Source organism: Opisthocomus hoazin, chromosome 1 (assembly GCF_030867145.1).
Source record: "Opisthocomus hoazin isolate bOpiHoa1 chromosome 1, bOpiHoa1.hap1, whole genome shotgun sequence".
Lineage (NCBI taxonomy): Eukaryota > Metazoa > Chordata > Aves > Opisthocomiformes > Opisthocomidae > Opisthocomus > Opisthocomus hoazin.
The window spans coordinates 115,950,314-116,094,492 of record NC_134414.1 but is presented as its reverse complement, the minus strand read 5'-3'; the positions used below and the strand labels follow the sequence as shown (position 1 = coordinate 116,094,492).

Below are 144,179 nucleotides of genomic sequence, written 5' to 3'. Positions count from 1 at the left end.
TCACCTCAGATATAGCAACTAGCAACTAAAATCCAAAGCAATGTTTCCACACTGACACAGAATGCAGAATCATTCCCTGTTATTGCAACAAACAGCCACCATACTCCTGTGCAAAGTCTCAGATCCAAGGCAAGTAGAATTTTATACCTCTAAATGTTTAATTTCAGAATATCAGAAATGTTTATCTCATGTAAACTACTGGCAAACTGCATGTGCTACCCAAGGAAGCTTGTTTCTGTGACTGCCGTGTAAATATACTCCAATGCTGGGATACAACTCTATTGTCTTAAAGGTAAGCATGCAGCTTATAAGCACCTAGGCTATAAGGGAGTGTTACAGGCACTATGTCCAACGAGATGCTGGGATCCTTTCTCTCTGTTAAACCCAGGTATGGAATAGACAGTTGATTTTTAGACAGTTCAATTTAGATTAATTCCATCCAACACTGACTTTTAGGAGAAGCAGTTATTTAGCTACCACTGCGCCACTGATTCAAGATGAGACCGTTCTAAGTACGGAAGATTGCAGATCCTCAGTTTTATTGGATTGAGGCATTGAACACCATCTTTGGGCTGTGATTTACCTTATTTATTCCTACAAATGGATCCTCTCTGCCCACCACAGGCAGATCCCTGAACCCGTTCGCAGGAGCAAAGAAAGGTCCTCCCACACATATTTTTTGCTGAGAACCGTTCCCCAGTTCTGCCAGAGCTTGTGGGCTTGAACTCATTGCAGCATCAGAGACCAGATACAACATCTGTATCTGGGCTGGACAGCTGTGACATGAAGGAAACAAAACCTCTTGGAGTATTCTTGCAATAAAGAAACCCAGTTAAGCATATAAACAGTACCCTATGGCCTTTTATTGTGCAAGAATTCATAAGGATTTGTGAGGGCTAGTATCTATGCTCGTAAGCATTGATGTTAGATGATACTGAGTAAATTTTTTCTGCTAATGTTGTCAAGCTAACAATTAATTGGGAGCAGTTGTGAATAAAGTGAAACCATGAAGAGGTACAGAAAGAAAGTGCTGCATTCTGTTCTGTCTGGTATTTGCTTTGTGCCATATTTTCAAGAGCTGTTTCTCATTTCTCTTTAGTGTCTTTCATGAGCAGAGTGTTAAAAATGGTGAACAAAGGTTAAATATTACTATAGAGCCTCTCATGCTTCATTGAAAATGTTAGGATGTAACATTGCCATTGCATACAGCCGTTGAAAAACATCTTTGCTTTCCAGCATGGAAATCAACAGCTGAAGTGTAAGAAGTTGAAAAAAAATACTACTGTCGATCACTCCTCAAAAGAAAAGCAGCAACGTTCAGGAAAATTTTGCTGAGTAACATTTCAGCGAAAGAGAGGAAGAGAAACTGAAACAGGAGCAGCAGAAAATACAGAGACAGCTTAAAGAAGCAGTGGGAACATGCTCTTTGGCCCCGAGAAAAGTCTTCAGAGAGATTTCTGGCTGAGAGCTAAATAGCAGAGGGCTGAGAACATAAAGAAATACCACTTCTTTGAATCCTCCCACGTGCAAATGTATGGATATGGTGCATTCTTTGTGGAAAATACACAAATGATAAACTATCAGCAAAGATAATGACTCAACTGACCATTTCTAGTTCTGATTAAATAAAGCTGCATCCTTGAGAATTAACTAAACTTTCAGACAAAAGGGGCAACAGCATACTGTTACTTTCTAATAAATAAGGTGTTATATGGGAAAAAAATTCTTCTATTTTTCGTTCACTATAATCTTATGCTTGTTTGCATCCTGCATAAAAACAATAAAGATATCCCAACTTTTGATCTTACGGATATATATGGTGAATATATGTTACTTTTAAAGTGCTGACTGCATAAATATTTATCATGCATATTTTTCTGTGCAAGAACTGCATTTAACTTCATCAATTCAATTTCATTTAAAAAAGACTAAGCCAGCATATTGAACTGATCTCTGGCACAATGATAAGATTTTTTTTCTTTACTGTCATTTTAATTCATTATATTACTGTGCTATTTTTAAAAGGTCCCATTTATATCGCACATTGCAGATCCATAGATTAACAGTTGGAAACTAAAGATTAATTTACAGGAAATGCAAGAAAAGTATCAAAGTGTATTGACAGGAGTTATCTTAAAAGTTATACCATGTAATATATCACAAGCTCCTTTCCATGTCATAACCTGTGCAGTTAAGATTTTAAACTTTTAAAGACAGGGGCTAACTATCTTGATGCTTCTGTGAAATAACCTAAGTATACCGTGTCATATGCTAAATTACTTCTTTCTTCTATTTTAACAAATATCTAGCATGGTAAATTATGCTTCCAATTTAAAAAGGGGAAAAGAAATGTTATAAAATACCAATAATATAGCTCAGAGCAGATCATTACAATATTTCAGTTACGTACAATTACAAAAGTGAACCCAGTGCAGGTGAACAGCTGCTGAAATTTATCACCACCTGATGGCTGTTCAGTGGACCATGTGAAGGGAATTAACTTGTCTGTCCAGTTTGGAGCGGAAAACTCTCCGTATTACAGAAACTGCCACCAAAGCTGGCACCTTCATTGGCAGAGGCCAAGGGTTAGGTGGGTGTTGAAGAAACAAGTATTGCTGTGCTTTCAACTGCTGACGGACTACGGGCAGGACTTCATTTGTCAGAGATGATGGCAAAACCATTCAGAAGTTTTTTAAAAGCCCAGAAAAACAATATATCCCCCACTATATGGTTACAGCCTTTGCACAAAATTGCCCAGTTCTTGCTTACTAACAGTCATGGGACTGGGCACTGAAAAGGTCTGTCTCTAAAAGAACTGTATTCACACAACTAGGAGTTACGGTCTTGGGGCAGAAATTAGCAGGTGAGGTTCTCTGGCCTGCGTGATACAAGAGGTCAGACAAAACAATCATGATGGTCCCGCTGGCCTTTTAAATCTATGAATCTGACACCAGTAAATGGGAATCAAATTGTCTGCAAAATCAGGCAACATCTCTTTTCATTTAGTCTACACAGGGGCACGTGCATTTCATGTTTTATGCTGTAAAATATACAGAGTTTAATATGATATTCTGCTTGTGTGTAGGCATTATCCATTCCCACAGACAGCTTTTTGCATCACAGGCTGGATCACGGAAGCCATTTTAGATATCCTTCCACTGTCACTATGGCACACAGCACTTTATCACTTGAGTAATGCAAGTGCTAGAGCAAGCAAAACAGATCCGTCAGTGCTCTGTGGATTCTCAAGTAGTACATGAGCAAAGGCAAGGTTCTTCATCTCTCACATAGCACTCGCTCTGACGTAAGCACAATCAGGCTCTTCGCATCACCGAAACAAGTGATAAGCAATCCCCCCACCAGGACTATACATGTGTACAGAACTAGCCGTTCTCCAACCATCTCAACAAGGTTCTGTTCAGTTTTCCACTCCTCCTGGCTGTTCTGCTGGTCACGATGGAGTGGCGTCAAAAAGTAACTGACAGATTTAATTTGGGGAGGCTAGGTTTTCCTCTCTTGAGGCTTTAATTTTTTCAAGTGATAAAATTCCATAAAAAAAGGCATAATACTGTCAATTCGATAGAAGATGGCACTGCAAACACAAAGTGATTGAGAATGGCTATCCAAGTGAAGCATACAATTAGTTCTGAATACCTTTCTTTCAAAATTATACTGATAATTGGCAATCTTATTCACTTGAGTTTGCATTTGGCTAAATGACAGAGACTTCTATTAACTGATGCAGTTTTTTTAAAGAAGTTCATTTGCAAATAGCAGGATTTACTATTTGTGAAATGCCAGTTTTCTTTCTATTAAAAAAGAGAAAATTATTAAAGCAGATCTAAAGGCATGATTCCCACTCCCAGCACATGGCACTTGGCACCAAATTTATGATTGTAAAAGAGGTTTAGGAGTCGCTGCACAAGCTGTATGACAGCATTACCTCCCTGTACTTTCTTAACCACCTTCTTTTTTCATAGTTCCTACTCATTTCTGCCTTGTGCTATGGTGTTCTGCCTCCTCCCTGTCTGCTGGCACCACTGTGCATATGGCCACGTTGTGAAGAAGCCCAGAGAACTGACAGGGCTTAAGTCTCCCCCCTACCCCAAAACAAACAGACAAACAAAAAACAAACCCTACCAAAAAAAAGAAGAGCTCTTTTCGAAGCTCATTTTCCAGGATCTGGTTGCTGGCGGGGCGATGGATGGAGCGGTCTGGCACAGCACGTGGGGCATGAATCCGGTGGTCTGCCCCGAGCAACACCTCCTCCTGGGAACAGGGTGGCTGGGCTCTCTTTAAGCTTAGTGAGTGACGCCTTTAAAGACACCATTTCAGCCTCTCTAGTTTTGCATGCCAGGTATTCACCCTTCTCCACACGTTGGTAACTGTGTCATTTTCCATTCACCCTAGCTGTCCCATGACAGTTTGCCACAAATAGATTCAGAAATTGACTGTCAGGTCATTCTTTATAGCGTACTTTATTGCCATACATGAAAACTACATTGACTTTCCTCCAAAGCAGGAGGAAAGATCTGCACTGTGCGCTTGATGCTACCTGCGGTGAAGTAGAGAATAAACCCCCCCAGTACAGGGAAGAACTGCCTATTATCTCTCCACGCTCAGCTCAATGTCTTATGCTGGTCTGGAAAGGGACAGGATAATGAATAGTTTTGGTCTCAGTAGGATAACATCTCTGAGGAACACTTTCTGGTGTCAGAAGCTTGGCTTCTTTTTCCCCCTCTTATAACATGTTGCCACATAATAAACCTATGCCAGGTACTTTCTGGGGCAGTGGCAGGGGGGGGAAGTTTTAAAGCCTATTTTAATCCTTCTCCTCGTTGACACCTCATTGTTTTAGACTTGTAATGATAAATGTGATAATGAGTAATGGCGTCTATTCACGGAACGTGTGAAAGCAGGTCTGAAATGTCAGGATTTGGCGTGAAGAAAATGTGTCTCCAGCAAGGTCAGCCGCATTGACTTACTTTAACCCATCCCTCATTAAAACACAGGCTGAATTTCTCCCAAGTCTGGTCAGAGTACGTCCTCCGTCTCTCTGTCTCCATCCCCCTGTGCCTGCAGTTTTTTTAGATGGTGCTCAAAGGCCAAATTATGGGAATTTTCAAACTCGTTGTTCCCCATTAAAATGCTAATTCTGCCTGTGATTCCTATTGTTTAATCCCTTGAGTGCTTTAGGACATGCGAGACGGAGCCTAGATTGCCTGAAAGAGCGCTCACCCTGTACGTTTCTCCATCCCGCAGTCAACAGCGGGCCAGGACAAACGGTGGGGCTTGGCAAGGGGACGGGACACTTCAGCAAGGTGCAGCCAACGAGACGCACGCAGTCGTGACACCGATCGCGCTGCTGATGTCACACGCGATGCGCCTTTTCTGTTCTCTCCCACACAGACTTTTATAATGCCCTCATCACCACGGTGCCTGAGTGCTTTCCAGTCGTGCATTAACCAAAACAGCTAACATCTGTCACTCCTTTCTCCTTCCATCCTGCCCCCAGGGAGGGGAGCCTGTGTAGAGAAAAACCTTTGGTGGAGGGATTTTTTGTGAAAGCAAGATAGGGAAGGAGGATTGTTTTTCAAGGGTTTATTAGTGCAGATGTTGCTGTAAATTTATATGGGGCAGGGAGGGAGTGGTCAAAGCAATGCACTTGGAGCAGAAGGTGATGAAGGGGTGTGACAGTTCACAGACTCTGGGGAATTTCACTCAGGGAGGGTTGGTGTGCTTTTCTGGAAAGCTTTGCTCTGATCACTGTTGCACCAACCCCAGTCCTGGCATATTGGATTATTGTTTACATATCATAAGCCAAGGCCTGAGATGGCTATCAATGAGAAAGACTAAGATTCTGAATGTGACACCCAAAATTCTACCAGAGGTCTGCACCAACAGCATAACGTTGACACTGTGTAGCTAACTACTGTTAGATGACATAATTGTGCTTTTCCGTCGTTTTTAGTTTAGCTTTTGTAGTCCTTCAGACAGGTTAAAATAGATACCAACCTTTGCTTCCAAAGGAAAGTGAAGGATTGAAATTTTCACCTAGAAACCAGGACTTTTCCACTTACCATAACCAGGAAAAACTTTGTCTGCTACCTAAGCACGTGCATGGCAGACAGATGCCTTCATCGCAAGAATTAAGAGGAAAAGAGATGCATTTGATGAATTAATATCTTCATGACTGAACTACTCTCTGCAGGAATATGTATTCTCATTTTCATTCTGATACCTATCACTGTAGAAGACATCTCTGTTCTACTTTGCAATACTTTGCCAAAATGGGACTAGTGTTGTTTACCAGCATGATGATCTAAGGATACAAGTGAAGCAAGTGAGAGGATATATCATTTATTAAGTCAGCTAACATACTGGGAAAAAGATGATGCTGTTGGATTTGGCACTAAGGGATGCCGAGACCAAAAGCATGTCCATTTTATCCAGTTTTGTCAGTTTGTCTAAGAAAATATGTACTTTCTTTGAAAATACTGCCATTAAGCTCCACTTACATTTTTTGTGAGTATACCTAGTTTTTGAGGTTCCTGTTAAACCCCTGATGGTTCTTCTTGCTTCTCTGACTTCAGTCATTCCTTTATACTTGCTGAACCCTTTGGTTTCTATTTCATAACAAATTTATCATCCATACCTGACAGACATTGCCTGAGAAGATTCTGCAATGCTGAGTATATGCCATACAGCTAATTTTAAAGTGTATTTTGACAATACTGAATGTCTTGTTATGTCTTGACAGTTTGCTTTATATTAATTCATTCTGATTATTGCCGCCTTAATTTAACACTCAGGAACTTTGGCTATTTCCACCAGTAGTCCAGCTAAAATTACCACGAGAATTTTTTGGTTGGGGTTTATTTTCAGAATTTTTCATCACGGATTGAATAGACATTACCTACGGTTACCATAGCAAGATATGAAGCTTCAAAGCTAGAGGAAGGGCACCAGGTAAAAAATTATTAATTAAACTTTGCCTTGAGTCACATAGCAATAATTGATTCAGACATACCCCTGCGGTGGGCCTGTATTAGCAGTACACCATGGTGCCTTCTCTGCTTGTATTAGATGTGCCTACCAGCAAATGGAAGTTTACAGCCCAGATTTCCCCCTGTCCTTTTCTTCCTCATCCAGCACCATGCAGTAGACAAACAGGCAAACAGTCTGGATCAAAGTTCATGAGAGTCATCTCGAGTACAAATAACAGGGTTTCCACTCCCTTGCATGGAAACACGGCCCATGTCATAGTCTAGGTCCTTGAGATGTCTGCCTTGAAAAGAAATGGAGAATGTTAAATACAGATAATACAACTACCTGCTCATATGAAAGCAGGTAGATAACAGAATTGTATTTTTTTACCTGTAGTTCTTAGGTTTTAACCTCAAAGCGGCTTGCAATCAGATGGCATTGTTCAGTGGAAGCATGCAATCCCTTACTCCGTAACTTCACAGAATTTATCCATACAGGCATCTATGTCTAAGCTGTGGGCTATTGTATATTTAAACCACACTTGTCATCCAGCATCAAGTAACTAACACTAAGGTAAACAGTCTAACTTTTTACAATGAAAGAGATCTCATTCTTAAGTCCATCAGGCAGAAAGGCAAGATGCTTAAAGAGCAGAGTAGGGTCTAGGTACTAGTTTGCTGTCTCTGGGTTTAGGTCTGCCTATCGAAAGTCTGTTTGCTTTTTACCAGGATGTTTCAAAAGCAGGTATAAAAAAAACAGAAAAAAATTTTTAGTGGTAAAAAATATTTTTAACATTTTGTTATGCTATCAAAGGTATAAACATTTGTCAAGTATATTAATATGAAATATCAACCCTGAGAGACAGAAAATATAGAGGAATACTAAACCATCAATGTGGGCTTTTTTGTTTCTGATGTTTTACTTTCATAATTATCATTCCTCTCTTACTCCTTGCAGTTAGGGCATGGTAACAAATCTCTTAGGCACAGGAAAAACATCAAATCATCACACCGTATTTGTGTCTTCAACACATATTTGTAGTGAGAGAGGATCTGGCTTTTAACATAAATGTATCATATATGTATGAAAGTGTTATAACTTGAATACATATAGTAGACATTGCCCAAGTACATCTTTATTCAATTCAATAAGCACTATAGAGACCGCTTTCACAAATCAACAGATTCACGGTATATTGCTTTCATTATTTTCAATGACTGCATCCCTGGAGTGCTGTAGTTTGTAGTGTCATACAGAACAGCCGTGTGACTGCAATGTTCAGGAGAAGGAATAAAAAAAAAAAGTAAGCCCAAGTTTACTTACACATCTTTTATTGGCCTATTTCTCTTGGGCCACCTGTTCTGCAGCTGCATAAAACGGAGCAGCTGTGAACCCAGTGAACTCCAGGAAAGTGCATGAATCTAACGTTACAGATCAGAAGCCAGGATGTGACCCAACTTCAGTTTCAGAAACAAAACAAACAAAAACCAAAGTGGTGTTTGCACGACATTTTTAGCGGCCTGAAAATCTGCGGTATCCCGTTGCACCTAATCTGGTGCAACTGCAAGCGGCTGCTGAAAGCAAGTCCTGCTCCCGCCGGCGGCTCACAGGCAGCCATCGGCCAGCGTGCGGGACCCCGGCTCCATGGCAGGGGACCTACTGCTCTGCCTCCCTTTGCCCATCTGATGGTCTTGGTGGGTTCGTTTTCTCTTGAGCCAGCCGATAAATACAGGTCACCTTGCGGCTGCGCGGTCCCTGGGTCTGCTAGAGGAAAGGCAAAGGGAGCACACAGCCGGGCACAAGGAGACTGATGGGGGACATCAGCCCTTATGTTAGCATTTCCCCCCTTAAATGGGAGGGGGGTAACATGAAAATGGATTCCAAGAGAAAGCGACACGTTATTTCCCTGGTGTTTCAATAGTCCATGATGTTAAGCACTAACCTATTCCCACACTCACTAAAGTCAAAATAAAACAATGTGTCCTGCTCATGGGTGAGAACCATGTTTGATCAGTCTTTGAGTGTGAGTGATAGCAAAAAGTGAAGATATTTTTGAGAGTGCAACAGTATGTATAAAATATTACGCGTGTGTCAAAACAGAGTGATATTTCCCATGCACTAAGGTTCAGTCTCACAGCTTGGCTAATTGACTTGGATGCTGCTTTAAAATTCTTTTTCCGTTTTCAGCTAAAGGCTGAACATCTGAGTCTTCCCACAAGTCTCTCAGCGTTGACCTCCTTCACAGGTTTTTATAAACTCACCACTCCTATAGCCAGGACCGAACGACACGGTCCTGTGTTCCCGAGCCGAGAGCTGAGCCCGTCATTTAAAAGAAGAGAGAGTCCTCTAGCGGATATTTCTGAGTTTTGCTGCTAAGGTAACATTTGAAGGGATTTGACTTCTAGCTGGTTTTGTAACGCAAAAATACCCCAGCTCACAAACATGTACTGAAAGTACAGCCAGCATTTCGAATCCTCCAAGTTCATGCTCGTTGGCATCACGTTTGACAAAGTGGTTGGCTCTTTTTACTCATGCTTTTGTTTTTTTAAAGGAGATTACGGCTATTTAGAAATAAACAAATATATGCATGCATCAGTAACCTTATTCTTCTGCTATTAAAAAAAAAGTGGCATCTGATCAAGCGGGAGAAGGATTCACTTGTTTTACGTGGCTCTCCTAACAACGTGAACGATCAAATGGAGCATCTGCAAATTGCTCAAATGCTCTTGCAAATAACAAATGGGCTTCCAGGAGCAAGAATCGGTTCACAAACAATGTACCCGTAGCAGAAAGTTAAATTAGCAATGAATATCAGCCACAATGGAGCACTCGACCGGCTCCTGCTGTGACACAACTTGAAGGGACACAATGTACTTTGAAAGGGCGCTGATGTAATGGGATGAGACACAGTGACCTTTGTATGGTTGCCTTATTTGCTACACAGGCAGCAATCAAGCAACTTTGAACAGCCCCGAGATTTCATCCTGACCTCTCCTGAACATTTTTCATTTAATAACGTGTCAGTGGATTTTACATTCTCCCTCCCTGTTTGGACTGCACAGAGACAGAGAGAAGAGAGATCAGGACAGATGGAAAAAGCCTGATCTGGTGGAGGAAGGCTCTCCCCTGTGCAAGCCCTCTGTGAGTTATAGGATTGAGGAGACAGAACTCGTGCTTGTGTCACTAAAAGGAACCAAAGCAGTTCAGTCCATCTACCCCCCCTATTTTCCTCTGGCATAGAATCACAGAATCACAGAATGTTCGGGGTTGGAAGGGCCCTCTGTGGGTCATCTAGTCCAACCCCCCTGTCAAAGCAGGGTCACCTACAGCAGGCTGCACAGGACCTTGTCCAGGCGGGTCTTGAATGTCTCCAGAGAGGAAGAGTCCACAGCCTCCCTGGGACATGTTTCATCTCAGTCTGATATTCCTGTTACCAGTCTTCTGCCTATCTTACACCTGACAGGGAATTTCCTGCGCAGCATGCAGCCGTTACTCTGCCAGACATACTGCCAACTCTCGCGACTTTATCTCAAGCCTTGCAATTTCTGGAAGTATTCACAGAAACCAGCAGCTGGGCCACAAAATTTCAAAAGAATGTCAGGATAAATAAGAAAGAAACAAAACCAAGAAGTCTCCAAATCCAGAGCATAAATGCAAAAATACAGAATGTATTACTCTGAGTAAGTTTCATACTTTTTAAAGCCCAGTGGCACTCTTTTGAGGCCTGAGCTGTGATTTCTGAATGTCTGGAGCTGGCAGTTCTGTGCCTGTGAAAATTTCTCATCTGGAGAGTTGATTCTTCACCACGCAGCTATGGCCACTTCTGAGTTACAGGGCACAAAGTGAATTTGGCAGGCAGCAAGATCTGTCTGTGTGCGTCAATCACGCTTACTAAAATGTCTCTCCTTATTCATTACATTCAAATGCTTTGTGAGTAAACTAAGACTGAGTTGCAGCACGGAGGATGTTTTAGTGGTTGGAGGGCACAGTTTGGTTAGAAAAAAGCGGTGGGAAGTTGTGATCTTCATTGCACTCTCTTTTTCTCCTCTCCTTAGATGCTGAAGTACTAGGAGACATGATCTACAACAGCATTCCTATGTGTTTGCTTTCTAGTATTACACCTGTGTTACCTCCCCTTTCATTTCCTTCCAGGCTACCTATTTGTAACTGCACATTTGAGCAGAAATATCTGAAAAAGGAAAGACAAAGTAAGTGTAAACCAGAATTTTTCTACTAAAGATTAAGATGATTAAATAACATCAAAGATAAAACCATTACATTATAAATACAATATTTGTATTATTTTTCTTCAACTATATTCCTCATATTTAGCCTTTCTTTTTTTTTCCCTATATTCTAGCAGATGGCATCTCTGGGTAGGTGTGCAGAGACACAGGACTCTGGCAGTAACCTGTGCTCAGTCTCATTTGTTGTCATGAAAATTCTCATCAGGGTTAACCTCATCCAATGACAAAACAGAAACCTACCTTAAATTACACAAGTCTTCTCAAATAAATTTTTAGTTGGCAACAAAGTACACTACCACCCCCATGGTTTCTCACTGGATTTCTAATTCGTGAGTTTTCTGTCCCTCAAGCACTTCCATAAATACTATCTTTACTCTAGCAGGCCTCATCTCCCCATTCGAAGTAGGAGTAACAGCAGTTCTTCATTGCCCCATCATTGGCTTAACCTACTAAGCTTATGCCCAGCTTAATATCTCGTTAGGAATGGAAAGTATACCTAAACTGCATTGGCAGAAAGGGAAAAAAATCTCAAATGCGTTGAATAAATTGTGGAAAATCTATCTTGAATTTTTTAAACCTAGTGAAGAATAATTGTGCTGTGCTTCTAAGAGACTTGAGATCTTTTCACACGGATTCTCTGAAGACCTGACCACTAAAAAGAAGGTAAATTAGATTACAGTACAAAGTGAAGCCTGCATTTAGCGCTGTGGGACTGCTTGTTACATGCTGCCAAAGGTTTCGACAAGAGAGAGCAAGCTGTGAATCCAGCATTGTCACAGTAAGCATTAGAAACACAGCAGAGTTATCCAGAGACAGCAAAGCTGATTTCTGGTCTTTTTATTTTTCAGTTTCTTAGTAAGGTTTTCTCTGGGTGAAGGATAACCACTATCCCAGCTTTGACTGCTGATGTACTAGAAGCACAGAGGCAACCAATTCAGAAACCATTCCCTTGCACTCTGTTTTTATCCATTCGATTGTTCTCACCATCACCTCCTGGAATAACAGCTTTTCCACAAACATGCCTAGACTGAGGCCCAGAATGGGAAAAATCAATTTTCAGTATCAAGGAGAACTGTTTGTAGGACTGACCTTTGGTGGGAGATTCGCTGACAACACTTGTGTGCCTCTCATCACTCCTGTCGCAGTCCGCTTTCTCCTCAGAAACAGGACAGGCTAGCATTGCCATTGCCTTCTTTCAGAAGTCCCGGTATTAGTCCATGGATGAGCAACCACTGAACTCTGAGAAGCACAGCCTATGTCATGGATGCCATCCAGACCACACAGTCCAAGTTTTGGAGGGTTCTGCATCAGGCCTTCCAAGAGACATCACATGTTCGAAAGTAACCATGCAGAATGTGTGACTGTAACACCCTTCAGCCTGTAACCATGTCCTAGGTAGTCCTCTCAGTTCACATGCAATGAATCCTGGCTCTTCTGGTGAGAAGTCTCAGTCGTTATGTGAATGTCAATTTTCTTTTGCCCCAACATTATAAATGATAGCAGATTAAGACCTTTATGATGGTTTAGAAGAATTTTTAATATGTCAGTTGGTGGTCCTGTTGGAAGATCGGGCTATTTCCAAGCTTGGATTTTGGATCCATGAGGAAACCGGGTTAGAAATTGATTTTGTTAAATCACTGCAGCACCCTGATGCAGACACAGATTTAAGGAGGTTTCACAATCACTCTGTTTAAACTGGTAAGGAATCAGCTGAAGCTAAAATAACCCCACGCACCCTTACACCAAACAGCAGCAAATGGCGCGATGACACCAATGGTACTAAATGCACGCAGGACTGTGCTGATCTGCGAAACGCATTGCTAATGCTGTTTGACTGCACTGTCTTGCACAGACCACGCTTGCATATATGTGTGTTTGTAGGGGCGTTCTTTGCAGAGCACAGAGCATTAGCCTCCTTTATGCACGCAAGCTGTGAGGTTCTGAGTGCTGGTGCTGGCGACATGGTGGGAAATCTTGTGGTTAGGCCTGAAAAGGGAAGTTTGTTCTCCTTCTCTGTGGAGGGGGCACTGGATCTCACTAGTTACAAAATGAACTACGAAACATCATAGCTGCAAACAATTCATCAATTTACATTATTGTCTAAACGTTAGGCTCTCACATATAGGAGCTGAAAATACCAAAAAGCCTCAAGAAGGTACTTGTGGAAATGGTGTAATTAGTCAGTCTTCAAGACACTGCTGAAGTACAATTCTAAAACAGAAATAAGCTGCAGGAGGTTAACCTGTGCAGAACTGCTTCACACATATATTCTTCTCCAGACTTTCCTTTTTTTTAACGTTTGCAAATCCTTTATGTATTTGATCTAGTATCCAAGAGTTAACAAAACCTTATTTATCCCAGCAGACACATAAACTCATAAAAATACATGAAGCACATAAAACTTCACAATAATTAATGTAATACTTAAAATTATGTAGTGCTTTATATCACAGCATTTGCCAAAATTACACAGTGATAAAGGTTAGTTTATTGGTAACGCAGAATTCCTAAGTAACACGCATCACCTCTTTATTCAGATTGCCCCTTTGACCATGCTAAACAGTGTCTTTCCTTGATTCTTGCACCCTATAATTATATCTATATACAAGCCAATTTTGGGCAGTCATGTATGTTTTAGTTGGTTTTAATCTTTCTTCACCAGGCAGTTCTAGTTCAGTTGCTCATAGTAAGTGAAAAAAGCATCAAATGGTTTGAACACGTTGCTTCCATACTTTGTGTTGCGAGGACTTGCTTTCTGGGGACCCCCATCCAGTAATTTATGTGCTCCTAAAATGGACCTGAACTATTCCAAACCACGGCAGGTAGAACTGGAAGTAACACGGAAGATCCTCCTGTGACAGGTCTTACGCTCTTGACTTGCAGCCCCTGCTGAGAGGACCTATAAAGGTTACAGTTACAGGAAATTTTCCTCTAGCTTTTAAGAGGAAGAAGCATGAGGTTTTTGCAAAGTAAACAGTCAAATCTGTTTGACCTGAAGCATCAGATCACTGGTAATCATGCTGACCAGCTTCATGCTCATTCTCTCCTCTTGTTAGTCCGACCGTTTAGAAACATTTATAATTTATTTTTTATACTGAGACTGGGGAAGGAAATGCTTTTTTTTGGTTCTTTCCTCATCAAACTGCATACCATTCTTCGTATACAACCGGCTTCTGACATAGTACAGCAGTATTATTAACAAACAATGCAGTTTAGCCAAGATGAAGATTGAGAAATGAGAATGAGAATTGACGCATCAGACAATTCTGACAGATTGTCAGATCATAATGTACATCAACCACTTGCAATATGTAAAGAAAATTAGCGTCTTATGAATGGGGTTCTGAAGATGCATCATCACAGTTTGATTACTCAATTATTATGTAAAGAAACCAGAAGCACAATGTTCTGAGATCATTTGCTGACAAATGAAGCAACCCCAAAGTTCAGTGTCTGGCAACAAACGAGTAAATGTGTCTGTCCCATCCATCTGCCCCCCTCTCTGCCCTCCTCATTTGATGAAAATCAAACTTCTGCAGCAGGCAAGATCAACTTAATCACCTTATCTTCTGTCTGGATAGTCTTATTTATACGGATGCAGAAAAATTCAATGGTATGAGTGCCTTGGGCAAAGTATAAAAGCTTTGTTTTCAGAAAAAAAAGCTTAAAGAAATGCATAGGTAAGGAATCTGGGTTGAAAAGTGTCACTGCAAAATGTCATGGGTCTTAAAGGTTAGGAGATAGAAACTACAGGAGGTGAGGGGTTTACAAAGCAAAGAATCTCAGACGAACCCTTATGCAGTCACTGTACTTATAATCAGTTCAAAGGTGGCTCAGTATTTTCGTATAAATAACTCATTTTCACTTCCAGCTAGCTGAATGCTCCTGCTGCTGGGCACTGAAGGAATCTCAGCAAGGGCACAGATGTTGAGAACCATGTTAAGGTAACTTAGAATGATTTAATGTCTGTACTGTAAGAGAAGTTAATTTATCATATGAGAATGAATTCAGAAAAGAACTTCTTATTTCTGCTAATAAAATATCTTCTTGCTAGAAACCTAGTTTAGCTTTTTCACACAGGCAGCAATTTTTAATAATCTCTACCATTAGACTGACACACATTTCAATTTTCAGATTATTTTTCTACAGTGCTGGAACAGTATATTAGCTGAAAAATACACTCTGGAATGTAAGTGTAAAGTATGCATCCATTATGCAGCAGCATCAAGGCAGAATTGGACTGCACTTTTAAGACAAGATATAGTATCTGTCACTCCTCTGAATGAGCCTTGATTAAATTAAATTCCCTATAGGGATAAAGGTTCAAAAGTTCCTGGTTTAATAAAACATATGGCAGAAAATGTGGGAAATAGTCGAGTATGTGAAGCTTTAGCACTGTAAATGGAGCTATTTTCCAAGTATGCGCATTTTCTCCGTACACAGCTATGCCTTGTCGAAATACTTTTTTTCTTAAATAACCCAGTGTTTGCACCGTTCATGCAATGTGTGTGAAATATCTCACAGTGGGTAAAGCTGTAGGTCTGTATACACTTTGAAAGAGGAACAGAAATTCCTAGAAAACATACTGTAAACTAGAAACAAATCTGGGCTCTTTCACTTAATTAAAATATATGAAAAAAAATATATAACCTATATATTATTCATTTTGCTATTCAGTTCAACATGTCATAACCATACTCACATTTTCAGCTTTTACAGAGCTCTTCTGTCCTCTCTTAAATCTTTCATAGACTATGTTCGGAAGAAAAACTGAGCCACTGGTAGCTTGGGAAGGTGGTAGGAGGCAATTTTCAGATTTCACCCTATGGTTTTCGTATGAGCATTTAATAATGCTGAGCAAATTAAAAAAAAAAAAAAAAAGCAAAACAAAACAGTTGGTCCTGGAATATATGAAAAATACGGAGGATGACCTACCGCTCAGCAACAGTACTGACAATTCTCATGCTACAGTAGTTGGATGTATAAACTGAAGGGCACGACAGAGGTCTGGATTTTCAGCCACCTTGCCTGAAACTGTGGCAAATTGTAGTGCACGTTGTTGCACTTATCCTGATTTTCCCATACTGAAGACTCCAATTGTTTGATAGTGCCTTCTGTGAAAGAAGTAATGTTTATACAACTGTTTTGATAAAAGAAATAGCACTGCAAGCTATGCACGGTTCTCATGGACTGCTTTTTGAACATGTTCATATATCTGACTTTTGAGTAAAGCGGTTCAAGAAAAAAAAAAGACACTTTATTTCTCATTCTTGCCAAGAGACAAAAAAACCCAAACACCCAGAACAATAACAGCAACCAAGAAACAAGAACCTTCCACAGACTTGTACAGAGACAGAACACCACCAAACACAAGAACGGAGTGGATGATTTTATACATCTTTTTAAAGTATACTTTCACAATTCTTTTTCCCTTCCATGAGCACAAAAGTGCAACTTCAAAGGAAAGGGTAAAAAGAGCAGATGCATCTTCCACAGGAAAAAAAGAGTGTGCCTGACCACCATGTCCACTGTGAATACTGTCTGGACGCTGTCAGCATTAACAGGCCTGAACTGTCCTGCCCAGCCTCACCTGGGATGCCCATCCTGACTCCCCCTGCCCTGGCTCTCTGGCAGCGCTTCCCAGATGGACCTCAGGTTCGTGTTGTCACCTTGTCTCCAATCCCATCTTCAGCTTCTTCTCCTGTCTCATCTTCTGCTGCCACTGGACAGACCTGGCCCTGGTTCATTCCTGGCTCTTGCGTCTAGGGGTGCTGACAGACGCCGTTACCAGCCCCTGGTTCTTCTGGCCCTGCTTGTGAGCTGCACCGTGGCTGGGGAGGGCATTGCCTGTGCTGGAGCCATCCTCGGCTCCTGGCTCATCACCCCTTGGAGAGCAGCCCCACTGTCACTCTTCCCTGACAAACAGGACAAAAGCTTACTGAAATTGCAGCAACGTAACTTTAGGATAACCATCAAGAAAACTTCCCAAATGTAACCTGCTCTGAAGGTCCCTCCCAAGTCCTAATTTCCATGAACCTGTGAGATGCTTGGAACAGCCAATGATTGACGTTTAAGTCACTGGTTATAAATCTATTTTTTTTCTCCTGCGTGGCTCCGGGGTATATTTGCATGGCTCTTCACAATTACAGCTGACAACTCCTCTTCAAAACTCGGAGAACTCTGTGACAGACCTGCAACTGGTCTTATATTAAAATTTCAGTTAGATATCAACCTTGGCACCAGTGGTGGTTCCACTAACCCAGCAGCTTCCCTTTAGCTTTTCTCAAAGCAGAAGGACAACTGGATCTGCAGACAATCCGCTTTTGATGCCAATAAGTGCCTCCTGAGACTTTTCTATCTGCCACTAAGGTATATTCTGACCATCTTCAGAGAAAGTAGACTAGATAAGCCCATATGGGATTCTTAAAATATCTGCAACATTCCAGAGTAACAGATTTTGCTATTTTGAGGAATCCACTGCAAGCTTTCCTGCACAATATAACTTGTATGAGGCATGAATAAATTCTCTTGATACTGAGATGCCCAGCTTGGGTGCCTCAGCCTGCAGCTTATGTGACACAGCACCATGGCATCAACATGACGGCTGCCTCTGGACAAACATGTTAAATTAAAATAATCATGAGCGCAAACTGGAAAATAAATGAGTTAGCTTTGTATTTGCAATGGAAATCAAATAGGATACACGAGAGCTTTCGCTTTGATGTTCTAACATATTTGTATAATAGCTGTTTTGATGTTTGCCCGAGACGTGCCTCCAGATTCTTCCAGTCGTGTATTAAGAAGGTGAATGCAAAGTGTAACAGCTGCCTCTTTCATTCTCCTCACTCACTTGACTGTTTGGTCTTTCATCATGTATTAACACAAGGAAAGTGACCCGAAAGATGTATTACTTCAATTAAAGAAGTCGTGTACAGGCAGTATGATGGAGTAGGAGATAAGGACTATGGTATGGTCAGAGGAACTATTCTGGTTACAGCCCAGCTGAATCGATATTTTATTGACACCACTGCCCCCCCACGGAGCTGCTTGTTCTCACCTTTATCTGCTGCCTCTGCCAGAGATCCCTGCCATTGGGTTTGGGACTCGCTCATTTGTTTCGTTTTGAATAGGCTGAGTTATGTAGGCTCTAAATCTGTTCTGAGAAATGACCCAACTGAAAAAAAACTCTTTATTAGAAAAGGGTTGTTTCAAGCTGGCTCAATCTGTGGGTTAGAGATCAGCCAGGAAAACAATTAAACAAACAGTATTGAGAGATGAAATCTCTACTGGGCTTGTGGTATGGGTGGAGGAAGAGGACAGGGAAGTAACACATTGCCCTGAATCTGCTGCCTGCAGCACAGCTCATGTCACCATTCCATATGGGAAAAAGCATTAGCTAGAACACAGAAATAAGAAGGAGATTACATTTACGGTACCTTGACTAGGTGTCTTATTCTCAAATGACTGAAAGAACTGATTAAATCTGTTTTAGGGCGCTGTAGAAAAATGTGAGTTCTACTGTCGGTGTGGGGTTTTTTTCCCAACCAGGAAGTTGAATCAGCCCGTTGTTAAATTAAGATTTTTATGAAGTTGCTTTAGGTGATGTTTATTATCAAGAATTTGACAGCTCCCAGTTTAGCCTCTCCACTATGTAGTGACATGCTTTTATACTTGTCAAGAAAAATCCTTCTCATTTAAAAAAGTATCTGAAGAACGAACCCATCTCTAATTATTGGAGTTCTGTGCTCTTCATCCTACTGCCTGTCCTCCATGTCTTGTTTGATCGGTTTTTCTGTAGCATTCATAAATAATTGAAACTGTTGATGATTTTCCTTAAAGTATGACATCTATCAAAGAGCTTAAGAGAAAGGCAAAGATGAAATAGCATAGTGTAGTTTCTTATCTAGAGGAGAAATAAAAAATTCCAGTTCCTGAAGATGCATGCCTCCTAGGACACATTTTTCATTATTATTACCTTCTTGTCTGCCTTCCTTTCTGTGTTTTTTAGTTCTTTTAAACAGTACTCAGGCTGGATCATTCCTGCTTATAAGCAAGGCAACACCTGAATTCTCCAGAATATTTTGTATTTTGGCAGTTGTAGAAATATAAAGTGCTGGAAGGGCTTCTTTCTAAATTTTTGCCACTAAACTGAATGGAAGAAAGAGGTGATCTCCTAGCTTATTTTCCTGTGAAAGCAGAGAACTCACTCTTGCAGAGTATGACTTTGGCCTTCATAAAAATAGGCATGATTCTTTTTAAGTTTCCCAAGGATGACACTTTCTTACCATTGGCGTGCTACACACACATGTGTATGCACAAATACATAGGTTCACTTTCTGTTTCATCATGTGAATACCCTGCTACTGCCCACTAGCTTGGGCATGGGTTTGGTTTGTTGGTTTTTTTTCGAAGAACGTGTAAATATTTCTAGCTTGACCTTTGAAGACAGTCTGTTTACTAAATGGTGTTGCTTCTTTCCTTAGCTATGACCATACTGAACTAGATCCTTTCTTGTGACTGTGTGTCTGAAAATGAGGAGATAACCTGTGTTAATCCCAACAAGAGTTACACTGGCTGGTAAGATTCATCACACAATTCCAAGCACCAAGCACCAAGGAAGAAGGACAAGAGTTATGAGATTCATACGCTCAACCAGCTCACTGTTGTCTCAGATCAGCCACGAAAATTTAATCTGGTCAGCCAAACACTTTGTAACTTTTAGAGAAGATCACCAGCTTGGCTGGAAAAAGAAATGCTCCTGAAATGGTCTTCTGCAAGGTGTTCATCTCAGACCTGAACTATGGTTTAACTTTCAAAAAAATAGCACTGTCAGAATGAGTGTAGCCTCCAGTAGTAGCTACCATCTCAGGGGAGAAAAGGGTTAAGCAGCTATTGAAGCAGATTGGGCACACCCACCCACGAGCTGTCTGTAATGCTGTAAATTACGGATAAAAACCTGAACTCAGGTGGAGGGCAGTATATGTAGGTCAATGTGAGAAAAAGGACCTGGACTTTCTGTGCCAAGACTACGGGTAAGGTTTTAGAAGAAAGGGCCCTCTTCTGGAACTAAATAGGTCTAGCATTACGAAAGGCAATCTTATTTTCTGGTTAGAAAGCTAAAAATTGACAGACAGTATAATTGCCCTGTGAGCAGGCAGGAAACTTCAGTCTGCTGTCCTCAAAAAGAGATACTACTTAAGAAATGATGTGGGGGATTTGTTTGTTTGTTTTGTTTCATTTTGTTTTCTCTGCACCAATGGTGAAATCACTGTTGAATGCCATGTCCAATTCTGACTCCAGTGCTTCAGAAAAGCTGCTGAAAAATTTGGAAGGGCCTCAGAGAAGAGTCCTGACAATTACTGTGGACTTGGAAAGGTCCAAGAAGAAAGAAAAACTGTATCAGTGAGTATATGCTGAGCTTGCACAGAGAAAACTTTGCTGAAGTTGCATACAGATAAATGAAACCAGAGGTTTGTTTTGCTTGTCTTCACAGGAAGAAAAGCAGCTTACTCAGGATTTCCCATACCAAGCAAAAAAATCAGTCTCTTTCAGTACCTGATGTTACCTCAAATGGAAACTGTGGTTTTGTGAAGAAATACCTGAGGTGATACCCAGAGGATCAAAGGCCAGGGCTGCACTGCAGTGGGAATGGGTGGCTCGGGGTAGCTTGAGCATGTCACCGACCGAGCACAGCAGGACACCCAGGGCTTGCCCCTAAGCTCAGCAATGTTGAAGGCAGGACTCCTGCTCCTGACAAGGTGGTGCCAGGGCCACACCTGGACACCATTGCAGTGGGCAGCCCCAGACTGCTCCAGCCACAACGAAAGGTTTCGGCTCTGCCTTTATTGCCCTCTTCTCGCCCTCCCTTGCCCCATTACTGCTGTGCGTGTCACCAGCTGCTGAGCTGGGAAGACGCTGCCACACTGTGGGAGGGTCATCAGTAACTGTGTCAGGGCACGGAATGAGCTGTTGCTCTCTTCTTCCCCTCGGGTTTGGGATGTTTTCACCTGAAGCAGGCTGACCAACAGTCACACTTGCCCTCATGATCTCTGTAAGGCTGGCTGTAAACCTGTAAATCTGACTTGATTTACGGAAGCCTTAAATCTCTAGTAGGAAGTATTTCCTTCACCTCTGGAATAGGTGGACTGATTTAGTGGAATTAACTATAAACATGGTTGAGCCTCAAGGGTCTCAGTAATTTCCTGGAAAACATAATGGTGGATGATAGGTAGGTGAATGCTTCCCAGAATCCCTCAGCTGTAGACTTGGTCAAACCAGCAGTGACTCTCCTGTGTACGGGTACGCCTCAAACTGCACTGACCCGGCTGGAAGCGCAGAGAATCATAGAAGCATAGAATCATAGGTTGGAAAAGATCTCTAAGAACATCAAGCCCAACCATCAACCCAACACCACCGTGCCTGCTAAACCATACCCCGAAATGCCGTATCTGCACATTTTTTTAACACCTCCAGGGATGGTGACTCCACCACTTCCCTGAGCAGCCTATTCCAATGCCTGAACACTCTTTCAGTAAAGAAATTTTTCCTAGTATCTAATCTAAACCTCCCCTGATGCAGCTTGAGGCCATTGCCTCTTGTCCTATCACTAGTTACCTGGGAGAAGAGACAAACACCTGCCTCACACTACAACCTCCTTTCAGGTAGTTGTAGAGAGCAGTAAGGTCCCCCCTCAGCCTCCTCTTCTCCACACTAAACAGCCCCAGCTCCCTCAGTCGCTCCTCATAAGACTTGTTCTCCAGACCCCTCGCCAGCCTTGTTGCCCTTCTCTGGACACGTTCCAGCACCTCAATGTCCTTCTTGTAGTGAGGGGCCCAAAACTGAACACAGCACTCAAGGTGTGACCTCACCAGTGCTGAGTACAGGGGCACGATCACCTCCCTGCTCCTGCTGGCCACACTATTCCTCACACAAGCCAGGATGCCCTTGGCCTTCTTGGCCACCTGGGCACACTGCTGGCTGGTGTCCAGGTAGCGGCACGACCAGCCATCGTCCCAAGCTGCTCCCTACTGCACCAGCATCGGTGTGACCTCAGTCGAGTGACTGGACGGTCCCGAGGGACCGGACTTCCCACGGCCGCGCCTGCCAACCGGGGCTGGGCTGCTGCCTTCCCCCGCGGGCCGGGCCGGGCCGGGGAGGCGGCGGCCAGGCGGGACGCCTCGTCCCGGCGCGGAGCGGGGTTTCTCGGGGGGTGGGGGGGGGGGGGGGTGGGGGAAGAGCCCCCCTCCTCAGCCGAGAGTGCCGGGCAGCCTCGCGGCCGCGCCGTTACGGCACCGCGGCCGGAAGCGCAGCCGGTACCGGCCCGCCCCGGGGGGCAGCCCGCCTCCGAGCCTCGGCGGGAGGGCGGTGCCCGCGCCGCGCCCAGCAGGTGGCGCCGCCGCGCCGCGCCGCGGGCTGTGGGCAGGGCAGGCTGTGCGGGGGGGGACTCGGCAGAGGCCGGGGGGGGCCCGGCGGGGCTGCCCGCGGCCGACTGCCGAGCTGCCCGGCGCGGGGGCACGCCCGCCGCCTCCCGCCCGCCGAGGCTCGCCGTGGCCGCCGTTCCCCTCCCGCGGCGGCGGGGAGGGCTGCGGCGGCAGCGCCCTCTGGCGGGTGGGTGTGGCAGCGCGGCATTCCAAGCTAGGTACAGTTAAAAAACTTTTAAGTTGTTAGGTATAATTAAGAGCACCTATTTTAGAGCCCTCAGCGCGACCCTGTAGAATAGCATGCAGGTTTCTGAAAGCTACAGAGATCTCAATAAGGGTTGGCAGAGAAGAAACCGCAAGGAGTCTTTTCCAGAATCTTCCCAGCCCCAGCAGCAAAAACAAATAAGGAACCTCAGACAGAATAAAACAAAATCCCAAAATGACAAAATAAATCCACAACCCCCTCCCCCAAATTTGCTGGTTTGTGGTTACTGCAAAGCCCAAGCCATCCAGAAGGAGGATGGAGGTGAGCCCAGACAGGACGTGGCTGGCAGTGGGGACGTGGCCCTTAGAGTGTCACCAGTCTCAGGGAGGGAACTCCAGCGCCCGGGGTGCGCGGTGGGACCTGGAGCTGGGTGTAGGGGGGGCAGACACGCCCTTCACTTCCATTTCTGGAGGATCTGTGCTGTTTCACCCAAGCTTTGCCTCCGGTCAGGTAGACACTGCCAGGGTAAGACGTCCCTCCGGCCGGGCACCGCTGTGGCCCTGCCTGGGAGAAGCAGAGTTGCCAGGGTTAGCTCCTCCGATTCGCTGTGAAAGGGTTGAAGCCTGGGGCACTTCTGTGCTCTGTGGGAAGGGAAGTGGACTTTTGACCTGGGGGTGAAGGAATCTGAATGAAAACTTGACCTTCTGGCGTCTGGGTGGTCAACAGACATGATGGAGCACTGTTCTGGCCAGACTAAAACCTGTTACCTTTCGGAGAGCTAAGCTCTAGAATTAAAAGTCGCTAAAATTTAGATGGAGATTGTTGTTCTAAGTTAAGCTTTAGTCAGGTAGTTAGTGACCTATAATATTTTTTTTTTAATTACTCAAAAGACTGAAGACGTCAGATTTGTGAGGCAATACTGTGGCAATGCCGTATACTCTTACGCTATGGTGCCATTAGAATACTGCCTTGGGGAGAGGCAAATACAGAGAGCTAGCTGGTGTAAATGCTTCACATCAGTGTATTTAGCTGGATTAGGTCCTTTAGACGAATCTCCTCAGGCTTAAGTTTTAAAGTCAGGTACTGAGCAGTCCTGCTGAAGTTGGGGAAATTGAAAATTTGGTGTGGAAGTTAAGTCTATCGAATCAGGACCAGCGTACATTCTTTGGAGGATTTGCTCTTCTGTATGCAGGTGGAAAACACCTATACCTGTGTTACCTTCTGCGCGTTTTCCCAGTGTGCCCGTAACTACAGCGTGACTGGTCAGCAGCCAAAATACACAAGAAAATCATAACGCTGCTGGTATGCAACACAGTTCTCCTTCAGCTTGAGCTCAGACATCCGTTTGCCTTAGCAAAGTTCTGCTCAATATAACTGAAGGTCTGAAAGGGACAGAAATATTAATAATTCATTATTAATCTGTTATTGGTAGCAAAGAAAGCTAGCTCTCTAAAACTGAAGGCAAGCCATGGTGCTTGTCTCAAGGATTTTATTACTCAACCTGAGATAGCAACAAAGCACTTTGAAGGTTAATTATGGACCATACGGTGGTGGTCATCAGACGATGAGATGTGGTAATCATGTAATCACCATACATGCGTCATAGACTTACATTTTCTAAGGTATATATTTAAAAGATGAAAGGAGATAGTGCAAAACCTATCAAGTGGTGAGAGAGGCAGCTCAAAGAAAAGCTCACCTAATGAGAAGTTAGAAGTGATTTTTGAGTCCATAAAATACTGTTCTGCTTGTGTAGCACAGGACGTTTCACTTCAGCAGCATCTAAAGGAATTCAGGTGTCAGAACCAGTTTATGAAATACCGATTAAACAATTAACCCAAAGCATTCACACTTTCTGCTGTTCAAGAGAATGCATGCTGATTTTTAGTGAAAATGAAAAATTATCATATGATTTTGATGGCTTACGTATAATTCTAGCCCCTTATTGCTGACCACAAATGTGAATCCAGGAGATAATTTTAAAGTCTGTTTTCCTATGATTAGGGAATTCTTGTCAGATGTTAGATGGAGTCTGACTAATTAAGAAAGTGCTTTCAGGCTCTGCTAGAAGATTAGAGGTTATTCTTGATTTGCATCTTAATAAGAAATCATTGACGGTGTAAAGAGTTCCTTTGATTATTAAAATATGACATGAATATTGAAACCTTTTACAGGTAAGGACATGTTGATGTGAAAGCAGGACAGAGAGGAAAAAGTCATTACATTTTTCTTCTTTTGTTTTTGGTGTTTCCATTTCATATCGTCTCAGCAAATCAAATCAAGGGACTCCAGCATTCCTATTAAATTCACTGGTTGGGAGCTAGGAAACATTATTAAGTGCTTGCATTTGCTGCTTAAAATATGGCAAGAAGCAAATATGTGTAAGACACCAGTGACGAGCAATTTTAGGATTGGTACTTTCAAGCTCACCTTTTTATATGCTATTACGTGTCATTCCTAGTCCCTCTTCATGTTCTTATTGTCATCTGCAGAAGAGGAGACAGGTACAGCACAGGCAGAGTGGAATAAATAATAAAAGGAACAAAACTCAAATGTGGGGGGAGGCAGAGAAATAATGATATTTTATATAACGCTCTTTGAGTACTTCTTAAAGCTAAAGTTAATCATAACTATAAACTAGCTGCTATTTCCTTCGCTAGCGTAGAAATCACTATTAGCTGTCAGCCAGGGTATGGCATAAAAAAAATGCTATCACTGAGGCCCTACGCATGTATTACATACTGCGGGTAATGTTAGTAAGAAGTTAGTCATACCGTACTCTCACATGATGTAATTAATACAGAGTAAATGACTCTGAAATTTAACACCAGCCAGAGTGTAGTAATTGTGGAATTGTCCCAAATCTCAAAGAATGTGTGAGTGGATGGTGTTAATAGCCTGATTATGTAGCAGCAAGGGTTTAAATATAGATTTTGAGACATATAATTTGATTCCTCAAGGGGCAACTAATTTGACAGTAAGCACCTTGTGGTGGAAGCTGACTTTTTGGAAGAGCTGTGGAACTGGCCAGGTTTTATTTCGGGGAGCATATGAGACCTGTTGGATGCTGCAAGTACTCATGTCTGATCTGCGTACTCCAAGAGCATTTCCAGGCATTCTGATTCACCAGGATGCCTCTGCTCCTGCTCTTGCTTTATTTGAGGGTTTAGTGTTTTGGGAACAAGTTCTACGTTGTTTCTATCACTACCGCATCTACAGCCTATAGCAAGATTCGTATCAGATGTCACAGCCTCACTTTTTAGAAATTTCACATATCAGAAGTTTATGTTTCAGAGGAATGGTGGGTACTCAGCACTTGCACAAATCATATACTAAAACTGCATTAACCTTACGTGAGGTGTGTTAAATGGCCTGTATTAGAACAGAGGAACAGTAAGCAGTAATTGTGCGCTCAGTTTTAACTGCATAAGAAAAACTGCAGTCATACTGGTACACAGAAGGAATCTCAGAAGATGATTCTTAAAAAGTTTTATGTTTCTTGAAATTTTCCTTTCCAGTTATTGATAATGTCTGATTTGGAAGGATGTAATTTTTTATAATATAACTTGTGTTCAATAGCACTGCCTCAATCCTTGCCAGATCTTAGAGTACAGTTGTGCTTAATGCCACAGACACATAACAGTGTGACAATTATTCTTTCAGAGAAAATTCAGATTTAGTTGGGCTGGACAGCTGGTAAAAAATTTAAATACCCTATGACTTGCAAATGGTTTTGAATTCTCTTAGATTTAAAAAAAAAAGTATCATCTGATTGCTACGCAATAAACTAAGTTATTCTAACACAGGAATCAATCAGAAATAATTAAAAAATATTAAAAGGCCGTATATATGCAAATATCATACCAGAAATTTCATAGTAATCCCTTCAAAAAATGTAATTCGCAACTTGAAAGACTGAATAATCTGATTTTCTTAGAAGTGTATTTCACGTGCTTCTGGATTTGCAGCAATTGATACCTCCTAATTGAGGGACCTTTTCAAGTCTGGAGTAATCCCCATTTTCTTTTTAAAATGAGAGACAATGCGTAGGAGTTGTCACTGTGAAGATGCATTACCATTTCAAAAACTGTTGTTAAAAAATTATTTAGAAATAATAAACTGGAGTTGTCAATACTCGATCTAGCTTTACATTAGCCACTGAGGTCTCGGAAGTGACAATACAAGAGTTTGATATGGAGTAATTGACTGTCAGCAGGTAAGCTGATTCACACTCAGTTCCTTGCTGCCATGGATAGACTTCTAAGTTAAACTTCTAATACTTGACCAGCCATCTTAAAATTAACTTGGCTATGTCTTTACTCTGCTGCACTAGCTACGTTGTCTTTGTGTGACAACTGCTGTGACTTGCTGGCCTAAAATGGTTTCTGAATCCTTTTCTTTCTCCCTCATTTCAAAACGATAGTAGTACGTGCTCATTCACAAAGCGAGACATATTTTTCTTCTAGGAGGGTAGAATTTAATTTTTGTAGTCCAAGCCCATCTCGTACAAAAGTTCAATTCCCGTAAGCTAAACCCCCGCCTTCCTTCCAGCTGACTGGAAGAGAGATTCGGATGTTTCATCCTTGAGATCACCACCTTGAGCCTCTACACCAAAGATATCTAAAAACAGCAGATGGATTTCATACTGTACCAGCTGAAGCAGAACGAGTTAAGTATGTTGCCAAGGTAGATAACCTGTGTGAAGGCATTTCTTTTATGTCAAATAACCCTTAACGTTCTACTCAAGTCAGTCATTCCTCAATTACCACTATCGAGAGTGTTGCTGTACTGCAGTGTGTAGTGGTTCCTATTTCATATGCTTAGAAAATAGGTCCAAAGACAGACATTCACATGAAAAAATGTCCAGATTTTTAATGCTGTGCTGTCTGTGCTGAATAATTCCGTAGTTCCTGGCTTACACTGACAGCATTGTAAAAACTGATGACAAAGCGGGGGGAAATAATAAGTTTGAATCAAACATTATTCCTGCAAGGGTTGAAATCTATAGTTCTATCAGATAATATGTATTTAAACATTTGGCTTTAGGAAGGCTAGATCTTAACCAGTTTTTTATATACAATGATTACTTTTAGTTTCAGCAAAGTGGAAATAAGGAGATGTGTAAGCCTTAATTATACCTATTAATTTTATATCTCAAAATAAGTAACAGAATTGAGTCGCTATTTAAAAAATTCTTGTGGCAATTTGAAAGGTCAGCTGTACTCTCTGCAGTAGTATTTCTATAGGTGCATTACTGTATTGGAGAAATTACTTTTAAAAAAATCAGATTTACTTGGAAATTCATATTTTATTCCTTCAACGTGTTTATTGAAGTGCCTAAGTCTGTGTTCTGTTTGTTGAAGTTGTTGGCTTAGGTCTCTGACCAGCTCCCCAGTCTTTGACCTGGGAGGTGCTGCCTGTGCTAACTGCAGCCCCGCAGTCGTGGTCCTGGTGAGCGGCATCCATCAGTGCAAGCCCTTGGAGATACCCTGCCACGTCTCTCCCTGGAGCTGCGTGCTGGGAGGGCTCTCACGGGAGCCACGCTTGGCATCATGTGCAAGTACGGGATCGGCGCCGTGTCCCCATGGGTGGTACGTAGCCCAATGCAGGGAAAAGAGATCCGTGCGGAGAGGGGCTACCTGATGGTGTTCAGCAACCCAGAGAGTAATCTTGCTTGGTTGTGGGTCTTTTGCACTCAGAGGTGGGATTTTGGATTTCTAGGTTGTTAATGATAGTGCTGATTATGCAAGAAGATGCTTAGCAGTTAGAATGCCAGATTTCAGGTTTTTTAGATTTTTTTTTTCTTCCATAAATGCTGAATGGCTATGATGTTATGTTGCTGAAAAAGCTCAGAGCATCTGAGACATAAATTACTAGTCCATTCACTGCTTTAAAGATGAACCTGAACTACTGGGGGGCGAATTGCCCAGACTGAATTGTGTGAAGCCAGAACCTGCAACATCTCTTTTTATCCTGAAGGCAGGTACTGACTCCAGACAGTTCTAGGCACCTTGTTTCGGTGCTGCAAACTAGACAGCTTAATCTCTCACAGTTCCTAGCAAAGAGCTTGGTGCTCTGGACTGAAAAGACTAATGCTCCTTCAGAAGTCACTCTTCTGTCGCTCTGTAGCAGTATCTGGCTGGCTAAATACCATTTCTGGAGCACAATTGATGTGCACCCTTCTTAAGAAACCTTGACATAACTCCACAATTTAAAAAACAAGGGGAATGCATTTATAAAAAAATTTCAAAACTCTTGCATTTGATATATTATTCTATGTTAAGCTGTATCTTTTAACAAAAAGTTTGCAAAGGTAAATACTGTCTTTCTCAATTTTAACACCATGGTTACAGAGGAACCTGTCAACTGATGTTCTCTGCCCTCTCCCTTTCTAATTTTGCAAATGCATTAATTTCGGCAGAGGGAGGGGACAGAAGAGAAAATTACAAAAGAGGGAAGATGTATCTGCAATGTCTGACTGCTGGGAAATAAATATAACGCATGGATTTCCCTATATGCCATATTTCAGCAAGAAAGTAGTGTTTTTCAGGTGACTACTTCTTTTGCCGTGTACGGTGTTAATTAAAAAAGTTGTTGTTATAAAGACAGTGAAGGCCCAGCCTTGCCATTGCCCTTCACTTACAGGGGAGTTTATACAGATGGCAGGATTAGACATTGCTGATCTCAAATCTTGTCCTGTGGCGGCTCTGGGTGGTAACATCACCACCAACTTCAGAGGGCGATGTGTAGGACTGGTGAGTGTCATTGGCTGACTTTGCCGGTGAGAAAGCTGAAGAAATTATCAGCGTGTCCAGTTCCATTCTTCCTTGTTTCATCTGTATGTGCTTTCTCCACAGGCTTCTGTTGGGCGGAGAGGAACCTGATGAAGTTCAACAAGGGCAAGTGCAGGGTCCTGCACATGGGGAGGAACAACCCCATGCATCAGTACAGGCTTGGGGCGGACCTGCTGGAGAGCAGCTCTGCAGAGAGGGACCTGGGTGTCCTGGTGGACAACAGGTTGACCATGAGCCAGCAGTGTGCCCTGGTTCCCAAGAAGGCCAATGGCATCCTGGGATGCATTAAGAGGATTGTGGCCAGCAGGTCGAGGGAGGTTCTCCTCCCCCTCTACACTGCCCTAGTGAGGCCTCATCTGGAGTACTGTGTCCAGTTCTGGGCTCCCCAGTTCTAGAAGGATGAGGAGCTACTGGAGAGATTCCAGCGGAGGGCTGTGAGGGTGATGAGGGGACTGGAAGATCTCTCCTACGAGGAGAGGCTGAGGGAGCTGGGCGTGTTCAGCCTGAAGAAGAGAACGCTGTGAGGGGACCTAATAAATGCTTATAAATATCTGAAGGGTGGGTGTCAGGAGGATGGGGCCAAACTCTTTTCAGTGGTACCCAGCGACAGGACAAGGGGCAACGGGAACAAACTGAAGCACAGGAAGTTCCATCTGAACATGAGGAAGAACTTCTTCCCTCTGAGGGTGACGGAGCACTGGAACAGGCTGCCCAGGGAGGTTGTGGAGTCTCATTCTCTGGAGATATTCAAGACCCGCCTGGACAAGGTCCTGTGCAGCCTGCTGTAGGTGACCCTGCTTCGGCAGGAGGGTTGGACAAGGTGACCCACAGAGGTCCCTTCCAACCCCAAACATTCTGTGATTCTGTGATTCTGTTATAACCTTGAATCTTGCCGCAATGTGTCACAAAGCTGTAACAAATACTGTACATTTCATATGAAAATTATCTACCTTCTTCTAACTGCAATAGCTCCTTGTTCTGCTGCAAGAAAATAGTATCACCAGCTGCTTGGATTATACAGAATATTACAGAATAAATATAACAACAGAAATACGCTGCTATTTTTCCTTCCTTATGCCCTGCTTTGTGACAGGAATCCCTCCCCCTGCTAAGTTCATTGGTTAACAAGACATAAAGCTGCTTTCAACAACTGTCTCACTATAGCCTCTGTGGAGTGCAATACGGTAGAGCCATGATAGTATTAAAAAACTGGCTTACCATGATAGTCTTGATTTTTTTAGTAAACTTTATTTGACTTATAACCTCTCCTAAACAGAGATGATCCCCTTTTCTTGCATCCACGTAGAATGGGGCATCTACAATCCCAATAATAAAGAATAGCATAAATCATTTCATTTAAGTAAGCATTTTATTAACATTAGCAGAGAAAAATGTTCACTACAAGAGATACAGCATCACCACAAAGACTCCAGAAGTGACCAGAGGTTGTATTTTACTCAGCCCAGGGACTCTGGGTTGCTTGTATATTTCATTCCTATTAACAGAAGTTTTTGTCACTCAGCATTTTTGGAAATTGTGTAAAAGTGTTTGGCTGAATCTCAAACATTGATTTATGGGAAAATATTTTTTAAAAGCTGAAAAATGTGTCTGCTTTGTCCATGAGAAATGCCTTGAAGAAAGGGTAAGGACTTCACATTCCTTAGCTTTAGGTGACTAATTTTTGTCAACAAAATTAAGACTTTCATTTTCAAGGACTCCCTCTGTAGTCAACAGAGAGAAAGAGGATCTTCCAGAGGATTCACAACCAGAAGCCTAACTCAGATAATCTGTGCTACCCTTCGGAGGAGGCTTGTGAGAGAGATGAGAAAACTGTCTTAGATACCCTTGGCAGTACATGAGAAGTGGGCTTGCACCGGTGGTCCCAATTTTTCAGTGCTGGAGGCTGGCTGCCAGGTCTGGGGCTCTCCTGACATGGTGCCATGCACAGATGCAGAGGGAGGTACCAGCTTTCACCCTCTGTCATGCCCTGTTTCCTTCAGAACTGCTGCAGAAAAGATCGTGAATTCGGACCAGTCCGTGCCCCGCATACCTGACCTGCAGGCCACCAGTTCAGCCACCTATTATTAGGAATATCAGTCTGTCCTTTCCCTTCCCTTACAGGTTCTCTGTCATACCTGGCTTTTGTTTTTCAAGAATATTGCAGATGATGTATCTGACATTCTGGGGCAAGGTCTTCCTGCTTGTGCTTATGCCAGGCAAATTGTATGACATTAAGTTCTGACTAATGCTTTGTTCACACTTGTGGTGGTCAGCTATGGGTGACAACATCTGTATTCAGAAAGCACTGACTGTGCCTTTGCACTCAAAGAGTGGTCTCAGGAACAGGCGCAAGGACCGCAGGCCCTCTGACCTGCCACGCGCTGTCCCCACAGGTGTCTGGTCCCCACGAGAAGCCTGGTCAGTTGTCTCTGTGAGATGGGAGTTGCTCGGGCATTTGAAGTTGTGGATGCACCTCCACCCATTATCTGGGATTGTCTTTCCAACGTCACGGTTTGGGATCTACCCAAAACCGGACTTCAGACAGGTCACCAACAGACTTCAGAGATAGTGTGTGCACTGACTGATCTACTTTAGACAAGCCTTGAGGTGGGTACTGACCTCCTGCATCTTTGTGCTGGATGGTCTCTGTTAAGAAGTCCTGTAACTTGCTGCCCTCTTTTGCACTCCGCTGCTATATCCTCTTACTTAGGTCGTCTTAAACTTTTCCTCAGACAGAGTGCTTTAAGTATCTGGATCTTGAGATTTATTGCCAGATTCTTGAGTGTTCATCCTTCTCATCTGATGAAATTGTTCAGCTCTCCTACAGCGATTAAGATGTAAAAAACTTCCCTGAATCTGAAACTTTGGTGGGTGTGAAAGTCTGAAGGCTACTGGTTGTTCTGAGTATAATGCTATTTTGTTTGATGTTATCAGTGGGTTTTTTTATGAACAGACTATGTTTTTTCCTCATTTGGCCTGGCAGTCTAACATTTAAAGCAAGTGAGAATCAGATTTTACTTACAGAACATTTCATTTATTTAAGGCTATTTGAAATTACTTGTTTAATGAAGGTATCGCGACTTAGTTGATGACCTCACTTTCTGTGCAGTTACAATTCTGCATAACAAAGAGAGGGCCATATGTATCCAGGGGAAACTGAATAACTCAAGCAGAAAACAAAGTCTGTCAAAACACTACATAAATGCTGTACATGCACCTTTTTTAACTGAGCCTGGTAAACTGAGACATTTCCAGTGTATTATGAAAGTTAAGCCACCGGAACAAGTCAAAAATTGATCTGCCACTCCTCGAGGTAAAATAGCAGTCACAAGTCAAAAAACTAGTCCTTTTAAGGAACAGTGAATATGTGCACATTGGTAATCATTCTAGATCTCCTTGGTTTGACTCATCTCATGAATTCAGTTTACCAATTAAGAAATTTGCTGCATCAAGAACTTCACTGCCACCCTCCTCACAGAGATGGAACCCAATGCGCTAAAGTACAGGCTGACATAAAAAGGGTTTGAAGTTTACAGTGCTCATCAGAGATGTGCCTGTCTCCAAGAGTAGCTCTTACAGTACATTTGGCTTAGCCCATGTGAAAGACCTTCAATATTTTTCTTTTGTAATGAGAGCTTTAAATATGTTCTCTCATAGGGAAAAGACTTGAAGGGAGGGCAAGAGTCTTCTTCGCTTAGTGCTTCCTTTCAGTGGTTCATGGCTCTGCAATGGCTCTCTAAACTGCTATGGATTTTAACATTTACTCGAGCACAGCTGGGCATTTTCTTTTCCTGGCATTTTTCATTCAGATATAAATAGGTACTAAAGCACTATCACCAAGAATATTTTTAAAGACATAACCACTGAAGCCATAAAAAACATCGTGAACTAAAGCCTTCCAGAATGACTGCCATCATTTTTATGCTCCTTTTCTGGGTGCACATGAGGCTGTCTAGGAACTGTAAACTTAGGGAAAGAAATAGAAAAGTGTATTCCAAATGCAGTAGATGGGATCTTTAGTGTAGCTTGTTCAGAGTTTCTTTTTCTTAATACAGCATTATTTCTGTCAAAAATGAAATGCTTTGAAAAATGTGTTAAGTTGATGTAAAGCAGAAGAAAAGCAAAACTGATGAAGGACTGGGAAAAAAAAATCCAGGAAATAACATTTTGACCATTTTTAGAAAAATTTAAAGTGTGAATTGTTTTATTTAAAACAATTCAATGAAATTTTAGCACTGTATGAAATGTATAGCAACTATAGAAAAACAGAATCTATTAGGTTGAAATAGGAAAAAAAGTTGGCAGCATGAAGTTTCCTGTGAAACAGAAAATCCAGTTCCTGGCGAGATCTGTTTAGTGACAATTTCCTAAATCTGTAAATACTTTTGATGATGGTTTTAAAGAGAGAGAAAATTCTTGAATATCAACTCACAAATGCAAGCGGATTAAAATCTCCCAAACCACCTGCTTACTGTAGTGGGTATGGCTTGAACCTAGTGTGGAAACCTTGTTCCACATGTTCCTAAGAAAGGTGCCTCAGTAATGAAGCTAGTGCTGCCCTTCTGTGAAAGCTGGCTGAAGGTATTTTCTCAAGCTGTAGTATTAAAGTTCTCAGAATAATTATGCTTTTGCAAAGCCTAAGACTCTCAATTACCTGAAGTGTAGGTTGCTCTTCATTTGCTGGCTGCTGACAACTTGTGAGTTCAGGTGGACTGCTGTGTATTTTAAATTGGGTACTACCTTTGAAACAAAAAGAATGTGCCAGATGAGCTGTTACCACATCTCTCATGTCACCAGAGTGCCATGCCATAGGTCTCCCTGGGAGCTGGACAATGATAGAGGAAGAAAGCTGGTAAAATGTATTATTTTAAAGAACATCTTTGTAAGTGGAAAAAGTGTTCGTGGTGATGAAGCGTCAAGGAAGCAGAGCCCATTCATTAGGTCTTCTTTCTGTGTGGAAACTGAAACATGAAACAAAAAACGACTAGTTGCACCGTGCAGCTAGTGGCTGTGCAATGAGCATTACGCCACACTTTGAATATAGCAACCACCAAATATAACCACCATCTTTCTTTTGGGATTTTGATCTGTTTCCTATAGAAGGAAATTTTTAGTGTCCCATCCATGCGTTTCCCGTCACTTTGTAAGCTGAAGAAGAAATCCAGTCTGCCAGATTAATCAGTTAGAATTCTCCTACGTAGGAGACAACAGAGTCTGTAGACCTTAGAGGAGTGTTTGTCACCAAATGAATGTGTCTGTGCTAGTTCAAAATGCCCTTCAAGCTATGTCTGAAATATTTCTCTGTTCAGATGAGTTACTCCTTTTCGTGGGTGGAATGAAGAATCTTGTTCTTCATCTTAATTTGTATACACTAGGTTCATGACAGAGTAACTTAGTCATATGAAAGAATGCAGATATCACCTCCCTTCTACACCATGCAAAGCTGTTATGACCCAAGGAGTTGTACAGCTAACAGACTAGAAAAACCAGGCCTGTGATGTCTACCAAAACAATCAGGTTGCAAACTCTGCATAGTCAAGTTAAAAATCTAATTTGACTACTTGTGTGGGTTCTTAATCATAGGTATACAAGTTCACATTAAAGTTAGACTTCATTACATCTCTCAACTCATCCATCGAAAGGAACAATGCTTTGCTGAATGTAGCTTTGTTTTTTACAAACATCTTCCCATTATATAGCAACTGAATATTCCTATTTTACCTTGGCTTTTGTGCATGGAAGAGGTACTCTGAAAGCTAAACATATCCAGCATTATTTAAAGTATGTATCTAGGAAGGACAGCAGGAAAATTCTTTTTCATAGTTTTATAATGAGATTTGTCTGTACATGAAAAAAGCTCAGTCATTCAACATTTTTACTTCAATCTTAGATCTATCTTTACGTCTGTGAGAGTGACCAGCATTTGGCCCCTATATTTTATGACCTGGTACGTGTGAAAAATGAGCTTTTGTGAAATTAAGTTTTACAAATACTCAGAAAATGGGAAGAAACAATGCACAGGGAAGAAGGAAGTGGGGAACAAAACATGGAGGAAACGATGAAGATTTTTGGCAGCTAATGAAAAGCGAGAGACAAATACCTACACAATGTGAACCTGAACATGAAAGCATTGCTGAATCCTAAACACGACGTGCAGTATGCTAGATGGTAGCTTTCTGTCTCTGTCCTGTCTCTCGCCCTGTCAGTCACCCTACACATACCACATCTGATGTGATCTCTTTCTGCTCATCTTCCTTCCTAGTGCCCCAGATGAGCTAGCAAACTTGCTGTGGCTCCCCTGGAGGCCCGCGGGGCTGGGGCACCCCTGTCCCACGCCATTGCTTCCCTCGAGGCCCGCGGGGCTGGGGCACCCCTGACCCACGCCATGAGCTGCCCGCAGAGAGTGATCTGGGGGCGAAGCCTGGGCGATGCTGCCCTTTCCCGGTGGGCGCCCATGCTGGCACTGAGCTCCTCGGATGCCGTGAGGCTGCCTGTGGTCCCCGGGCCCCTCTGCACGGCGCAGCCGTGTCCAGCGTCTCGAATGGTCTCGGCTGGCGGCTCTGACACAGCACCACGACACTCGGAGGCCTGCTTTTGCTCTCCATGTCTGCAGCAGCCATGGCAAGGCTTCACCTCTGCCTTGGACTCAGCACACGGCCGCCAAGCCTGACGGTGCTGTGAACCAAACGCTCGGTGAACCAGAATTTTCCCACTGAAGTCTTCTGCTTGGAAATGGGAGAAGTCACGAGATTACTTCATCCGTCACGTGGGTACCCCGTTATGCGTAACACTTGGCGTTTGTTCCTTGGACCAAGCAGTTTACCCGCTCTCTCCGTCCAGGGGCGAGGACAGAGGGGGCCTGGCTAATGGCGCTGCGGCTGGCCGGGCAGGGTGGAGCGCCCGCGCGTGTCTCAGCACAGCGCCTGCTGTCAGCGCAGACCAGCTCCCGTCAGGGCTTGAAAGAAAATTGCAGGACTCCGCGTCCAAAGCATGTACGCACAGCCCCGGCCGGCTGCTTTTCTGCAGGGATGTTTTCCCCTGGCAAACAAGAAGTAACGAATTGTGGAGGGCCTGGAAGCAGAAGAAAGAAATAATGCATGAGTATCCAAAACTTCCAGACTTTTTTCCATGGTATTGCAGAAACCAGTCCTTAGCCTCACTTAAATAACTACAACAGAAGGCTATTACAAAGGTTCTCAACCGAATGAAAGGATATGTGGTATGCAAGCACCAAAGAGTACAAATAAATATTTTGCAAAACTGCCTGTAATTATGCAAAGTAAATTTTATGCAAGAAGTGGCGCCACCTAAATGGCACTATAACATATGCACATGGTCAGAAAAGACCGTCTTTTCAAACAAACTGTTGCCACCATCCTGGAATAGCTGGAGTCTTCAATTACAAGTCAATCTATCCTCGTAAAATGAATTCTTTGATGTTGGGAGTGCTTCTCTCGTTTTTCACTGGTAACTGTATTCTTTCTAGTCTTCTATGTTGAAACAGTAAAGTTACATTATAGGAGAAGGAAGAATTACCTCCCATGTGAACATCGTATGTGGCAACATGACAGTCGTTCTGCTGCAGCTTTCCTCATGGCAAGGTGAGAAATCCAAAATTAGATGGCTCGGATGTTGCCAAAGCTGGCTTATAGCTAGAGTTTGTTAATTTCTCACTTTAAACTCGGACCCAAGCAGTAAGTTTTGCACTAGCAACAATCCCAGTACTTATGGTTTTCTCCCAGTTGCCCTCTTTTCTGTGTTTCCTGCTAAGTAGAACTGGTCTTGGGGCACTGAGCTGCAGCACTTCGCTGCAGACCCAGAGGAAACTGGGCTGTTCCAGCCAAGGCATTTAGTATCTGCTGTCTGCTCCTGTGCCACAACGCATGTTCATCACACAGCCTCTGCAGAGAGCTGGACTGAAGTTACAGCACGGTAGTCAAGAGTGCAACTGCCTTGAAGAAGAGGAGGAGGATACAAGTTCATATAGGTTGCAAACCCAGAGCTCCCTTACCTAGTTGGTGCAATGAGCCAGCTTCTAACTGCCTGCGTTTTGAAAGCTTCTGGAAAGCCCATGAAAGGAGTATCTGATGTGTTGACTCTGCTGCACCAATAGCTGTGTCAGAACCAGAAGGTGTTGCAACTTCCTAAGCAGTAATAATAGATGGGTTGATGCCATCTACTTCCTTAGTTTGTCTTTTCCTGCTTTGTCATAAGGGTGTCTGTCTGGCAGGGCTAGAAAAGGGAAGACACCTACGTTTTGAAAGATTTGCAATTGTAAGCATCTGGGAAGGAAATGAGTACCAACTCTTGTCAGAGGCAGACTATTACCCTGCGGGCTCTGTTGTGCAGTGGAGCAGGCTGAGTGACGAGCTGTGGGTCCAAGTTCCACTACAGAGAAGGAGGAGCAGTGAGTTTTAAAGGGAAGAGTCTTGGCTGGCCTTTAGTAATTCTTCTGGTCATCTGCGAAAGTCTTGGCGTGTGCCTGTCAATAGAGCCGTATCATTCATGAATCTAAGTTTAGGTGACTATAAAACGTGTAGCAGGCTTTAAGAAGAAAATTCTGATGGATCAGAAGCAGGAACGTTGATTCTGAGAAAATAAATGCCTTTATGCAGGACCTTTCCAGATGAGTCCTCAAATCCATGACCGCTTGTGCTGAAATTGACTCTACAGTCTGTACAACCTGGTCTTTAAGTATCACCCCTAGATCCAACATTTTCATTTCACGGAATTTATCTAGTGAAGATCCAAGCTCTTGTCATTGTGTGAATGAATAGATGCACCCTCTGAATCACAGAACACAAAGAAGTTTGTGTATTACATTGATCCATGGGTCTTCTCTGTGGAGAAGAGAGTCCCCTAGAATAGAAAACAGTTTGAATTTCCTTTTATCATGTATCAGAAAGAAAAACAAAAAACCCACAGCAACAACAACAAAAAAAATCACACTGTATAAGATGAGTTTACCTGAATTTCTCACCTTATTGCAGATGTAAATTTGGTAGGACAGGGAATTCTGTGTCTCCTGCCCCGTTCGTCTTGCTCTGTCACTGTGTGCACAGAACTTATGTTTCCAGTACAGCATTATGAATTCTCTTTGACAGGCCATGAAGGTGTGTATTGCACAGGCTCAGAGAGTGGTGGAGTCACCGTGATGTGGCCACATCCCAGGCTGCACGTTGCAGAAGTACCATGCCGGTCACCTAGCCTGGCGCAGAGTCTTGGTTGCCCTCATAACTGTGCTCTTTTTTCCCCACAGTCCCTCCTTGCTATTGAGTATGTACTTCTGCAGTTAACATTTTGCCATCCCTTGATACTGTTTAGCCATACCGTCTCCCAGCCTTGGTTAACAAAAACAGAGCAAGCCCTCAGGATTAATAGCTCTGCCTCCGTTTTCTAGATGGACCACTACACCAAATGTATGAGACTTCACCTGCCTGTAATGCTGATCAGCTACTGTTAAAAAACCTTCTTATCTCTCTCTGCCTTTATGCTTAGACAATCTGTCCCCACCCTGTTCACTTGATTAATTACTTTATTGTCTTAATTTTGTGCAGTTTTATAACAAATATTTCCCTTAGGTTTTTGCCTTAAGAGTTTTTCTTGCTTCATTGATTCTCTGGAATACTATGCTGAGCTTGTTTTAAATTGCAAAGTATACGCATGTGTAGTTTGCCTCAATAAAACATACATGAACACCGTTCAGAGAGGCTCTCATTGTCAATTGGTACATGATGTTTCTGATGAGACTACTGCACCCAAGTTCCCCAAAAGCCTTGTCTAACCTCACCACCTCAGTCCTGTCTCCATTTTAAGTCATGGACTCTCCCTCCCCTCCCCCGGGTTAACCCTTGCTGTAACTGTGCAGCAGGCAGCCCTAGCTAGTGCAGCACTCCCCCCCCTTCCGCACAGATGTTGAGTTTCATGCCACCAAAGCTTGCCTCGAGAATTATTTTCCTTGGCATTGTGTACCAAACGTGCAAACGTGCAATAGTGTAGCAAGTTGTTATTACCAATGCAATACTAAAGATCGTCAATGAAAGTCCCCACCGAGAAGCAAGCGCCACTGGAGATCATTTGTCAAACAGCATGACTAATGCAATTTATGACCCCATCTCATCTCACCAGCCTCCCGTTTATCTAATGTGTCACCCTTTAAGTCTTATGTTTCACCCCAGCTGTCCGTGTTTTAACATTTAAAGGCTTTGCGTCTGCTGTGCCTGATACTGATATTAGTGAAGGTCACTAAGCTGACTTTACTATTAGGTGGGTTTCATTTTTATATACCAAACGTGATGAGGAAGAGTCATAGTGAAGTCTGTTGACAAGATCAGTTTTAAACGTTGCACGTATTAAGTAACTTTGCTTTCAGTCGGTCGTCTCAGCACAAGGGAGACTGGAAATCTCATTAGAATATAAAGTGGCAGATTTTGTGGTGCCAGCTGTACTCTTGGAGCCCAATATTGCCCTTCATGTGAATACACAGAGAGTATAGTCGCATATGGATTTGGAGGTTGTCCTACAGCTGTGTCTGGAGTGCCCACGGACAACAGCCACACACTACCTGCGACGCTTCTCGGAGTGGGTTAATAGCAATAAGGAGGTTTTTAAAGTGACATTTTATATGGATTAAAAACTTACTTTTTCTTTCTTTCTGGTAGGTAATCTCCCCAGTGTTAATTATTAAAATGTTAACTTTTTGATCACCCAAACAAACCCTGGGCTCAGATAAAACAAGTCAAATACGGCAGAGATGTGAACTGGTCTGCAGCTGTCAGCGTTCTTCTGTAAAATTTCAGTGAAGGAGACTTGTCGGTTAAAACCATGACAAGAAAAGAAAACAAATACCTTTTTGTTTTCTCAGATGCCTTCTCACTTACAAAACTGCTATCGTTGCGGTCAGTAAATGTGGTAAAATGCCATGGGTCATTGAAATAACATGGAGAATATATTATTTTCTGCCAAAGAATATTTTAGAAATAATTATTTTCTACATACAGGTAAAAAATACAAGATGGTATGAGGCTGATCATGCACGTATGTCAGTAATATTTCACATCTACTTGAACTTTTACATATAACTAAATAAGATACAAAACAAACTGACACTTATTCAAGAAAATGAAGCACACATGGTCCTGTAACTGGATATAAGAGAGAAAAAACATCTCAGACAATATAAAATCAGCAAGCATGCAGTTCATGTTGAAGAAATTACTACACCTACTACTTAGGAGTTTTCTGTGATCCAGACTGAGAATTATTAATTTTAAAAAGCCTCTGGGCAGAGGGCATGAAAACTTTATGCTATAAAAATCCTACAAGATCCTATTAAAATCCTAAAGGTCTGGTTTGTCCTCTTTTTCTTTTTTCCTTGGAACAAAAAGCTGTAATCAAGTCCTGCCATAGAGGCCATGGTTGTTTGTGAGGGACCATATGATCTTTCCTTAATGTTTCTAAGGGCTGAACACAAGAAACCCACCACGTTCTGTACAAAGCCACCTCTCTACAGCTGGGTTAACTGAAAACGCAGATCTAAAATCAAAAACAAACAAATAAAAAAAAAAAAAGCAAACTCCCACCTAAATTGTTAGACCAACAAATTTTCATCGGTAAAGTTTCCCAAGTGCTGGGGAAGCTGTCTTTCTGTACGTGTGCTTCCACCCCGCCAGGGCTGAGTGCCTAGAAACGTTCCCTAAAAGGGAAGCGGTGGTATTCCCCAGTTCATCTTCCCTGAGACCGCTTGACAGCTGTGCTCTGAGCACGCTGACGGGAATGAATCAACATGACACACAGCAGCCTTGGCTGCTTACATTTAAAAATACAGCTAGCGAGGGAGGCGGTAATGATGTTTGTGCCCTATTTAATCTCCTCGTGTTCAGAGTACTCTCCCAGGAGATGGAAGATTTGGGTGCCGTGTCCTCCTAGGCAGTCAGAGGCTTGGTGTCCACATTCCCCTCATTCCAGAGGAGCGGCCAGACAATGAGGCTGCAGACCATGCTGTCATAAGGAAGTGGTGTGGTTAGACTTGAGAAAGAATCACTAAGCTTTGGTTGTGAGATGTGGATCCTTATCTAAAGCAGCTGCCCACCTGTTCAGAAGAAGCTTCCCGTCCATAGTAGGGGTAGGATATTAGGCATGTGCGTCTTTCAGCAATTTAGCAAGTCAGAGGTTGCTGGATGTTGTAGATCCCAGCTTGCAGCACCCAAGTCCCTTCCATACCTAGGGCAGGGAGCTTAGGTAACTAGCTGAGGTGTTTTGATATTACCCTAAGAACTGAATACCTGAAACCTGTGTGAAATAATGCACTTCAGTGGTCTGGGTTCTTTCATTTCTCTGTCTTTGAGTAGCAGATTATGAGTGACTAGAAAGACATCAAAAAATGACAGGCAAAAAATGGGAATTTTCTACTAGCCCCATCAGCTTTGCCTTCTAGTTTTGTCTATGTCTTATAGGATCCTGATGGAGAGCAACCCTGTTTATACATGTAGACCATCAGATGTAAGGTCATTGGCTAACGAAGCAATTGCCTGTCATTATTTAATTAAGGAAGAGTGCATGCATGTACATGACTGCACGTATGGGAAACTTGTCCAGGAAGCAGAAGAGGCTATCATCATGGTCAATGAGCATTTGCTTGAACAGAAAGCAAGACATGACTGAGAAGATGAATGGTAGACAAGAACGTGGCGTTTACAGGAAGTTCTGCCATTTGAAAAAATATATTCAAAGTAAAAATGAAAAAAATTTTGCATTTGCTGCAGAACTGTCTTAATTACTTTATAATCCAAAATAAGTTGTTTAGACCTTGAGTGTTCTGCACTTGTGATGCTAAAAATTGTAATTGCTTGAGCTGAAATAGTTTCAAAATAAACATTGGAAACAATCATAGCATAGAATCATAGGATGGTTTGGGCTGGAAGGGACCTTATAGATCATCTAGTTCCAACCCCCCTGCCATGAGCAGGGACATCTTCCACCAGACCAGGTTGCTCAAAGCCCCGTCCAACCTGGCCTTGAACACTTCCAGGGAGGGGGCAGCCACAGCTTCTCTGGGCAACTTGTTCCAGTGCCTCACCACCCTCATAGTAAAGAATTTCTTCCTTACATATAATCTAAATCTGTCCTCTTTTAGTTTAAAACCATTATCCCTTGTCCTGTCACTACAGGCCCCTGTAAAAAGTCCCTCTCCAGTTTTCTTGCAGGCCCCTTTCAGGTACTGGAAGGCTGTGATAAGGTCTCCTGGAGCCTTCTCTTCTCCAGGCAGAACAGCCCCAACTGTCTCAGCCTTTCCTCACAGCAGAAATCATTAGGTGCAGTCTAAAACAGAGGGGTATTAAATATTATGTTACCTAAAAGGAAATTCAGTGGGCATAGTGATTTGTTGTGAAATGTGCTCCTTTAATTTTGGGGAAAAGTTCTGAAACTTTCTACTGCTTGATAAATGGTGGGTAATGCCTATTGGAAGGACCAGTATTCATTGCTGAGCTCTAAACTACCTTCAGTCACATAGCAAAAAAACCTTATTGCCTCTCAGGAAGCTGTGTGAAATAAATATATGATCAATGTGCAAGCATGGTCAAGAAGTAAATAAAATGTGAAGATGGCTAAGGTTAAATGTAAGGCACTTGAACCAGGTTCTTGGAGAATCCATAATTTCTGTGGAATTCAGCTGCAGTCACATGGACTCAGTAGTCTAAATCTCAGATCTTTTGTTTTGAATGTAGCAGCATCTAACTTTCAGAAGGTATATGAATAGGCATCTACTGTCAGGAAGCAATTGGAAGGTGGGGGACCTTCAATTGAAGATACATAAACACATGAAGTTGTGTTTTGTACAGCAACAAAAACCACATTCACATAATTGTAGTTTTGATTTTAGGTTTTCAAAGGGCTTTCAGATAACAATTGCCCTCTTTGCTGAGTTACAACCTTGGTTAGGTTTTGTTCTGGTTCCCTTGGGGAATAACCAACATCAGATTTTGCAGGCGCAGAAGCAATGTTTGAATGGTTACCAGTGACACAGAGAGTGATTGTTAAATTATGATTTAAAAGGTGATGTGCTTAAAAAGCTTCTTGACTGTTGTTGTTTTTGTTTCAGGTGGCTGAACTATCTACTGCAAAGTGAAAACTGAAAGTGCTACAAAATGGCTTTTATAAATGCGAATCCAGAGAGACTCTTTTCTAGAGTTAATTACAGGAGCTGTGCGGTCGCAGCGTTTGCCGCACGTTTCAAAGCAGTGCTTTCTCATGGCCAATATAGCAGGTTACACATTTGGTATTCTTTTATACCAAGAAGTCCCAGCTTGTACTTCCGCAGCTGTAACCAATGCAGCCACAGCATAATTAAAGCCCTAAATAAATGATACATTTAATTAAAGACAAAAACAAGCCTATTGAAAATGGAGGGAAATAATGAGTGATTTCTTGTTATACACGATCTTCGTATACAATAAAACGTGCTAAAGTGTTTTGTGGTTGGCTGGCGTTCTGTTTGCTCTTTGCAAAAACGGGAGGAGAAGGAGCCTGGCGAGCAGGTACATGGTTTCCAGCCAACAGGCGGTCCGCAGATCAGAAAGGCGCGATCACTTACTGATTCAAGAAATAGGTGAAATGAAACTCAGCGGGCATCATCGCCGAGCTTGTGTCACCCTCTCTTTTGGGCCAGCACAGCTGTTCACACAGCCAGTCAGTGAACCATTTTGGGGAACTGATCTAGCAGAAAAAAGCAGCTGGTTTAGGGGGGAGGGGAGGCTGTGGTTGTATTTCAGGTGGATCTCTTCTCCAGCACTGCCGGTGAGGAGGGCACGCAAACGGAGGGGGCCTTGCCAAGGGGACCAAAGCAGCTGGAGGCAGAGGTTGTGCAAAGCGTCGCCACATGTTTAACCACGCAGCCCTGTAATATTGCTAAAAGGTGAGGAACAACTAAGTGGAAACGTGATAAACTTCCAGAAATATATGTATAGCTACGCCTCATGCTATTTAAGATATTAAAGGTATATTAAGGTGCATTGCTCAACTTGTAACCAACAATGTAAGCAACAGGAAGAGATAAAAAAACCCTAATAAATTTCAGCTCTTGAGACTCAGAAGCAAATGTCATCATGCAGCCTGTAATCACTTCTCTTTCTGTGCACTAGTACCATCAGTAAGACTAACAAGAAAACGCTTGCAGCTCTGGAAGTGTGACAGCTAAATGATCACTGCAGACTAGCAACAGCAGCTCAGAAATTTAAGACTGCGGGCTCTTTGTTGAGGTAGCACGTCTCAGAAACAGTACTTTTTACAGGTAGGAGTTGAGATGATATTATGTAAGTGAAAAAAACAAGACTCCTGTATGGTCCTTTTTGCGCTGTACCAGTGCAGGTGTGACAGCTTTTGGATTTTTCAGTTCTCATGCTGAATTCTCTGCTAGGCTCACACAAAATTCATCTGGGCTCCAATCAACAGGATTTGAAAGCAGAAAAGGAAGGAGAGGTGAAACCAAGCAATCTGCTTTTTTAATTTCTTCTCAAACGATAGTTCCTTAATACATTATAGACACTAAGGAATACTGATATTATCAAATTGAAAGCTCTTTCTAAATTGTGGCTCTGACAAAATCATTCTGATGAAATATGAATGCCGGTCTTGTGCTAAATCTACTTCCTATAGTAGTATGTGCTGCAAATGGAATGTGAAATCCCATTCCGCCTGGTTTCCAGCAACACCATATGTACGACAGAATCATAATTTGCATGGCTATGGCTCAGATTATGTCAGCATTTCAATGATAAATCCCCGTCTTGGGAGTGGATTGCTCAGCCTTTTCCTTATTAAAGAAAGTGGGGCAGGGGAGGAGCCATTAAAAGTGATAGTTTTGCTGGGGGGGGAAGAAGTGAATGAATTTAATGGAAGATGATACTTTGTCATCCTATCCTGATTTGGGGCAAATTGGACAAAAAGCAAAATTTCTTTCCAACACTTTCTGTTTGGACACATTCTATCTGTCAGGTAAGCTTTTCTACTGAGTTAAATGAAACAGAGAAAAGACTTGAGAAATTATTGGAAGACAAATGTATTTTTTTAAAAAACACTGCATCGAAGCAAGTATTTTCAAAGAAGATAAACAACGAATAGCTTTGATGGAAATGATCTGAACACAAATAGTGCCACATACGTCGAAACCACACAGCGTAGAAGCTGGAAAAAGCGCGACTCTATACTGGAAGAGAAGGACAGAGAAACATGTCTAGCACTCCCGCACAGCAGTGCAACAGAAAACTTGTCTTAAAAAATCCCCAGACTACTACTGTTACCTTTCTTACACGTGGCCATCAGTCCGAGCAGAGATAATTTCTGCTCTGCTCCCCAGAAAAGTAATTTGCAAGCCATTTCTGATCTATTCTCTGCATGGTTTCTTGTCTGTTGCACAATAAATTCTTTGGGAACATTAAGCATTGTCTTGTATACTGCAGCGTAACAGGCAAAAACATTAAAACTGATACAATCTACGAGCAACAAACCTGAGAAGAGCAAATATTGATCGAATTGCAACAGCTCCTGCACAGAAGGTACAGTGAAATAAGGCAGTGTTTGCAGGTTGTCACGAGCTGTGCAAAAATCGGTGTTTTACTTGAAGTCCGAGGTCTTGCAGCGATGTTATTATCTGATAATCTCAGCTCTAAAATGATTCATAGCCTGCTGTGGGGAGAGGAGGGGAATTGAATTACGGAGTTGTGAACGCTAAGGCTCGGTGTGGCAGCGGGGCAGCAGCCACAACTCATCCCATCGCGTTAGGCTCCCAGCTCGTGGCTTGTGGGTACTCGGGGCTAGCAGAACCGCGCCGATCTCCTCAGCTCTTCCAACAGACCGAGCTTCACCAGCGTGAGATGCGCAGCTGGGACACAGCTACCATATGCATCGTGCAGGCACCCAAAGCCTGGGGTGGGCTCCTTGGCCGCCCTCCACCTGCCTCTGCTGCAACGCGCTTTGGAGGGCCCAGCAGCCCAGGGGCTGCCGATGTCGGCCTGGGGCTGGAACGCTGAACACCTCACGGCTCACCCTGAGCAGGGAAGGAGGCAGGGAAAGGCCTGCGACTTCAGGCGCCGTGCGGTGCCCAAGCGCGCTGTGGGCCCGAGCGGGTCAGCGCCCGAACCGGCCGCGAGTTTCCCGCAAAGCCCCTGTAGAGCACCGGGCGCTCGAAGCCGAAACAGGCGGCTGCCCGCGGCGCTGGGGAGGGAGCCCACCGGGCTGGGGAGGCCGCGGAAGCCGCGCTGGCCTCCCGCGCCCTGGAGGAGATGCCTGCAGCCGGCCCTCGGTGGGAACCAGGGGCTTCTCGGCGGCCGCTGCGCAGCGGGGGAAACTCCGCTTCCCCTCGGGAGGCAGCGCGGGGGGAAGCCCGAGCCCGGCGGAGGACGCGGGGTCCGTCACGGCGGGGCGGAGCTGAGCGGAGCACCCCGGGGGGCTCGGCGGGGCCGGGCCGGGCCGGGCCGGACCGCTCCCTCCGGGGCCAAGGCCGGGCGGGCGCTGTCCCGCGGGGGCGGGCGCCGCCGCCAAGATGGAGGCGGCCGGTGTAAACACGGCGGGGAAGGGGCAGGGCAGCGCCGAGCCGGGAGAGTGGGCCCGGGGCGGCCGCGCCGGCGGGGGGAGGGGGCTCCGCCCGGGGCAGGTGCGCGGGGCGGCGCCGCCCGGGAGCCGCTGCCGGGCGGTGGCGGCGGCGCGGTCGCGGCCGAGGGCGGGGCCGGGGCCGGCGGCGCGCTCGTCGCTCCGGGCGCGCTGGGCGGGGGCGGCCGCGCTGGGAGTGACAGCGGGGCCTGAGCGCGCCCGCGCTGCCCCACGGCGGCCGCCCGCTTCGGCGGCCCGCCCGCCTGGCGCTGACTGGGGCTCCCCCTCCCGCCCCTCCTCCTCCGCCGCCTCCTGCTCCGCTCGCCCAGCCCGGGCCCGGCCCAGCCGCTGCCGCACGGCGCCGCCGCCTCCCGCCGAGCCCGGGGCGCAGCCGGGAGCCGCGCGGGGGCCATGACGGTGGAGCAGAACGTGCTGCAGCCCGGCGGCGCCGCCAAGGTGAGACACTGGCCCGGCCCTGCCCGCCGCCCAGCGCCGCGCCGCGGGGGCCCGCTCGCCGCGCCGGGGCCCGGCCTGGGAGCCGCCTGCGCGCCCCTCGCTGCCTCCCCGCCCGCCGGCCGCGCCCGGGCCTGGCCCCCACCCCCGCCCGGGGCCGCTCCCTTCCCGCGCGGCTTCGGCGGCCCCCCTGCGCCCGACCCCCGCCCCGCCGGCAACTTTTCCCCCCTGCAACGGGGGCGCAGCCTCCCCGCCGCGTCCCGGGCCCGTGGGGAGCTTCCGCCGGCCGAGGGGGGTGGGGAGGGCCGGCTTTCCCCGCGCCGCGGCCTCCGCCTGCCCCCGCCGCTTCATCCCTGGGCCGGGGCCGGGGGCGCGGCGGGGCAGCGGGGGGCCGCCGTCACCCCGGCCCTGGGCCCTGCCCTCAGCTGCCCGGGCTGGAACGGCGCCGCGGGCGGGCCTGTTGCTCTCGCGGCGGTGGCAGGCTGGGGAGCAGCGTGCCGGTGAGGCCCGGCGGGTCCTGCCCGAGCCCCCGGGCCGGGGGCGACGCGGTGCAGGCCCGGCGAAGGCCCCGCGGGTCGGGGTTGAGGGGTTCGTGTCACCGTGCGGCGGGGAGCGGGGTTAGGTGGGCAGCGTTGGTCAGCCCCTTGCTGCGCACCGGGAGGTACTGGAAAATGTTCCTCTGTCAAAAAAAAAAACACCCAAACCCCCACCTTCTGAAGCTCTTCTTTGCTGGAAGTGAACTGGACTGGCAAGTGAGAAAGCGTCCTGAAGTAGTTACATCGCAGCTCTGTTAAAATTTTTTTTTGTTTATTTTTTAACGGTAAATGTTGCTGGTTATTGCAGTTGCTCTGGTTAGTGATACGACTGCTGCCTCTTCCCTGATTTTTTTCTTTTTAATGGTGCTTTTATAAGAGGATAAAGTTATGCGTGCTTTGATATAGTCAATGTGGAGATTAAATGGCTCCAGTCATAAGAGTGGATAGTGGGAATGCGGTGATTAAGGCATAATTGGTTGAAGTGGTACAAGTTACCTTGAAGAAGCTCGTTTGGAGGGAGAGGCATGTCTGCCACAGACTGCTGGCGTAGCTGGGAGTAGTCAGCACTGATTTTGGCCGCTTCAGCAGGAGGGTGGGGGCTGAGCGGACCAATTTTGTCTCTTTGCTCCTCGGTAGTGTTTTCAGTTGGGGTGTGCCAGGCGGGCTAGCGTAGCCGAGTTTTGCTGCCTGGTCCGGTGCTATGTGTGTGTCTTCTGTGTTTAACAGCTGCATTTGTTGCTGCTGTGCACCTGTCAACTTTCGTGAGCAAGGTTATCTTTTACAAAACCTGTTGTTGCTGGTTTACATAAATGTCCCTCAATTATTGTATCGGATACTCAGTTGCATAAAACCTGGTAGACACTGGTCAGAGCTGCCTCTTTGCACTTTCTGTCAATAATCCTGAAGAAGAAATGTTTTCAGCTAAACTACTGCTTGCAGGTCAGTAGTTCAGGATTACTTTAGTTTGAAATTGAGGATAAGTTTCAAGGGTGGTTGGGGATTGATTGTGGTAGATCATCTGGTAATCCATACTGCAGTAAAAAATGAAATTAGCAATAATTCTGAAGTTGTAGTCAGCATCCAGGGATGATAGTTACTTGTCTAAGTATCTGGAGAAACTGTATAAAATAACAAGTCTTTTTCATGGCGGGGATTTTCTTTTTTATTTCTGTTCAATCATCTGATTATTATATTATCTGAAACTCCTCATTACCTACTTTATCCCTAATTGTGAGCTGTGGAAGGAGGGCCGATCTTGAGAATATTTTTGCAAAAAAATAATTATTTGACTCCAAAGTGAGTATCTCATTGCTTAGTGGGATTAACGAATAGCTAATCGGGTGGCAGACTTTCACATTGTACAGTTTGTTTGTATGTAAGGAGAAAAATTGTGAAGGTACAGTGGGCTGATGCGTGGTTGAAAGGTGAAGAGGCTACCGTACCACTAACTCATCCTCTTCCCTCAAAAGAGGAAAATCCCATGCTCCATGAATAAGGAGAGTTTATTCTGGAGACCTCAAAGTTTGTCATGTTTGTTTTCTGTTGGTGTGAAGAAACCACAGACAAGCAGAAATATATTGGATTTTCAAGAGAAGCCTGAGTCATCAGCATACCTAATTCAGAACTGTGGTTCCCAACATTGTTCATCAGATGTTTTCTTACAGGAAGTATGTGTCAAACTTCAGCAGTACTTGGAGATGTAGGTTTGTATTAATAAATGCTCTAACTACAAACAGCCCATTTCCCACTGGAGCTATCTTTAGTTTATTGTGTAGTTAAAGCATCTGGATCGGGTCAAAAGAAATTTTTTTCTTTCATGAGTACTGGTCATCTTGACTGCCAGTTCAAGCTAGTAATTTGTCTCCTGAAGCAAATAATTATTCACGTTACTCCTGTTGCTCACAGCTCTTCTGTACTTCTCTAACGTCGTTGGGTGTCTGTATGTTGTCTATAATGCTGCTATTAAGACTAAAGCATGTGAATAAAGGTAAATGGCCTGGGAAGTTAAAAAATATAGCTTCTCATTTTGCCCTGTCTCTATTTCTGCCCAGTAAAATCCTTTTTGTCAGGCGTTTTGCTGCTGAAGAGCTCAGGCATGTGTGTTACGGGATCCCCCATACTCCAGGCAGCCGTGCACCGCTGCCGCAGGGCAGCTTGTGCTGGTGCACGTGTACGTCAATGTTTCTCCCGGAGGAAGACCGTCCCAGGCCGCCCCTCGTGTCGCGCAGACCCTTTCCTCGGCCAGCGTCCCTTACCCAGCGAGTTGAGCAACAGGGGCTGGGGTGAATGGTGGCTTTTCCAGTAATTGGAAGAAATGCTGTGGAGAGATCGTACGTGCTTCAGCAGTGTGTCAGCTGTAATAATTATCGTGATGGTCATCTCAGAACAGCAGATTGAAGAAGCTGGGTTTTAAAGGGTGACACTTAGCTGGCCTCTCAGCAATGTGTATTATCAGGTTCTGCTGCTTCTGGAGAGGGACCGAGTGTTGGTTGATACACGGATTTAAAGTCTGTTTTATCTGTCCTTTGGTTTCCCACACCCACTGTTATTTCAGACCTGTGATTCAGCAGCATATTGGTAGTGTAATCACAGGAATAGTAGAATAAAGTTAGGTGTGTCAGCTCAGCTGTTTGTTGTTTTGTTTTTTTTTTTTTTTAAAAAAAAAGAAGCACAAACCTGTAAGGATGTTTACCACTTCAAATAATGCATGAAGTTAAGCAAGGTCTAATACTACTTTCTTCCCCTCCCTTGCTCTTTTCCAGGGTAGTAAGGAGAAAATTGTACTAGCTCACGTGTGTGCTTCTGCTCATCTCGTGTATGTGATGTACTTACTATTGAGAGATTTAGCTAATAATATGGTAGCGACTGCTTTTCTTTCCTGAAGGCAGTAGCTACTGACTTCTTAATACTGCAGTAGTTGTTCATGTGGAAGATGATACAGTCATATGTCTCCAATAATTGAAATGGGGATGTTGATGCGGTCCTGAATGACAGGAGATGATCGCAAAGAACATCACTGAGGACTTGGTACACAAGGAAGGTGTTTTGGGAGTGGCGCTCAGTTTTTGTTTTTTTTTGTTTTTTTTTCTCTCGATAGGTGGCAATCCTCCAAGGATACAGCCTTTAAAATCTTTGTGTTTTGGTCAGTTGAGTTCAGGGTTTCCTGACCAATCATTTGCCCAGTGGGTCCAAGAGGCCACAGGCTCCTGCTGTCATCATGCGGCCAGAGCCGCGCTTGCCTGTGGCCAGTGCACAGGTGTCCTCCTGTATCTGCACCCTGGGTCATGTAATGAGGGTGGGTTATGTATCTCCCCACAAACGGGCTGCCTGTGTTCGGGCTGTGTGGCAGGCGGGCTCCTTGCATGGTGGGCTTGAACGTGGTGGGGGTTATACCTGCTGCTGCAGGTGTTGAAAGCTTTATTACCTCTTTTGGCCAGGATGAGCAGAATAACCAGACAGGTTTACTGAAAATGTTTGTACCAGCTACTGAGTAATTTGCAAGAATTATTTGAAGTGCTGTGGAGTCATGCTTTTAGATACATGCATCTTGTTACTTATTTAAAAAAAAAAAGTTCGTTAAAAAAATTCATAGTGTGTGTGGTTACACCTTCCACATAGTCCTGTTTGTATTTTCTGAAAGCTGTAGCAAGGTGCAAAAGTCAGTGGTTCCAAGTATTTTTGAAAGCCGTTGCTAGACTGATACACGGAATGCCTTGCGGTTTTGTGAATGTTCTGATGGGTTTTGGTTGGAGGGTGTGTGTGTGTATGCACTCTTGCTTTTTTTGGTGTGTACTATGAATCTGCACCTTTCTGAACATGAGGAAGAACTTCTTCCCTCTGAGGGTGACGGAGCCCTGGAACAGGCTGCCCAGGGAGGTTGTGGAGTCTCCTTCTCTGGAGATATTCAAGACCCGCCTGGATGCAGTCCTGTGCAGCCTGCTGTAGCTGACCCTGCTTCAGCAGGAGGGCTGGACTAGATGACCCACAGAGGTCCCTTCCAACCCCTACCATTCTGTGATTGATAGCAGTTTAAAACCCACAGCATTCTAGAAAAAGTTTCACGGAAGTTCAGTAATGATTTTGATTGTGGTAGCACGAGTTTATGACTATAGTACTATCATTAGCATCTGTTCAAAATAATGTCTTTAAATATCTTTTGATCCACAACTTGGAAAAAAAATGCTGCTTTGGAATATTAAAATGTAAGATTTGTATGTTTTTCTGCTAACCTTTTGTAATATTATTTAAAATTTTTTTAGGAAGTAATAAAGTTAATGTGTTTTTAGGATAACTCTGCATCTATAACTCCTAGGAACAGCAGCTACAAGAGATGACAAAACCCGTCAGCTTCTATGAAAAGGTCAAAAAGCAAATTACGCATGTCTCAAAATAGAAAAATACTTCACATTTTTAAAAGTGCTGTGAAAAGATACGTGGGAGGATAATTGAACGGTTGCCTTTCTTTCACTCTTATACCTGAAGAGATATGTTAAGGCAGGAAGCAGCATCTCTTTAATCCTGTGAATTCAGTTGGTGTTCATGGACTGCTCTAACTGAGGATGAATGAAACGGAGAATGAAAGATACGATTTCTGTTCTGTGGTTGGCTAAACTTTCTCCCTGGCTGAAGAGCACACCCAAGTGTCAACAGTGAGATGATTCAGTTCATGAGAAGCTGGCTCCATAACTTTGGTGACATGAATGGTTGGGTTGAGGGGCGTCCTGGATGCTGGAGACCAGTGCCGCAGCTGCGTTGTTAAAATGACCTGATGCCCCAGCTGATTTGGAGGCTGCCTTTTCATGCTGGGCCAAAATCTTCACAGAGGTAACTAGGAGGTGTCTAACCCTTACACATCACCTGTGCCAGGAATTGTTGGGAGTGCTGCATCAGTCACCCAGTTATTGGTGGTGCCAGTGATGGGGGGGGAGTGGTGGGGGGTGTTATCCAGGTTCCCACGGGTGCTTCTGGGGTTCTTTTATGTTTTATTGTTCTTCTTCTACAGTGAAGATGCTGATTTGCAATTCCCAGCTGGTCATCTGGCAAAAGCTAGGAGCCAGATGTGGCATTCTTGATATCCCTTAGCATAAAAAGTAAACAAAAAGCTTAAGAACAGCATCTTTGCTTACATGTAAAAGCCTGTTGTTTTGGTTTTGTTTCTTTGGGTTTTGGTTTTCTGGTTGATTTTTTTTTTGTTGTTGTTATTGACTTGTACTTATTGTGGAACAGAGCAATTAAAAATCCGAGGGGGAGGATGCGTGTGTGTTGCCAGGACCTGGACTGAGACAGAGAAGTCTCTTCTACTTTTCACTGAGTAGGAAAGCCACGTGTGTGGGAGCAGCTTTTCTGAGAAACGAAAGTACCCTGAGCACTTTCACTTTCTAGTTCTCTTGTGATAACCAGTGTGTTTCTGTAAGGGCGGGGAAGGTTGCATTGAGTCACAACGAATGCTTGTGCCTGTGTTGGGGTTTTTTTGTGTTTTATTTTTTTTTTGATGAATGTATTAAAACTTTCCAATCAAAACCTGGTGACTAAGTTACCGACGTGATGGACTTTAGTCAGCAGATAGATACCTGTAATTTGAGAGTGTTCAGCTTCTCACCAGGGGGCTGTTAGTAGCATCACGATACAGATAGCAAGCCAGGATATTAGGTGAGTAATATAGGAGAGGCTACTGTGACAACGTATTTCAGAATGATTTTATGATTTCAGAGTAGACTTCAGTCTTATTTTCCCATTAGGAAATAAAAACCGCTTCTGTTAGCTGATGATTATACTTCATCAGTTGGGGTGCTGTTGAAGAAGTCAATGTCTGCCAAGAGTAGAAAATATTTGATTGGAGTGAATGTTAATTTAACCAAGTTCAGTGAAACTAATACAACTTGAGTGTGACTTCTGCCAGAGAGCTAAGTGTGCAGTAGGTGGGGTGGTCCTCTACAGCCCACTGTAGATGACCCTGCTTCGGCAGGAGGGTTGGACTAGATGACCCACAGAGGTCCCTTCCAACCCCTACCATTCTGTGATTCTGTGTAATTCTTTCCATTCACTTCAGGACTGTTACATGTGCAAAGTTCTGGTTAATGGGTGGTTGAGTATAGTTAGTAGGGAAAAGCTAGTACTGTGAATCATATTAGTTAGTTGCATATAAAGTTGAAACTTTTCTGATAAATTCTTTATCTTTTTTGTTTTTTAAAAGGAGAAAATATGATGACAAAGTAGTCGAAAGCTGTGGGGCTGAAGTAAAGATGAGGTGGTGAGGTGCTTTACTGCTGAACAGGATAGCAGGGGCATGCCTTGCGTAATAATACAAACTCAGACTTTATACCAAGTAAAAGAAAATACTTTTTCCCCTTTCCTGCATCAGGTTGGCAAATTGTATTGCTTGCTACTTTCTGTGAACACTTGTAACTTTTAATTTGGCAACAATGCGTTCTGAACAGTGCAGATTGGATTTTTAACATTACCTTACATTAATGCTGTACTGAAAATAAATGCTGTATTGTGCCAACACACCTTAGCCAAACTTGCAGGTAGAATGCCGTAGTGTGTGCCATGGCTCAGTACAAGTGTCATCAAAAATGTGACTTTCTTACAGCATTAAAATTTCCACTCTCTCATTGTGTTGCAGGCTTGAGATCTCTTTATCACTAGATTTCTATATCACTTCAAATCTTGAAATACACTAACTAAGGGCTCTACGGACTACTAATGGAAAATTTTCACAAAACTTCTCTTTGAGTAATCCTGTCCATACCACCTTTCTGCTCCATGTTACCATTCCAGTTTTCAGAAGTGAGTAAAGGGAATGTAAGTCTGTCTCTTTGCTGTGGTGAGTTATGCCTGCTTGCTTGATTGTTCAGGGTGAGTATGCTGGTCCTGTGATCTGGCTTGGCAGAGGAGTTGTGCTGCCTTCTGCTGAAAGCTGCATGGCTATATCTTCTGGCAGGTGTATGGTTTTAATATACTGAACTATGTAGTAGTTTTCCTGGTGGATGTGATGCAGAATCTGTGGTTTTAGGCTTTAACGTGAATGAGATGTTAAGCAGCATTTTGAGTTGGTATTGAGATTCCTGTGAAGTGCTGTGAAGGAAGAATTGGGTCCTAAAATGGTGTAAAGGACAGATTGACATAAAATGTCGTGAGTAGGATGCTGTGATAACTTCAGTTGTCTGCGGCAGGCTTTGTGAGTTCTTGTCTATTTCGTTATGGACTGGTTTTCCATGTATTTAGTAACATCATTATTTCCAAGCATTTGAAAATCACAATGAAAATATTTAGTCTATTGAGACTTAAATTCTTGCAACTTGAGAAGGCATTGATTTTTTTTTTTTTCTTGTTAGGTTTCATAGCTTTCATTCTTTTGAAAATGTCACTAGCTAAATACTTTTGCTTTTCTTAGCCATAGTGGGTGAAATTCAGGAGCATGTTGGAAGCTATCAGCATGAGAGTTTTCCTGAAACCTGGTGTTACCTGATTATGGGACTTTAACAGAAGCAGCAGTGTTGTGAGGCGTAGCAACACTGTCCACAGTTTTAATGTAGCTCTCAGAAGTAAGGAAGTTGGAGAGGTTGAATCCAAAGAACACGCGATGTGGAACAGCTTGAAGGCTGGAGTGCAACTAGGTTAGCTTTGGAAACATCGTGCAACACAGAGATGTGTATGTAAACCACTTTTTTTTTTTAAGGCAGCAGAAATATGTGTATGCAATTTCTAATGGTTTTTATTCTGAGATGCACGGCTTTGACTTCATGCTTTTGTTTATAGTAGGTTTCTGGATTATTTTAATTGGTGGATTCTTGCTGAAAAAAATAATACCCTGCACAACATTTATTTCAAAATGTTTCTGTCGTCAACTAATTGGCAACAGTCAAGCTTATCAAAGTTTAGGTGTCAAATGAATGCAGACTGTGTTTATAATATCCCTGACCAAAGCTTTTTTAGCCATCAGGTGAAAGCATATTTTTAAGGTTGACAGTAATCACATATGGACAGAATAATGTATTTAATAGAAGCTTTTCGGAGAGGCATTAGTGATTTGAAGACACGATCCATGATCCGTAGCTATTTAAATTGACCCCTGTTATCTTACTTTGGTCTAGATAGAATTAATGGAAATTAATGAATGTGGTAAAATGGTATTATATGCTTCTGTAGCTCCTTTGTACCAACTGACGTGTCGTCATTTCACTCATGTTGTACCCCATAATCCAGAGGACTGCCTTTAATTAGAACAGAATGTTCATTTGACATCAGGGTCTAAGGCGTAAAAGTTTTGGATTGTGAGTTGCATAGCTACGTTTAATGCCATCTATTACTTTTGCTGAATAGTAAGCGCTAGGCTTGAGTTCGTGCATGGTTTCTATGATAGCTGTTCTTCTCACAGCTGTATGACTTCAAGAAAAGTCAAATACCTGTGCTGAAAACTTATGTTCTTATTCTCCAACCAAAAATTATTCTTTATGAATTTCAATTAAAAAAAAAAATCATTCTGAGAGGGTGACTTTAACTGTATTTTTACTGGGATTAAGCAAAAGAAAAAAAAAAGTGCTACGTGGAAGTTGAAAATAATACTCATTTACATTCAGGTGTATGCTTGGAGAGTGGTTGAAAGCAAGCAGCTGGAAAAGTCTGGGTATGCACAGGCACGTGGCATTCCTCATTCTTTTCAGAAGAGGAGCAGATAGTGAGAACAGACTCCTACTCCACTTTCCTTTTGTGTTCAGTTTAATTTTATTCCTCTGAAAGTTAGCTGCTTTGAAAAGGAGATTTATTCCGGGACCACATCTGTTGGAAATGTATTTTTTTTTTTTTTAACACTTTCCAAAGTGCTAAGGTATAAATGGCCTGGTTAGAGGACTGAGTACTGTGTATTTCATTGTATCCAGAAATCTTAAAACTGAGAAAATATTTCCATATTTTGCAGGTTTTAACTTTTGCTGTGTTTTGGTACAGAATAATGGGAAAATATATGAGAAAGTTTTAAGCTTGTAAATATGATGATTATTGTTTTTTTTTTGAATCTGAATAGCTTTTGGACAGCTTGCAGAGTTGCATTTCCCTTCCTGATATCACCTACTTTCTTGTTTGTCAGCTTATTTTTTTCAAATTCTGCTCAAGTGTCTCATGTAACTTCTCACCTGTTTGAGGACCACGCTCTTTTCATTTAGAGACTTTCCCACTACCGTTTTCTTTTCTTATGTTAGAACCTTTTGATTATTTGGTGGTAATATTTGGGAAACTTTTTCGATCCAGGCATCTAAGTTTATTAACTTTTTTTTTTCTAATGGGGTACTAGAATTAAGTCTCATCTTTTTTTCTGTATTCCTTTACTTGTTTGGAAGTTAAAACATAACGAAGTTCTTACTGGCAACTTTTAAAAGGTCCCTCTAGTCTTGCGTGGGACTCAGTGGGACTTACAGAACTTGGTGCTGGAAGTCACAGAACATCTCTTGTGACAACCCTGGCTGGATGTAATTTTCCCCTTGCCTGAAGCTGACAGGTCTGTCTTTTGGGTACAGTCTGCTGGGCTACTGGGTATCCTTTGGATTTATTGGTGGTAAAGATGAACAGATTTCCCCATCATCACCAGTTCCAGCTCTTGGCATGTTGCCTTCAAGCTTTTCTGGGGCTGATTTAAAGACGACTGGTAAATGTGCCGCCCACTTCCAAGGGCTGAGTAGGGGGGGTATGCAGTGTGCAGACTCTGCTGCGCGGTTACAGACCGGGGAAGGAGTCTGCAGCTGCCTGCTGTCCCCAGCAAAGGTGCCGAGGACTCTGTCACTTTGTGACCTTACTGAGTAGAAAAGGGTTGAAAGCTTTGCTGTTGGAGTTTATTATTTCTGTTGTTTGGTGGGGAATGTGTTGGTGTAGTGCTGCTACTAGAGAGGCAGCACAGAATTGTAATTTTTTATGTTTCAGATTATTTTTGAAAAATGTGAAGTTTTCAGAGAAGTCTTTCATGCCCCTTTCAGCTTGGTATGCACTGATGAAGGATGGCAGAAAGCCGCTATTAGTGATATTGCCATAACACCACCGAGACAGGGAAGACTGACAGGGCTAAATTGTAACAAATAGTGGTTATAAACCAAAGTTGTCTTAAGTTTCTTGAGACCATGTCCTAATATAGTAGAATATAACACAGTGCGCCTTACTGTGGGAGCTGAGGCAAATGTGCGTTTCAGTATAAGGTAATTCAAAGTCCATTAAAAAAAACCCCAAACAGCCCAAGACCCTCAAGATTGTCTTTTTTTCTTTTCACTTGAAAGAAAATGGACTAGAAAATTTCAGTTGCCCTTTGTGGAGTGCACTGCTGAACTTACCGTTTCTTTAACTGTGAGGTAGTAAAATTACGGGCCGATCCTCAGGACGAATCTCAGCACATCTTTGAATACTGTAGTGTCTTCATGGTGTCTGAGGTTCACTATAATTCTAACGTAGTCTGCACCCGTCGAGGCTATTACCTACAGGAAATGGAAGCTGCTGGCTGGCTTCGCGGGCTTGTGGCGTGGCAGCGGCCTTGGTGGCCCGCGGGAAGGCTGGCTGCCTGGAGCTGCTGTCAGAAACCCATCACCTTGCAGGCAACCACTTAAGCACTGCCCTGGGTTTTAGGTGACTTAACGTTGTCTGTAGTCTCCTTCTGCAGAGTTTGTTCGTTTGTTTCTTTATTTCTCCCCCCTAAAGCTAATAATGTGTGGCCCTTCGCAAGATTTCTTTTTAAATGATTAGTAGAGGGCAGGGTAAGCTATTAAATAACTTTACTGAAGGCTGCAAGTACCAGTGCCTGACTTTTCTGATGGAACTTCGTCTTTTGATGCACCTTGGGTTAAAAGTTGGGGCTGAGGCCGTGGGATGGGTTGGCCTCTGTCCGGAGGGCCTCCCTGCCTCCCCCCCCCCCCCGCTCTTCCTCCCCAGCCCCCCGGGCCATCCCCCCTTGCTTCTCCTGGCCCGGGAGTTGGGGAGCCCGGGGTGTTGGGGACCCCCAGCTGTGCTCCCGAGGGTGTCGGGGAGCCTGGGCTCCCGCCCTGCCGTGGGGGTGGCCTCGCGCTGCTGAGGCCGCTGCCATCGGCAGGCAGAAGGCTAGGCGTGCCTGGGTACCTGCACGCTCTGTGGTCACAAGGCCTGTTTCTGTAGGAAATCAGGGTAGTAATTTATTTTTTTTTTTAATCGGACTAAATGGAAAAGCCCTTATTGAGAGGCTTCCCGTTAGTTTTTTGTTTGTCCTTTGCTGTTCAAACCAGACAGCTGAGATCTCTGCCCAAGCGTGTCTCTGCTGTTGAATACCGTGGACTCTTTGTAATAAAGACCTGTCTTAAAAAATGCAATTTAACTTTTATTTGGGTTGTCCAAGCTGTACTATTCTGTATTTTGTGTGGAAAAGTTGTTTAGCTTGTGAAATCTTCTCTGCCATCACTTGCTTAGGGCTGATAGTGGAGTTGTTGGAAATGAGGTAGGATCTTTGATACTTACGCCATCGACAGCTGCATTCAGTGGGACCTTGCTGGGGGTGAACCCCTCAACCAGGGAGTGGAGAGCATGGTTTCAGCCGGTGCGGGAGCAGGCCTGGCTGCCGAGGCACACCAGGAGCATCGCATCCCTGCGAGGGCACTGTCGCTGTGTCGGTTTTGTGTTCGAGTCTTGTTGGAGTAAGTTTTCTGCAGTAGTGCGTAAGTAGGACGAGAACTGCGTGAGGCTTTTTTCGCCTCAGTTTCTCTCACTTGATAAAAGTAGGATTGAAATAAAGACAGAGGGACGATTCAATCTCATAAGACTGTGGCTTCCTGACAGTTTAATCCAGTGGAAACAGGCACAGCCTTGGTCTTGTCCTCTCCCTCGTCCCACCCCTGGCTTTCACAAAGTCAGCAGGAACTTAAAAGCGAAGAGCGGCTTTCTGATGGTTTATTGAGAGCCCGGGCTGGCTTGCTGGAGGTTCAGGCAAGTGGCAGTGCTGGCTCAAAGGGTTAAGTGGCCCGTGGCCAGAGCAGGTGGCATCTGGCCACATCAGCCTAGGCTGGCCGGCGCCGGCAGGACCTGCGGCCTGGGAAGGACAGCTGGCTCGTCACAAACAGCTTGTGGTCTGACAGCCCCGTTTAACTTGTTGTTTGCAAGTATTTCTGGGATCCCGCTGATTTGAGGACACTTGCAACTTCCAGAGTTGGTTGGTTTGCTCCTAGAGTTGTCCTAATAGCAGAGCAAGAAGAACGAACAAGCTAGCTTGACGTTGATTTCTTGGGAGCTGTTCCATATTGTGCAGAGCAGAGTGAGATTATCATAATGGCTAATTGGAAAAAAAAAAAAACCCACAAAAAAGCTAAGTACTTGAATGGGCTAGCAGGACTGCCCTCTCGAGTTGAGAGGTAGGTCTTAGCCTTTCAGTGACAGATAATAAATGGGTGATGAAAGGATTGTGAAGGGCATCACACATGAGTTGGAACAGCTTGTGTTTGGTGTGATGGGTTAAACTGTGGCTTGAATGCAAAGGAAAATATCTCAAAGCGGGCAGTGTGGATCTTTGCAGCATTGTTTTAGACCTCAAAAAGACAAGATTTCATGAATTGTTTAAAAGATATTCAAAAGGACATTTTTAATAGCTGCTACAGTAAAATTACGATTTCCTGCACAGTAGTCTTTCCTGTGAGGAGAAAGCCTGTGTCTTGGTGATACTGCCTGGGCAGACACTGTAAAATTTAATGTTTAGACATGACGGTACATGTCTGTGAACAGAAGAAAAAAACTTTTATATCAGAAAGTAGCCAGGAGTGATTGGAAAATGTGTGTGTGTTTATTTTTTAGATGCACACATAGTTAGATGTGTATCTGTCATCCTCCAGCCGCCTCCTCCTTTCTATCTGTATAATGTCACCTATCACTGAGCCCACTGGTTTTAATTTGCTGTGGCTTGTGCACACTGTTGGCAGCTCTCTTGATGCTGGGATCCGAACGCGTTGAGGTGGGACTGGGACATGAACCGAGGCTGGAGCGCGCCACCGGGATGTGGCACTGCCCGGCTGTTGCCCACGGGTGTGTTCTCAGATCAATCCTTCTGAATTTTGTATGTAGTTTACGAATAACGTGTGCTGGTGCTTTGAAAGACACCCTGCTGCCACCAACAACTTCAATCATCCATCAAATTTGGATCAGAGTAGAGATATTTTTGCTGATTACTGTCACAGTTATTGGAGTATGTAAGAATCAGAAGTGATTTTTGTGAAGCAAACTTTCCTCTGTCCGTTCCAGTGAAAACAACTTGAAGTTTAACTTGCATCTAGTTAAATGGGACTGAAGATCTCATTGGTTTTACATTAGTTAGTTAATTTTTAGAGCTGTTGTCTTTACTATGATAACAGCAGAGTGACAGGAGATAAAGACCTAGCTTGACATTGTTTTAATGGGAAGCTTTCTGTTATTCTGAGCAGGATGTAAGGAATTGTGATGGTGGTTTAAAATACACACACCTCAAAATTCTCAATAATTTTACATTTCTGACACCTTTTATGTTTTTAGTAAGTACTAAGGCTGCTATCCTTTCTTCATTATAAGCCTGTCACTGAAGCTTGTTTAGGAATAGGTATCAGTAAGAGCTAGAAATGTGGAACTAAGCAATTCTTCACATGCTTCTTCATTCAAGCGACAACGTTCATAAATCAGTTCATAGACTAATTTTAAGACAAAACTTCAGTTATGCTTCTGTTGTTTGTTCCTCTTCTGGTTTGGAGGATTGGTTTTCAATTGTTTTGCTTTGATGGAAATGACAGGATTTTTGTGCCAGTTCATGCTTCTGTTGTGGTAGGTCACAGCATTTATTATCATGGTTTTGTAAGTTAGTGTAAATGGCTTTGCTTCCTTCCTAGTGCTTACTCTTGCTTTGTCTTTATAATGATTACTCATATTGCCTTCAGCCACTGTTTTCTTCTTTATTGTTGTTGGTTTTGCTTTGTTTCTTTTTTGCTAGGGAAAACTGAATCTCCTTAAAATGTAAACTGAGCGTGATTAGTTGTAATCGGGGCAATAGACCTGCAGGGGTATAAACGTGGAGTCCAGGGCTGAGTTTCAGTACTTCTGTGGCCTGAGGGAAAGTGAGACTAAATCCATTGAGCATGTTCAAGGAGGGGTGTTTCTGTTGCTTTCTGAATGCTCTCCGTGTTACTGTGTGTATGTACTCAGTGGTGCCTCTTCCAGCTGCATTATTACTCCAATTCTTTGGCACCCCAGAATTTGCCTAGAAAGACCTATATAGTAAGAAGGTGATGCTTCCCGCTTGCTTTTCACTTCTCCCCCCGAGCTGTGTAAGAAATCTGGCTATAGGGTCTCATTCCTTCCCTCTGCTGTCCATGTGAACGAGGAAGAAAGAATTACATTCTGCCTACGGGTGGAATAGTTTGGGAAGTCACAGACTTTGCCCCTGTGAACTGGCAGGGTTTCCTACTCATTGCAAGAGTACTCCCCATCTAGGTGATGATTTGTCTCAAATTTAACTTCTGTTTTTTGTAAATATGCAGAACTACCTGAGGTGGGTTTGCCTTGTATTTGGTGTCAGTACATACGGAGCGAACTCCTGAAGCCTCTCTTTAAAACCTCATTTCAAAAAGTTTAAATATTAGCTTGAATTAAAATAAATGTAAGTGTTATGCTGAGAGTAAATGAGACTTTTTTTTTGGGGGGGCGATGTATATGAGGCTCAGAATAGTGAGCGTTTGCAGGAATGCGTGCTCTTCTGTTGTGTAGAATCCTTAATATCATTGAGAAGTCACTTGTTAAAGCATTTTTAATTGAAGTAGTACAGCTTTGTTATGGTTCATGGAAACCATAGAATTGTGGTGAAGTGTACTCCGAGTGTTGTCTTATGATGAATATAGGTTATATAATGCTAAGATTAAGTAGAATCCTTCCTTTAATTTTTCCAGGAGGAATGTATCCGTGCAAGTAATGCACTCTAGCCTTTTCCCCATAAAACTTTTATCTGGTCCAGGCTGTGGTTGGCTGAAAGTTACCGCCATACAGTGTGTCCTTTGGCTTCCTTGAAGTAAGTTTGCTCTCAGTCTGGTTGCAGGTGGGTAATTGTCCACTTTGCACAAGCTGCTGCTGTAATTGGCAGGTTTTGGCAGTCACTGCAGAGCAGTCCTGGGCTGAAAATCTGCAGTCTCTGTGCACATCCTTTGCTCTCCACAGGTGATTTTGTCCAAGCCAGAGCTGAGGTGCATTTCGCATTTGTGTGTGTATAAAAATATATCTTCACCTGCTTTCTTGGAGGATACAATGTCATGTAAGTGGTTTCTCTTTTCATGACCGAACAAAAGAAAACCCAGGTAGCGGGTACCAGGCAAGGGAACGTAATTCTGCTGTGCTTTAGGAGGTACTGTAAGAATGAACACCTTAAAGCCAGTACAGAGATTTGAGTTGGTCCTTGCACTAGCAAAATACTGCTTTTAAAAGTAGATGTATCCATATACCCACTCTTTAATTTACATATTTATCTATGTAGTTTTATTCTGCACACACACACACAGAGAAGGATCTTGAGGCCAGAGAAGGTAAGAGCAAAGACATGCAACAAAGTCTTCTGGAATTGACTGTGTGTTTTCCCTGTCTTTCAACTTACCATCTTCATGGAAGGAGTTATTTTTATTTGCCTATTTGGAACTTGACCAACAGCTTGCTTAGAAGATCGTTAATGTATCTATGTTGCTGGAAGCCATAATGCTCAGCAGTGTATGTGGGCCTTTTAACTGTTCCTGAGAGATATGAGTAATGTGGCAGAAAATGACATTCACAGTAGTAATTAAGGGTCTTTAGTATGCTCGTCCTTTGTACATTAACTGTTTTTTGTTTGTATGTTTGTAACAGAAGTGTCAAACCTTTTTCTAGAGGATTACATTCCTCTAGTCTCTCAGTCTTGATCTCATTAACAGCAACATGGTATGAAGAAACTAGCTAATGAACTACTTGTCTGCAGACGGTAGCATTAGCAGGTCCTCTGCAGCTCAAATTATGTTAGAATTGTCTTTAATATAAAATATTTTGTGCAAAGTCATTGGGGTTTTCCTCCAACAAATAGCTCTTATAAATCGGTGTTGCACCAGAGAGTAAAATGAACAGGTTTTGTGTGGAGGGACTGAATCAAGATGCTGTTCTTGGCATTTGCAGTTTTTTTCGCGCCTTCCTTTTGTCTCTAGTGCAACTATTCATCCTCTGAGAAGGAGTTGATTCCTGTAGTTCATTTTCATCATGTACTATTTAAATGAACTGTGTAGTGAGGCAGTAGGCCCTGTTTTCTCCTGGCAGTGGTTGGACCATCTCATTTATTGCTAACCACACGACTTTTTCTGTGCTTGGAAATTGAAGAGGATTGTTTTAGCTTCGAAGTTTGGGAGTGCTTGTGTTGCAAATATGAATGTTTGTATATTGCCATGAATAAAGCCTCAGCTTACATGTACTTCTTCAGAAGCTATAGAGATGAGAAAATAAACAGATCAAAAGGTGGCTAATTTTTTCCCCCAAAATTTATCTGTAGTATAGTTCAGAATTAGTCACTTTGAGATTTACCTTGTCCAGAAAAGCATTTGTGTAAGTTAGCTGTTTGCTCCGATTCTGATAAGTTATCGGAGTTTACAGTACTGTCATGGAACTAATTTGGGCACAGTATCTCCCCAAGCAGATAACAGCGTAGACCCTTTTCTGCCTCACTTGCGCTGGCACAGCTACTGAATATGCTATTGTGTGAGGTTATAAACCAGATAATCTTAATTGGGCATTTCCTGAGCGGAAGGGAGGGATGGCTGTAAAAGGAAAGAATTGGAAATAAGGGCCTGCATTGCTAATATACAAATCTGGCTTCCATCCAGGAAAACGGGAGAATTTCCTGTGAGTTAAAGTCTTCCAAAAGCTGAAAGCCTGGAGATCCATACCGCATACCTCCGGGAGCCGGAGGAGGGGAGGAGGCTGGGAACAGCGAGTGCGTGAAAGCCCTGGGGACCCGGTTGCTGCATGGTGTGGTGGGATGAGGAGCGCGAGCAGCTGGGTCTGGGGCAGCTGTAGCACCAGCGGACCTGCTCTTTTGCCTGGCCAGGGATTCGGGTCGCCCTGTAGCAGTTGCACCAGTGGGATCTGGTGTCGTAGAGCAGGTCCTGAAGCCTTTTTAGAGTTGAGTCAAATGCAATTCAAGCTGCATGGAGTAGGTGTGTGTATGTGATACATATATGTGTGCAAGTATAACGTAACACATTTGGTGCTGCACTGCAGATATACATGGAGTCTTGAATCACTAAACTGGAGGATCTGTGCAGTAGATAAACAGTGGAATCTGTCATGTAAATTTGAGGAAAGGAAGGCAAACCGAAATGGGTACAGACAAATAGGATCCAACAGAACTGAAGTGGATTTCTTAGCGCCAGTGCTTGCACCTGGTTCCATTGGAATAATCTTTTTGTATCTGCATTTGAAGAGAGGTTGCTTATTAAATTGAATTAAAGTACAGTGAGTTATAATTTGGAATTTGAACCTCTACTAGTGTGAGGTTGGAAAAAATAGGGAATCAGGGAAGAGCGGTGTTGAAAAAAGGTGTCAGCTTCTTTGTTAGGACTGCTAGTTGTGTTCTGAATCTTCCCTCACTGACCTGATTTAATTAGCATACGTTAGTGTAGATGCTTCAGGCACTTGTGTATACTCACATGCTGCCTTCTTCATTTTTTAGCTTTGCTTACTGTAAGGTGAGCTCTTCTGGGTATTTTTGGTAAGCCTTTGAGTGAATTGTGATCATACTTGTTTAGAATATGTATTAGTGTTTGTGGACGTTTGAGGGTCTGTATGCTACAGTCACTTCAGCTCGATTTAGCTCAAGCTCCAGGAAGACTAAAGCTTCTAGGGCAGATGTAATCAGAAGGAGCATTGATAGGAGTAAGGAGGGTGGCTCGCTTTGTGTGTAGAAGTCTGTCCTAAGTATTGTATTCAATATTAGTTACGGTACAGAAGAGACTTAATTGTTTAGCGGTTGCATTAGAAACTGATCTCCAAACTTCAGTCACGGGTAATAGTAAAATAAAATTATTATTTTTTAAATCATCCTATATGCCACAATATCCTGTACTAAAGGAATATAATTCAAAACAAATAAAATTTACTCGTTTTGACTTTTGCAGTCCAGTACATATGCACTAAATTAAAGGTACATCAAGAATTAAGTAATACCAACTCTCTGAATATGGGTACAATTGTATTTCATAAAATTAAGTGAAAATAAAAGCAAAAAGAATATTGAATCTTGCCCCCTGATGAATGAATGAGGAAAACACTCAGTAGTTGCCTGCACTGTCATTTGTAATGGAAAGGAATAGAATTACCTGTGTTAATACAGTTTAATGGATGGTAACATGTCGTCAGTATAACAGTAAAGGAGAATCATGGTGAAGTTAAACATGCAGTTGCAAGAAAGGTCTGTACACGGTAACGACGATGCAGTTATGTTGGATTTGAGAGGATGAGAGGAGAATGGTGGATGTATGGAAGAGAAGGCCACCAGCCGAATGGTGTGTTAGGGAGTTTTTAGCTGCCTTATGCAGTTTCAGATTTGTTTCTGAAGACCTGTTAGTCTATCGGCAGGTATTAAGAGAACACATTGATCAGCGGAAACAATTTAAGTTATACTTTTTTTGTTGCTTTCTTTTTTTCTAGGAAGGTAAGTGTGTTGTCATTCTTTAACTTCTGTGTGCTTTGAAATAACTCAATTAGAGATTAATGGCAGCTTGTCCACGTTTACTTGAAGAGCCAGTAATGTCTAAACCAGGTGTCTGTGCCCCTAGAGCAGTTCAGCTCCATATGAGGTATTCAGAATAACTGTTAATTTTCCTCTAAATTTCTGTCACTTGTAATTACGATGCTTATGGGTTCTCTGTGTTGTTCACTTAATTACAAGTTAGAAATTTTGGAGCTGAATGCCGTAAACTCTTGGCCTTCAAAAGCATATTTAGGTACTTAATTCATCTTTTGATGAGAAAGGAGCATCTCTGGGCCTGGTTCTCATCTGTTAAATGTGTATGACCTTGGGAAGGGAGCCTTGAACCACAGCTTTACAATGGAATACTGAAATCTGGATATAAACTACAGATGTCTAGGTTTATAAGTCACAGCTGTGCTCATAAATTAACAGCCAATATTTTGAACTGCTAAGAGATTGTTTGTTGGTAAACTATGTCTCTTCCGTCTTTTCCCAATCCCTGTGAACAATGAATATCTTCCAGTCAGACTTTCCAAGTGTTGTATATATTGTGGAAGATACAGAAACCTGTTATAACTTGTACTTATAATAATTTATAGTGAAAACTATTTTCTGTTTTATTAACCATCATGTTGGTAGAAAATACAAGAAGAAATACATTTTTCTGCTGTGCACTGCCCTAGAATTGCTCCTGCTAGTTTTAATGCTGTTGTAATTACTTTTCCCAGATACTCTATTTCTTCATTTCTCGCCAGACCCAGGGGCAGGAAAGCATCTTCACAGGGGCAACAAGTCCTGCCTTTGTAAATGCTATGCAGTGCACAGAGTAAACAAATGAGGGGCTGAGGGATGGGGATAGAGTGGGAGTGAGTTTTCCTGTATCACTTCACTTTTCATAAATGAAGGGAAGGTTGTGTACGTAATTCATAAACATCCTGAACTGTACGCCTTCTATTTCAACTTATTAGGGCATGAAGTAGTGCCTGCCAGGTTAATTTCACACTGGGGAATTCAGCAGTCATGCAGCTCATAATTTCCTCCTCTATACAAAAGCTGTGATAAGGAGAGAGTAAGGGTATTTGAATATTTGATACCAAATAATTCATTTTAAAGAGAAGTATTTTAGAAGTAGCCGCAAGACAATTATAGTTGGTATTTTAATTGAATTTGGAGAGTAATATGAGAATGTTTATTTGTCACTGGTAGGAAATATGCTTTTTGTCTAGCAAGCAAAACCCTGTACTTTACAAAATCTTCTCTTTTGTAGATGAAATTATTATTTTGAATTCAGGATGTGGTGGGCAAACAATAAAAAAGAAAAACCACTTGCAAATACCACCAAGCTTTTTCTCCTCTTGCCATCTGCCAAAGGAAGAATGGAATTTGTTAGTATGGAACAATGGTCAGTCCTCTGCATTTTCATGGTTTTAATGGTTAACTGGAGTTCAAGGATTGTTCCAGCTTAGTGCCTGCTTTTTGCTTCTGTGATGTGATATCTGAACATGAGCAGAGGGAATCATCTGTTGACTCTAAACAGGAGTGGGACCAGAATTTTTTTTTTTTTAAAGTCTCAAAATTTTTATGCTTAGTGAATATTTAAGAATATTTAAGTGAATATTTAAGAGACCCAGAACCTCTTACGATTTTGTAACTGCAAGTGTTATTTTAAACTCAGTCATGAATGCTGACTGATTTGGGAGAGTTGGATTCACCTGGGCTAGGAAGGTGATTAAGATGGATTCCTAAGGTTTTGCTTTAGTCTTGGGAAACTCTGGTTTGTGTGGACAGTTTTATAGTCTTTCTCTTAAAACACCTAAATGATAAGTAAAGATGAATTTCTTAGTTTTGAGGTTGGAATGGCTAGGAATTAGGTATGTTAAGGAAGTAGTGGGGTTGAGAATAATCAGGAGCTGAAGAAATTGGTTTAGGTGGGAGTTCAGTCAACTGTTCCCCCTACTGCTCTGAAGACCAAACTATAGAGTTTTGTTTGTTTAGGAGGGTCAGTTGTGGCTTTATATAGGCTCCCTAAACACATGTTGCTTAAGCTCACCCATCATCAATTTTTTTTGTTTAAAAAAAATGCACCAAAACCAATAAACAAAACTATTACATTTGGAAATTAAAAATGCGCAAGTTCCATAAACCAAGACAAACTTGAATAACGAAGGCTGTACCCCTTTATGATGCATAAAGCTTATATGGAGATACTTTTAATGTTTGTATAGTGGCATACTCTTGTAAGTAATTGGTTTTGCTGTTATTTGGCGCTTATCTTATTTGATGATCTGTTTTTGTTTTTAGCACCAGCAAACATTTTTAAATCAGCTGAGGGAGATCACTGGTATCAATGATGTCCAGGTACTACAACAGGCACTGAAGGTAAGATGGGTGTGTCTGACTTGTAGCTGAATGTATACATCTCAAGTGCCTGTGAAAGCCATAAACCCCACCCTTTCTTACCTGCGTCTTCCCTTCCTCCTCCTCCATTTCCAACTTGAATACTCTTTAGATTTATTTCAGGGGGGGAAAAAAGCTAATAGTGATGGTTTGTCTACTTTAGAAGGAATCTTCATCTGTTTCGGTACTGACATAAAAATTAATCTGGTGTTCAAAAATGAAAAGACAGGAATGGTAATGACTTGCCTTTAACCTTTGGCTAGAGTGTTTTGAGATACCTTGGTGCTGCTACAGCTGGTCGACTCCTGGTGAGTTAAGTGTTGTTTTATTTTCAAGGTGTAGTTAAGTTTTCTGTCGTGGACAGGTCCTGCTCAGTATGCAGAATGAAGACCATTCCTTGAACTTGCCATCCTTTGCTAATTTGCTGTTGTTTCACTGTTTTTTCAACCATTGTAATTTCTTTCACAGCACGGAAGAGTTCTTTGATGCAAGTAAAGAATGGCAGGTCTCTCTGTGTTTTGTTTCCCCAAATACCTGTATATAAATAAAACAAATGCCTTGTCTCCCTCAAGCAGAGAGCTTTTTAGCCATTTATACATAGTTAATGAGGTTTTAGTGAATTTGAATCATATATATATAGTTATAGATATAATTATTGCTTCAGATTCAGCATAAATTGCGTAGACAACTGCCCCTCAGAAGCCAGTATTTCTGGCTTTAGAAATGAAATGGTAGATTTTCAGAGAAATTCAGCTGACTGCTGTTGAAGTCAGTGAGAGCGTGCTGATTATGCTTGTTGAGGGTTGACCTACACCACAAGACCATTAATTATTTTCTGAAGTAAGTGGAATTCTACCAAAGTAACTTTTTATGAGATGTTTTATCTTTATTTTGGTTAAAAATAGTTAAGTATGCAGAATATGTCAAGTTTGGAAACTTTCTTTTCTAATCAGTATTTCACCTAAAAATACAATGTGTCATTGATCTTATAAGTTGCTTGTAATGTCCTTTGTTAAGAAAAATCTAAAAAGGGTGAGAGGACATTCAGCTCTTGTTTTGTTGATACTCGAAGGACAGCAATGGTAATCTGGAATTGGCTGTGGCTTTCCTCACTGCGAAGAATGCCAAGGTTCCCCAGCTAGAGGAGGCAACTTACTATCAAACAGCCCTTCCCGGAAATGACAGATACATCAGCGTGGGCAGCCAGGCAGACACCAGTAGGTATTTTTTCTTTTTGTAAGTTTGGTTTAAAGGCAAGGAAACTAAAAATTTGCCTGTGAGATGACTGTTAATCTGATGATTATTCTTACTTAACATTTGTTAGGTTGTTACGTAGTCTTTCTTACCTTATTTCAGTGTTGTTTTTATTTGAGCTATCCTTAAGCATTACCTTTACATGTATGTATGGTACTGATCAGAGGGTGAATAACTGGGTTTTCAATCCACCCCCCCCCCCCCCCAAATTCTGGATTTATTATGGGGTCATACAGTAAGTAATTAAAGACAAAACTGGGTACTCTTCTGACAAAATAAGGTAAAACTGGAGAAGAGTATGTGAGTGTCTATCTTAATATGCTAAAGCTTAATACATTTAACAGTAGCTTCTCCCTGACAGGGATGACTTTCCCAAAGGCAGAAGTGAGAAGTTAGGTGTGCATTTTATAGTAAAAGAGTAGGTATTTTATATGTGAAATTAACATTAAATATACTTAATTTTTAAAAAAATGCTTAATTTATATAGGAGGTGCCACAACCTGTATTTCTCTGAGCCTTACAGGTCCTATTCCTTTGCTTAAGTCTATAGTTATTTTTTATGGGTGGGGAAATATGTGTTAAATGTTAAATGTGTTAAACATATTAAATGTGTTCTGCAAATAAATATGGGAATAACATGAACGAAAAAGTCAAAGGAAGTTTTGTAGTGGGATTGATTTCTGTAAAATCAGAATTGCTGGATACTGTATTTACATTTCAATGTTCTAAGCATAGATGTAGGATATTCTAATTACATATTGAACCTTGGACCATATATGTAGTACGTCTATGTAGCTTTTATTAAATGACTAGAATTATTTAGCTTCACCCACAGTAGGGTTTTTTCCCCTTCGTTTCACGAATAATGGGGTGGCTACGGTGGCATCATTGTAAAGAAGCTGGATCTCCTTGTCCTTTTTGTCCTTTTGTCTCTGGCTCCTTGACATAATCATATGTTTTATTTTTTTAGAAAACTTTTGTTTAGATTGGAGATGAATTTATTCTTAACATCTTGGATCTGAAAACTGTGTTTTAATCGTTGGTGTTACTAGTGACCCTGTATAAAATGCTCTGAGTGCATTATAAGTAGTTTTATTATCTCCACAACTAAGTTGTGGGTGGTGGTTTGGGTTTTTTGTATTTTTTTTTTCTTTTCCCTTCTTTGGAAACAAAACACGCAGAAACGCCGGTCTGTATTTAATTTTCAATGTCAGAAAATTGACATTGAGGAAACAGAGACTATTTTCAACAACTTTACCACTGTTGTCATAGTCTCCAGTACTGAAGATGTACTATGGCAGTAGAATAGTAAGCTGGAATCTCTTTCAGTCTGTGTTTAATTAGATTTATTAGCAATCCCATTAATAAAACTGTTTAGTTTTGCTGTCACTTACTGCGCTGTGCAACTTTATTGAAGATATGAGGTGACAAGGGCTATGAGAGGGAAGAGTCAAGCCTGCAGAGTCTACATTACCCATGAAAGATGGTCGAGCTGAAAAGAGTAAGTCTTGAGTTGCACATTCCAAGCCGAATTTCAAAATTCTGTTGTCTTTTCTGGAGGGCTGACGGCAGACCCAGATTCCTTACCTTACAGTTATATAGCATTACAAGTCAGTAATAAAGAAGTGCCAACTGCTGTGGAAAAAGCAGACATGTTTTTTTTTTTTTTTTGGTTGGTGGCTTTTTTTTTTCTTTTTTTTTTTTTTCTTTTTTACATTTTCAGTTTCTGGTCAGGTCCTCACTGACAGCAATGGTGAGAGGCCTTTGCCAGCCTTTGCTCTTTTAGTTAGACTGAAAACATGTTTTGAGGTAAAGGCATCTTGGCCAACTTTTCTTCATGTTGGAGGACTCATGGTGCAAGAGCTAAACACCTACAGCAGAATAAAAGTCTAAACCAGTCTGATCATAGAGCCAATAGAGCCACCCCCTGCGCCCCATAGAGATCTAGTGAAAGGTTCTTGCGGAAACCTACAGTTCTTATGTTGTAATCTACTTGCCTGTAATTATTTTGATTATGAATTTTAAAAATGCAGTATGCTTAAAATGGATCTACGTTAGTAAGTATTGTCATGGAAGGGAGTATCATGAAAGACAGCAGGTGACTTGGGAGAAGAGAATGCAAGGGTGGGCATAGATGGAAAACATTCAGCAATAATAGCTCCAACCATCAACACCCCTTTCTGCAAAGAACACTATTAGCTGTTCTCAGTAACTATGCTCAGTTGCTGACAGGATCTTGCCTTTCAAATTTGACTTGCTTTTACTATCCCACGTGGGTATAATTACACCCTTACTGTTCCTTGCTGCTTAACTACCTCTGTGCATATGAAACTTGCGATGTTATGAATCACCAAGCTTCGTGGTCCCACCAAATTAAGTCATCCAAACTGAGGATGAGAGAGAGTTACAGATAAATATCAGAACTGTTTTTTATGCCACAGAAAACCTCCAGCTACCTACAAAGGCATATGAATGTACGCCCTGCATAAAGGAGTATCAAAAGTATTCTGTGAACTTGAATGCCTACATTTCTTAGAAATAGTTACTTAGTTAAAGGGTAAAAAAAAAATGTGTATGTATACCTTAACAGTCAGAGATTAGCCTGGATTTTGCACTGACTCTTCCAAAAGTGACAGCGGTCATTCAGCTGTTTGAGAGTTGCATTCTGGATGTTAGGAGGTATATGGAAACCTGATTTCTGTTATTAGCAAATGCAGCATTTCAACAGCTGTGAAAATAGTAAGGGGTTTGCGTAAAATTTACTCCATCTTTAAAAGCAAAGGCTGACTTGCACAATGTTATTCATGACACTTGCCTTTTTGCTGGTTCAAAATGACGTGCAGGCACCTGTAAACATAGCTTTTTCACGTTAAGAGTAGTGCATGCTTTATCTGATCCCTTTGCAAAGGTGGTGTTACTTTTGGTTTGTTGTTTGGGTTTTTTTCCTTCCTGCAATCTGTTAGTGGACAGAAAAGGCTTAAGCATCAGGGTTGCAATGTACAAATGAACACGTTTTAATACAAGATCACCTTCATGTTCTGCTTAGTAGCATAAATCCTAGACACTGCACTTACAGCAAAACATAAGAAGTTTAGTAGTACTTTCCAATATTTTCACTTTATTGATTTCACTAGAAACCTTTTTTTATCTGTTTGGAGTAATTCAGTGTATTTTCATCTGTGGCTGGACAACAGAACTGTTGTATTGCTAAGTATATATCCATTTTCTTCTTATTTGAGAAACTTGCAGAACCCAGGGTTAAAGGAAGCAGCAGAATGAAGAGAAGATGTGTATTTTAGAAGTTGTATTGTCTTCAAATGAAATAGCTGTCAAGACAAATTCTCTCCCTCCCTTCTTTTGAAAATGCAGAATTCTTTGTCATAAAAATGGAGTTACTAGTCTTCGCAATTGCACATTCCACAGCCGAAACAAAAGATTTCAAGCCATTTTATGAGGACATAGTACAATGTAACTATAAAATGTCATGCACACCAACTTGGGGGTTGTAGATTTCATTGCTTCTGGGGACCTGGCTTTTTATATCTTCCTGTTCCTAGGGTTTGAGCCTTTGCATGGGTTTCAAAAGTCATTCAGTCAACCGCTTCTGATGAGGTAGGCTTAACTGCACCTCAAACTTCCTGAAATGATGTTTATATAGCATGTCTTAAAAACCATTCTGTTCTAGAGACTGAAAAGTTTACACAGTTATTTGTTTTGGTGCATCACTGTCCTTACTTTTAGACTCCTAATGTCTTGCCTAAATCCCTCTTGCTTCAGGTTAAGTCCTTTATTCTTTGTACTCTCCCCTGTGGAGATTATAGTACACTTCATTCCTTTTATCTCGGATGAAGTGTTGCATGCTTGAAGATGGTGTGTCATAATGTTCCCTCAGACTTTTCTCAGATCTAAACCAAACAGCCTAAATTCTTTCCAAGTCTGTGGATGCATTTCCTATACCTATTGCCAATTCTTTTCTCTCTTCTAGACTTGCTCTAATGATTCTGCCTTTTTTGTGAACTGTGGCACTCAATAACCAAGACTTCAGCTGAGTTCTCTAAGAAAAATGGGTGAATCTCCATAAATGTCTATGTAGTGCTCTGACAATATACCTCAGTGTAACACTTTATATTTTCTTCAACGCTGTGATGATGTGCATTGCAGGGTGAACATGAATCAGCTGTAGCTGCTAGATCCTTCTTGGCACAAGTCCTATCAGTCCTCACTCTATAGCTATGCATTTTATTGTTTCTGTGAGTAGAACTTAACAGTAGTTTCTTTTGTCACCTTACCTAACTCGGATATCATTACGTGTCTTCATGACATTTCCTTCTATCTCAGGGATTATTTGTCATCTCCATCTGGGTTCCTGGGAGTGTCTCCAGCTTGGTGTGGCAGGGTGCTTGCTTCAGAACATCGGGAATCTTGTACTTTGAGGTCTTCCTTTCATCTTACAGATTCACTTGTCGCTTTGTTCCGTGACTGCCTCTCTCCTTCCTATCCCTGTTGGTGTGAGAATCGTCAGTTTAAGGTTTTACCATCCTAGGACCGTGTGAATGCAGCTGAGATGAGGAAGTTCCAATAAGATAGTCGTGGCTAACATTTGCTAGCTCTTTCATCAGTAGAGCTGTTTGGGTTGGCTGTGTAGCTAATGGAATGTTTGTATTCTTTCCCTATCCAGTTTTAACCAAAATTGGTGTATGCAGCCAGTGAAGTTCATTTAAATCTTTGCATAGAAGCTCAAGACCATCATGATGTTTAACATCACAGAATAGACAGTAGAATATAGGATCTTGCTTAGTTCTGCTTGTAATAAATGAAACTGATGTAGTCTCAACTTAATTTTTTTTTCTTTTATGTTGTTGGTGTGTTGAAATTGGAGTCCTGCTGCTGGATTTCCATACTTGGCACCTGTCCATTGAACCCATCAGTCCTGCCCCTTCATTTTCCTTTCCCTGTGCCAGCAGTTGCATCACTCTGGCAGTTTATTGCCTGTCCCTGGGTTCAATTGCTACTTCAGATCTGTCCTTCATGCTGAGTTTCCCAGCCTACTTAAGTATGAAGTTCCTACTCTCTTCGTCCTCCTGGTATAAGTAACAAGTCAGTAACACAGTAACTATTTTAATGACCTAGGTAATTACCAAGTAAGAACCATTTATTTAAATGATGATAGGAATTTCATAAGTAAATAGATTGATAAGGGTTTTTTTTAGAAAGGAAAGAAGATACATGGGGATGGATAGATAGATAGATATTATGTGTGCATTTACTATATATACACTAGTATATTTGTCACAATTTCAATGTACAACTTAAAATTGCTTTCTAGAATTACAAACAGTGTCAAACTTTTTGAATCTTATGTACCAGAAGCATACATTATTATATAATAATGTTGTAAACTAAATTGCATTTCTTAGTATAACAGTTGATTAATTCTGCGTTTTATTTTACTTGAATAAACATCATGAATGTGCTAAGACAGACTGTTTTGCTGAGCAGTTTCTTCGTTCATAAATAATTTTTTCAGAAGCAAACTTTTTTTGTTTATTCAGTAGTCATGACTTAGTTAAGAATGTTTGCATTTTCGAAGGCTGTAAGATATACAATAAGAAGTACGCTTGTGAGGATGAGCCAGTGAGAACTAAAGCATTCTGTGGTCTGAATGAGAGGAGTAATACAAAATCGGCATATGTAAATTAAAGTCAGGTAACTATAGATTTGTAGAAGTGGTATTATTCTTAAATTGTTCTTAATACCTTTATGAAATTCATCCTTCAGCCTAACACAGGAAACTCATGTGTGTCTCAAACACTTTGGGTAAAAGTCAGCTTCCTCCCCCCCCCCCCCCCCAACCTCAGACCGTGAGCACAGAAATCAGTTGGTCAGGTAGGACACTTCAGTAGATCAGTTTCATGAATGAATTCCACTACTAATTGCTATAAAATAAACAGTTTAGGTTTGTATTAACACTATAAAATTGAAGTGAAAAAAGTATTTCAGAACCAAGTTAGTGTTGAATTTAGTAATGACTGTGAGAGAAGGCAAAGTGATCATACTTGTAGAATAACTGCATGAAAATTTGACAGCTTTTTATTTAAAAAAAAAAAGTAAAAAATGCCCATGTAAGAATTTACAAAGCATGAAGATATTTTAAAACAAAACAAAAAATCTACATTAATTTGTTGGAGTATACGTACATTTGTATAATCTATTACCAACTGTCAGGAATGCAAACTGTGCAGACAAGCTGATTTTTTTTTTAAAAGAGGAGTTTAGTCTCAGACTGTTCCCCTTCTATTATGACTTCTATTGAGATCTCCGCTTTATAAACCTGTGATCTAGGGTTCGAGTCATACGTGAGCTGTTGCAGCTTAATGAGTTACTGTGTCAGCTGAGATGCGGAAAAAGACCTTGGACCTCCTGCAAGTGCAGAAAACATGAGCTAAAACACATTAGCTTAAATCTCCAAAACATTTTTATTTTACATTTGCTACAAACTAAAAGCTTGCATGGAGTAGGTTATCATGGATCAGCCGTTATTTAGAACTGCATTTTTCTGACATGTTATGCTAGGTAAACCCTCCGTGACATAAATCAATCGCACCATTCCACGTGTGGTGGTAGTATCTGGCAGCAGGTCTTCACTGTATTGTCTTTATTCATGCCGATCAGGAACCATGTATACGTGAAAACAGCATTTCTAAAGAGAATCCTGTATTGTCTGCTCCAAATCCCTTGCATACCAAAGAAAACTGTTGTGTTGATCTGCTTTCTGAAAGCAAGCAGAAGTCAAAGATTTGGAGTTTTAATATTAAAGTGATGTAATCACTGGTAATATGATAGATCATAAACTTCTGAGCATGTAGGGTGGTGGTATAGATTAGTACAGATTAAGGAGCTAGGGAGATGCAAACAAGTTGAATAATTTAATGCAGGTGTGAATTGGAGTTGACCTTGATAGACTTTTGTGTAACAGTGGGAGCTTTTGTTAACCACATAACTGTCAGCTAGGTTATGAGTTCTCTTCTGGAAAATACTCACCATATAAAGGAACTTACTTCTCAGTCTAACTTTCTTCTTTATTGTTGTGCAAGAATTTCATTGCTCTTACCTGACTAGAGACTATCTAAAGGAATACTCCTGTCTGTTAAGTAAGTTACTGGAGTAATCCCATGCTTCTCTGTCACCATGTGTGGCTGCTGGATTGAGGCTTCCTTCATATTCGGTTGTGACTCCCATTACTACTTTGAGAAAAACAACTCGTCTCCAGTGGAGGTGAAGTGCTTGTATGCGTCTACCTGCAAAAGGGTAGAAAATACACCACATTTTAGAGTGTAATAGGTAGTGTGTGTATCACGGGATCATTTAATCGCTGTTGACCTTTCTAGCCTTTCTCCTGCTCTGTCCAGGCTGTAGAAGAGAACCATGCTTGCATGTGACCCAGGCTGTGGTATTATTTTTAGCCCAAATTACATTGTTCTCAACTTGGCAGCTCATATATCAAAACTCCTCTGGGTGAGACTTCTGCTGGTGGTTCTTTTGAATTGCTTTAGTACTTCTGAAGGAGAATTTCAGGCATCTGAATTGAAGTATCCTTCTGATATGCTGGAAGATCTGAGCTGACTAGAAAAGACAGAAGAATAAAATAAGGAAGTACTGCTTTTGTGGTCATAGCGTTTTTCCATACTTACAGGTCATGACAGATTGCCCAGTTTGCTTTACAGGTAAGAGTGCTTCCTTTAAAGGCTCACTAAATAAAACAGAAATTCAACCATCTTTATTTGGGGGAAACAAGGCTAAGTTGAAAACTAGTTTTTGAAGATGCTGGTGTTAACAGGGAAGTGGCTTTTACAACTTCTGTTCAGTTTCAGCTTTCTGTGAGGACAAGTCATCCCACTTTCTGTTTGTACACAGCTATGACAATGATATTTGTATCCTAAATTCAGTGTTTTATTTTGATCCAATGAGAAATGTCACGGACAAGTAAGCCCAGGGAAACAGAAGAAGCTGTCTCTACAGTGAGTCAGCCCATCCGGGAGAAAAGTCAGAAGCGAGACGGAGAAGCTCTTTGGCTGTGAGTAGTTGAGCTGGCCTGTGGAAGGAGAAATGCAGATAGGCATCTCTCTCTCTCTCTCTCTCTTTGTGAGCAATCATCAGTTTCAAATCTGTGTCTCTTTCTTCGAGAGTCTTTTAGCTTCTGTGCCCAAACCCCAGGCTGGAGAGCAGTCCCTTTCGTAGCTCTTTGGGTAAATTTTGGCCTTGGAGGAGGGAGGCTGAAAGCAGCCAGTGCTCCGTGTGCGTGTCTCTCTAATATTGCACATAAAAGTATCTCTTGCACTTTCCCCTCTCTGTCTGACTGACTTGCAAAAGGAGATTTTAGGCCTTTGAAATCATGATCACCAACTACCTTGGCTATTCTGAATGGGCAGTTGATGGACATTCCTGTTGGCCTGGGCTGCTCTGAAGGTGTGGCTGTGCCCGATGTGGGGGGGGATGATTGGTGTCATGGTGTGATGTGGGTAGTGAAATCCCTCCTTACTCAGGAGCGGGAGTGCAGTCGCTACCCTCAGGAAACAGCAAGGTTTATGGGGAATGCTAGTATCTAATTATTGAGGTAATGGGAGCTGGAGAGGAAGGCAGAAATAGGTTGTTCTCACCTTCGTTACCCAGTCAGTAGCCCGTCCCGCCCCTACGTGTCCAAGTATGGATCCTCATTTTGCCTTCAGTATTTGTTTTCTTATTTCTCCTGTTGAGATGGGATTCTTCAGGTAGACAGAAGTTGTATTTAAATACATGCAGAAGAGGAATGCACAGACAGAATAGAGAAGAATTAGGTTAAGTAAGGAAATCTCCCACATGTTATGAAACCACCTGAAAGTATTTGGCTGACCAGTGCACAGAAATACTTGTAGAATTTGGGGCTGTATTGGGAAAACTCCGCACGTGTTTCTCCATGAGGAGAGAAAAACAACTATGCTCGGTTAAGGTATCCTTTTTAAGAGAAGGTTGTCTTCATCGTGTGTTCCCAGGAACAACTGATTACAGTAGCTGTAGTAATACATTGAAGTGTGTTGCTTTAAGAGGGCTTTCAGAAACCATGGCTTGCTAAATTTGTCCCACAGTTTTGTGAAACTTAAGATCATTAGGAGGAAGGAAGACTATTGCCCATCATATCTTAGCAAGGAGCAAGCTGCTGAGGTTTTTATCCGGCTTGGAGGCGGAAGGGAGCTGCTTACAGGGTTAGTGGTTGGAAGAGTGCAGGGCACAGAAGGGATGGACTGGAATGGCGTTCAGCAATCCGCGTGGGCTCTCTCTCCTCTACAGTAAGACTTGCCTTTCGTTCTGTTTCACTTTTAATTTTGAGAAAGATAGTTTTGCTTTTCAGATGTGATTGATCTCACTGGAGATGATAAAGATGATCTTCAGAGGGCAATTGCCTTGAGTTTGGAGGAATCAAACAGGGCATTCAGGGAGACTGGAATAACAGATGAGGAGCAAGCCATTAGCAGGTAAACGAACAACTTATATAAAGCAGAAATTAAATTAAAGAGTTGGAGATTGGCCTGTATTGCTTTTTTTTTTTAACTTTTAATTTAACAAAGAATAACTTGTTTACTGTCACTTGTGCTACTGATATGCCTGGCTTCAGGATGTTGCTTGAATATATTGTATGTTCTGCACTGGAAAATAGTCTATTATGTGTGGGCTAGGATTTAATGGTATGTTTCATGTTGATGTATTTGTTTAAATATTGAGGAAGTGGATGGAGATAGAGGATATATGGTCATATTTAAATAGGATCTAAACCAAAAAGTTTCTCTTGTGTATCAGGTAAAAAGCAATGAAAACAAAATATAATTAATAAGCTAATACATTCCTTGTCCTGTTTATTTTTGCAGTGTTCACTTTCAAATAACATTTTCTTACTTCTGTGCTAAGGCTGAGATGAGAGAGAGAGTAGTAATTCTTTGCCTTGAGTATACTAAGAGCAGCTTCTGTATTTTAGCTGATAAGTATGTTATTAACATATTTAACAAATAGGATTTATAAGCTTTGAGTGAATTTCACTTCTTGGTTTAAAGTTTTATGAACTTAACGTTCTCAATTTGAATGTGATAGCAGTCTGTAAGTTAACTTGATCAGATTTTACAGTAACTTTTTGTACGGTGTGTGTGTTTATATGTAAATAAAGATATAATTATAAAATATTTGGGACTTGAACTAGGCCTGAGGGTAGGGTTGTGTGGGAGTTCAGGTCTTGCGTGTTCCTTTTTGAAGGACAGAGTTGTTGTAATTAGAGAGGTGTGTTTAAGGCAGGCACTCAGCAAGATGGACCTATTTCTGGATATGGAAATCTTTTTCCCTTTTTTTCCCTTCCCCAAGCTTTGATTGTTTCTGCTGTGCTCACTGCTTGAGAGCCTCAAAGCTTTAGGTTTTGTCCTGTGGACTTTGTTTTCACTTTTTGGACTAAAAAGCCCTTTTTGAGATTACCTGCCTTAGCCCATAACTAAGTATCATAAACACACTGTAGTTAAATTATGGTATATTTTTTTCTGGTTGTAGAAAATTGTAAAATATGCCTTTTTTTCCCTGTGTATACAAAGACATATAGACAATCAGGAAAAATGTTGGTCTTCTGATGAAAAAGATTTATATTTGATGGCAAAATTACACACAATAGCATGTGCCAAGTTAAGAGCTTGTTGCTACCAAGGGGAGTATGGCCTGCACACTGTACCACGTCTTCTATACTTGCTGTAGTATTCTTTGGAGCATTTGGTTGCATGAATTCATCTCCCAAAGCCATATAAAAATACTCGCTAAAAGACTTATATCATGGCACAAGAAAGGGAAAGGGGACTTTGCTTGTGAATGGAGACAGAGAAGAGTGAGAATCTTGAAGGTTTATGCAGCACTGGTGTATTAGATCAACTCGGTTACATACCACGATACACCCTGATTTAAAGGCAAATTATGTCAGAGTTGTACAAATACAGGAAGTTCAGAAATCTTAAATTCGTGACCTGAACTGTCCTTAAGTACAGGACTTAAGAATGTTTTTTTTAATAGAAAAATCACTTCGTCGTGTACACCCCACAGAAGAATGTTGGCATTCCAATAGAAAGCACGGTATCTGTGCAGGACTTCTCAGAATGAAAAGTAGAACACTGTGGTTGTAAACAAGTCAAGCTGAAGCCATTTACTTTTTTTTTCCCCCCCTAAATAAAAGCAGAAATCAAATAGGAAGTTAATAATAAGCGAATTAAACTATAGTAATCTTTAATTTTTAATAATGTAAGATGTGTGCATATTTAAATAGTCTTTAGTGTGGAGGATATTGTTGTCCAAAGGTATTCATAGTGGTTTGAAACCTCATTTGCACTGGTTTTGTTAAGGTTTCCAAGGAAGCATTAATGGAATTTCTTGACTTGTGTAATTAATGTTGTAATGCACATAGAATTTGTCTTCCAGAATGTAATTGCCTGCTGCTACTTAATGAGGACAGATCTGATTACGATACAGGTGTTGAGAGGAGTGCAGGTGAAATGTCCAAGTGTCCAAGCTGAAGACCTTACATGTGGTGCATTTAAAGTTTTGTACTATTCTCTCTTTAAATCTCCCAGGGAAATGTGCATGGTCACTGTATTGCCTAAAATGACAAAGTTTCTCCTGTTTAGGTTACAGTTCGTGGATTGAAGGAGCGTTAGGCTGGCCAGATAGGGCTTCACTGGGGAAGCTAGCAAGATATGACTGAAAGGAGAAATTAGCTGGCCTGTGTTTTGCGTGGGGTAGTAGTCATATCGTACTGTGAGTACATGAGGATGTGCACAACCCCTAGACATTTTTTCTTTTTCTTTTTTTTTTCTGAACACTGTCATTGAAACTGCTGGGGACTCTGCACTGTGGCTGAGCGTTGTGTGTGTAGGTCAAGGGTGAAACTGGGAAGGGATGTAGGGTTAGGGGTGTTCCTGGATGTCCAGCTATGAGACAGTCTCAGTATAAAGACTTTTCCTTGTGCTTTTTGCTGAGTAGCCTACCAGAGTGGGCTTTTCTGCAGCATGTGTAGTGGGCTTCCTCAGCATGGTTTGGCTGAACTTTTGTGCTGTGGATCCACTTTGCCCAAGGCTTATTGCATTGTCTGGCTAGCCTCATGCAGGCAGCTCTGGAAAGCTGCTCGGCAATGCCCAGCTTTTTACGGAGAGAAATAAAACACTGCTTTCAAGTCCCATGTCAAGCCTGGCATTAGCTAACCCTCACTCCAGAGCTTCCCTGCAAACAATATTCCAGCGCTTGGAGGTGGGGAAGCCTTCGGTCTCGTGAGGCTAGGGACATGCCATACTCTGCAGGTAGCTCATGGCTCTGCTGGTAGCGACTGCTGCTGTGGTCTCCGAGGGTCACAAAGAGGGTGCTTGGTATGAATATAATATAGTGAACATTATAGTGTAAGAGGTATACTCACTATGCTGGTAAATCCATTTATTTATGTAGCTCTTGAGCCGATCGTTAGGTTCCTGTTTGCTACGCTCACTTTTATTTCAGTTTGCATCACAGCTGTCTTTGTGGCTGGAAATTAATTTGGCACATAGGGTGTGCAGCTATTGCATGTGCTGTCTGAGGATAGGCACAGTTAGAAGTGAAAATAAGGACAAATATCGTGAAACTCTGAGAATCAAATACTTTTTTAGGACATGGAAATAGATTTCAGATGGAGCTAGAGATGAGGAGATCCCTTACCCACTAAAGAAATACAAAAACAAATACAGGAAGAAATTTCAGTAGGTAATTAAGTTGATAAATGGTAATACAGTTGGGGCAAGGGAACTGTTTCAGTTTGAAAATGTGTATTTTGCTGAATATGAATCCTGAAATATCTTGAAATATTCTTGAGCTTGAGAGGGAAAAAGAAAGTTGGATTACTTCCTTGAAACAAAAGTGGTATGGAGTAGGAATCGTAGTCCTGTTACAACATCATTCTAAATTTATTCCAGTCTGTCAGGGTCTTCCCATCAGTTTTAAAGGTCCCTTCAATTTAATTTAAACACGAGTTTAGTAGTTCTGCTTAAATGAGAAATTATCTAAGTATGACATTTGTTTTGAATTAATTTTTAATGTCCCCATCAAGTAACTTTTACTCTCAAAGCAGAGACACCCCGGTCATCTAACACTTTTGAAGGATTGTATCAATGAGAAGGGAAATGAATTTGGCTGTTTCTTTATGTTTTGGGGTTTGCTTAGGAGATACCATGATCATTGCTAGTCTAAGAATCTTTTACCACTGAAGAGTCAGGTTCCATCCCTGTACATTGTTAGAAGAGATGTTAGAGCAGAAGGAATTAGAGGATTATATACCTGTCCTTTCAGTGTCTTTCGCTGTCCAGTCAGAAAACAGATCTGCTATTTACAAGGTTGTATGTCAAAAAAAGAATGTCAGAAATTGATTAATCCTTAGGAAATTACAAGTTTCGAGTTCTTCCTGAGATATATTGGTACAAAATTGGTATTTATACCAAATGAGCGCTCAAATTCTGAATTGCTTCTATTTTTTTCAAAATAAGTAGCAATAATAAATTAGTATGTCCCCCAAAGCAGCTATCTACAGTAAATTAATATAATGCTTCATAGTTCTGGTATATCTTGTAAGTTACATTTTCTTACTTTGACAAGAGGATAAGTTGAAACAAAAATTTACAGTTAGGAAACTGAGGGGTGGGGTTTTTGTTATTTTTTTTTCACACCCCCCCCCCATTTCTTTGTTTTTTTTTTTTTTTTTCCTAAGGCGTTCAAACTTTGTCCTTTAGTAAGTCCACTTACAGACCAACCTAGACCTGCCTTTCTTTGATGCTTAGTGAGTCTAGAACCGAAGGGGGCAACCCTTCAGGCTGCACGGACTACTTCAGTGCTTGTCAGGCAGCTGAAGCGATCCTGTGCTTGGCAACCGGAGTAGTTCAATAGCAGCTCAGCCTTTTGTATGATACTTGGGCTAAATGGTTGGGGATAGTAACTGTGTCAGTAGTGCACACGCCAGGCAGTTTTGCTTATTAGAGCCGTTGTTAGATGACCTGAATGTATCCATCTTCATCTTTCTGTTGAGATATGTGGCTACCAGAAATTACCATTAAGGTGTTCTTTGTAACCAGGTTAAGGATACGTGCTGATATAGAAGTACTGTGTTGAGTGAAGCTTGAGTTTGGGAGCATAATACGCATCACATCTTACTGTCATGTGAAATATGGACATTCAGCATAAACCACATAGGAATAGTTTCCTGCAAAGAGTGTGGTCACTGAAGCGCACAATTGACTTGGCTGGCATTTGAAAAATTGTGGGGAGATGGCTTTCCATGGCTCATAAAGTAATTACTTGCTATGTGAAGTGATAAATACAGTTGCATAAGTTGCAAAAATGGAAACTAAAAAAGCATCTTCCATTTTTAAAAGTTGCCTAGCCAGCTTTGGTTTCCTGTCAGTAAAGTGGATATTGATGACTTTGTGCTTTGCATACCGATACGAGCATTTGCAGATGAAAGTGCTGCACTGATAGTGCTGCCTAAAATTTTTCGTTGTCCATCCTGTTTGAATCTGTTTCTTAAAGAAGTGATGACTTAGACATGGCTCTTGTATCTAGAGCTCTCACAGGAGATTCACTGACTCAGTTATACCGTTTTCCAAAAGGTAATGGAATTACTGTAACATATCTAAAGGTAAAATAGCCTCTTACTTTTGAAGACATATTATTGCATATAAATTTAAAACCAAGTTAGACAACAATAAGTTAGTGAATGATGTAATTATGATGTCTATGTTAGTAACTGAAGGTGTTTTACTATGTCTTTTTTTTTTGCTTTTTCTCACCTTTTTCCCTCCCTTCTGTTCCCGAAGAGTTCTGGAAGCCAGTATTGCAGAAAATAAAGCAAGTTTAAAGAGGACGCATCCAGAGGTATGGAGTGACTCTCCAAACCCTTATGATCGAAAGCGGCAAGACAACTGTCCAGTAGGATTAAAGAATGTTGGCAACACGTGCTGGTTTAGCGCTGTCATTCAGGTAAGCACCATCTTCGATTAGCTTTGTACGCTCTTCATTGTATTTAGCGTGAGGCGAGTTACCTTATTTTAAGTGGATAACTTAAGATACCTGTTTTCCTGGGAATTGTGTAGGCCACTGCATGAGATGTTTTTGAGCATTAATTACTTATTACATCTCTTAACATGTTCAGCCATAAGTCTGATTGAAGTGTAGAAAGTACTGTAGCCTCACTAAGTGAAGCTTCGAAATGTTTCATTTAAAAAGTTGTTGAAGGGAAGGAGTTGAGTCTCTGAAGATCCTGGGTGTCTGCAGCTCATGCTGATATCAATGACAATTGTGGATGCCTAAAAACATGTGAAAATTGGATTGCAGATGTGGAACATAATTTTATATTAAACAGAACGCATGCAAATAACTGAAAAGAGGTGGCTGGCAGTGGAGGTATGTGGAGGAGATGAGACACTCAATCATGCAGTGCTTACTAGAATAGCTACAAGGAAATAGCTGAGTAGGGTAAAAGGAGGAGTAATTGACAGGGAAGGAAACTTGAGAATGAGGAAAGTGAAGGTCTGATATAGATGCAGTTGTCTGGATTGATTGTTTTACCTAATACAGCCAGTATGTGTGCTCTTGGTCTGTTGTGTATATGTAGCTGTATTAAAAGCTACCTTTTTTTTTTTTTAAAGTACGGTCAATAGGGAAATGAGTACAGATACTGCAACTTCTCTAGTAAAATCTAATGTAATATCGATAATTCATGGTACATAAACTTTATGAATCTGTCTTTTAAGAGATTCTTTTTTTAGAATTGATTTCTAAATCTGTATATGTTTCTGCAAATAATATGTAGATACATTGAAAAGCATTTGAAACCACAGAAAACTGGGTAAAACTGGAGTACAATAGAGGGAAATTTATTTTCAGTCTACAAAAAGCAAATTCAGCATATTGTAACTTTTTGTAGTCTGTCATTTTGAGAGGAAGCAAATAAAATATGTAATAGTCATTCTTAACAAGTTACTGTCAGGTTGAAGCACTTCAGGTAAGCTAATATTGTAACTTTTGTAGTGATGGCTGTTGTACTTCAAGCTGAGTGCATTTGGATTGATGTTCTGCCTAGCAATTTCTGAAAGTGGATGCCTACAGAGGAGTACAAACAGTACACATGGTACTGCTCTGTTAAAATACTCCCAAGTCTCCAACTGCTTTCATCTTTGGGGATTTTTTTGATGCTTTGCAGTTTTAGTTGGTAATCCCCAGTGGACCTTTGTTTTATGTCCTTGTCTCCCTTGAACCTTGCAAAATTCTTGCACCCATAGGCTCCTTTCGGTATCAGTTCCACAGTTGTGCTCCCTATTGCATGAAGAACCACCTTGTTCTTGTTTGTTTTTTTTGGAACTTGGCTCCCACAAGCTTTGTGTGGTGGCCACCATGTCTCCGCCATGTCTTAGGGCTGCGAGGATGATGAGGGGACTGGAGCATCTGTCCTATGAGGAAAGGCTGAGGGAGCTGGGCTTGTTCAGCCTGAAGAAGAGAAGGCTGAGAGGAGACCTTATAAATGCTTATAAATATCTCAAGGGTGGGTGTCAGGAGGATGGGGCCAAACTCTTTTCAGTAGTGCCCAGCGACAGGACAAGGGGTAACGGGCACAAATTGAAACATAGGAAGTTCCGTCTGAACATGAGGAAGAACTTCTTCCCTCTGAGGGTGACAGAGCCCTGGAACAGGCTGCCCAGGGAGGTTGTGGAGTCTCCTTCTCTGGAGATATTCAAGACCTGCCTAGACATGGTCCTGTGCAGCCTGCTGTAGGTGACCCTGCTTTGGCAGGAGGGTTGGACTAGATGACCCACAGAGGTCCCTTCCAACCCCTACCATTCTGTGATTCCTGTTGGACAAGACTGTTAAAAGTTGATTGCCATTACAGTTCTGTGGACTGCTGTCGTACTCTCTTTCAACAGATGAGTGGTCTCTTTTTCCAAGCTGACTGCTGAGTTGTTGCCTGTATAGAATCTGTTCTAACCCCTGAATTGCCTTGTTGTTCTCAAGGCTCTAGTAGTGGTTTAGTTAGGGGACCAGGAAAGTTCTTGAGGTGTGAGTGGGCTATGGATTTATGAAGTGGTATGATGGACAGAGACAGGCTCTTCAGGGAAGACAAGTAGGGATGACAAGCAAGGGCGTTGCCTTGCTTATGTAGGAGCAGCTCAAATGTATGTGCTACCTGCGTGGGATGAAATAGTAGTTTAAGATGAGAGTTGGTGGGTCAGGATCAGAGGAGAGGCTGGTAAAGGTACCACCCTGGTTAGTCTGTTACAGACCACTCTCCTCAGGATGAGGATGTGGACAAAGTTTTCTTTAAGGGCAAGGAAGTCTCTGGATCACAGTCTGTGGTTCTCCCGGGGAACTTTATTAAACATCCTGACACCTGCTATAAGTCCAACACAGCAGGACACAAGAAAACCAGGTTTCTGGAGAGTGAGAGGGACACCTTCTTGATACAAGTACTAATGGGCCAACCAGGGGTGATGCACAGATGAGTCTGCTGTTCCCTAAAATGGGATAACTGACTGGAGATGCAGTAATGTGAGTACTCTTGACTGCAGTGACCATGAAATAATGGAGTTCAAGATCCTGATGGGAGTGTGGAAGGAGTAGCAGGGTACAGACCTTAGAGTTCAGGAGAGCAGACTTTGGCTTCTTCAGGAAATTGGTATCTGGGATTCCATAGGAGGCAGCTCCGAAGAGCAGAGGAGCTCACGAAAGCTGGCGGCATCCTCTAATTGCAAGAAGGGTCCATTCTGCTGCTCAGGGAACTCATTGCCAAGCTCCAATGCAAGCAAGCAGCGTGCAGGATCTGGAAACAGAGAGGGGCTACTGAGGAGGAGTTTGGAATGTTGCCCAGGTGTGAAGGGATGGTGTTAGGAGAGTTAAAGCTAACCTACAGTTGGTGCCACAAGGGATGTCTAGGGTAACAAGAAGAGGTTTTGATGCTACACTAATCATAAAAGGCTGAGCAAGGAGAACGTGGTTCTCTTGCTGAATAGAGCAGGTGATTTAGTGACAGCAGGCTTAAATAAGGCTGAGGTACTCACTGCCCTGCTTTTCCTTAGTCTTCACCAGTGAGGTCTCCCAGTCGACCGTGCTTAGTTGGGGTGGAGGAACTCAGAACGGTGGTTAAGGATTGATTCAGAAGTTACATGAGGAACCTTCACTCATATAATTCCACAGGACGCACTGAGCAGCATCAGTGATGCTGAGAGAATGGGGTAAAGCAAGGCCACTGTCTATCATCTTTGAAAGGTCATGGAGAATCAAAGAGGTTTCTGATTAACCGCAGACCAGCCAAAAAGTCAATCTGGGAAGCTATGGGATGGTCTGCATTAGCTGAACATTGACAAGATGGAGCTGGGCTTTTCACAGCAGTGTGTATTGGGTGGATGAGGGACAATGGGAGTAAGTTGAGGTAAGAGAGATTCAGCCTGGGTATAAGAAGCATTTTTCCCCGTGAGGACAGTAAGGTAGTGGACATTGACCAGAGAGGCTGTGCAAGCTCTGTCGAACCTTGAAGGCTTTTCAGACTTGCCTGGAAAAAGCTCTGAGCAGCCTGGTCTGATCTTACAGGTGACCTTCTGCTTTGAGCAGCAGGTTCAACAAGAGACAATCAGTCCCTTCTGAGCTGAATGACCCTACGATTCTGTAGTAGTGTTTTCTGTTTCATTCTGTCTTGCTTTCTTGATTACTTTATTCTGCTTTGAACTACTTCATGTGTTGAACTGATACTTTGAATTTATGACAAATAGTTCCATGAAAGTTGTGAATCATAGAATGCTTTGTGTCTGTCACTTTCTAGAAATTTTAGGGTTGCTTTCTACCATGTGAGTCGCTGTATACTTAACTGTGTTCACTTTAGCTTTCTTATTACATAGTCACTCAGATCCTTCTGTCAGTTCATCTTTGCCAGCTCTTGTTTTTACTACATTGCGTATCTCTGTACTGAGCAAACTTGGTCATCTTGCCGCTCACTTTCTTTTCTAGATCGCTTCTGAATTTTGCTTACTAGCACAGACTTCATGAATTTGCAGTAACCTACCTTCAGGCTGGAACAGATAACTTGCTTCTGCCCTCTTTTTCTTTTTGATTGCTCATTTGTTGTGCCTGGACCTTCCATCTTCACTCATCAAGGCTTAGTTAAAAGCTTTTGTTGAATGACGTCTTCAGAAATTACCTTGAAATCACAGTAGACTACATAAATTGGATTGCTGTTATTCATGTTCTTTTTGACTTCTTGGTCTTGGGTGAGATTTTTTTTTTGTTTGGTTGTGGTGGAGTGTTTTTTGTATTTTTGGTTTTGAGGTTTTTTTTATAGGCAGGATTTACTTACCTGCAGGTAGTACTTGGGTAACACTATAGATTATGAAACAGAAAGACTTCTTCGTTTGTTCTGCCATCTCCCTTCCCACTGAAGTTTTCTTTCTTTCAGCATTTAGTAATCTAGCAGGTGTTTGGATTTTCTGTTTTCCTGAGATGTTTTGATATTTCCTTTGTTCATGTCTGCTCCTTTCCTGATTCCTTCACATGCGTAGCTCTTTTTCTGATAGCGGAAACATTGTCTTGGTGCTAATATAGAGAAACATTTTATTTCCCTTGGTCGAGGAGGACTGTGTGAGGGATCGCTTAAGCGATCTGGATGTCCACAAATCCATGGGCCCCGATGGAATGCACCCACGAGTGCTGAGAGAGCTGGCGGATGTCATTGCTGAGCCACTCTCCATCATCTTTAGGAGGTCCTGGAGGACAGGAGAGGTGCCCGAGGACTGGAGAAAGGCCAATGTCACTCCAATCTTCAAAAAGGGCAAGAAGGAGGACCCAGGGAACTACAGGCCGGTCAGCCTCACCTCCATCCCTGGAAAGGTGATGGAGCAGCTTATCCTGGAGGCCATCATCAAGCAAGTGGAAGAAAAGAAGGTTATCAGGAGTAGTCAGCATGGATTCACCAAGGGGAAATCATGCCTGACCAATCTGATAGCTTTCTACGATGACATGACTGGCTGGGTAGACGAAGGGAGAGCCGTGGATGTTGTCTACCTTGACTTCAGCAAGGCTTTCAACACAGTCTCCCATGATATCCTCCTAGGGAAGCTGAGGAAGTGTGGGCTGGATGAGTGGTCGGTGAAGTGGATAGAGAACTGGCTGAATGGCAGAACTCAGAGGGTTGTCGTCAGTGGCGCTGAGTCTAGTTGGAGGCTGGTAACTAGTGGTGTCCCTCAGGGGTCAGTACTGGGCCCAGTCTTGTTTAACTTCTTCATCAACGACCTGGATGAAGAGTTAGAATGTACCCTCAGCAAGTTTGCTGATGACACCAAACTGGGAGGTGTGGTGGACACACCGGAAGGCCGTGCTGCCATTCAGCGTGACCTGGATAGGCTGGAAAGTTGGGCAGAGAGGAACCTGATGAGGTTCAACAAAGGCAAATGCAGGGTCCTGCACCTGGGGAGGAACAACCTCATGCACCAGAGCAGGCTTGGGGTGGACCTGCTGGAGAGCAGCTCTGTGGAGAGGGACCTGGGTGTCCTGGTGGACGACAGGTTAACCATGAGCTAGCAGTGTGCCCTGGCTGCCAAGAAAGCCAATGGAATTCTGGGGTGCATCAAGAAGAGTGTGGCCAGCAGGTCGAGGGAGGTTCTCCTCCCCCTCTACACTGCCCTAGTGAGGCCTCATCTGGAGTACTCTGTCCAGTTCTGGGCTCCCCAGTTCAAGAAAGATGAAGAGCTACTGGAGGGCTACAAGGATGATGAGGGGACTGGAACATCTCCCCTACGAGGAGAGGCTGAGGGAGCTGGGTTTGTTCAGCCTGAAGAAGAGAAGGCTGCGAGGGGACCTAATAAATGCTTATAAATATCTGAAGGGTGGGTGTCAGGAGGATGGGGCCAAGCTCTTTTCAGTGGTGCCCAGTGACAGGACAAGGGGCAATGGGCACAAACTGAGGCACAGGAAGTTCCGTCTGAACATGAGGAAGAACTTCTTCCCTCTGAGGGTGGCAGAGCGCTGGAACAGGCTGCCCAGGGAGGTTATGGAGTCTCCTTCTCTGGAGATATTCAAGACCCGCCTGGACAAGGTCCTGTGCAGCCTGCTGTAGGTGACCCTGCTTCGGCAGGAGGGTTGGACTAGATGACCCACAGAGGTCCCTTCCAACCCCTACCATTCTGTGATTCTGTGATTCTGTGATTTCCATAAAGCTCTTTGTGGAGCTAATATGACTTGGCATTTTACCTTCTCTCTTGTGTAATCAGATTTCACATTCCATAATAGTCCCAAATCTCAGGATGACTGATCTTATGTGTATATGCATTTCTGTGAAAGAATTATTTGTACATGGGAAACTGCAAATATTTAAAGAAGTGTTTTCAAAGAAACTTGAATTTTAATTCATTAACCACAGAGATAAGAACAGGGACTAGGGAGTGTAAAAACCTGTGCTAGACCTATGATCTCATGTTATTTATACCTGATGTGCAACTTTATACCTTGAAAATGGGTTATAAGGCGGGCTAGCTAGTTCTTCTGGTCACCACCCATATTATGTGAAAATCTGTGGTATCTGGAACTATAATGGTTTGATCCTAAAAGTTAGTTAAGCTTCTGTACTGAGGTCTAGAGAATGTAATTCAAGTAAACCATTGAAAGATTTATAACTTCAGTTGGTTGAAAATTTAGGTCGTTAATAGTCTGCCAGCCAGGAAGACTTATGTTTCAAACAACCATCTCAGGAAATTTAATGCATGTTAATTTAGAGCATTAGCTAATACCATATTTATTTATCCACAGGGCAGATGGAGTCCTTGGGTTGCATTGACTGTATAGAAGTATTTTCAAGCTTTCTTTAGGAGTCTGTTGAAACCTGACACATCACATAGGTCAACAATATCTAAATGTTAACTACTGTCAGTCACAATGATACATTGTATAATGTAATCTAAAACTAAATGGCAAAGAAAGAAAAATCTATTTAAGAGGTGCTTGTTAAAGAAAAAGAAAGCTTTTGACATTTTGACAGTTTCCTTGTGCAATGTATGTTGTTTTTTATAGCCACCAATTAGCTGTCTTAGTCAAATGGTTTGTTATATATGCATTAAGAGCGTGAAATTCCTTAAGATATGTTTGCAGTGAGTGACACCAACCCTAACAAGTTTCAAGTATCGCTAGAAATACTGACTTTGAATCTGTATTTATCTGTGTGTGAGAGAAATACGCACGTGTGGAAGTCATCCTGTTCTGTAGGGGAAAAGGGGAGTCTTTCTTCAAACAGGTCCAAACCAAAGTTTTGCTTTCAACAGTTACATTCAGCAGCTTTAGAAAGAACAGTAATTTTTTCCACAGTGTAACTTTAAAAATCTGTCCTGCTGCTGAAGACTTTTGACTTGATGACAACTTGAATTTAAAACTGAGTCCCCAAGAAAATGTCAAAACAAAACTGTATTAAAGCATGCTCGCTTCTTCCTTACCTGCCAAGTAACGACCCTCAGTGGTTTTCCCAACTCCTCTTGAACTTGTAATAGAAAGAATTAGTAAGCTACTATTTTACAAGCATAAATCTCCATGGCTGCTCTTTAACTTTTATATCGGTGCCCCTAACATGACTTCTGGCATTTTACTTGCTTGCCTTCTTGCTTTCCTGGTGTCAGTATATGTGGGATTAGGATCTTGTTTGATCCTAACCTGCTAGTTCTGGGAAGAAGCTAGCCAGCATGACGGGTGAGAATCAAGCAAGTATTTTCTTCCCAATTGGTGGGTTGGCTGTTGTTTTACTGTCTTTGAAGCAGCCTACCACAAGTATCTAACTGTTGCATTGTTTTGTTTTTCCTGTTTGTCATGCTGAATGGAAAGGATTGTGATGGATGATCTGGTAGTACATTAATACCAAAAAGCCTAGTATTACATAATAAGAGTTGCATACATGTAGATTGTACATGACTCTCTTGGTTCCCTGGGCGTGCAATGGAAGTTGCATGCTGAGGAACATCCGGTGCGCGATCCCCATTAGAGTTAAAATGGTCACTGATGGAATGTTTTCTTTCCGCTATCTTCTCTGGGGAATAGCCTGGGGCAGGGTTGGGGTGTGGGGAATGTGATACAAACTGTTCTGTAGAGTTTCACGGGCAGAGGAATAATAATGTTGGAAATTCCCCTGTTGAGTAAAGACTGCTCTGTTACCTCCAAGTTCAATCATCCTACAATATTTGCTGACAGTTCCTTTTCCTGCTTTTTTGTTCTTCTCTGTGGTCTCCAGCTCCCTCGGGTTGCTTGTGTGATTTTTCAAACTCTTACCTTATAGTTAGTGGTATAATATAATATTGCAAAATTTCTGCATGAAGGGTTGGAAAGCTTTAATGGAGGATGGCTTTAGCTTTGACTCATAAATAGTTTTTCATTTAATTAAAATAAAGGGTACAGAATAAGTGTTAGGTTGTGATCCTGTGTGTGGTTACTAGGTTTAGAAGGGCATAAAGCCATTGCATTGCTTGGGTCTGCTGTTTAAAGTTATACCACAAGCTTATTTCATGTTGTTGTGCATTTAGGCAAGAAGTTGGAAACTGTAACCGTGTAAGGAAATGTTGGCTGTTATTTTATGTCCTAATAGATTTTTTTTTTCTTGCTTTAGACATATAATAGAAGAGTGGTTGAATGGCATTTTTTAGTATATGCCAAGGCACAAGTATAAAGTGAATTCTTCTGGACACATCTCATCATACTTATCTGTCTTCTGAATTGCAGTAATGTTCTGAGTTTGTTGCTATAAACAAGTAAATGTTCTCTAAATGCAGGCTGGTAATACCATGGTGAGCTGTTTGTTTAAAATGTTGATTTAACCCAAGTCTGCTAGAGGTATTAAGTTAGTTTGACTTTCTAGATCAAGCAATAGGAAAGCTGTTTTCCATCTTCTTCCATGGTACACCTCAGCCTTTGGGAAAAGCAGAACATGACAGCTTAAAACTGCATTTCGTGCCTTGATTTTCAGCAGTTTGGAATACTGATTGCTTGACTTGTTTATAGGTAAAAAGGTCTTTTTTGCGATACTTTCCAGAGCTTTTAAGGTCTGGGATTGAATCTCACTGCATCTTAGGAGGTGCTGGATGTTTTCCTGACCGCTGCCTCTATACATATGGAGTTGTTCTGCTGAATTTCAGTCACGAGATAGTGTCATATCTGTCTGTAGCAGTTTTGTTTCAGAGAGGGAGAGAGAAAAAACTTCTTTTCCTATACTTTCACAATTAAGTTGGAACAGGAACCTGTTCAAGTCCCAGCTTTGAAGCTGTCTTCCTCTCTTTCCTTCCCTTTTCCTTACATGCAATTTTCTAAAGAGTGTGAGGATTTTTAGGAAGGCATTTGACTGTGCCAAATTCTCCGTGTACGGAAAGTAGCAATATCAGGAATATGTTTTGGGTGATGTCCTCATTTTCTTAAGGTGTATTTTTTTCCTCTAAAATGTAGAAGACAATACACAGGGCTACTATGTGCTTAAGAGAGAATATATTTAAAATTCTCTATAGTCTTGTTACAGTAATTATGTTCTACATTGTAAGTAAAATGTTTTAAAACTATTTATAGCAGCTGGTTTCCTTTTAGTTTAAGCATTATAGGAAGAATTCTTTTTGTATCTATGCTTGCTGACTTTTACTGCTATGCAGTGCAAGCTTAGGCTCAAATATAGGCCTGAGGACCACATTTAATGCCCCTCATTAGTCTTTATTCTGAAAACAGGATTTGGCACTTACACAAATAAGGCATACACAAGTGGAGTAGGTGCCTGCCCCAGTGTGAGTTGTAAGGAGGTGCTGGGTGGGAAGGACTGACACACAGGAGCAGAGCAGCCAGGACAGCGGCAACAAACAGCCACTTCATGGACTTTGTTCTGAGAAGAGTATGTTCAAGAACGTGAACCAAAAGGTAAAACAGTAAAATAGAGAAGTAAAATACAAGAAGTGGGGAAGGCCCTAAAGAAGAGGGAGGAGTGATTCTCCGAAATTAGTAGTATAGAGTCCAAAAGACTTGAAAGTTGGAGAGAAGTGGACTTGGTTGCCAGTGAAGTTACTTATGTTGTGGCAATATGGAGCTTCGTTGGACACTGCTACTCAGTTTGAGGTGTGCAGGAGCCATGAAGTCACCAATAAGCCTAAGTGCAGTATTTAGGGGTACTTTTGTTTTGAACCCTTAGCAGTTCAAATATTGATAACTGATAAATTTAAAGTTCTGAGTGTGATCGGAAGGAACATATGGTAGTGCGTGCAGTTGGGAGCTTTTACATTCCGTAGAGTTCTCTGTTTTCTTTGATTTAGATTGTTGGCATGAATTAAAAGTTAACCCTAATAAAGGCTGGTCTACCCCACTAAAACTAGCACTATATACAGTAAACCACCAAACACAGTTTATAAAGTGAAGTGAGAGCAGAAGTCTAATTGGTCATGTTGGTAGAGGCAAACTATTCCAAATAATAGACTTAATGACATAGGCAGAGCTATATTTTTTCTTTCTATTTTTAGAACAGTAATGATGTATTCCTTAAGGTTGCTCTCTGCTTGCTATACAAAATGAAGATAGATAAGGTCTCTGCTTTGCGGCTTTAAAATCTGAATAAATGTAAAATTGTAAATGCATAAAAGGCCCCAGATGACTAAATGAGGCAAATGGGTGTTGCGATGCGTTAATGCATATATATAAGCTTTCAACTTACACACGAGCATGTTTGAGCTAAATGCCAGTACCTGAAGCAATATGTTTAAGAACTCTGTAGGAATGCATACTTTTCTTTCCCCTTGATGAAGAGTTGCTTTTCAAGCTGTACTATGGAGATATATTTAGGTTTTGGTTACTAGCCAGATTAAGTCCTTCCTAGATATTCTTTGCCAAAATTCAAGTTAGTCTTTGTATTTTTCTACTCTTAAATCTCAAGCTTTGGCACTAATTTGGACGAATTCCTAGCCAGTATTTGCTACTGACACATAGGTATCGTTATGCACACCTACACTACTCATGGTGCCCTTGCCTTGTTAATGCCCTTCACTTTGGTAAAAGTGAGCCTACAAGCTGGCCTGCCACAAGAATGGAAATTGCACAGCTTTTCTTGGGGCTGCTCCGAGAGAAACCTGAACGATGACTGCATTTCAATATGTGCCGGTGGTGTACCAGATATCTGCCAGTAGGTATGGCCTATTTTGTTTGCTAAGCTTCAGTGGCAACCATGATTTTCCCCCCCTGCCAGGTACTTGTCACCTTAGGGGAAGTTTAGGTTTTCTGCAGCCATTACAGCACTGGTCAAATGTATTCATTCTACTTCAGCATCCTAAATGATTATCTGCCAAATGAGAATTGTTTTTGGCATGTTGCTGACTGGTTTAGAATTAGTAGTCTGAATTGCTTTAATATGCGTTTTCACAGAACAATTTGAAAGTCCTTCTTTCCTTCCAAGCTTAACCTTTGTGAATTGAATGGGAAGATGTCTGTATTCATAGTATTATGACATTAGGGTTTTCATGTAAACTTGTGTGAAGGCAATCAGTACTAAAATTTCCCAAGTTCTTGTGCAAAATTTTTTGCTTTTTTTGTTCTCAACAGTGTAAACAAATACAAAATTGCTAGTCAAAAAAGCCAAAAGGTTTTCATATATCTGTCAGTGAAACTGCTGTTTTTAGTGCCCTGTGCTTACAGAACTTGCAAGAATCCATCAGAGAGAGCCTGCCTAAAGCTCTGTGCAGCAGCTTGAGAGGTCGCCTTTTATCTAGATGCAGAAGTACTGTTTTACTACTCTCCAGGTTTTGCTGATGCCAGTAACTTTACTATTTTAGGATTCTGCTGGTGACTCTTGGTGATCTGTATTACATGCCAAGCTTTAATGGATTTAATATGCTGACTAATTTATATTCTTGCAGTATTAGTGCAGCATCACAGTTCTCGAATGTTAAGAATTAATCCTGTACTCAGGCAGCCTGAACTTTGCCAAGGTCCTTATGTTTGATAAACCTAGACATTAATTGGGGGAAAAGGGATAAGCAGGGTGTTTTAGGTGAAACCATGGCAGCTGGTATTCTGAAATTGCGTTTGGACTTTATATAGTTTGGGTTGACATTACTCAGAGAAGTGAATGTTTCTAGTATGTCATACTCTTGAAGCTACAGCTCTACCTAGATTTTTGTTATTGTTGTTTATTCTCATTTTCTTTTACTCTCTTTTTTCAGCCCCCAAACTGATATAACAGGAAGCAGGTATTCTAAAAATCTGTTGATTTTCATGATAATTTGATTGATACAATTTATCTTAGCCTTAGCTTGGTTAAGTTTCCAGAGAACAGCTTTAAAATAGGCTTAAATACACTGGAAAATGCACCCCCCACCCCCCAAAAAAACCACAAAACCCAATTTTTCTTGCATGCATATGTTGTGGATAGTTTACGTTGGTAAACTATAAAAATATTTGATCATGGCCGGTAGATATGAAATAGCCACTTTATCCACCTGTTAAATCCAGGTTGTTTTCTTGCACTGGGACTCCAGGCACCATTTCGTAGCTGAAGCCAAGTGGGTGAGAGATGAAGTGCTGCCCCGTGCAGTGCGTTCGGAAGGCCAGCGCTTTGGCCTGGGGCCAGCGGGTGGCCCTCGGGCCATGGACAGTCTCTGCTGTGTCTCTCGGTGGCTGCAGAGCAGTGTCTGCTCTCTGATGTTGCCTACCGTGGGTGTAGGAAGTGTAGTGAACACGTGGCTTGGCAAACTGGGAGTTGTTTTGCCCAGCCCCACTCTGAAGCACTGGGGTGGTTGGCCATGGGAGGTGTCTGCTGCGCCAAGGTTGCAAGGAAAACCGTAGGTTCCTCCTTGAGATTCTTCGGCCACAAAAAGTGGTTGGTCTCAGGCACACTTATTGTATGTATGCTTGTTTACACTTACACTGGGAAACTATCTTCATTTTTTGTGAAGATGGAAGTTTCCTGAAGTTGAGTTAGCACGGTATAGAAAAGCCACAACATGACACTGTCCTGTTAGCATTAGTGATGTTGACAGTAGATGAATTGTGAGCATTCTGCTGCGTCTCAATACAACCACTCACAGCGTAAGCTGTTTTGGAGAAAAGTTTAATAACTAAATAGCTTGCATAAGAAATTTTGAGTATTGGACAATTCTCTTCATTATTCTCAGCAGCCTGCAGAAATAGGTTCATTCAGCTTAGTTAAACATGGAGTTATATGTTCACAGTTTAGAGTTCTGGATTAAAGAAATACAGTTTTTGTGAAAAACTTGTGGATTGAATGCTAGGCAAAAATTCTAAACTTTCGTACAGTTTTCTGTACTTAATTTGTGTTTGTGTTATGAAATTGGCCAGCTCAGCTGCTTGGCACGTTGATGGCCCTTGGATTAAGCATGGAGAGAAGTCAGTCTTCGGATGCTATGTTTCAGCAGCTGGTTTATTTTGTATGCAAGACATTGCTATGTTTTGCTTGATGGAGAGCCCACCAATGGAATGCTGTTACATCATGAGACACAACTTCAATTAGTATCAACTTCTAGAATGACACTTGAATTAAATATTAACATTTTCTATGGTTTGAGTAAGTAAACAAAGGACTCTGTTTTAATCTCCCTTCTCAGCAAGGACGGATAAAAGGGAAACCTGTGTTTTGAACATTAAAACGGGGAAAAAAACCAGCTTGACTACTCAGTTGTCTGTGTTGATTTAGCAAGGTCAGAAAGGTCTTTTTTTGGTTGATGTATTTGATTTTTTTTTTTAATTATTTTATTTTTAAATCTAAAAATGGTAGGAAAGACAACTTTAGCCTTTTTGTTTTGCTGGAGATGCTGTATGCTGTGGGATATGGGAAGAGGTTAAACTCGGTACAGGCTCTTTCACGAGGAGAGTCGGGAACATTGCAACTTTTCACAAACTCATCTTTGTTTACTTCCAACCTGTTGCAAATTATTAGAATAAATATAGTGCCTCTTCACAATTTCAGTTTCATTTTCTTGGCACTGTGGGGTTGAAATCCTATTAAACCTGCCGTGGTCTGTGACTTAAGCTTTTATCTGTGTAGAACAAGTTTGCGGGATCAAAGTCTATTGCTGGAGTAGGCAAGCTCTGCCTTTTCAAAAGAAATAGCAATATGTGATTGGAGGGGAGGGGGGAAAGTTAATTACAGATTGTAAAACCAAAGGGGATGAATAGGAGGGCAAATCTTTCCTGTGCTTCTCTCTAAAATACTTTTAGACCTTTCCTGCCACCCTTTCTTCATCAAAATGCTAGTCTGTGGTAAAAAAGTGAACTCTAAAGTGTTTTCTGCCTGTACAGAAAAGCAACGATGCTGTTACACAAATGTTGAGGACTTCAGTTCTCAGCCACCGCTTTGGACTTTTTATTTTTGCAACCTGCAGTCATCTTGTTCTTGTACTCTATTGGCTCTAGGCTCTGTGTTACACTGTGGGATTCTTTGTGGATGTGCCTCTAGACACCTGTTTTCATGTCTTATTGTCCATAAAATGAGAATGTTATCATTTCCTTACCTGCAAAGATGAATAATCCAGTTTCCATACTCTGATGTTCGTCCTCCAGATCCTATAATAATAGGGGGAGTGAACAGAATGCAAAAAGTACAGATAACTGCAAGTGGATTTAAGTTACATATACAAAGATGTACTCTCTGCACGGAGGAAGTACCTGATGGAGGGGCTACAAGATGAGTTTTGCATGGCTAAATAGGCTTTAATTTTTATTTGAAAACTGACAGTTATAAAATTAGTAAAGTTTTTATTGTAAAAACTAATTCACTGATCATCTAAAGTTATTGTTCCATTTGTGTGATTAACTGTAAAGAAGCTTTTTTGATTATGCTGTTTTCTAGGCAAAAATAATTGACTTCTGTTGAAAATGTTTAGCAAAGGTTAGTGAAATAATGCAGCATCTGCAATGAAACTTTAGCATTTCATGTGTTTGATACTTCATTTAGTTTGCTGAGGCACATTTGGGAGAATTTTGTATTGTTTACAGAAATGCTTAAATGTGTCTTAATTTTTTTTTTTTTCCTTTTCAGTCATTATTTAACCTACTGGAGTTTCGAAGGCTAGTTTTGAATTTCAATCCTCCTGCAAATGCTCAAGACTTGCCCCGAAACCAAAAGGTAAAACTAGAAGCTAACTTCCCCTGATAGCTGATAAGGGCATTTGTCTTGTAACTGAATTTTGCACTGTTCTCTAGCTGAAAGTAGAATGGACTTTAAAGATGCCAATTAACATTTCTCTGAGCTTCCTGTTACAAATCTTGCATAAAATACGTTAGCCTTGCAGTAGAGTATGGGGCAGGGTGTTGAGAGAGGCAGAGTTTGCTCGGCGTACTGCTGTTCAGACCAGGTTCGGTGGAGGGGCTTTGCTGATACAGCTGTAGTGGCACTGCTGTTTTAGTGGTTGAGCATTTCCAATGTGAACATAGCTTGTGTTAGCAAAGGTATTTTATTCTAGCTCCCTCACACTGTGCTGCTACAGGCATGCTTTTTGGTTACCTGCATGTTCTTGATCTGTGTAGCTTTGCCAGCAGAGTTGTTAGCATTGACCTGGACACTTCATTATTTTGGGGGGATGTTAATCACTTGTAATTCATGATCTGAGATTAAGCTTTCAATTATTATCTTGTCTCTTCTGGCCTTTTCACAAAGTGATTGTGAGCATAAATGTTCCCATGTTTATTCTGGTACTCATATGGGATCGGGGGAAGGGGGAGGACTTGGCTAAGGTTTTTGTGACCTCAGACTAGCGAGGGGCAATGGTCACGGTCTGAGGGACAAAACAGACCAATTTTTCTTCCTTCATGGATGCCCTCTGAGGAGAGATAAATGGGGGCACCTTGGTTTCTGTGTTACGAAATAGAAAGGAAGAAATGGGAATAAGTGGCTGTATGAAGCATGAAGGCACTCGATGCCCTGATTTTTAGCAAGGGCTTACAGAGCACTGAATTTTTGCATATCCAGAAATTAGACAATTTTCTTTTGCCCCTTTCTTTTGGATTTTAAAAAGGGATTGTGTTGTTGGCCTGTTCTTAGTTGTTTGGCATTTCAGGCTTGACTGTCATGTTCACTAGCAAAAGTAAGAGCTGCAATTCAAAAGGCAAAAGAAAATAGACAGAGAGAAGATGGTGTCCCTTTTCTAAACCTCTAGGTATGTACCATAAAAGGGAAACTGCATGTTCAGTCAGAACTGTACAATTTCTCCCCTGCTGCCCTTGCCCCGTTCAAAGATCAAGTTGTCTTTTTGATTTTTTTTTTTTTGTGGATGTTTTATTTTGGTTTTTTTTAGGAAAAATGTTTGCATTAGGTCATGAGATGGTGTACAAATACAACATGGGTAGTATTGAGGGTGATGGGACAGCGTAGTTTGTTAAAGCATGACTTTACCCTGTCTTTCTTACCAAAGAGTAGTGTTGAAATATTTATTTTTTGATTTTTATATTGACTTTCTGCCTGGTATTTCATTATTCATCATATAATATGTTTTATTAATATCCTCCACTACTCAGAGTTCTTTACCTTCATTTTTCAGGGTGTAAAAAGCAGTTGGCATCTAAGAGGTGGTATGAAAGAGATAATAACAAGATGTTGTCTTTGAAAAATGTCTTGCGCGAGTGTGGACACTAGCAGCTGAATGCCTTTAGCAATTCCAAAGTGCTATTTGACCATGACAGGCAATATTAAGGCTGTGTGCAATGGTGTGACACCATGCAAGTGTATGGATTTGTTCAGAAACCTTGCTTTCTGCAAGCCTGCTACTAAGAATCTCTGGCAGTAGTTTGTGTCCTTTCCTTTCTTAATTTAAATTCCAGAAAGAAAGAACATTATTAATTGGTGTACTCATCTGTCTTATCTACAGCTGAAAAAGGAATGTCTTAAAGTTGAAATATGTTTTGGGGAGAGTTTAGGAAAAGAGATTGCTTCGCTAGCTGGAACTTAGACAAGTAGAAGAAGCAAGCATGCACGTCCCCAAATATGGTGCTTTTATTTCTTTACAAGGTGAAGGCAAGTAGAGGCAAATTGATTTTACAGTTGTAATACAAGCTAGCAGTTGACAACAGAAAAAAAAGCCCTAGAATTTACTTCCATCTGCTTGATTGTTTTAAAACTATCTTGACTTAGGTTTGTTTTGGTTTTTATTTTTAACCTACTGTTAAGTACTGTATGTGACTGACGTTCCCTAGGATCAAATTTCCTTGCTAATAAAGACCAAGTTTTAATAATCCCACGTTTTCAAGACTTTGGTTTACATCCTGTTGTTCTTTCAGTTGGTGGGAAGTAGAATTTAATGCTAGGGTAATGGCACTCTCTTGATTTAGAATTAAAGCATGTGGTTGTACTTCAGGGAGTCTTGCATAGTGGGATATTTTTGTTCTTTCCTATCAATATATTAAATCCAAATGCTATTAATAATTTTTCATGTAAAATTTTTTATCCAAAAGTCATTGGTATAAATTTTGACTTTAAAAAGCACCCAGAACAAACAACCACCTCACCCTGTTTGCCTCAGCTAATTGGACTTTGTTTTTCTGGGTTGTAAAGGCATACACTTAACATCTCCAATCTGTTTTTGTTCTTTCTCATTTGAAATTTATTTTTCTTCCTTGGTGTGTTCCTCAGCTTTGTTCTGTAGAACAAATACGGTTCTCTATAGTTATTGCAGCCTCTTTGGTCTCCCAGTTCTCTTACCTCTTGCTGTCATATGAACAGATTTATTTTTTGCTGTACGCGATGAGGACAGCTACATATTTGGCCTCGACGATATCTTCAGGAAACATTTTATTATCAGAGCAAGTGGGTTTCTATGCTTAAATTAGCACATCCTTCCCCCTGTTTCAACATTATCGTTATGCCTGTGTCCTGGCATACTGATTGACAGTAATGAATGTTTTCTATGTATTAAACATGTAGATTGCTTTAGAAGCATTTCTTAATCATAAATTGCCTCAACATCGGTGTATTAAAAAATTATTTATGCAGGCAGGGTAGGTGATAAAATATAGAATGTTTTAGATTATGAACTTTCCATACAGTTTTTATTTGAAAATTGATTTTAATAATATTTTTTGTGTTGTTGCACCTAGAGTATGCTTTAAAATGGAGAGCTGTATGCTGTGCTGTGGTTACTTTATTAGTTCTTTTGTTTAACATGCAGGTCTTTTGTGGAACTGTATATGTTGTCTTGGGGACTGGCTCATGTTCTTATGAAGATTTTTAGGCTTTGTTTTGTCAGTATCACTGTTTGTTGTGGTAATGCCCATGTAATCTGGTCAAGGATCATGCCTGATGCATTAAATCGAGCTTTCTCAAAAAACAACAAGGATTTTTCTAGTTTTAGGGAACTTTCATAGGCTTTACAGAGATATGTGTTGTGAGTAATCCTGCTGACAGCAGTAGCCAGTTGTGAACCCTAAAGCTGCAAGTATGCTTAAAACTCAGTCAAATTGGTGGTGTAAATTTGGGTAAGTAATGCAGTAATACTTACTGCCTATGTACTTCAGATTTAACAAAAGGAAGTTGAGATCTAGAGTACTCTGTGGTCAATCACCTATTTTATGCATATGAATTATGAATGGTCTTGAAGCATCTTGATAAAATATATCAGTATCTAAAACTTGAAATTCTATTCATTTCTAATAGATCACTTTATGAAAATAATAAGAAAAAAAATACTTTCACAATGTTTCCCTGTTATGTTGTTATAAGATACTTTAAATATGCAAATAGGAGACTGATTTTTTTTTTTTAATTATGGTGATTTAATGCTGAATTAGTGTGGCATTTGATGAGATCTTCAGCCTTTAGTGTGAACATTGTTTGTAACTGGCAGGTGTTTTGGAAGGTGGACTAGAAGGGCAAGTAAAACTTGGGAATTTACACAAGAAGTGTTTTTTAGGTGTTATGCAGAATATATTGCAATTCACAACACAGCTTTTGAAGCTGTAGTAAAACAGACTTTATGTACAAAAAGTTCTATGCATATCACATTAACATAGGAGTGACTAAACAAGTCTGCTGTTTGAGCGTGTGAAATAGTTTGTCATCAAGTAATTCCAGTTTGACCAGCATCTGACATCTGTGCTGCCTTTGAATGATACTTGTTCTAAATACAAGTGGATATTACATGGGGTTTTATGTCAGAAGTATTTGTCAGCTATCTACTCAGGACTATGAGTGATATTCAATCTCCACAGCATTTGTAACCTGTGGTTTAATATGAAGGATTTGTGTTTCAGCTTACTTGCTTTTGATTATACAGGCAGAAAGTATTTCTTCTGCTTCTCTCCTGGAAATCAGAAAAAGAACTCCATATTCCCCATGAACTATACATAAAGTAGGTAGCAGCGAGAGCAGGCTCTGTCAAGAGAAATAATAATCATTTGTGTACACCTTATAAATTTAGTATTCAGTAAAAAATAAGCTTTAAAAGATACATGGCGGTGTGTAGGCTTACAAGTTCTGCTAGAGGCATAGAGGAAGACTAATTTCAATAAAATCAATGCATATTGTTGCAGTGCATTACCTAAGTCATGGTAAGTCTCAGGAACAGCAGTTCCGCCTTAAATGCAACTCAGCTGGTCCAGTTGTCCATTCATCCCCATTTCAAGTCAAACAGCCTTGTCTAGATGTGGTTTCAGGGAGCTTTCAGTTTCTGAAATGTAATTTTCTTCCCAGAGAACTCCATTATTTTGTAAACCTGACAAGTAAAAGGCATACAACACTACCTTGGTGGTACTACAAGTAAGCATATACATTATTATGGTGATTGGCTGGATATACGCTTGGTTCACTGGGTAGCGCCTCTGTAAAGTAGATTTTTGTTACCACTTTGTTAAATATTTTTTATTCTTCTTCAAATACAGGAACATAGGAATCTGCCTTTCATGCGTGAATTGAGGTACCTGTTTGCACTTCTAGTTGGTTCAAAGAGAAAATACGTTGACCCATCACGAGCGGTTGAAATCCTTAAAGATGCTTTTAAATCAAATGATTCCCAACAGGTGATTTCTATGTATTTTTATTCAAGCTTATGCATATTTTCATATGGTGATCTGGCAATGGGAAATACTTAAAATGGACAACAAAAATTCAAAATGTCCGCAGAAAAGAACCTTCTAATTATCACAGTCTTTGGGCTTTTTTTCCTAATATTATGTGTTCTCTAGTTACTTTTATAAAATAAAATAGAATAACTTTTAAAAAAATCCAGACAGCATGACTATTTCATTCAGTACACTTTCTTTCTATTATTTTAGAAACTAATTAATAGTTCCATACTCTTGCTTTTAGGGTTTAGTTTAGCTCCTGATCCTGGTTTTTGAAAGAGCTTTATTCTTCTGATCTAACAGTACATCCAGGGCTGGTACAGTCCTAGTATACGATTTGTCTGTGTCGATACAGGTTTAGAGGGTCCTAAGATTCGTATTCAGGGTTCTTGCCTAAATCATAGTGGATATATTTTGCTTTTCTGAGAAACACTTTGTTTCTTCAGATGCATTGTTTTTCCCACATGAAATTATGTTGGGAAGGTGTTTAATTACAACAGCATGTTGAATTTAGTGCTCGATGAAATTAGTATTAGTCAGTACTTGCTAGATACCAAAGGGTTTGAACAATGGGATTCATAAAATGCCTTTGGACTAGCATGGTATGAAAGCTGAGCCCAAGTAAGAGGGATCACAGGACAGTGTAATGGCTGAGGAACACCAGACCCTTAGTGTGCTCTTAAGAGCCACCTGTAAAAAAAACAGTCATGGCATAGTCTTAGACAAAGTGTGATTTTGGAGCTCTTGGGGAGGGGAATACTGCTATACTGATTTTGTAACGTGGCACTTCGTTGTGGTCTGTTACATATATGAACATGTACTTATCATTTTATATTTTTCAACAGCAAGATGTTAGTGAATTTACACACAAATTATTAGATTGGCTAGAAGATGCCTTCCAAATTAAAGCTGAAGAAGAGAGGTAAGATTTTTTTCTTTTTTTTTCCTAGCTTTGTGCCCAACTCGGTTGGATCTTTCAGCCATACAGTGGGAAGTGGATTTTTAATTGTTTGGTTTACCTTTTCTCATCAAAATGTTCAATATACTTCTCAGAAGCAAATGCTCATAGTTTGTGTAAGTGAACATCTGTAAACCATCTTTTGAATATATAATTGTTTCTAGAGTGTTGCAAGAAATAGTTTTTATAAGGGTTTTGTACAATTTAACCACTCACGAATTGAATCTGATTTGCATAAATTTTCCCAGAATGAAGCACTTCTGAAACTTAATTTTCAGAATACACTTATTGAAAATATGTGAATCATTGTTATTGTCATTAGAGGCAAGTGCAGGAGTTAAATGAACAGTAACTGAGTAAAATAGGCAGCATTTACATAATGAATTCAGAATATTCTGCTCAGAGTTTTATAGAAGGTTGTAGCTTTGTGTTTGATTTTTGCACTAACATGCTTTCTGTTTTCAGGGATGGAGAGAAACCAAAGAACCCAATGGTGGAGTTGTTTTATGGACGATTTCTAGCAGTAGGTGTACTTGAAGGTAGGCATCTGAATTTACTTGGGCTTCTGTGCTCATGTCTGTTCAGTGCTTGTCTAAGTACAGAGGTGAATGATGTAGTTGTAGCATTTTAGCTACTTTTGCAGAAGTACAGTTAGAGAATACGCATTTGGTCAGTGACAAAAGGTTTGTCCTGGGAATGTGAGACTGAACGTAAATGTAGCGAATTGTAGTGGTCCAGAAAGACTGTTTTGATAACTTTCAGGAGATGAGTGTATGTACATACGTAAGTGCAGTAGAAGTTTGGGTGAGATGCTGAGCAAAAATTCTTGCAAGAAATTATTATCAGGGCAGTTTTGCCCCTTACAGTAACTTGCTTTGAGTATATAATTAGTATGTCGTTGAGCTAGCCTCTTGCACTCTCTCTGCCTCACTTAATGCAGTTTAAAATTTCAGTTATTGCATTTTCTTTCGCACAATTTCTGGTGTGGATAACTCACCCTCTTAAAAGTACAGTTCAGTGGAAACCTGCTCAAGGGCAGTGCCAGAGAGAGTGCTGAGGAGGCAGAGACTGTACAACAAACTTCCCTTTATCTTACCTGCATGTAGTTAGTAGACCTGCAAAATTGCAGCATTCTTATTTCCAGGAGGCCAGCAGTTGTGAAAGTATTTTTAATGTTGGTGATTCTGTCTCCCATCCTGAGAGTGAATGACTCCTGAGATGCACTTGAATAATCTTTAAAGTGGCTTCCAGATTGTTGCTTGGCCTGAAGCAGCGTATCTATGAATTTATTGTCAGATTTCAAAATCTTTCTGCAGGTTCCTTGCTACTAGCTAGTATTCTTCCTCCTTTGTGTTCAACTACTTTCATCCCTTACATTCTTATCTTAACTGAGAAGATATGTAGAAACCAAACCAATAAAAAGAAACTGGCAGATGTAAGATGACTTGTTACTGACTTTAGGATGAAATGAATTGAAGTCGTGGATTGAAATCACTTGTCACACATATTTTTCCTCATGTTTGAGCTTACATCTTTATGCATCGTTACCAAATTATGGTTTTGTTTTCAGGACAGAAATCATGAATGTTCTCTTTTGTGGTTTATTTTTGCAAAATGTATTTATACAAAGGGCTGTTTCATACCAGCAATTCCACTGACTCTGCTGATACAATGTAGGGTTATATCACTGAGCTGCTGTTTGCAGGAGGAGGGCTTTGATTTATATGCGTAAAACTTCCCATATATCTGTGCTGCCAAGTCATTCTGAGTTTTGCTTGTAGATGCAAAAACAGTATAAAGAAATGGGCTGAAGAGAAAAATACAGTAATTTTCTATATTACATTCAAGAGACTTTTTTGAGTAACTTGTTTTCGTATGTGTAATTGAATTGGTCAGTAAGAAAATATGGGTATCATTCAGTAGACTAGGTCAAGTGACCTATGATTGTTAGGGTTTTTTACAGGTGAATATTTGTTCCTAAAACCTTAACTGTTTAATTTCCTATGCGAAGGTAAAAAATTTGAAAACACAGAAATGTTTGGCCAGTATCCACTCCAGGTTAATGGCTTTAAAGATCTGCATGAGTGCCTAGAAGCTGCAATGATTGAAGGGGAAATTGAATCTCTCCATTCAGAAAACTCTGCAAAGTCTGGTCAGGAGGTAAGTGCTCCTGTAGGCTTCTCTGAGAGTGCTGTTGTAGGGCTCCTTTTTTCTTCATTGGGGTTTGTGGTTGGGTTTTGTGTGACCTGCTGCTGTGCAGGTTCTGATGTCTGGCATAATTGCATTGTTAATTTGGGGTGGGTTATATGTCTTTTGGGGTTTTTTTTCTTCTGGCGTAATTGCATTGTTAACTTGGGGTGGGCTGTATCTCTCTTGGAGTATGCAGAGTATCATTTTTTTGTATTTTTCATGAGATACCAAGTTTATGCTTCTTAAAAGCTGGCACAGTTACGTGCTTACAGTGTTTTGGCACAGCCTGGTTCGCACCTGTTGCTGACACTTGATCTTCTGAGAGGGCAGGGGTGTAATGTCCTGTGGTAGCTGACCACTGCGCTGACCAACTTGCTGTAAACAGCCTGCACAAGCTGTGCGTTTGACCATTGCTTTAGAGCATTGTTGTTACTCCTCCGTGCCTCCGTCTGGTAGTTCCTCAGCACCCTACCCTTCTTCCCCTCTCCTCTTTTTACCGACGTCTCTCAGCACCCTTCTCTTTGCGCCCTACAGTGGGCAGTTCTTCTCCTCTTTGCTGGCGGTGGTGGGCAGACAATACTTGCTCTATGGGCTGCTGTTCCTCCCAGCAGAGCTCTTGCTAGAGCAGGAGGCTGCCACGTGTCAGAGCATGCTGGAAGCGTGGAGGGATGCAGATGGAGCCCCGCTAAGAAGTGGGGTATGCAGCGCATGGTGTTGGGATGAAGTGACAGATGAGATTTCTTGTGCAGAAGTCACAGGTTAGGGAAAGGAGGTAGTTGGACCAATGGTGGCTGTAGAAGCAAGAGGGTGTGCTCTGAAACGTCCCCACTTATTGCTGGCATGCATGTATTATGTGTATGTCCAGCATTTTTCTCTGGCAGAAGTCTCTCTGGTAACCTGTGGGTTATTGGTGTGGAAATATGGGAATTCCCATTGCTTGTAAAGGCTGAGCTACTTTTTTACACAATTCTTCATGTTTCATCACAAGCTGTTTTGAAGAGGCGATTTCATCTACTTAAGTAAAAAGTTCAGGTGTAATTTCTTCCTTGATGTCAGTCTTTTGCAGTAATGAAATTTTACTTCCTTTAATCATGTCAAAATACACACAGGGTTTAATTACTAAGCCTAGTGACACACACTGAAATCATCCTCCAGTCTGAAGTTGTATTTGCAATTTTGTGTTACCAACAAAAGCTTTATAGCATCCCTTTTGCAGTCCCTTTTTCTGGTCAGCAGTTGTTGATCAGATATTGATCAACCAAATCAGATGTTAACAAACATTTTCAAACGTATTTACACATCTTACTGGATGTGTTCTTCTTTCACAGGATATTTCAAATATTTTTTATTCCAGCACTTGTAGAAATATCTTCTTACAGTGAGCATGTTGCCTGAAAAATAACTGGAAGAAAAAAGATCTCATAAATACCTCTGTACAATCCAAAGTTCAATTTCTTTATGCAACGTGAAATCTTTTATGTACCTAGTACAAGGGCATGATTGTTCAACTTATGGACTGAACGTTGTCTTGCAGTTAAAACCTGTGTGCATTCATGCATAAAATGTCAGTTCAGTTATAAATGCTTCACTAGAAATGTCAGACTCGGAGTTTTTTTTTGTTTTGTTTTTGAGGGTTTTTTTAACTTGTAATTTCAGGAAGCTGTGGGGAACAGAAGGATAGTCCTGTACAGGTCTAGAGCATTAAGCTTTGAGTTCTACGAAACTGCCAGGGTTTTAATCAGCTTGGCTTCTTAGCATGTGGAAATGGAAGTGAAATAGTCATATGACAGATTGACAGCAGTGGCAAAACAAGAAAGGTAATGTGTGAAGTCCTAATCTAAAAAAAGTTACTGCGTTATTACCAGAGCCAAGTAAATTCGTTACAGTTCCCCACGTTGAAGTGATTTATTTACAGTGGTTGCTTCTGTTAGTACTTGTATTTAAACATAATGCCACAGAGATGTTACTGTGCATTGGAAGGTTTGGAAGTACTGAAGCAAGCTGAATTTCTTGTAGCTTTAACAAAGTCTCTCTCTACTGAACAGAGACTTCAAGGTGCATTTGTCTGAGCTGGTAGATATCAAAACTTGAAAAGAATCATATTAATGTGGTAGTCACATGTCTTGAAAGATCCATTTTATCCTGAAAGTAACGTTCTACTGTTTTTTTTTTTTTCCCCTGGTTCCCACCATTGCCTTTAATGGGGTATTTAGCTTGTTGTTCATTATTATTATTATCATGATGCCTAAAAGCCTCAGCCGTGGAGTAGGGTGTCAGCAAGTGAGCTAAAGTATGAACAGAAAAAAAAGAGACATTCCCTGTCCCAAGGAACTTAAGTCCAAATTCAAGAGAAGATGGAGGTCAATGCACATACTTGGAGTTAGAGAAAATTATATAGTGTTTTTCAGTTTTTTCATGGTTGATTAACTCTAGCACATCAATAGCTTAGTCATCAGTAAGTGGATTTGGGGCCTTGTAATAAAAGGATTTTAGGGGAAAGGGTTGTAGTGTGGCTTTGCTGACTCTAACATTGAAGTTTATTGCTGTGTGAAGTTGCTGCAGGAGAGAAGTCATAACTGTTTCCTTCAAAATTGAAAAGCTTGCTAGTGGAGGCTGATATAGGCAAGAAAAGGGAAAGCAGCTCATTTTGCATTAAACAGGTGAGAAGAGTGGTGCTGAAGACGATGAACTAGGAAAATTCAGCAGCATTGTGGAAATCTTGTTAGTGTGACAGGGCTATGTGCACTAAGTCCGGGCAGGGGGAGAAGAGAGGAAATACTGCACTGAAATGTGAAGGGATGAGAACCTAGACCTGAATTTCATCCATGAGCGCAGGAGGAAAAGGCTGTCTTGAACTTAGTGCATGAAAAGACTATTGAAGACATTTGGCTGGGTAGGAGAACGTAAACTGAGCCCCGAGTCAGAAGCCATGTCTGGCCTATGCCCATTCACGTCAGAAATGTGTGGCAACGGTGTCTGCATCAATCGAGGAAACTTGAGTTGATGGTTAGACATCCAAAACGTATTAGACGCATGGACTGTGTGCTGTATGCTGTAGAGTGGGGAGAAAAAAAGGAACTGTAATACTGGAATTGGAGCTGAATTTGTCTTGTAGTTGAGTAAGGAAGTATGTAATGAAAGAAATTAAGACACAGGATACACCTCTACTGAATACCTGTAGAAAACTGGGATAGGGTGATGATAACATGGGCTGGTCCATGGACAGATTAGCAGTGATTGGAGACTTGACCAGAAACTTCAGAAGAGATTGTTGGTGTGGATGAGGTTTCAAGAAAAAGTACCAGTTTTACAGCTCTGAGAGAACTTGTCTGACCCAGCCCAGACTACTTGCTGATCCTGCTGCAGACAAGGTTGTTAGAAACTTCGAGAGAGGTCAAGTGAATGAAAGAGTCGGGAACTCAAGTCCGAGGGAGGTAGTGGGAAGAGAGCTTGGTACAGTATAAAAACTTTCAGTGGCCTTTGGGAGTTAAAGGAGAAGAGGACGGTTGGCAAGGCAGGTAGGTTAAAGTGCAGGCCGCTTTTAGTATGAGTGAGACAAGTGTGAAAAGAAGCAACCCTCCTGCCTGCTCTGCTTTAACGCAGATAGCAACAGGTGAGTTGAAAAGCATGGGTGACAAATGGTCTGTGTTTACAGCAAAAGTGAAAGATAGGAACGTCGGAAAGCTTCTGGTGATCCATCCTCTAAAACGAGCGTCTGCTGTAGCTTATGCCAGTCTGCAAGTATTGTGACATTGTTACTAAAATTCTGCTACTGGAGGGCATTCATTGTGGGGTTTTCTGTTTTTCTTTTGTTCAGCACTGGTTCACTGAGCTTCCTCCTGTATTAACTTTTGAGCTATCAAGATTTGAGTTTAATCAGGCTTTGGGGAGACCAGAGAAGATACACAACAAATTAGAATTTCCTTCAATTTTGTATCTGGACAGGTACAGTATAATATTATCAACAAAGTCCTAGTACGAATATGAATTAAATCTCATGAGTTTGCTGAAGTTGCTGGTGCATCTTGTGCTCGCTTAAATCACAGTAAATTTATGTTCTAGCTGGACAAGTTATAATTTTCATGTGTCTCATCTGTTTCAGAAAATACACATGGATAACAATTTAAGACCTACTGCTGTTTTGCGCCAAAACCTGCTTACACTTCAGTCTTTAATTTATTGCTAGGTAGTTGTGTACACAGGCAAAATACTCTGAAAATCTCTCTCTGTTTATGAGTCTATTTGGGAAAGAGGGTGACTAGTAATGTATTTCATGGTGATCCAGATAGACTGTGTGAATTGAAGAGGATTCTCAACATCAGTACATGCTGTTTATACGTAGTGGTGAAATGTTTGGTTTTCAGTTAGATGCTGAGTGTTATTTGTGAGTCTAAACAGTGAAACAGGAGTATTGCTACATGGTTGTTACTTAAACCACTCAATTTAGAAGCTTTCTAGTATGTGTTTGTAAGACACATCCATGGTACGAACAGAGCTTTTGGCACTGGGGATAAAGCATGTTCTGGAAGTTGTTGAAGGGGAGGCGTAATGGGGTTACCGTTTTCTTCTTGGTTCTGTTTTGCTGCTTAATGTGTTGTAGGTAGAACAAGGTCCTAGGGAGGGTTAGTATTTATTAGCACTAAACAGCATGGCTGATGGGTACAGACCTCAGTTTCAGTGTTGGAATACTATGGGCTGACAAGTCTTTCTAACTTTTGTGTTTTACAGGTATATGCACAAAAACAGAGAAATAACAAGAATTAAACGGGATGAAATCAAGAGACTCAAAGAGTACCTCACGGTTTTACAGCAGAGATTAGAACGGTACTTTAGATAACTGTTCCCAGTGTAAATGCAAATAATATTATGGCCTACATAGAACAACTCTTTTCAACTATGCACTTTGTGTGTAGTTATTTGCTCTAAATTTCCTTGATGTATCTCTCTTATTTTACCATTTTCCTTGGAAACTGCATATAAGCATGGTAGTTCTGGTGCATGAAACATGCTAGGAAAGGCTTGCTTTATTTAATTGCAGTCAACCAGAAAAAAAATCCTTTTTTCTTTTTTTTTTTTTTTTTTTTTTTTGGTATACGTGAGTCATGGCATTAATACGTTTTATGGTTAACAGATATTTAAGCTATGGTTCTGGTCCTAAACGATTCCCCTTGGTAGATGTCCTGCAGTATGCCTTGGAGTTTGCCTCCAGCAAGCCGGTGTGCACGTCTCCCGTCGATGACCTGGGTGCTAGTGCCCCTGCCAGCGGCACGCTGCCGGCCCAGACATCGCCCAGGTAAGGGCTGCCTCATGCTCTCCCAAGGGGAGAGGCCAGTCATCCTCAGTGCAAAGCTGGCCGCTGAGAGAGAGGGGAGGAAGTTTAACTGCTTTGTTCACCAGATTAATATAGCTAGGCATCTACGAAGCGGTATAGTGTAAAGTTTCTTCCCTCTTCCTAGAAGTATTTTTCAGCATAACAGACGACTTATAATTTTGGTTTATGTATTTAATCTGGCTTTGTCTCATGAGCATCTAAAAATGTCTCAAAGTGGAGAATTACCATTTTCAAACAAAGCACAATTCCATTTACAATTCCAAATAAACACAGTATCAGGTGAGATCACCGCTTCCCAAGTGTGTACAAGAATCTGGGCAGCGTGTATGTGCTGTGGAGCTTCAAGGTTTCTGGTGTACAATTTATCTGTTAATTTTTGCCTGGGAGTTAAGCTCCTTTTCTGCTTTGCTGCTTACCTTTCTGACTGAGACTCTCAGGAACCTAACAGTCTTAAGTACAGACTAGCCAAAGTAACAAGATTATTGGACCTTTATCTGCCTGATATTCTCATTGTTGAAGCTGGTAGTAACTATTAGTAACAGTTAATAAAGTAGGATGTAACTTAGAATAGGTTTTGGCTAGGCGGACAGTTTATAGCAGAGCTTTTTTATATTGCACTTGGAAAGCAGGGTTCTAGGTTCTGGTCCAGTCAAGATGTTTAACTTAGTACTTCGGAGAAACTAAGTAAAGGAGTCTAAAAATCCTTTAAAAGATTTCGAACATCTGGCTGATACAATGCCAACAGAAATCATGATGATTGGTAAGAGAGGACAAACTTTTCAGATACCATTTTTTGCATGAAATGCAGTATTGGAAGTAGTATGCTTTGAACAAAGTCCTATATAGGAAGTTTGTTCTGTAAAAATGCCCTATGACTTTTTTGTCAAGCTGTAGAAGTACAACAGCATGTTATGTGGAGTGACATTGTCAGCTCTTGATGTTCTCAGAACCTTATAAACTGCTGAAGAATCCAAGTTCCTCAGGCTCTATTATGATGCTGCACAAAGTGAAAAAAAATGGCTTACTAGAACTTAGGCTCCTTTATGCATATGATTATATATAGGTGATCTTGATGGGAGGAGAAAAATCTGTAACAGATTTTTATTCTGAATATTCTTCTGCTCTTGTAGAACTCTCCTAAGTTGGCCACTTTGCTTTTAAGTTACAAGACTTGTTTGGAATAAGTATAGATGGTTTGGTGGTAAACTTCCTCTGTGTCATAAATATCAGAGGTCCTTTCACTGTTGATGTTCAGTTATGATGTAGATAGGTGATTGGAAAAAGTAAGTCTGCTAGACAGAAGACATGAAGAAGTTATTAAACACAGAACTTGTATTTATTGGATTTTATGGTCAATGGGCCATAAGGCAAGCTGCTGCAATTTTTCTCTCTGCAGTTTGGCAGTAAATGTTTAAAACCACAGCAATTGCTTGTATGACGTTATTTGAATGTATTGAATAGCATTTCAAGTAAAGCAAACTGTGGCTTGACCGATCCAATTCCTTTATCGTTGGTAAGGACAACCAGAATTGTTATTGTACTAACATGTAATACACCACGAAGTTTTCAGAAGTTACATAGTAACTCCATCCTGATGCTGGAGGTACCTTTGCTGGATTGTACTGTAGGAAATTATTACCTTTAAAATCCTGTTTTCAGATGAAAAGCTTATTTTTGTGGCATAGCTTTTAGTTTGTGTACATGATGATTCAATTTCCGTATTTCGTGTTTTGAATGAATGCAGCACAATAGAGCAGCAGGGGCCTTCATCTTCAGATGTTCCAAGCACATCTCCTGTACAAAGATCAGTAATACATAAACCGTTCACACAATCGCGAATTCCTCCTGATCTGCCAATGCACCCGGCGCCAAGGCACATCACCGAGGAAGAGCTGTCTGTCCTAGAAGGCTGTTTACATCGCTGGAGGACTGAAGTAGAGAACGACACTAGAGGTGATGCCACAGGGTGGAGAATGCCTTTGCCGTTGGAAAGGATTTGTGGAAGTGGGGGAAATCGCCTTAATGTCCACGTGTGTGCTGAGTTGCTTGTTTCATACTTCCAAACTTCTCTAGCACGTAGGAAGGGAAGTCAGTTAGAGATTGTAGTAGACTGGGTGTATATGAACTGGGCATATAAACTGGTATGCAAACTGGGCGTTGGGTGAAGCGTACACGGATGTTTCAATGCAGGTTTCTGTGTGCGTGGTGTTGGGGGGAGTATGGTGAAACAGAGGTGGGATCCAGACCGAAGAATGTCTCTGCAGATGTGTTTGAGCTGTCAGTGTGATAGTGGCTGGGTCCATGCTGTGACTTGCGCTCTTCAGGGGATTTCAGGGTAGAGTGACCCCTTCCGTAAGGGAAAATTCAGCAAATTTCTGAGCCAAGGGCTTTTTGGAGTGGGTAGAGCTTAGGCCTGTTCTGTTGCTCTGGGGGAGACAGGGGAAGCAGTTGTTTCATCAGGGGTGGGCTTGGTTGAGCTCTAGGAAATGAGCACTGGCGTATCACGAATCACTTTGCTTTATCATCCGAGGAGATTTAGTGTTTGGCGTGTAAGTAGATAAACATACACCGAATGTGAAACATGCCCTTGTTTGAGCCTTTAATGAAAAAAAATGAAGTCGTAGCCATGTGCAATTATGCAGCCTCATGGAAGAGAGCCTCTCTTCTTATTTTTCTTTCAGATTTACAAGAAAGCATATCTAGAATACATCGGACAATTGAGTTGATGTACTCTGACAAAACAATGGTCCAAGTAAGTACAATTTCAGCATGAGATGATTCAAAATAGATTCTTTTTGTCACTTTATTGAGGTTCTTAGAAGCTTGAAAATAGAGCAAGTATGCAACAATTGCATATAATGGTTTGAGAAATTTCGTTGGAAAGTCATAATAGGTTTTGCAAATCTTTTAATTATGCACAGGCAGGTGAAAGACAGTATTAAGATATTTTACAGGTGACATAAGACAGGTGTAACATATGACATACTTAAGTTTAAGCAACTCTGTGATGAGAAGCTCAAATATGTTGTATCTCTGATCCGCTTCTTTGACTTGAATGCAGAACTTCAGTTTTGTATAACACAATAAAGTCTTCTCACTCTTATTTGGCCATATTGCTCGGTCACCTTGTCTTTTAAGGTGGCAAAGCATTATACACAAGACATTATACTTCAATGCTTATTGCTATTGTGTGTTGCTGCTGCTATACTAACACTTGGAAATTCAAGGCTGCTGATTTTAATTTGTTGTTAACAATGCCAGTGGGGGGGGGTGGTGGTGTTTTGTGTTTTGTTGGGTTTCTTAAAACTCTGTCTAGATTTAGTATCAGTCACGACCTTGACTATTAGTGTAAGCTGCCTTTTAGGGAGATTCTTATGCTCTGTAATTGAACAGCATTTTTAGAATGCTTTACTATGGAGTCATGGCTTCTCTGGTATTTCTTATGTTCACATACCCATGTTTGCTCACTTTGACAGGTTTTAAGGTTAAGGATTACTTCCTCTGTTACTTTCTGTTAGCAAAAAGAACTATTTTCCTTCCAAGAAAGATCTGTTCAGCTTATAGTTTTCCTTGAGGTACGTTTTTGTTTTGTACATGGTTTGTAATAGTTTGTGGCAGCTGAACTCTGATGTTAAGGACTTCAGGCAGACTTGCCTAGGTGGCTTTCTTCAAGCTTGCTACTGGCAGGTGTTTTTTTCCTTAATATTTGTGTTATAGCAGGAAGGTTACAGGCTACATGTCATGTAACAGTAAAATTAAGTAATTTGGTCTCCCATCCAAATAGCCTACCTTTGTTAGCTTATGTGTTGTAAGAGGAAATACCTCCGGATGGCGAAGATACTAGTCAGCAATCATTACAATGGAAAAAGGAGATTACGTAGTAAAACACTTTGTCCTAGTATGGGTCTGCAAATGTAGACTAGATTTTTTGTTTGTTTTTGTTTTGAAATGGAATTCCAGAAGCAGGAGGATGAAGATGGTGTGTAGATTTGTAGAGAAGGGGGTTCGTGTGCCATGCCTGAAAGCAGCGGTGTGTATTAAATGATTGTTACGGAACAAGTACGTACTGAACCCATCTGAAATCACAGACTGGGAGGGGAGGCTGTCCTTCTGCAGCCCAGCTGGTTTTGTCCCTGTGTGTATTTTGACACCACAGGAGGAGCACAGGTGTGTGTGGCTGTCTAGTTTCCCCTGCCTACCTCTGCACCTGGGCGTTTGGATAGCTTAGTGTTGCCCTGTTCTCTGGGAGCAGTTTCACAGCAGTGATTTTCTCCTCTGAGTGATACAATTGCAGGGCTGAAAGCTTTTCTCTTGTGAGTTGATAAGGTCTGGGCACATAAAACTACGGGGGTTTTTTTGTTTTGTTTGTTTTAAGGAAAACTTACTGGATTTACAGGATACTTCCTAGTGTTTGTATGAACTATTTAAGAAGCTCTTCATCTTCTCTTTGGGTCCTCTTTGATTCCAAGGAAACTGCAGTTGTCCATAAAACCCTTGTCAAATTGGAATATATTTCATGTGACAAAGATTCGTATTTTGTCTTATCCTCCTGAATGAATAGATTTCATCAGCTGCTTATTTGATTATTTCCTTCCTTCTGTGAACTTGCTGTGGGGAAACGACACACTTGTTTTCCCTGTGGGAATTCATCTTTGATATATCAGCTTTGATACATCTGTTACGTAGTTACATGTGACGAGGTTGCTGAAGCTCCATGTCTGTTTCATGAGTAGTAAGTGTAAACTAAGAAGCTTAATGCCAGCTATTTACTTGTTGTGTTGCCCTGTACTGTTAATTACTGTTGATGTAATGGCTTATTGCAAGAGACACCAGTCAGCACTGAACTCGCCTGTCCCGCAGTCACAGACGTCTGTGGTGAACCTTCCTGGAAGCTCAGTGTGGACAACTGACAGCCAGTCCTCCAGAGCTGCAGGAAAGGATAAAGGCCCTCAAGCTGACCCAGTTAGCATGGTTTTAAGTAAAATAATTTAAATTTACCTGGGATTTTAATGCCCTATTTTAGGGTGAGATAATTTTACTGTCGAAGTCTAAAGAGACTTCACTTACTTTTTTTTTGTTGTTGTTGTTAAATCAGGATATGCATATATTTATGTGCGTGTGCATGGGCTTGCAGTCATTTTAAGAAGGCTTTCACACTGGTTTGATAACAGATGTTAAAAACCCCAGAGCATTCAGATTTAAGGACTTGCTAGGATTTCTTCTGTGTATACTTTTTGTGTTTGGGAGATCTACAGTACGGTTTGGTCTCTGGGATGACAGACTGTTTGATTCCAGCTGCTGTGCAGTCAGTCAGCTTTGCAGATGACACGGGGTTGTAAAACGTCCAGCACTTGCATATAGCCTGGAAGAGGATGATCAAGTTAAAAATAACTTCAATGAGTTTCTGAAGTTATAGTTAATATGTATTTATAGTTACTGAGTATTGTGGTGCTCGGATGATATCTGCAACAAATATTTAGAACACCTTATGTTAAATAGACCATTTATCTACAGTCCAGACTGTGACACCAGTAGAAGACAGTTTCTGGTTTTTCATCCTAGCTAAGCTGTTGTCATTCAGGCGTACTGTGCATAGCAGGAAAATCAGTATTCCCTTTTAAGTTGCCTGTGCTGTTTCAGCAGGATAAAATGAGCTGATCACTAGGATGCTTTTAAACGACTTGTAAGTAAGGAAGCAGTCATTCATTCTGCTTCTCTCTTCCCCCTTCAGATTTCCAACTCCTTGCGTAGAATCTAGGTTTTCCATTCCTCATACTTGTCAGTGAACACGTGTAACCTGGGATACTTTTTACATTGGTCCTAGAAACTGGTATCTGCTTTCTCTGCCTCAGGAGGAGGAGAGGACCTCTTCATGTGTTCCATCCTTCTCTTAGCAGTGCTTTTACTGATATGTTCAAAATACTGGAAAATGGTTGTATTCCTATTCTTCTGTAAGAAGAATACCGTTGGGTAATGGAAGTATTCAACTCCCAGGTATTCCTTTAAACAAACTCTCTTACTGGCACAGAGAAAGCGCAGAGTTTATCACCTTGAGTTTGTGCCTTTCCAGACTTCAGGACAAATTTACCAGTTTAGAACTGGAGCAATTCATAGCCACTCAAGGTTGATGTATTTGAGGTTTTCTTGTAAATAAAGGAAAGCAGAAATATTAAGAAGTCAAGAAAAGAGGATGCCTAGCAGTAAAAACAGAAGAGTAGATATTTATGCTATAGACTCAGTGATGTTTTTAAGATCTCTGAACTATTTTGCTTACCACTACTGGTTATAAAAGTCCTTTCGCTTAGTGGGTTGCTAGTTTTACCTTTTTGTTTTTCGGTGTTGTGTTTTGATCCTGTTTAACTTTGTGTTACTCTTATTTAATGTAGCTATTATTTCTGTCAGGTAGTAGAAACTAAATGCTGGCAAGGACAGTTTGACATTTGGGGTTTTTGTTCTTTTGTTTTTTCTTTTTTAAGGTTCCTTATAGGTTGCATGCTGTGCTAGTTCATGAAGGTCAAGCTAATGCAGGACACTACTGGGCATATATTTATGACCACCACCAGAACAGATGGATGAAATACAATGATATTTCTGTGACAAAGTCAACTTGGGAAGAGTTGGAACGGGACTCTTTTGGTGGTTACAGGAATGCCAGTGCATATTGTTTAATGTATATCAATGATAAGGAACAATACTTGATACAAGGTAATGTTATGGATATGTTTTCTGCATGATATAGAAAAGCCGAATATATTGCTGAAGCAAGCTTCATTCACGTGGATTTCCAGATTTTTTTAAATGTTTTTAATAATTATTGAAAGTTCTATTTATGCTCATAACTGTTAGTCAGATTGTTTTTGTGGGTGGAACAGTTGCTCTTTGCTTTTACGTTAGTAAAGATAATGCCAGTGTTTCAGCATTATTAAGAGAGCAAAATAAACTAAGTTTGCTAATTCATAAACTTTTTTAAGTTTAATTCATAAATTTTGGAGATGTGATCTCTCTGAGGATTAGCACAGAAATACGGAAATACAGAAATGACCCTCTTGACACTAAAATCCTCATGTAGCTTTTTTTTTTTCATAAGCTTCAGAACTCTTATGAACTTTACTGGAGCGTGGAAAGTTGAAGCTTTATGCAGTGTATTGAAATGTGAATAACTCAGCCCTACCAACCACGCGTTAGACCAAAGTAATACATGGATTGGGAAATTTTTTTTTTTTCAGGTTATGTAGTAGTGTGTGACTATAAGGCTTGCATGTAAGCGATTGGAGAGAGGGCAAAGATCCCTTAGCATGAGTTTTGTGGGACCTGATAATGGTGCATGGGGAACTGACTGTGAAAATGGCTAGAGCTTCAATAACAGGTGGTGGAAAATTTTCATGTTCCTGTTTTTTCATGGGGCACAAAGCTAGAGTGTGCACTTGTTCAGTTTCTAAATGAGAACCGATACTAACCTTGACATTTCTAGATTGCTGTGTTAGTAGTGGATTTATAGCCCTAGGGCTTATAGGCTCCATAGAGTGGCTGTGCCACTCTGATTAAGGCTGAGGCCTGCTTGCTGGGGCCAGTTACAGCTGATGGAACCCCCAGGATCTGGTATGCTCTCGCAGACACCATTTTCAAAGTAAAAAGGAAGGCTGTTTCATGTAGTTGGTGTTCTTATCAGTTGACTTCCCAAATTGCTGTAGGCCCACTTTCCTTCCCCTTTTCTGCTGGAAGGTTGAGTTGTGTGCAGCTCCATGTGGCAGTAATGCAGTTGAGCTATGGTGGGTTTTTGTGATTTCTCTTTTCTGAATGCTCACAATCATCACGTGCTCATGGCCCCAAAGGCTCATCTTTCAAAATGGCAATGATCTGACAGTGTCTTAGAGCGTCTAATCCAAAGATGGGAAGAGCAGTAGCCATGTGTCTCAGTAGCAGAGCAGTGCCCAACAGATAATAAAACCAGTCGAAAGTAACACAACTTTGGGGTTTTGGTGCTGTACTGTATGTTTCCGGTAATTTACCTGAGGAAACTTGTTGAACATACTTTCTTTTTCCATATTCTTTCTTTTTCTGAAATTTGTCTTTCATGTTGCTGCAGAGGAGTTAAACAAAGAAACGGGGCAGATCCTTGTTGGAATGGACACGTTACCTTCTGATCTAAGGGATTATGTCAAGGAAGACAACAAACGTTTTGAAAAAGAACTCGAAGAATGGGATGCAGAACTTGCTCAGAAGGCACAGCAGGAGAAGTTATTATCTCAGATACCTAGGGCACCAGCGCCCTCACCTGCTCCAGGTTAGCTTCTACCTGTTTGTAAAAGGAGTAGAGCTAAAAGTTGCTGGGTTTTGTATATATTGTTTTGCAGCTTAAGAAAGGAAGAAAAAGTTAGTTTGTGTAGTCTTGAATTGTAACTATTTACTTGGCCAAGGTAACTGCACTTGAAGTTTAGTCTGTTGGGATTTTTTTTCTTTTTTTTTTTTATTTATAGAAAAAAGTTATTTGCTGGTTCTTCTGCCTTTTCCTTCCCAGTAGTGCTTAGCTTTTACAAATTTTTTTTTTCCATAGTAATTTTGGGCTTTTAAGATATGTAACTGTCCTGGTTTTGGTTAAAACAGAATCTATTATCTTTTAGTGAATCTTCTTACACCTAAGTTCTTCTAAGTAACTGCATTTTTCTGAAGCTGGCGGCATATTTTACAGACAGTGTCCGCTGCAAAGCTGATAACACCTAATGTTTGTAGTTACACTGAGGTAATGGTAGGAAAGGAATGCAGAAAAAGGCCCCTGTTTACAATTATCAGCTCCGTTATCCCCCATTAACAGGTCTCACCAGTCTGTTTTGAGAATATATTAGTCCATAAGTGATGTATATTCTTCCATTCAGAGTGATTGAGTAAAGACATGCCTTCTTATCTTAAATTAGTACAGAATTTAGATTTGAAGAGAAGAATAATTTATTTGGTGTGATGTTTTGCATAGAGTTAGCAATAGTACAGCCCACTTAAGAAATTATGTAAAAACAATGGTGTTAAAACTGTGGAAAAGGCTCTGAACAGTAACAGTGAAGCCAATGCTATTAAGAATCTAGCTAACACAGACTACTGGCAGTCTGGCTATAAAACATATGCCTTCTTTGACACAGAAAAACCTATCAGCTTTTAGGTTACATCCACCTTTTGCTCCATTGCAGAAGGCTGTATGTACATTATGTGAAAGATGACCTGATGGGTTTGTGTAGTGAGACTGCTGACAAGATGTTCTCATGCTTGTATTTGGGGACTTTATCAATGCTTATAAATATCTCAAGGGTGGGTGCCAGGAGGATGGGGCCAGACTCTTTTCAGTGGTGGCCAGCGACAGGACAAGGGGTAACGGGCACAAACTGAAGCATAGGGAAGTTCTGTCTGAACATGAGGAAGAACTTCTTCACTCTGAGGGTGACAGAGCACTGGAACAGGCTGCTCAGGGAGGCTGTGGATTCTCCCTCTCTGGAGATATTCAAGACCCACCTGGACGCAGTCCTGTGGAGCCTGCTGTAGGTGACCCTGCTTTGGCAGGGGGGTTGGACTAGATGACCCACAGAGGTCCCTTCCAAACCCTACCATTCTGTGATTCTGTATTTGAGTCATTAAGACTGAGCATGTATTTCTCATAACGATCTATGACTATAAACTGAATGTATAAAGTGCAGTGATTTAATGACTTTTCTCTTTCTGCAAACTCTGTGGAGAGTGGCTTCATCTTCTATATATTTTGACTTCACAGACACTTTGAAACTGGTTTTAGTTCTTCTGTTAGTAATGGAAAGTACTAAATGAGTGTTCTGTTTATCTGCCAGAATTTGCTTTCATCATGTAAGGAGTATAAGACACTATTTATCCTAATCATTTTTATTGTCCTCAAGTATGGGAGACGGAGATTTACCTGAAGTCAGAAGAATATAATGTGTTGATTATTTTGTGAAGTAAAAATACATCTGGCACTCAAGTGGCTGTAGTTCCTTCCATATATTGGGTCTGTATGCCACAGAAAGTCCAAGCAGAATCTCATTTTTTGTTCTCAGTCATCCCCCGTATGACTGATGAACACCGCTCACTCAAGAGCCTCAATTGGTCTATAGACAGGACAAGTCTGTTGTTCCTAATGTAAAACGTGGGTCCATTTATATGAAAGTGTTCAAGATTACTGGAGACAGACTGGTGTAAAGTTGTTTTTGTGAATGGTGTGACCTGCCCTGCATTTTCTGTGTGGGTTACCTTATCTATAAGACAGTGATCCAAATAAAACTAATAAATTCAGAATTCATGCTTATGTTAACACAAAAAAATTTTATTTTATTTCTGTCACTAAGTTCAAGCAGGAGAACCAGAATATTTAGAGCAGCCATCAAGAACTGATCTTTCAAAGCACTTAAAAGAAGATTCTGTACAAGCAATCAATAAAGCTTTAGCTGAACAAGAAGATAGAGGTCCAGAAGCTATAATGGATATGGTGAGGTTATTTTGAAGCTTGAAATACTTCGTTTTTGCTTTTATTTTGCAAATGGGAACGATACAATAGCTGAGAAAAGGGGGTGTGTGTGGAAACTTTGAACTGAAAACTGCTGTTTCCTCAGGGACTGTCCAACACTAAAGTCCATCCAGAAAGTTTGTGCTACAGTAATGGGTGTAGTAGAAGAAAAATACTAAGATAGATGTCTTCTATGTGATTAAAGTACTTGTCAGGAGTACAGCATATTGTTCAAATAGCAATCGTGTTTGTGCCCACCATCTCTTCAAAATGTTAGGCAGCTCCATTTATTTTTGAGGACTAAACATTGACGTTCCATGTAAAAAACTTGGAAAATACTGCTTCAAACATTCAGGTTTTTATCTGAAAGATATAAGCTTATAACTGAATTCCCTTGAAAGACCTACGGAAGTTAAAGTAGTTTTTAAAATAAGGGTTTTTTCAACAGCATTCTGTGGCTTTAATGCAAATTCACAAATTGATGAAAATTATTTTTTTGATTCATCAGATGCATATATTGACTTAAAATGGTTGTAGGAATTAGTGCTGAGTGATGTAGTTTTCACTTCATAATTTCCAGTTCCTCTTAGTATTTGTTCTAACTGGTTCATGAGTTATTAATGAAACTAATATTTAGCAGGATTTGTTTTTTTCAGCAAATATTTTTTTGCTTCCCTGTAAGTATATAGATAAATGACCAATGTATTTGCCACAAAAGCAAGTGCCTTGAAAGTAATACATGCATCTGTCTTGGAACTGTATCCGTAAGGATAAAACATACGAAATGTACAGTATAGCTTCCTTAGGCACCCCTAGTAACTGCTAGAGATACGAACAGTTTAGATCTGTGCAAAACTTGAAGCATGCTCCCTGAATTCGGGTACGAATCCTTATTAAAAACAATCTAGCCCCAGATGTCTTTTGAGGCCAGCGGGAAAGTCCTCTTAAAGCCTTTGAAAATGACGTGACAACTTGTTGACTGTTACACCTGAGGTGTTTTCCATCCCTCTCTCCTGTAGCATCAGGTGCGCAGAGAAGCACACTTTCTCTGCTAAGCTGAAATCAAAGCCGACAGGGAAACTAATCCGACCCTGGATGAAGAGATGCTCTGCCACTAAGGCTTTAGGCTACTGCATATCTCACTTTTCTGAGTTCTCAGAATACACAACAGCTTAGGGGGAGTCTGTTTAATACGAGTCACCTCCAACTGAAGGGGTAGCTATGAAGCTACCAAACCCATGGTAAAACATTTTGCATGATGCTGTCCTCTTTCTAGGGTCTGTGGGCATCCATCCTGGTGGGACATGGGAGAATCTTAGAGACTTGATTCCATGGATCAAGTGTTTTAGTTTAGGCTGATGACACTTTGCACAGTCATCAGCCTTAAGACTTCACAAGACATTGGTTGAGGAGCCACATGGGGAGCATCATGATAGGCTCAATGAGACATACGCAAGTCATCTTATTCCAATATTTTCACTGCATTCTTCTGCAACAAGGTTGATGGCTCTTTAAAAATAAAAGCAAAAAAATCCCAAACCATGCAAGCTCTTTTATTTAGAAAAAAATGTATCTCAGCCGTTAGGATCTAAAGCCAATTTCTAGCTCATCTGAAAGGTGCTCTGTTAATGTTTAAAAACTGCGCTCTGTATACCCAAATTCAGCTTACGTAGAATTGTGCTTCCTTCCCAGTGTATTATTATGCTTTTTAATTATTCTGCTTCCATATACATTCTGACATGCAGGCATATATTCCTTTGCTCCGCTTTGTTTGTCCATTTTAAAAGAAGGAAAGCAAACATCAGAACATGTAACAGACAGGATTGTAGGTTAGTCACCACATGATCATTTGTGTCCATTTTCTACCCTTTTGTCCTTTTATTCTACCTTATGATTGCACAGTCTTCCTTTGTATTTATGCAGTGCTGGGTGTAAGTAGATACTATGTGTATTTCTGGAATCTTTGTTAAAAAAATGAGATTATTGTAATAGTTGCAGAACAAGTAACACGGTAGTCTCCGATTGCTTAGATTAGAGTCAAGGTTTAAGTTCTACATATGTTGTAAACTGGCTGTTATACAATGATAGTCAATAGCAGCTGACATTTGTCTCCATTGTTGTTTGAAACTTACTTGGACATAGCAAGAATTTCAGTGACTAGCATAATCTTCCCCTGATTTTCTGTCTAATTATTCTTCTAAAAAAATAAACCTGTTGAATGTAGTGTACCTTTTAAGGATTCTTTCAAAAATCCTGCTAGAGGCTTCTTTGAAATGATGAAATCCTTTTAATAATTATGGCTTAATTTTAAAATGTGCTGCTTAAAAATGGTGAAACTAAGTAATTAGAGAATATAAGTGATATTTATATTTTTTCAGAACTTCAGCAGTGCACATCACTTTACTTGATCAGCCTGTCAGTTTGCGTCTGTCTGTAATTTTCTTTTATTTTTTTCCCCTACACACATACTGATAATGATTTTCTTCTGCAGAGCTCTGATAATGCCCCAGCTCAATCAGCTCCTAACCAGCGAGTTGTAGAGGTGGCGATTCCTGATGTAGGGACTTTTGTGATTGAGTCAGAGGAGGGGGGTTATGATGATGAGGTACATCTGATTGCAATTGTGTGCACCGCTCCTCCTCGGTGCTTTCTTGTGCTGCCTGATGAGAACTTTTGGCATGTTTGCACATCATGACACCTAACAGGTTTCTGCAAAACTAAATGCTTAGCGATTTGTAACCTTAACTATGTCTTAATTTGTAACGAAGTGTGAAAGGAATGCACTAGCTACTCTAGTTGGGCACGCTTTGCATGGTACTGTTCACACTGGAGGTGCATTTGTTTTTTTAGCTGTGGGATTTGAATGTTTGTGTTAGGCCAGATAGCCTTTGAAATGCTGCTGATAGACTGTAGACTACTGCATTATTTAAAAAAATACCAGGATAGTGAGTGATGTTCTTAATGTTTGTGCTTTCTTGTCAGTCCAATAAAGCTGATGTTCAAGTCTGGTGCCTTATTTGCCAGGGTTAAGCTTTTCGGACTTCAGGGGTCAAATTATCCATGGAAATAACGTGAAACTGATACAGCTGGTGGAGTTGACTCTTGCAAAGCTTAAGAAAAAAAAATTAATTTCTCCCAATTGAGACCAAGAGTGGTGTGTGTACCTAGCACTACTTGAGGAGCAAATGTGAGCCCCGTGTTATCCCAGTGGATGTAATTTTCTGCTGCACTGTTTTAGCAGCAGAAAGCAGCGCTGTCAGGTGATCAAAAGTGTCCTGCCTTGACACTACTTATTCCATGTTTGTTTTTGTTGGGGATAGCATTGGTGCAGCCCATATTCTCTGGTGGCTGAGCAGATGTTCTTGGTGGACTCTGGGGAGCTTTTGCTTCCTGGGGCCACTGGATATTTCAGGTCAGTCTGCCCTGTAATTGTCATCAGTTGTAACTGGGAGTATGGGATGGGGAATACAATTATTTAATTGACATTGCCATACTGAGTTTGGCTTCTCACAGATGTGTAGTCTCCTCCTTTAAAGACGTGAAGATTTAGCCTCACCTAATGACCTGCTTTTTGGTTTTTTTTCTTTTTTTCACTGTTGTCCCCATGCCATTGTATTTCTAGAAGACGATAGCTTTCTTCCCTATTTCCCTGTTCCTTTTTTAAGTGTACTCAGGTTTTTTTTAATGTTATTCTTATGTGTAGGAAACTCTTCTGGAGAGTTTAGGGTTCTTCATCTTCTGTTCTTAAGGGCCAGCTTTTGTTGCTGTGCCAGAGGGAGGGAGGGAGTGTTTCTCTTTGCTCGCAGATAATAAAGAGGAAAGGCCTTTCTGAGTAACCTAGATGTATCAAATTATCTGTATATAACTGATGTGAATAGCTGTGAAATGTGTGTCTTATGTCTGGCTTTGTATTTGTTAAATGTTTTGAGTTTAGAAGAATTTGTCTGCAAGTGCTTCAGCGACTAGTTGTATTTCCAGCAATGGATCCCTTAATTTGATGCTGAAACATGTATAAAATGCAGGCAGTGTAGTTCAGTATGTTTTTAGTATAGTGTATATAAAGTGTGATTGGGTGATTTTTGTACTTGAAACTTTTTTTTAAATCTTTCGGTGGCCATAAGTAGCACTCATTCAATATGCAGTTTCTGAAGGATACTAATGCTGAATGATGCATGTTCCCTTCCTGAGAAGTTTTGACTGTGTAACTTTTAAATTGTCTTTGACACAGTTCTTTAATTTTTTTGTGAGCTTCCTTTAATCATATATTGTTACAGTAAAAATATATAGACATACCATGACTGATTTGCAGAATATGCACACCAGATCTATATTGAAGATTTCAATGCCATTTCAATGTATGCATGCATTAAGTTGCTTCTTATCTTGCATGAGACTAAAAGCATATGGAATTTGGTCATTAAAATATTAATCATTCAAAACTTTTACCTTAAATCCCTTGTGGCAGGTCATGCTGACCCCGAACATGCAAGGTATTATCATGGCTATAGGTAAAGCCAGGAATGTTTATGACAGGTGTGGGCCAGAAGCAGGGTTCTTTAAGGTACAACTAACATTTTCAACTTTTTCTCCTCTGACGTTTCTTGTTAGATATGCCTTCTCCCTCTACCCTTTGATGCGTATTAAGACTGTTCCAGCCTTTATACATACTCTTCTATGATATCAGTTCTCCATTTAGATATTTCTCACTTCAAAAATAGACAGCTATTTCCTGTTGATTCAGCAGTATACTACCTTGATATCAGTAGCTTATATACCTTTCTGCATTTTACCTTTCTAATAATAGTAGCAAGTAACATGAAACCTAGATGTATAATCAGTAAGAATATGTTTTTTTTTCCCCTGTTAATAACAAAAAAACATGCCTTCGCTAGAGTGTTTGAGACATCAGTTTTTTCACCCAGGGACATCAGTGTTCAGTCATTTGTTGCTTATTTCAAGGAGTTGTTCTTGTTTTGTACTCCTTAAAAATATTTTTAGTAAACCCAAATTGCTTTGTTTTGCGTAACTGCATAGATGATATGATAGTATTTGTTTATGCAGTGGGAACAAGACATTAGGCTTTTTGTGGTTATTAGTTTTCACAGTGATACCAGATTTAAAAATGTGTTAGTTGTCTTAAGTACACAAACTTCTGAACATTTTTAGCTCACGATCTTCTGAATTTTCAGGGTATTAGAAGGGGAATTACTCTGACATGACGCAAAATCCTCTCAGATGTGACTTGGAGGGGAGGAAGAAGTTTCTTGCTTGTTGTTGAGTAGCAGTCTGTTTTCTTTTTGTTATGGTGTAGTTGTGCTAGAAGAAATTGCAAAAAAAAATCCCCAAAGAAACAAAACCCCCCAAACAAACAACAACCAGCCAAACAAAAACCAAACATACACACTTCCAACAAAAATTCTCATTCCTTGGTAAGCAAGTTGAAATCTCATGGGTTGGTTTGTTTGTCTGTGTGGGGTTTTGTGATTGATACTTAGAGAAGTGTTTTGACCATAACATGTGTTTGCAGGGCTGTCTCTGTTAACTGTGCCTGCTCTCAGGGAGCAGAGAGACACCTGCCACAGCCTCTCTTTAGTGAAATCTTAATGAAAACATGTCAATCTTTTTTATTTTTTTTAAGGTGAAAAAATGCTAATTTGATCAAATGAAACTCTTTACCAGAAAGGTTACACTGCATTACTTTTTTTTTAATATGAAGGGTGTTCTGGTGATTTTAAAACAGAAATGCAGTTCAAAATAAAATGAGGTTTAGTGCATCGGAGTTATCAAGACAATGCTCAGCTGAAATGTTTTTAGGTCTTTAATTTTGAATGCTTTAACTTTGTCACTTCACGAGGCACAGAATTTGCCTTTGAGAAAATGTTCTGACACTAAATGTTTGGAAAGTAAAAAAGTTTCTTTACTCATTTTCCGTTTGCAATAACTTAGATGAGGTGGAACATGCTTCCATTTTGAGGAGTACCTTAGTATGAACAGAAGCAAATACAGTGGTCCTACTTAGTAACAAAATTCCTATTTTGAAACAGCAGATGAAATCTCATGTTACCTCATAAATTTATTATAAAAGCCTCTGTGATATTTTTATTACTGTTATACTCTGGGTTTCTTTATGTGTTTGTTTTTTATAAAGTGAGTTTTTATAGAGAATTGTGGTTTTTTTCAATGATGGATTTGTTTTAGTGTAACCCAGGTAAAGCCCATTTGATGCGGGCTGTTGTTACTGTCACTCCCCTTTCAGATCCCAGGCTTGAGACGTGACTAACACAAACCCATTAAGATATGTCTTGATCAATGACCTCTTCCAATCATCCTTTTTTAAACTTTCTAGACAATTCGTTGTATACTGATTGCCTTAAGATCTTTTATATAACATTATCGATGAGGAAATGAAAGCATGTAATACTTTTTTCTACTTCTACTCTGTGTAAAGAAATAGTGTTATTTGTCATTATACGTAGGATTTCTGAATCTGTAGTACACATTTTATTTAAATATGTATATAAAAATATAGGCTTTGTGTTGTATTTTGTCCTACTTCTAAGTAAGTCTCTGAAAAATTAAATTTTCATAAATTCTCTGCAATTCAGTAATTCTCTGAAAAATTAAATTAAATTTGAAAAATTAAAAATTAAAGCAAATACTTTTTGTTTCTGGCCTACGCCAATAAACAGGGTTCGATTGCATAGTTATCCATGTTGGTTTTCTAATGCTAATGTTTCTGATGTAAGATGATAGAAACGCTGTCTGTGTGTTTTGATATTTATAGTTGATTCTCCGAAACTTCCTTTTTAATGATAATGCATATGATTAGTATTTAAAAATATTGATGCAGAACATTCTCTGAAGTTTCAAAGTTCTCCACACACTCTGTGTTTACGCCTGTATGAAGAGTATCCTACCCAGCTGTTTAGTCCTGAAACAAAACGTGTATTCGTGCAGGATGGGAGCCCAAATTTCTGGTAGTTAAATGTGAAGAAGTTACCTGCTACTGCCAGTATTTCAACATAAAGGAATTTGAAATATTGAATAGGGTATTTTTTTGCCTGCTTTGGAGCTTTATTTTGTGTGCATGTTGTATTCAAACTTTGCTAATGTGGGAAGCTACTGTGTTAAGTTACTTGTTTCAAGTTGACATTTAGTGTTAGCAAACAATGTGATCACCTCCCTATTTTGACAGATAGATTATGGAGCATATAAACATTTGTCACCATTTTTCTAATTATTTTCCTTGTTGTTCTTGTTCATGCTGTATAGTTTCAGTGAAGAATATCTAATAAACATAATAGATGATGTTCATTAAAATCTAATGTGCTGGCAAAGCTGGAAAAGTAAACACTTCTGATGACCTCTAAAGTCAATCTATAATATTCAGTGAGGATTCCGCCCTGCTGTATAGGAGACTAATACTATTCATATTAAATTATTATTTTCTTTAGAAATCCTACAATTTAATTTTTGTTGAAAGACATTTGCCATTCCCCCTTGTGTTTCCAAAATCATACATACTGATTAAACTTTCTGTAGAATTTGTTTTATTTATGTATTTGCTTTTTAACCGTGTGTTAGTTACCTTTTTTACCTTATGAGATTTTGGAAGATTCCTTTAAGTAAAGTGTCTGAAATCTTACACTGGTTTTGGACTCTAAATGCTTAAAGAAGCCTCTCTAGGGATTGGATAAACCTTCTTATGGGGAGAAGTAGCACAGGATTGGAACTGCTTTTGAAGTAATGGTCTACCTGGGATTTTGGCATGCCTAGTTGTGGAGAGACAGCAACAACTTTCCCATTTGTCTGGGTGGTTTTTTGTTTGGTTGGTTTTTTTTTTTAAACGTAGTTCAGACTTGTTTGGAGGGTGGAGTATGGAATTGTTAAAATATTACGTTGTAGGCAAAAGGCCATGGGACATGAATTACTCTGTTAGTGTCTGTGACGTTTAAAAATTAAAAGCCAGAAAGAATAATGTGTATTTTAAAAATCATTTAGGCAATTAAATTGGAATACACACGCCTGCTAAAATTAGCCCAGGAAGATCCACCACCTGAATGTGATTACCGTTTGCGTCATGCAATTGTTTACTTCATCCAAAACCAGGCACCAAAGAAGATAATTGAGAGAACATTACTGGAACAGTTTGGAGATCACAATCTTAGTTTTGATGAACGGTAATAAGATCTGCATGCCTCATTTCCTGTGTTCTTGAACGTTCTCTGATGTGTAGAGATGCCCCTTTGTGTTCAGATAGTGTGCCTAATAGAGGGAAGACTAGTGTGGTTGGTTGGCTTTATCTTCTAGTTAATAGCTTGCAAGTGTATTTTGTAAAAAGAAGAAAAATACCATCTTTATAAAAATCTCTACAAAAAGAATAAACAAAAAGTTGGATTTCTGTTGGTATGAAATAAGGAGGAATACTCAGTGTTGTTCATAATTTTGCACATAATTTCTCTACCTTCTTTCAAAACACTTGTGTAAGGCTGTGTAGTTTGTGTTTCTTGACTGCCCTGAAAGCCAGCAGTGGACTGCAAAGCCTGACAAGCTAGATGGGTAACTTAAAAGCAATGTCTCTTTTCCACTCGAAATTCCATATATTTACTTATTCAAAGAAAGAAATAAATGGAAAAGTAGAGAAGATTAGTCTGTTTTCTCTGTAGTGAATAATCCTCTAATGTTACTTTTGCAAAGTAAATGCCGGGGAGTTTCAAGCCATCTGAACTTTCAGTTAAAAAGAAAGACTGAGAAAGGTGGCAATTCAACAAAATAAAACCAAAGTAATTCTTAAATAGCACAGGTGTCCATCACATGTACTTCAAAAGTATGCCCTCTCTTGCTAATTATACAGTGTGTAGTAAAAAATACATTTTCCACAGTGTTTTTGTACTGTTTTGCACAAGGCTGTAGTTTATATTGTTTGAGGCTGCTGTCTTTGTATGGATAATGTCCTTTGTGAATTTCCAGTAATATTCCGTGGTTTCTTACTGCTTTTTGTAAGGTGCCGCAACATAATGAAGGTTGCTCAAGCTAAACTTGAAATGATAAAGCCAGATGAAGTTAACATGGAGGAATATGAGGTCAGTATTTTTTATGCTTTTAATTAAATTGTAATGTGAAATAGTTATCAGTAAGCTGAATTTTACCTTCACAAATTTCTTCTTGTCTTACACTGAGAAGTTAAAAATGGTTATTGAAAGACCATTTATTTGTAGGAAGGCTGCTCTGATCAGATGATCTAAAGCTGTTTTTTTCCCCATCTCTAATTCCAATGACGTGAGCTGTAAATAAGTGTCAAGTTTGAGTCTGTCCTTACTACTTAACATGTCTCGACCTCACTAACAGTATTTCATAATTTATCACTGTATGAGCCAACTGGCTTTCTCTAGTCAGAAACAGCTACCAGTGAAGGCGTGAGAGTAGTCTAAGCCCAGCCTTATGCACCTTGAGAACTGGGTCACAGGCACAGTTATATTTGTGCTTTTCCTCCAGCTGTCTCTGCAGCCGTTCCCATTTTCTTCTGAGCACCAGATTCTCGTTTGCTGAGACCATACAAAACCAGTTTATGCATTTGATTTTTCCTCCTGTGCTATTTAGAGAAACCTGGAAAGAAGAAGAGAGCAAATCTCAGACATGAAATATTTACCAAAATAATTCATTTTATGTTTAAAGCTAAGCTGTTTTTTAGCATCAGTTTCAACTTTGCGTAATACTGTTCATTAAGGCCTCTTAACAGTGGGTATTTATGTCCTAGGCAGATTTCAGTGCACCACTTAAACCTCATTGTTGTGCTGTTAGGTCCAAACAGCTTGTTCAGGAAAACTAGGGGTATAATCTTTCCCTCAACAAACCAAATGAAAAATAGTTCCTTGTCATTTTTCATTACCGGATTCAGGACCTACAGTAGATGCTACTACATTGAAGTGTGCCCTCCCTAGCCTGTGAGGGGAAAGGACTCTCATAGTGGGATTTCAGTTGCATTTTTTAGGCTGTGCAAGGCTCAATCTCGTACCATTTTCTGAATGGGATTGCACAGGTAGAATAAACAATTCTGGACTTAGCTTTAAGAGTGAAAGAGTAGGCTGTCTACTATTCCCCTGCAGATACATACCACTTTTTTTGCTGCTGAGGCAGATAGTTGGTGGTTTATCCAAAGATTATACCGGTATTTGTCCTGTATAGTGAGATGGCATTTTATGGACCCTTTTTCATACTCTTTGTGTTGAATCTGTAAGTAGCTGTGTATTGTGGTATGCTGTCCCCTATTCTAACTTTAATAAGCAATGGAAAGTTGGCTACTAACCAACTGCAGTAAAAGCACCTTTTTCACTTGGAGCATTTACCTGTAAGGTGTACCAGTAGTCACTTTGTATAAATGGCAGTGCAGCAAGATAAATGTTGCTCCAGTATAAATACCTCCACAGTCTGAATGGCATATGATTTTTTTTTTGTCACTTCCAATCTAATGTATTCAGGCTTTTTCTATGTCGTTCTTATATTGAAAGTTAAGCTTAATGTTTAGTGTATGAAAAAGCTTTCTAACACTTTCTGAGTAAATAACTGAGTGTAATGTAGGGAAGAAAAAAAAGGCTATTAGCTCTCAACTGTTTTTGAGAAGAAGGGGATCTCATATAGTTCTGACTGGTTCTCCAAAGATGCTTTGTGTTCCTTTCAAATGGTAATGCATTCTGTAAAAATAATCTCATTTAGAAATATTTTAGGTATTTAAGAATTTTTTTTTTTGAGGGATGGGGGATGCAGGCAGACTTTTCCCCACATGCAAGCTTACTAAGAGTCCTTAGCACTTACTGTTAGCATTCAGCACTAAGTAAAGTGTGTGAAAAAAGATTTGTATTTCATGTTTGTGGATGAAATTCTATATACCCTTTCTTATATGCAGAGATGGCATCAAGACTATAGAAATTTCAGGGAAACAACCATGTTTCTCATGGTAGGATTGGAGTTTTTCCAAAAAAAGAGGTAAGTGGTAGTATAGAACTCAAATGTTTTAGAGCTATTTGAAGGCAAAATGTAATATTGATACGCTATTTTTAAAATTAAGAGTTATTTAATGTGTTCTTCATTTTATTTAAGCATTTATTAGGTCCATTAATGTCTTCAGTCTTGCATCTACCTCAAAGTTTCCCACAGCTTCTTATTCTTAATCTCCATTTCTTCTTTCCTTGTCAAGCCATGGACTCTTTCAGAGCACTCTTCACGTGCACCTGTATTCCTCCTTCTCTCCTAATCTAAGTGCTCTGGGTATCCCTCAGACATAAAAATCTTTCTCTCTGGCACCACATGTGCACATACATTTAGCTGCTTTCATCAGCAATCGCAATTAGTCAAGTCTCCATCTTACCCATCTCTTTATGGGGTCCTCCCACAGAAGCAGTTTTGCCTTCTACATTTGTCTGAGCCAAAATTCCACCTGTGATGGGCTTTAAAGGTCAGGAAAAATGAACGTATTTGAGGAAAGCTATCATGCATACCTGTCATAGTTATAACTGATTCTTCTTAGCTCCATGAGGCAATGGTGGTTCATTCCCTTCTCTTTTCCAGCTAAAGTCAGGAATTGTGACTATATAAAATTGGTTACATTTATGTACTTAATGCACTACAGCTAAAGCTTATACTGTGATGTACTACATGCAGCAAGGATGGTCATTATAGTATAAATGCCTCAAAGCGTTCTGCAGAAGAGGGTCTTTGAAGCAGAATTGTTCAAAACTGCTGCTTCCTCCCATGCCCAGCCAAAGGAAGAAAACGATTAGCTGCATAATATTCAGTGACTGACATCTGTTCTATGACAACCGAGCTATTACATGATACAAATGAATTCTGCAGTCAAATTACTGTTTTTTTCCTGTATAACACAGTATGTAGGGGAATTATACTGGGAATCGAACTTAATTTTTTGTGCAGAAGTTGCGCAGTAAATTGCTTCATGTTTCTTTTTATTGTCGTGTATGCTCCCAAACATGAAAGGCCCCAAACAAAACAGAAAAATTGATTGGAAAAGACACTGCCTTGTCTTTGTGACAAGCTATGTCTTTGTATAGTGGCTAAAACAATGAGCCCATAGTCCCATTTTGTCTTCTGGTTGCTAGTGTGTAATAAATAGTACATTCATTAATAATTTAAATTGCAGTGTGCTACTTCGTCAGTCTTGAAGAGCTAATATACAAAGGTTGGTCAGAAGATTGCGTGGCTTATTTGAAAAATAAATACTCTGGTATTGCTTGATCCATTAAGGAGGCAAAAATGTCACAGGCACTGGTGTGGTATATAAGAACGTTCCTTGTTACCCCAGGTAGGAGCGGAAGATCTTCAAGTTCCTTGGCACAGGGACTCCAGGATGGCACCTTCAACTGCAAAATACCAGTGTTTTCACTAATCCACTTCTTACCATAATATATTCTGATTATGCCAGGGGGAGGGAGGGAAGAACAGGTTCCTACTTTCTGCTGAACAGTGGTTTTGGTATAGTTTTCCATTATTTACATTAATTTGCAAAATCAGAATGAGGCATTTGTTAACAAACATTTTTGTAATTTAGAAAACAAGCCTATAATGACCAGTCTTAGACTCTGATACTGGTCAGAAATAAAAAATACAGTATCATCAGACTCATCTAACACCCAAAGAAGTGTAGTATTCGTTCCTTTTGACAAGAAACACAATTTCATAAATGCTTCAAGAGGTATTTAATATGAAGACATTAAGACTAGGGTAAAGCTTGCTTAGAGAATGAGTGAGGATCTAGGTATGCATTGACCTGCTCTAAAGGCATCTACTGGAATTAGGCATCCATGTTTCAGCTACGGATTTCCAAAGGACTGAGGCATTTGCTGGGGATCACACATGTCTTGTGCGCTCTAGAGGGCATTGCTGCCATCCTTATTCTGAAAACGAGACTAAATTGATGAACTCTTCCAATTCCCTTATTAACACTGAAATCATAAAAATATAGCTTTAAAAATATGAATGAAAACATAGACTTTCCTAACTGAAATACAGCCTTCATTAGCAGGACTGTTTTGAGGCTTTTTCTTCAGAAACCCATCTCCCTCAGTCAAGCAACTTGTCGTAGTTTTAATAACACGAATTGCTAGCTAGCAGCACTCAGTCTGTAGATGGAGCCAGAAGTGGCCTTTATCCAGGTGGTCTCTGATTTCCTTAAATAATAGTGCTGTGTTGAACAAATACAAAATCAACGTTAAAGAAGTCGTTTGATGTATCTTTTTCATACCTACTTTCAGTGTTCACTCATGATCCCGTATAGTGGTTGACAAATCCCTCTTTTTACTGCCAGTGGAGAATTAAAGGGTCTTTGAGGCACATCTTCTCCGACTGCGCTATAGAGTGGGACCTGCCACGGGTGAGATGAATGTAGGCAGCTAATGAACCTCGGCAGGAGTTTTACCCGCAGCTCGCTCTTGTGGTAGTAACTGGGAAGTAAACAAACTTTAGACCTTAGCAGTTACCTTTTAAGTTTCTTGGAAGGTGCGTACAGTTTTTCAGTTTTGACTGAAGTGCCTTTTTCAAAGTGGTACTAAAATTTAGCCAGGCTGTGCTTTCTGCATTTCTTCCAAAGCCTAGACCCAGTGAGCTCCATAATTCTGTAGGCAGCTTCGGTGATTTTAGGCTTAGGCTTCATAGGCTGGAGCTTATGTGCACTTCAGGCGTGAAAAGGCAGAGTCTGCTTGCTAATTTACTCTGTAGTCTTATTCCTCAGACTCTCAAGATATTTAAGGACTCTGAGCTTGTACGTACAGTAATGATGATTTAAAATAGCTTACCTGGCTGTTAGAAGGCACTATAGTTGTTTCAGTGAAAGGTCACGCAGCTAGGAGAAGGAGCAGGAAGAAAGGGACTGGGAGTAAGGCCACTACCAGCAGCAAGTTTTTATTTTGGGTCAGCTGAGTTGTTGACACTGTAATTTCAGCCTGCGGGTTCACGAATAACAGAACTAAGAATGGAAAGGGAGAGAAGGTCCTGCTCCTCTGGCTTTTATAACCAGCAATTCCAGTTCAATGCAATCACTTTCTCCCCTTTCCATCTACATTAAGTTTTCTGCTGTCTGGTCAGATGTGTTGGTGATTGGTGATGTGAAGAGTTTTCGTGGGTAGGAGAAATGGACTTGAGGAGAGGGTAATAGGACCGCTTCTTTTAATGAAAGCGTAGCTTTGTATTTTGAGTACAAAAAGGTGGAGAACAGTGACTGTACTTGTGATATATTACTTAAGCAATAAATATTTAGAATTGCAAGGGACTACGAGCAGATCTCATGGTGGAAGAAATAACTCCAGAGCAGATTCTGAAATCATGGTGTTGGGGGTTCATCTTGTTCTTCTAAGCAAGGATATTAGAAGCTAAAGCTTTGAGGAACCATTGCTATTTCAAGTAGCCTTTTCCCTTCTTTTTATGTTGTCTCATTGGGAGGCATTACTGTAAGTCTTGAGGTTGTCTGCTTTGGAAAATTCTGAGTTGTATTTTTCAGGTATGCTCTGTGGGTACTCACACATAATTTTTAGCCATTTTTAGTAGTTTGGTGGTTTCATTTTGGTAGTCTAACGATGACCTCCTGTCTCACTAGAAGTGAATGAGTGCATAATGTATTGTTCCTCTAACCACCCCATTAGGAAATTTCTCTTCCTAGATTTTTTCAGTTTGAATAAAAATGAGATTTCTAACTGCTTGTTTTTGGTGTAGTTGCCTGAAGTGCTTTCAGTGGCTGGCTGCCATAACTGTGTTTCTGTAAGTCAGAGAATTAACAGTTTAAGGTGTGCAGCAGTGTGAGGGGAGACTGTTAATCTGTGCTTGAAGGGATCTCTGTTGATTATTAACTCTTAGGTTCTTAGGTCCTCTGTTACTCGTCCTTTACCAATTAGGCATGTATTTATCTTCTGCATTTAGATTAAAGACAAGTATCAACAGTGTGTCAGCACTTCTGCTTTTGAAATGCTGTTGTAGCTTCTTCCATTGCTTTAGATGTCCATAGTTTGGAAGAACTTACAGTTAGTGAGGCTAAAAATTCACAGTTTATTTTTAGAAATAAGGTGACAGCTGTAAGTCTTATTTACTAAGGTATAGAATGCTATCAAGCTATACATGGCAACAGAATATCAACCCTAATGTGACATAAATGCACACAGGAAAAAGTAAGTTTTCATGTATACTCAAGGCTAATCCAAAGCTAATTTTGAAGTGAGTGAAATGGTATCCATTGGTTTCGGTGAGCTTTGGATAAGACTTCATGTGCAAGTGATCCAACCTGATAATAAAATGTATTGTTCTAGTGTGCATAAAAGACAAAATTGTGTGGTAGATAAAACATCATTAGGAAGAGATTGGTGGGGAGCGGTGGACTTATAGTCAAACAAGCAAGTGAAGTTACCCATCTTGTGAAGAGCACAGTAGTTAGTTCGAAACAAGTGGTGCCTGGATGTTGCATCTAATGTTTTTATTTCTTTACTTCAGCTATATGGAAGCCTTGCTCTACCTTATCTATGCTTACCAGAATAACAAAGAACTCTTGTCCAAAGGCCCGTACAGAGGGCATGATGAAGAGCTGATATCTCACTACAGAAGAGAATGTTTGCTAGTAAGTGAAGGATGAAGTATGTTTCAAGAAATAGAACTTGCTGCATAGCTGTAACAAAATTAGTTAGTAAAAAATAGTTGCTATCATGTAAAACAAAGCCAAAACCAATGAAAACACCCTTTCATTAACAGGTTAGTACTTCAGGCTTGTGTAAGGAAAACAAGCAAAAGTAAGAAGGAAAATGTTACTGGCTTTTTTGAATAATCAGTCATCTGCTTTATAATTGTGAATAGTGTGCTCACTGCCGTTATGTCTGGACTACATAGGAACTACAGTTGACAGTGTTGGTGAGCAGACTCACCCTGTTGCCGCAGTTTGACGGGGAGACAAAGATTGGAAAAGGCATCAGCAGGAAACAAGGGGGGTTTTTCTTGATTATGTCACTTTTAGCAATAGTGAGAAAACAAAAGCAGGTGGCAGAACCTCAGTCTTTAAAAAGAACAGCTGCAAAGGTTGAGTTGGCGGGTATCAACTGAAATGGCCTGAGGAATAGCACCAGATCAAGTGGCTTAATAGAGCATATGCATCATTGTTATGAATGTTAAAGTGCAACTGTGGTTAATAAAAATTACCAGCTATCTTTGTAGGAAGACTATGCTTTAAACAAACAGGAACTGATGTGTGGCAGAATGTGAAATGCTGTATACTTAAAGGCTTTCCTTTTTTGTGGTGGTTTATGAAGAAACTAAATGAACATGCTGCAGCACTGTTTGAATCAGGAGATGATCAGGAAGTAAATAATGGCCTGATCATTATGAATGAGCTTATTGTCCCGTGTTTGCCATTACTACTGGTGGATGAAATGGAAGAAAAAGATATTGTTGCTGTGGAAGATATGAGAAACCGTTGGTGTTCCTATCTTGGACAAGAAATGGAACGTAAGTCATTTATTCATTAAGGTAAAAGGCCCTTGCGCACTTTTTTTTTTAATAATTACAGTGTTTTCAAAGTCTTGAATTGAGCCTATATCTTTTGTGCCTTGGTAATGTATTTGAGCTGCCCTGACTTTTGAATAATTCTGTACACATTTAAATAAACAGGTTTTCCATGTATCGCACTGAGGTATTAGGCCTTAAAGGAAACATGCTTTTTGAATGGAAAAAACAGTTGTGGTGTTACACCATCTGAAGGGGTATTTATATTAACGTCTTACTAGGAACTGGTACGTGCTAGTAGCAATAGCTGCCAGACCTGAAGAAAGTGGATTATTCCAGGTGAAACTCCTCTTCCCACCCAGCATTTTAAAAAAAAGTCAATGCTGGGCAGAAAAAGGAGATTCCACATGCAGACAGAAATGCTTATGTTTGTTTTTCTTGTTTTATTTGCAGCTAACTTGCAAGAAAAGCTGACAGATTTCCTGCCAAAACTGCTAGATTGTTCTACAGAGATTAAAGGTTTCAATGACCCGCCAAAGTTACCCTCCTACTCCACACATGAACTGTGTGAAAGATACGCCCGAATCATGTTGTCACTCAGTCGAACTCCAGCTGACGGAAGATAAATTCTGCAACCTTCCTAAGCACATTGTATAAACTTTTTTAGTTCTTAAACCTTGCCTTCCTGTCACAGGGTTTGCTTGTTGCTGCTATAGTTTTTAACTTTTTTTATTTTAATAACGGCAAAAGAGAAATGACTGTACAAACTTTAGCCAGACTGCAGACCGTTAAAGCTGAGAATCGCATGGCGCTCAGTTGTTTCAACCAGAATCGATGCAACGTGCAAGTCCGATCATTATGGCAAAACTGCTTTTTTTTGCCACTTATCTGTTACAGTATTACTTTGCTTTTATCTTAAGATCCTTTACTTTATCAACAGCTGTCTGGATCATTTTGTGACTGCAACTACTTTAAGTGTCCTGTGCTGTGTAAATACATGGCACTTGGTAGCTTGTAAATGAAATGAAAGAATAAAGTTTTATTTATGGCTACTTCTGTGTTTGCAAGCAGATACCTTGTATATTAGTGTAAAATATGGGTATTTTTAGAAGAGATACAGTATATTGATGGGCTACTCAATTTTATAGACAAGGGTCTTCAGGATTTATGTCCAGTTTAGTTACAGGTAGTCAGAGATTACTGTATGTGAATATATTGAAAAAACTGTCACAGTATTATACACTATGTTTTTTTGTATATTCTTTACTGGTCTGTATGATACTGCACCTGAACACTTTTGTGTGTGTGTGGCAATGCCAAGTCTTTTCTGATATTAGGGACTGGCTTCTGAAGCAAAACGTTAATGGCACCTTCCTTCTATTCTAGGAAAAAACTTAGAAAAAAAAAAAAAAATCACAGTATTTTCAGTAGAAATATATTGCACCGTCTGAGGAAAATTTCTAGAAATTAAATGAAGGAAATAAAGGTTTTTAAAAAGTGGAATTTGTGAAGCTTAAGAATTAATAATTTTTTCTTTAATTGGTTTTTCAGTCATGTAAGTGACCAGAAATAAAACCTTACATTAATTCCTTACTTGAAATGGGTTGCTATAGTTGCAACAAAATATCTCAGAAATCTTTTATCTGTCCTAATTAAATTTCTGTTGGAAGTGAAAGAAAAGATCTGTAGGGCTTGTTTTGTAGAACTGAAATACTGTCTGGGTTTAATGAAGAAACTTAATTATTTTGTGGAAAAAGAAATTTAATGCGTCCTTAGGTAATCTTGTTACCTGACAATATTTTGATTCCTACTCTTTATAGAGGACTTTTTGTGTTAGAACAGTAAAACATGTGAATATTTGTTTGTATGTTTTTATTGGAGCGGCACTCAACTTTTCGTTGCAGGCTTTCAAGTGGTGTTTATTTGAATATCTACTAATAAAAGAGCATGGAGGGAGGGAAGGAGTGATTAAGTTCAGACCACCTAGAAATGAGTGGGCATAAATGTGGGCATCTCATATGCAAGAAGAGGCAGAGTTCAGTCTTAATACGCATCAGTCTTGAAAGATGTTCACTCTTGAGAGATACTGGATTACAATATACAGTGACTAGAGCGTGACCTTCAGTTCAATTCTTTTTAGGGATCTCTTCCTTTTCTATTTTCAATATTGGAGTGCTTCATACTTTGTCAAACTATCCATTTATTTTATAATTTCTTTTTAAAAAGCATATTGAACTCTTACAAGTGCAGTATTACTCAGGAGCCTTTTTTTAGGTCTGAAACTATTGATGTGTGAAATATCACCTTTCAAGGAAAAAGACATGCATATTATGAAAAGGGTGAAGATGCATTTTAAAAGATCTCACATTTTGCATCTGTTGCACTTCAATTTGAAACTCAAGAATATTCCTACTTAGCACTGTGTGGTTTTAAGCAAGGTTTTGAACAGAGTAGACTTCTCATTTGCCTTTTTCAATAATGGTAAAACCAATTAAATGTGAAAGAGCAATTTTATTCCTTTATTGCCAACAGGTTTTGAATTTGAATATTTGTGAAAACTTTTAGGGAAAGCTCCCCCGTAACCCTGCAGGAACCATTTACCCTCGCCTTCTGTGTAATCTTCCATCACAAACACAGGGGAAAAGGCACTCTTTCGAAGGTAAAAGAGGAAGAAAATATTTCACTTGGGAAGAGTATCTAAGATACTTCAATGAAAAGGGAGCAAGCAAGGACAAGATTATTTGTTGTTTTTGTTTCAGTTTTTTTCAGTTTCTGAAAGTATGAAAATAATCCATTGTAGTTTGTAGTACTGAATATAAGTGTGTATTCATTTGCAGTGACTTGAATTTTTGAGCTGAATTGAGAAGGTCTGTCTAGTAGACCAGAAGTAAATATATGTGTATTTTACAATTTTAGTATCTTTTAAATATTTTATATGAATTTAAACTTTCAGTTAAATCATTAAGGTACTATTTTGTCTTAAAAACCTTCCTTTTTTCACTGCAGTGAATAGCTGATAGTTTGGATTCGCAATACC

General features: G+C 40.8%; 1 protein-coding gene across 3 annotated transcripts; it reads left to right on the top strand.

The window, feature by feature from the left end:
* Nucleotides 1–47,553: 47,553 nt before the first annotated feature.
* Nucleotides 47,554–143,002, top strand: USP25 (ubiquitin specific peptidase 25). Of its 3 annotated transcripts, none has more exons than XM_075433707.1 (26): nucleotides 47,555–47,695; nucleotides 69,233–69,310; nucleotides 70,401–70,545; nucleotides 79,968–80,091; nucleotides 85,462–85,624; nucleotides 100,668–100,754; nucleotides 105,497–105,634; nucleotides 106,525–106,601; nucleotides 107,103–107,176; nucleotides 108,649–108,797; nucleotides 112,645–112,772; nucleotides 113,556–113,651; nucleotides 113,959–114,120; nucleotides 115,904–116,112; nucleotides 116,841–116,911; nucleotides 120,636–120,864; nucleotides 122,246–122,443; nucleotides 124,500–124,639; nucleotides 127,149–127,262; nucleotides 129,123–129,218; nucleotides 132,659–132,837; nucleotides 133,662–133,740; nucleotides 135,561–135,640; nucleotides 140,144–140,267; nucleotides 140,950–141,145; nucleotides 141,596–143,002. In XM_075433707.1, the coding sequence occupies exons 1-26, from the start codon at nucleotides 47,651–47,653 to the stop codon at nucleotides 141,766–141,768; spliced, it is 3,354 nt and encodes a 1,117-aa protein (XP_075289822.1). In that variant the 5' UTR covers nucleotides 47,555–47,650; the 3' UTR covers nucleotides 141,769–143,002. The 3 variants fall into 3 exon arrangements, with proteins under 3 accessions (XP_075289836.1, XP_075289822.1, XP_075289830.1); XM_075433715.1 differs by lacking the exon at nucleotides 47,555–47,695 and adding an exon at nucleotides 54,969–55,017; XM_075433721.1 differs by lacking the exons at nucleotides 127,149–127,262; nucleotides 129,123–129,218 and having other exon boundaries at nucleotides 47,554–47,695.
* The last annotated feature ends 1,177 nt before the right edge of the window (nucleotides 143,003–144,179 follow it).

Coding starts and splice junctions, on each gene's coding strand:
- USP25 (XM_075433707.1), top strand. CDS start 47,651: ATGACGGTGGAGCAGAACGTGCTGCAGCCCGGCGGCGCCGCCAAG. Junction 108,798..112,644: donor CTGCAAAGTCTGGTCAGGAG/GTAAGTGCTCCT, acceptor TCTTTTGTTCAG/CACTGGTTCACTGAGCTTCC. Junction 116,113..116,840: donor AGTAGAGAACGACACTAGAG/GTGATGCCACAG, acceptor TTTTTCTTTCAG/ATTTACAAGAAAGCATATCT.